We start from the raw sequence: 142,799 nt of genomic DNA on the forward strand, positions 1-142,799 counted from the left end.
TACAGTTAGAAAAGATCTTTAAGATCATCAAGTGCAAAGAACTCCAATTGTCTGTGAGTTTACAGTTTCCCCTGGTACAGCCTCTGGGTGCTGTTTTCCTTTCATTAATTGGGTCTCCACCTTACATCTCCCCAGTACCAAGCAAGAATTGCATATAGATCATCATGTTTTTGTTATAAGGGTGGGAACAGTAGACCCAAAGGATCAGCATTAAGACCTGTGGCACTTTTTCCTGAATTACCTCTCAGTCTTGTCCCACAAGTCTTGTCTAGCATGTTTATAATCTGGATACTACTTCTGAAAAGAAACAAACAAAACAAAGCCACCAAAAATATAATCAGTCCCCCCCTACATCAGCTACATGATGGCACCACAAACAAACCAGCAAATACCAAACTTGTACTAAATAAAGGTAAACCAAGCAGCTGAGGTAAGTTCCCACAATTAGAATCATAGAATCAGTAAGGTTGGAAAAGACCTCAAGATCATCAAGTCCAACCTGTTACCCAACACCTCCTGACAACTAAACCATGGCACCAAGAGCCACATCCAATCCTTTTGTTAACACCTCCAGGGATGGTGACTCCACCTCCTCCCTGGGCAGCACATTCCAATGGCTAACAACACTCAGTGACGAACTTTCTCCTCAATTTGAGCCTAAACTTCCCCTGGTGCAGCTTGAGACTGTGTCCTCTTGTTCTGGTGCTGGTTGCCTGGGAGAAGAGATCAATCCCCTCCTGGCTACAACCACCCTTCAGGTAGTTGTAGAGAGCAATAAGGTCTCCCCTGAGCCTCCTCTTTGCCTTTCTAAGAACCCCCAGCTCCCTTAGCCTCTCCTCACAGGGCTGTGCTCAAGGCCTCTCCCCAGCCTTGTTGCCCTTCTCTGGACACGTTCAAGTGTCTCAATGTCCTTCATAAACTGAGGAGCCCAGAACTGGACACAGGACTCAAGGTGTGGCCTAACCAGTGCTGAGTACAGGGGCACAATGACTTCCCTGCTTTTGCTGTCCACACTCTTCCTGACGCAGGCCAGGATGCCACTGGCCTTCTTGGCCACCTGGGCACACTGCTGGCTCATGTTCAGCTGGCTGTCAACCACTGCTCCCAGGTACTATGAGCAATTGTTTCACAACACCAAAACTGGCAAGGTTAGGATCCTGTCTGCCAGCACATAGAGCAAAACCAGGAGGATGGATAGCACAGGGAAGCTTCTCAAGACAAACAGGCTCATCTGAAGTCCATTTGCTCTGTATAAAGGTCAACAAACCCTCTCCCAGCTGCAGCTCCATTTGTGGTTTATTTTCTGAAGATGAATGTTTACAAACCAGCTGAAGGCTACAGATTATCCTGCTTGCAAGTGGAAGAAAACCAAAAAACAAACAACTGCAGCATCTACCTGATGAAACTTCCAATCACAGTCTTCCTTTCTACCACTCCCAATTCCTTTCAGCCAAGTTAATAAAAGAAGATTGTTTACTTACACAGCAGGAGTACTTCCTGAGGTTCCTTTTCCTCTGTTACTTTTGCTTTTAATTCAGTTTTGTATTTTGCTGAACCTCAGCAGCAAAGCTTGGAAAAAGAGCACCTGGTTGAGCTGAACAGATTTCTCTTGACCCTGTGACATGAAAGTTAGACCTGTAACAGTCACGGATTGATAGTGTCTTTGGCTCTTGCATCTATTCTAGGAAGCCAAGCTCTTTGTGACATACAAAACCTTGCACTGGTTGCAGGATTCCTGCCAAGTGGTGCTAAACAGTTTTCTGGAGTCAGTAACCAGCTTAATGGTTCAGAACAAGGACAGTACTGCTAGTCAAATCTTAGCAACCACAACTCAGCCTCATGTTAAAAGCTAAATTGCTTCTAAGTTGGGCCTCTGAAGAACTAAACCAGCAGCTCCACTGGCATTTCCTTGCAGCTATAATTATGGCAATAGACACATTTACCTCCCAAAGCCTTCCTAAAACTAGGAAGAGGCTTATTGTAAACATTAAATGCCATACCCCACTGAATCAATTTCTTGTGCAAACCAGCAGAAAAGGATGGAATTAAAATCCTGCACTGTTAGTGGATGAAAAAGCAGTGACCACATGTGTTTTACTGCTGTTAACTTGCTAAACAACACTCTTCAGTGCCATGGAAATTCCAACACAACTATTTCACAGGCAAAGGTAGTACTTTCTTCTCAGCATCATGAAATTCCAAGGTCTGTAGATGCACACATATTGTATATTTATGTATACATAAATCTACACAAACAACTTGGCAGCTGAGTTTGAGAAACCCAACAGCAGCCACAAGCAGATTTCAACACAGCTGACCACCTGTAGCACCACAATGACAACTTCTTGGTCCAGGGCAAGCTAAATTGAGCTTTATACTGGAAGCTGCCAAGCTAATGAGAGTTTTTCCTCACTTCAGAGGTGGCAGCACAGGACTTTCAACAGAGCTGAAAATGTCACATTCAACCTCAAAATCCCCTCTTTCTCCAGGGCTGCACCCTAGAGAAGTATTGTAACATATATCTACAGAAAATGAATGCTGCTCTTTGCTCCAAAACATCCACTGGCCCTCTTTTTTCCATTTTTTTGTTGAATGCTCTGTGAATCAATAGGGATCACTTCCATAAATCCTTAGGGACCACTTTCATAGGAGCAGAGTTTAATAGCACCGGGTATTTCAAGGGCCTAGTCATAGAAATCAGCACTAACACTGCTTAGTAAGGAAGGCTAAGGCAAAGACAAAAACTACAGTACTTAAACCAACATCCCATTCACTCATTATCCCCCAAAACAATCATGAGAACTGATAAAGTGAAATAGGCCTGTGGTCCCTACTAAAAAGTCCTGTCATTTAATGCTGGTGGTGTTTAACCAGCCCGTTGCCTGCCATGGACAGTCTGATGAGAAATTCCAATCCCCAGCATGAAAGAAGAAAAAGAAGTTTTGGCTACCCTATCAAATTTTTGATTACTAAGATACACAAAGTTAGAAAACCCTGGGAAAAGCTAATGTTTAAAAAAAAAAAAACAAAAACAAACCAAAGAAACAAAAGGCCAAACAAAAAACAACCCAACCCCCAAATCTCTATCATGCAGGTGCTGGAGGTGTCCAGACTTCAGACCCCAAGCCACTAATTTTAGGTAGAACTTTCAGTCTTTCTAGGTAGAGCTTCCAAGCTCACTAAATCACAGCACAGAGCAGACACTCCTGCTACAGCAAATATTAAAAGGACTATGCCAAAGGCAATTTAAGAAAGTCTAAAACCCATTTTCAAAAGGTATTTTAATTTGTTCATTTGTACCTGCAATGACTACTGCCAAGTTTCAACATTAAAAAGTCAGCACTGTTATTTTTTTTTTTCTTCTTCTTGAAATAATCTGTGGCATGTACAACTATTACAGTGTTTTCATATTTATATGTATATATATATATTTATCTTTTTTTTTAAGACACCACTGTTCCATTCCTATTCAGCAATAGGTCAGGTTTGGCGAGTTCTGGTGAAGGAAAATAAAAACCATCATCATAAATCACAGCATGTCTTCTCCCCCTCAGAAATTGGCATCTCGAAGAGTAAACAGGAAAATTGACAAAACAGTTCTTCACATAACTCTTGTTCCAAGCAGTCTGCTCATTTCATTGTTCCCCAATGCCACAGCTGAGACACAAAAAACAAACCAAAAGAAAACCAACCCAGGTTTCAAACAAACACTTTGAGTGAGGACTTAGAAAGATGCCACAAAATTATTGTTTTTCTCTCTTTTTCTTAACAATACATTTCTGCAGAAATTATCCCTAGGTGAAGCTTGGGGTTTGTAGGGGTTTTGTTTTTTGTTGGTTTTTTTTTATACACATATACAAAATTTAGACAGCAATATACACATCATCACAGTGAAGACGCTGGCAAGTTCACCCATTGGTAGTGTAAATACAAAATGCAAAGCAGCCTTCAAAGAGAACAATGCTACACAGCAAGGCATAGCTAGCTTGTTAAATAGCAAACATCAAAAGTTCCCTGCAGGAGGGAGGCAGTGCAAGAAAAAGCAGCATGCACTTTGATACAAGGAGCAGTTTATGGCTAATGGTTGACATTAAACTGTGGTAACAGTGACTCTTGAGCGGCTGTGCATAGTTTAAACTCCTATGTCATCTGCTTGCCTTTATACCATTCCACAAACTCATCCAACAACACTGGCCCTGTAGAGAGAGCAAATAACTGCATTTTACAAAGGTGTTGCAAGAAGGGCATCGAATGATTAAGCTGAGAGAAAAAGAATTTCAGGGCACCAACATATGGCAGAGTACTTACAGGCTCCATCTTCATCATAGTTGCTGAGGTCGAGGTTAATTGTTCTGCTGAATTCAAGAACGTTACACCATTGGTCCTTGTTGATAACTTTGTATTTGGATTGCTGCTTAAGGCAAGGAACACAGGTTACCAGCTTGTCTTCCCAATTCCCTCTAAGTCAGGTTTTCTTACAGAAAACTTAAAAATAAGTCATTCATCCTCACAAGGTTTATCTGTAGGCCCTCTAAAACTAAACAGCACTGAAGAAACCACCGAGCAGTTAAGCCAGTGTTGAATAATTAACGGTTTTATTAAGACATCTTTAATGGACAAACACATGGAAATAAAAGTCTCGAAGCACATCAAAGACATTCTATACTTTGTCCTGCATTAAATAAGCCTTCACTGAATTGCTTAGGCTGGAGAGGGCCTCAGAGAGCATCTCCTCCAACCTTCCCACCATGGGCAGGGACACCTCTCAACTAGACTCAGCTGCTCAAGGCCTCATCCAGCCTGGCCTTCAACACCCCCAGGAAGGAGGCAGCCACAGCCTCCCTGGGCAACCTTAATAGTATGGGGAAAAGGAACAAGGGAAAAAATAACCAGTTACAGGCTGGATATTCGGAAGAAGTCCTTCACAAAGAGAGTGATTTGCCATTGGGATGGGCTGCCCAGGGAGGCAGTGGAGTTACCATCACTGGAGATCTTCAAGAAAAGCCTGGATAAGGCACTTAGTGCCATGGTCTAGTTGATTGGATAGGGCTGGGTGATAGGCTGGACTGGATGATTCTATGATTCCTGGTGCTGTTTTGGGGGTTTGTGTATTCTAAATTAGAACAAAAAATTCTTAGCTATTCTGTCTACCTCTGGAGCACCAGAGAAGACAGATCCAAAAGTGTAAACTTCATACCTCTAGAAACTGATGAAATACTGGAAAAAGGGACCATGTTTTTCCTAGAAGAAGGCCCAACATGCACTTGGCAGTATTGATATCTAGGCTGCGCTGATCCTTTTCCTGCAGGAAAAAAAGGTCAAAAAGGAAAAAAACATAAAATAAAGAGAATAATGTCAGGATTTTTCACTTCCCCTACTGCTTGTACTGCAGCTCACCCATACAGAAAACAGCAAATAAACAGTAGAATTACTGAACTTTAGATGCTGTCAGTCTAATGTTTTTCACAATTCCCATCAGTATCTTGAACTCCTTGGCCAGCGTCAGCTATTTCCAACCTTTGTGTTTTACATGGAGCCAAACTGGCAGAATAAATCTCCACAAAGCGAAGGAGAAAAATCACATCTTGATATGCCTCTTTCCCTCCTCTCACACTACCACTGCACATCCTATCACATTCAGCTCTGGGTTTCCCCAGTTAAAAGTAAACTTCATGACACTCTGCATGCAGAAGCCACTCCCGTATCACAAATCTCAGCTACTTAGGACACACAGTTATCAGAATTGCTACCAGCTCCACTTTCTGTCATTATTTTTCTCATGTTAACTTTTCTCTACTGCTGATTTTCTTGCTGCTTTTGGTTTGCCTGCACTGAAATCCAAGATTCAAGTTTGCCTGTGATTATTTTCATGTTAAATATTCTATCTATTCCATCATATTAAGCAAGATGGATATGCAGATCCCATGTCCAAAGGCTAACTCAAAGTTTACTGCTCCCTTGAAGCAAGAATATTTTCATGCAAAATGAGTTCCAGCACTAATTAAAATTTTGCCAATATATTTTATAGTAGAAAGATATCAGGATATTGTTTAATAAATACTGAAAGCATCATTCCAGTCTTCTGAACAAGTAGTTGTATTACCACATATCCATGTCAGTCATGCTTACCACCTGCTGAAATGCCTGACCTGCCTTTGAAACATTTATGCTCACAAAATTCATACAGCAAGAAGAAAACACAGGTTTATTTGTAAAGCCAGTGGAAGCAAGTGGCAAAGCTCCAGTACACAAGAAAACATGGGCTAAGTTACGTCCTTGAAGTCACAGAATAGCTTGAAGCAGAGAGGCAACAAAACATATCAGCACACTAAACCACTGACTATCAGGCATCTTCTTGCATACTTTTCCTTACCAGTTCTGGCATTCCCATATACTTTTTTAGAATACCAGTAACTCCATTTATTAGAAGCAATCTTGAGGCTTATCTTAAGATAAACATACTTACAAGAACAGTCTTTCAGCTACTACCCATGAAAACAAAGCCTTAATTTCCAGTGCCAGCCTCACACTGTACTTACCCGTGCAAAGTCAAATGCATATCTATAAATAAGTTTAAAATTGGTAGGCTCATTTAATAAAGATCTCAAGTAATCCAGAGAATTTCTCAGTTTTTCTGTAGTATCACATCTACAAGAAAAGCACAAAGTGAACTTTAGAATCTGCATTCTCACACAGGGATCTGATGTTTTAGAAGAGAATCTCTCACAGGCACTGCAAGCAACATGAGGACAGACTGAGGGATTTGGGCCTGTTCAGTCTGGAGAAGAGAAGGCTTTGAGGAGACCTAATTGTGGCCTTCCAGTATGTGAAGGGGGCCACAGGAAAGCTGGGGAGGGACTTTTTAGGGTGTCAGGGAGTGATAGGACTGGGGGGAATAGAGCAAAACTAGAAATGGGTAGATTCGGATTGGATGTTAGAAGTAGTTCTTCCCCATAAGGGTGGTGAGAGACTGGCACAGGTTGCCCATGGAGATGGTGGAAGCCTCATCCCTGGAGGTTTTGAAGGTCAGGCTGGATGTGGCTGTGAGCAACCTGATCTAGTGCAAAGTGTCCCAGCCCATGGCAGGGAGTTGGAACTGGATGATCCTTGAGGTCCCTTCCAACCCTAACAATTCTATGATTCTATGTTCAAAATGCATCCCTCTGCACCAAGGCACATTTAAGAGTGTCTGCATAAAATGCCTTGATTAAATCCACAGTGCAAAACGGATTTAGATGAAACAGCAAAGCCTGACACTGGTACTCAAGAGAAACATTTGTTCAGCTTTGTAGAGACCCAACAGATTAAACTAAGCTTGCCTACATGTGGCAAACCACAGCAGAGGGAAAAATACTACTATAGTTTTGGTAAAACTCTAGAACTTTCTGCACAGTTTTGGTGCTCCTGTTCTGGACTACAAGTCAGAGCACAGTCATTTCTCCTACTCTCTATGAAACACATGATTATTCAACTACACTGAATGTTATTTATACCATGAAAGTAAGCTCTCAACTGGGGAAAGCAACTCTCAAGAGCATAGGGTTTATTATTCAGCATTTTAATCTAGCAACTTATCAGTATCTAATAGACAAGTCCAAGCCAGTGACAAAGATGTCCTTGGGGACAGAGACAATGTGAATCCTCATCACACCTCTGTTTTCTTGAGACTGTAGATATTTTACCCAACTGTATTTAAACATGCAGGTTTCAAGCTTTCTCTAAGTGTCCACAAGACCATAAATAGAACTAAAAAATGTATGACACATGGTCCACAGCAGAGCTCTCTGTTTAAGGTGTTTTGAGTCAACACAAAGCATAGGGTTTTTTTACTACAAAACTGAGTTTACTAATAAAAACTTAAAGAGGTCTTTCAAAGCACTTACTGTAATGATGTCATTCCTTTCAACCATTCTTGTAATGTAAAGTAGCCCATGTTCTGTGCATCCAACTTCCATGCTAGTACAAGCATAACTACCTGTTTTAAAGAGAGAAAGAGAAAAGTGAAGACTGAAAAGAATTAATGAAGGGATCCACATGTTCTTCAATAACCACTGTTCAGCAGGCTATAAATGTCCTGCTTGTATAAATGGGATGTTTAGACCTTTGCTCCACTTTCAGAAGTTAAAAGCTCTGAAGGTGACAAACAGGGACAGAACCCAAAGAACCTAAGAGTGCAAAGAAAGAACACCCAAGCTACCAGAAGCCACCTTACTTAAAGGGAGCACTTGCAGTCATTGAGTGAGCAAACGCAGTGATGAATTGGTACAAAAGCTACACAAAAGGTTTACCTAAACAGCTACAAAATTTAAGCACCCATTTGTCAACCAGTAGCTTTGGATGTTTGTTAAACTGTTATCCAGATAAACATTAGCCTTGGGAAATCCAATTCTAAAGCTCAATGTTTCACATCTCACACACAAGACAAAGTAATGAAGAACTGGAAGTCACATGGTAAGATACTATAATCCAGACACTAGCTGGATGGTAGTGCAGCTCTGTCTAGTTTTGAGTGTGAAATCAGAATATCATACAATGGTTTGGATTGGAAGGGACCTCCAAAGCTCATCCAGTCCAAGCCCCTCTACAGTCAGCAGGGACATCCTCAACTAGATGAGACTGCCCAGAGCCCTGTGTGAAGCCTCACCTTGAATATCTCCAGGGATGGGGCCTCAGCTACGGCCCTGGGCCACCAGTCCCAGTGCTCCATGACCCGCATGGTAAAGAGCTTGTTCTTATCTACTCAAATGTCTGCATAAATCTCAGGGATTTATAATACTAATAAATCCCCAAATTAGCAAATTACATCTTGCATTTCTAGCATATCTTTCAAAACCACAATTGTCATTTTACTTAGAGGTGCTGTTTCCTGCACCATGCAAAAGATGGGACTTGCATATAGGTTTAAAGAGCAAAATATAGACACTAGGAAAAAAAAAAAAACAACTGTAAAAGGCCCAAGTTGTTTCCCCTGTTTTTTGTTTGGGTTTTTGTTTGTTTGTTGTTTTCTTAATTCCTAAGAATTCATTAATTTTGGATGGAAAAATGAAGAGATAGAAAGCTAGCTCATGTCCATCACAGTAGGTTAGGCAACTTTTTGAATGGACTCTGAACGTACATTTTCAGGTTCAACTCCAATGTCTTCACAAAATTTCTCCATGCCTTCTGGCCCTACAATGTCATCAGTGCCTGCAAACAAAATACATTTCAATTACTTCCAAATATTTAAAGTCTGACCTTCAGAGCACAAGAGAAATGCAATCACTCAGTAAAACCCTGTAAGAAAGCTCAGGGTTTTTTAGGCTTGTTTTGACATGCAGTATTTCCACACTTATTAGCAGACTTGGTTACACTTAAACCTTTGGAAACAGAGACACAACTGTAAACCTACTTTTCTTTCACTCCTGACAATATCCTTTATTCTACCTATTTACTGAGATAATCTTGGAAGAATCAGTAAGAAGAAATTTAAGAATCCACTTAAAATTAGCAGAACAGGCACATAATCCCAAGCAACCAGCACCAGAACAAGACGACACAGTCTCAGGCTGTGCTAGGGGAGGTTTAGGCTGGAGGTGAGGAGAAAGTTCTTCACAGAAAGAGAGATTTGCCATTGAAATGTGCTGCCCAGGGAGGTGGTGGAGTCACCATCACTGGAGGTGTTTAGGAAGAGACTGATGGGGTGCTCAGTGCCATGGTTTAGTTGATTAGATGGTGTTGGGTGATAGGTTACACTCAGTGATCTCAAAGGTCTCTTCCAAACTGGCTTGTTCTATTCTATTCTATTACAAATGGATGATGGCTACTGAAAATTATTTCCTTGGCTTGCATCTCTACTGCCATTACAATATCTTATCACATAACAATGTGATGCACAGCTACACAGAATACAAGACATGATCATTCCTAGAATCATAGAATCAATAAGGTTGGAAAAGTCTACAGAGATCATCAAGTCCAACCTATTACCTAACACCTCCTGACTACATCTTACCCCTTCTTTTCTCATACACTACCTTTATATAATGCTATCTACAAAAGAGGCTAAAATAAGGATCTCCTGCTCCTTACTATTCCATGGCCATGCATTATCTGAATTTTAGTAACAGCAGAGGGAAAGGAAACAGCTTAAAAGGAAAACAAAAGTTCAAAATGTAGATGCTATTAACATGCACTACTGTTAAACCCAAGATATTTGTAGCTTCTACATGACTCCATTGAAAACACTATACAGGCATTAAAAAAAATACACTGTGAAATTCTCTTTTAAGTATTTGGACTATTTTGTTAGAATTATTTTACTTGTGTTTAAAAGTCCTCATCTGGGGAAAAAAAAACCCTAAAAATTAGAAGCTGAAAGGCCAGATTCCATCCAACACAAGATCACATGTGCAAGAAAAAGAGGTTTTAATGGGAAGATCAACCTCTGTTTTATGATGAGGTGACCCTACTGTATTGAAATAACAAGGTTTAATGCTATCTTTTCTTGTCTTCTCTTTGAGGGTAGAAAACAGTCTTTAAAATGATTCATTAGAGAATGTAAAAAGACAGTAGGAAAAAAAAAACCAAACTAACAAGTGCAGCATCAACTGCCTGCATATATAAAGGAGAAGACTTCAGAAGCAAGAACACAAAAGAGATTATCTGCCAAAAAAATGCATTTTTCAGAATGTTCCTCAACACAGTAAACAGAACCATACTCTGTTTTGTCTTGGTATATGCATCCAATGCAAACAGAAAGTTTTTTGTGTACAGCCTTCCTTTAATCCCTCCTTTCCATGAATGTCTTGACAACAAAAATAATAATTTTATCATTTTTTTTTACTGCAGCAACAAAGACAAATACAGATCAAGCTGGTCAGAAAAGCAAAGAATTAAACAGGATAGATTTGGCTTGAATTTGTTTGAATCTCTTCTCACAGACTGCCACAGACAAGCTGAGATTTAATTTAGGTTATATAATTTCATTGGAAAGAAAAAAAGACACAGCAAATTAAGTCAAGTGTAAGAAGTAGGCAAAACAGAAGCAGCTGTGAGCAAGTTACCCAAGACAGTATCAGAAAACTGCTAGATAAGGTGATTTTTTTGGTGTGCCAATCACCTATTTAATTTCCTTTTGGTCTTTACAGTCCTAAGATAATTTTGACTGATACTTTGAGGCCTCCCCTTCAGAATACCATGTCTTTAAAAATGAAAATTAATATCATGGCCAACTATTAAAGGATCATCTTCAGTGACCACAGATTGTAACTAACAATCCTAGAGGTAATGCCTCCAAGCCAGTTCTCACACACCAGGGCAAGAATAAATTACAATTCAGTTTGCCTTGGGATGGCAAACTATATAAACACAAGACTAGTACAGGATGTTTGAATTTATTGACATCTTTGCTTGAAATCATAAGCAAGATTCAGCAGTAACAAAACTGATGTTACTACCTCCCCCACTCTTTTATTGCAGACATTTAGGAAGGATGTTGACTTGCTGGAGCGTGTCCAGAGAAGGGCAACAAAGTTGGTGAGGGGCTTAGAACACAGCCCTGTGAGGAGAGACTGAGGGAGCTGGGGTTGCTTAGCCTGAGGAAGAGGAGACTCAGGGGTGACCTTATTGCTCTCTACAACTACCTGAAGGGAGGTTGTAGACAGGCTGAGGTTGGTCTCTTCTCCCAGGCAACCAGCACCAGAACAAGAGGACACAGTCTCAGGCTGCACCAGGGGAGGTTTAGGCTGGAGGTTAGGAGGAAGTTTTACACAGAGAGAGTGATTGCCCATTGGAATGGGCTGCCCAAGATGGTGGTGGAGTCACCATCACTGAAGGTGTTCAGGAAGAGACTTGATAGGATGCTTGGTGCCATGGCTTAGCTGATTAGATGGTGTTGGATGATAGATTGGACATGATGATCTTGAAGGTCTCTTCCAACCTGGTTTATTCTATTGTATTTCTCCTGAGGGATCAGTCTATGCTCCTCAGCAGAGACCGTGGCAGATACCTCTCTGGCTTTAGAAGTGAAGTTAACAACATTTTGAGCAGAAGTACAAGTTTAACTATAGATTTTAATAGCACAGCTAACATGTTCAAAAATAGTTAGTTATACACCTTCTGTCTTTTTTTTTTTATAGACCACAGGCAAAGCCCCAAATCTGCCCCTTGAACTTTTCAACTTCACGCTACACAGAACATTAAGAAAAGCTTCTTTAAGACTTTCCCAAAATAAAAGCCGCTACATTCAGTCTTGGGAAAGTTCAGTTAATCCAGTTTTTAATGTGGCAATGTAGAGTCAATAGTTACTGCAAGGTATTTTGCATTTCCCCCTTACCTGCATATTCATAGAACCATTCTAAGCATCTCTTACTTGAAAAGACTTCTTCCTCTGCTTTTATTCTAGTCGAATCATATTTTCTATACATACTTGGGGGGAAAAAAAGAAGAGAGAGAAACAAGCAATTAATTAATCAGCTTTTAAAAAGCAATCTTGTAGTCAACAGCCACTGTAAGCACCAAGATTTTTCCTTTCATGAACCAGCTTACCCAACATTCTGTCCTCGTATCTGGTCACTGAGGACATTGCTTAAGAGAGTTAAGAATCCTTGAACCTAAATACTGTTTGCTCAGTCTGTCACACTTCAACTGATTCAGAAATGTTATACCTGTACATAACCTGTCCTCACAACAATTGCAGATTAATTCAAATTCAACCCCACTGCTTTGTGCAAGTTCCAGGAAGGCTTGAGTGCACCATGAGTTACTACAGCTGATGGGCTGCAGCTTGGCTATTGCTCTAAGCCTAGAGTAATTCCATGTCACAGGCAACACAGGCCCCATCTGTAGGCACACACATACTTCATGCACTTGGAATTACTAAGGAGAAGTGCACAAACTCTTTTTGCCTCCTAAAAATATCCTATAAAAGGCATAAAAGCCAAAACTGACTCAACCCACACTTATATTATTCTACAGCCAGCAAGCTGGGAATACAAAAGAACCATAGAGAGCAGTTACAGGTCCCACTGACAGCAACTCAAAGAACCTCATTCATCATGGGGAAACTAGCTGTGAAACTAGATCCATAGCAGCTCTTCCCCCTAGAGATGACTGGCAAGGTAATGCTCTCCTTCAACAAGAAGCAAAAGGAATTTTAAGTACACTTGGGAAACAACACTGAGGCACCAGTCTCCTGAATTTAGTGCCTGCAATACAAAGTGGAAGGCATAGCAAAAGCTGATGAGTTACTAACCTTGCACAGACTTTCCTGAAATAGAGACAATATCATTTGTGCCTGTGAAGAGGAAAAAGACTCAACAGTCCAAGTAGCTTCTCAGTGATGCACATGCATCCTCTGATCCATTTCCACTGCTCTGCAGTAGCTTGGCCTCATACAGGCTGTAAAGAGCCAAGTGACAAATGGCTTATACGAAAGGAGGTAACCAAGAACGGCTCCAAGTGTTCCGAGCCTGCAGCCCTTCCTCTCAGTGTCAAACCCTACTGGGGAATGACAGCAAAGTGGCTAATTGGTTCAAGAAGATTCCTAAAGCTACTTGAGGAGTTTGGAGTTGATTTTGTCACCATGTTGCCCTTCTAGAAAGGCATGTAAAAGCCATCTGTATTTATGAGCTTAGAGTACATTGATCCCAATGTCCCCCACCTAGCTCACACTGCACACAGCTCAGTCTAACAGTAAGTCAAGTAACTATTTCATGCTTCTTGTTGTAGTTCCCTTACAGCAACTAGTCATTAGGGGGAAAAAAGTAAAATTATCCAGAACAAAATGACAAACTGATAATTGTGGGGGTTTTTTCTTCCAAATGAGGGAGGCTCTTAATTTTTCTTCCCATCTTTCTTAATGCAGTGCAGAACAAGGGATGAGCTGCAGAGCTGAAGCACTACAGAACAATGCCAGCCATAGAGATCTCAGAAACACATATTCACATACCTACAGGTTGTAGGGGTGGGGAGTATTTTAATTTTCATTCTGAAAACACTTTTTTTGTTTCTATTTGAACCTGCTTTGTGTAATCTTCACTGCAGTGGCAAAGGAACAGGCTGCCCAGTAAGTAAACACTAAGCCACAAGGCAGAAGTCAGAGCTGAAACAATTTTTAATTAAGTTTTTCTCTAACAGGTCTGATAACTTAACATTCTCATACCTCTCAGTATGAGGGTGGTGCGACTCTGGAATAGGCTGCCCAGGGAGGTTGTGGCTGCCTCCTCCCTGGGGGTGTTGAAGGCCAGGTGGATGAGGCAGCTGAGTCTAGTTGAGAGGTGTCCCTGCCCATGGTGGGGAAGATGGAGGAGATAATCTCTAAGGTCCCTTCCAACCTCAACCATTCTATGATACTTCCAGAATGAACTGTGATTACTGAAGACCTATGCAGTCTTTTTGAGACCATTCTGAATTCAGAGGAATCAAAAAGAAAAAAAACAAAAACCCCAAACCACTCTTGAGACAAAGAGGGCATTCTGCCACTTTGGCAAAAAGTCTAATTATTCAGATTCCCCTTTCCTGTAGCAAACAAATGTGACAAACACCAACTGGAATACCAAAATGACTACAGCAGGAACTAGTCAACATCTTTTCTTCTACTCTATTCTATTTTACACATTCAAGAAATCTGTAAAAGCACTGCTGCGACCAAGAACATGCAAAGCTAATGTGGGTCCCAAAGACATTCCTCACAAGATTCTGTGTGATGAAGATGATAGCCAAGTGCCTCACCCCACTTGTTTACATAACTCATCAACACATTGCCTGTCAGTGTGTGAACAGTGGATGTAAGAAGCAACCCTCAAGAAACAATTTGTTGAAAGAGCTCTAAATCATTCAGGTGTTTCAGAAAAAGGATTCCTGCACCTGCAAGTGGCAGGGCTCAATATAGCAGCCTAGACTAAGATTATGATGACAGCAGTAGGTGCAAGAGGAATGGAGATTGAGAACAGAAAGGATCAGTGCTTTTTATAGTGTCACTGCACCCAAGCCTGGCAAGCTTTTGTGGGACTGGTTGGGACTGAAAGTAATTTGTTGTGCTTAAGGCTAAGGTAATTGGTCAGAAATTAATGAACTACTCTAAGTCCATGTGCCCAAAATACAGCCAAGTGATTCCAAGCAATACTCTGGCTACAAACTTCTCATTGTTCAAGAAGTTCAATATCTGACCACTGGAGTTTGATTTCTGAGAAACCAGATTTGGTACTAGATCTTTCCAAGGCATGCTGGTAAGATAAATTACTTCACAAATTCAGAAAATGAAGTCAGGAAGGATTGGGTCTTGAGCTATCCTAGTTTCTGCTACCAGTTGATTAGCCAGACACTCATTAGAGGAGATGACACTAACACATTTATGATGAAAGCAGACTGTGTGGCCAGAGGTATAAAGCCAGGCAATAAAAATGGCTGGATGAATCTCAGTGTCTTTCTCTTGGTCTAGAGGAACTGTGAACAGATCACATTCTGGAAGACAAGGATCAGTTGAAAAGGAGTATGATGGAAGCAAGCAACACCAAAGCAGACCCAGTGTTAACTGATCTCATGTGTAAATATGAAGCCTCTCAGTTTTCCCTTCTCTCCCTGCTTAGTTAAACACCAAATTAGTTACTCCCTCCAGTCTAGCCAAACCAGCCAGTTTTATTAGCAAGAGACTCCTGCTCCCTGAAGTGCTTAGTGAAGCAAGATGAGCAGAGAGATACAAGCAAGTAAGTAGACAAGTACCTGAGATTACAGCCTTGGACAACTTGGTTCCATGATCACAGCAAGCCAATCTGTGGATTTCCCTGTCCACATTGGAGGATGATGCGCCTTTCTTTGTGCCAGACACACAAATACACACTGCACAGGGTAGGGATCTGGATAAATTGGGACCACCACCACCAAACACCTGCTGAGCAAGTCTGAGTTTCAAACAGCAAATCCTCAATGGCTCACAGCTTCCTCGAGATGACCATCACCAAAAAAAACCCCAAAAAGCACAAATTCTACAGATACCTCCCATAAAGGCTCCCATAAACCTTGGTGATTCTGCTACCAGAGTTAATACCTCTGCTGGAGAATGCTGATGCTGGATGAGAATTGCCAAAGGGTGTTTTCTGCATCATCAGAGCTAGAAAGGTGCAGGCAAAACTTGTTCCCAGAGTGTCTGCTACACCTACTGGACAACAGCAAACTGAGTCTTTTGAGTTTAGAATTACCCTTCCATTTCTGAACCCTGACATGTTGCCCATCAGGAACAGCAAGGTGAGGGAGGGAAATTAAAAACATCTATAAACAAACAAACAAAAAAAAGTATAAGCAAAGAGTGTCTCTGAGACAAGACACTTTCAGGTACAATGACAAAAATATTTGCCTGAAAAATAGTGGCTCCTATTAATTTAGCTAGTTTAGTTTTTATTAGTCATTGTCAGGACAGTGACAGCAGACAACCTTTTCTTTCTCATCTCTAACAGCCATTTTGTCAACTAGAGAGAGGGGAGAATGTGGGCAGGGAAAAAGCAACAGGAGATTAACCTGCTTACACCTTAGAAAAGGATATGAACTACCTAACCACATAGAAATGAAGTAATTTTCTCAGGAGTGCCTGCATCTCAATCATGACCTGACAGCTGACTCATAATATCCATGAGGCCTTGAACAACCTGGTCTAGTGGACCCCCAGAGCAGGGGGTTGAAACTCAATCATCTCTAAGGTCCATTCCAAGCCAAACCATTCTATGAAATATCATTCTAAGCTAAGGGATTGCAATATTCCAACAGAAGAGATGGGATAATGTAGTTTGTAATTAAAAAGTGTACACAAGCTAATTAAAAAACCTGACTGTCCAAGCCTTTCATGTTTCTTTAAATACACCATCATCCACCTTCTCCAGATTATTTCCACAGATTCAGAGAATGGTTTGGGATTGGAAGGGACCTTCAAGATCATCAAGTTCCAAACCCCCTACCATGGGGAGGGACATCTGCCACTAGCCCAGGTTGCTCAAAGCCAGGCTGGATGAGGCTTTGAACACCTCCAGGAAGGGGAGCAATTGGTGAGAACGCCTGCATCCAGCTGTTATGGGGTCACTGGGTAGGTCATCCCAAGAATAAATGGTTACTACCGGTATAAAAACTAGGACACAGTAATTCTGTGCAGTCTTCAAAGTTGAGGATCTACTCCTGCTCCGAGTGTGCTTCAGCTGCACTGGAATTTGCTAAAGCTCCATCTACCACAGCAGCAACTGTGGGCTGTGTGTCCCCAGAACATTCAAACTGAGATCAGTGAAAGCATGGAGTTTAAGTCACACAGAATCAACCAGGTTGGAAGAGACCTCCGATCACCCAACCCTATCTAATCAACTAGACCATGGCACTAAGGGCCTCATTCAGATTCAAACACCTCCAGGGACATCGACCCCACCAGCTCCCTGGGCAGCCCATTCCAATGGGCAATCTCTCTTTCTGGGAAGAGCTTCATTTTAACAACATTCTCTTGATTGTGGGAACTCAGTCAAGATGGAGGTGGGGGGAGAAGCAAAAAACAAAAAAAGAAAGGAAGAAAGCAGGAAACGGTATGGTTTTCTATGGCAACCCAAGAGCTAAACTAATGAAGCTCTATAGCTTATTTCAAATGGTCAACAATTAGTGAATAAAAACAAGAAGAAATTTACCAACAGTAGCTTCATTTCTGTAGAGCCAGAGCCTATTCAAAAACTTTACCTCATTTTGATTTTCAAACTGAGTAACTAAGTATATTTTATATTGGGGGTGCTGGTGGATGAGAAGCTCAACAGGAGCCAGCAGTGAGCACTTGCAGCCCAGAGAGCCAAGCAGAGCCTGGGCTGCAGCAAGAGAAGCATAGCCAGCAGGGCAAGGGAGGTGATTCTCCCCCTCTGCTCCACTCTGGTGAGACCCCACCTGGAGCTCTGTGTCCAGTTCTGGAGCCTCTATTACAGGAAGGATCTGGAGGTCCTGGAAGGTGTCCAGAGAAGGGCCATGAGGATGATCAGAGGGCTGGAGCTGCTCTGCTATGAGGACAGATTGAGGGAGTTGGGGCTGTTCAGTCTGGAGAGGACTTCAAGGAGACCGAATTGTGGCCTTCCAGTATCTGAAGGGAGCTCCAAGAAAGCTGGGGAGGGACTTTTGAAGGGTGTCAGGAAGTGATAGGACTAGGGGATCAGAACAAAAAAAGAAATGGGTAGATTCAGCTTGGATGTTAGGAAGTTCTTCCCCATGAGGGTGGTGAGACACTGGCACAGGTTGCCCAGGGAGGTGGTAGAAGCCTCACCCCTGGAGCTTTTTGCAGCCAGGCTGGATGTGGCTGTGAGCAACCTGCTGTAGTGTGAGGTGTCCCTGCCCATAGCAGGGGGCTTGGAACAAGATGATCCTGGCAGTTCCTTCCAACCCTAACAATTCTATGATCCTATATATAACACATTTTGAAAGCTGTACACTATTGATTGAAGATGCCCCCTACGACTTCCATTAGTTCTAATGAATTACTTTCAAATTTTGGCTAAGAATTTTCATCAGTGCAGCACAATGAATCAATTTTTATAAAGCTTTATCTGTTCATTCACAATTATGAATTTAGCACTGCAGTAGAAACAAGTGAAGGGGGAAGAGGGAGATGTTTCACCATTTGCAAGGGGTGACAAACCCCATCTAAAGCAGCCCCCAAGACAAACGGTCTTCATTGGCAAGCTTTATGAATTCATTGCCTTATCTCTCCCTATTTAAAGGCTTACAATCATCTCTAAGCTTCTAATTTAGTGTTTCAAACTTCATCAGGGTTACTTAAGGAGCAGTATGCATGCAGGCTGAGAGTCACAGATCTTGCTTAAGTTTCTTCAGCACTAATAAGTTCACTGAAAAGGTGTAGAAACAGGGGAAAATATACCAGTGTGTACTTGAAAATCTCCCCTTCAAGGTGTAAGGGCTAGACATGGCTTGCAGCTGGTAACACAGGCTGTCTGTATGGGGCAGGACCAAGCCAGCTGGCACAAACAGAACCAAAGAAGTCCTCTCCACACACAAGTTTTGAAAACTTCCAAAGTTAGTACACTCCCATTTTACCTTCTCATGTTAACAACCAGTGTGTTGACTCTGTTTTCAACATGCTATAGAGTATGGAGCTCGTTACTCAAAAAGGAAAATCTGGTGTGCATTTTAATAGGCCCTTACACAGTCCACAAACACATCAAGCACAAATTAGACTCTAGATCCAATTGCTTGAAAACATAACTTTCAGGGAAGCAGACAAATACGCCTAGTTTTCATCCTTCTGAGGTCCAAGGATCCATTACTGCAAGATTTTTGCCCTCAGCATGATTCTGGAATAAGGAGCACAATTATTTTTTTTAAGGAGACTCTCAGAAAGAAGGTATCACATTATACAGCTGATTTTTCCCTCAGGCTAGAGATTGTGTAGCAGATCCACAGCACTAGATAATGACACAATGAGGACTAAATTCTTACCTAACAAGTATCTTGACACAAAACTTGGTTTACCTAAGAGCCTGAACACAGCAATGGAATAGCAAGGTACAGAGCACGTATTTTTAATTCCTGTTTGAGAATCCTCTACACTTGGAGAGCTGTAGGTACAAGCCAAGACTGTGATACTGAGAGGAAAATACAAACTAAGCCTTCACATCATTATGTTCTGGTGAGTGTGTGCTTAACTGTTTATTTCCAACACCTATTCTTTTGAGACTGGGTGAATCTTACAGTGACTCAGAAACAAATACAGAGGGTCCTGCATAAAGAGTTGTTAAACACTGGAAAAGGCTCCCCAGGAAGGTGGGTGAATGCCCATCCCTGGAGGTGTTCAAAGTACACATAGATGCAGTGCTGAGGGACATGGTTTAGTGCCAGACTTGGTAGTTAGATAATGATTGGACTCAAAGATCTAAAAGATCTCCTCCAGCTGAAACAATTCTGATTCTTTTCATTACACATCATTTGGTATAAAGATTCCCTCCCAAGGGAAAAAAAATCTATTCATAGTTCAAAGTGATGTTATGGACATCAATGAAGAGAATTCAAATTCTTACTATATAAGGGTGCAATTCTAAAGAAAGTGTTTGGAATCCTTCTTTCCCATTTTCAGCCTATGCATGAGATCAGCATTTCCAACTAAGAACTAGATTTGTTCCTACAAGTTTTCCAGTGTCATTATTTCACTAATCCTTCCAAGATGAGGCTGTATTCCTAACAGCCTGGAACTGAAGGTGAAGGCTATTACAAGCTCCCCAATATCAGATGTGCTTGAGTTTAAGAGCCTTTAGAAACCATCGTCTCTTTCAGCACAGAGCCCTACTGAAATGAACATTCTAGTAACCATATATATAAAAAATATTACCACCATAGTTGAAGAGGTGACAGGAATACACCACAATGTCAAGGCAAGTATCTCCCAAAGCTATCCATGGAAGGATTAAAACAAACAAAAAATCCTTGACTTTTTCCTTAAAAAAACCAAGGAGGAATCATCAGCATTTGGCCTCAGCTGTGCCAACACCCTTGATGATGACAGTCCTTTGACAATCTTCAGACTACTATGTTTTTGCACTGAAGGCAAGCAAGAGACTCACATTTCCTAGATCTCTTTGTGATATTCCTCTAAGTGTGCCACTGTAACTGAGAAACACACAAAACCTGCATCACTCCATAAGCATTTGAAGCTACAAATCACCTCGGTTAGGCAACAGCCTCTTCTGGAGAACACACATTGTATTTTTGCCATGAAAGCAGACATTAAAGAAGAGACACTATCTACTTCTTTTGCTTAATGCAAGGTCCACACAAGCTCATGTCCCCTGAAGGCTTGTCCTGTGTTACCAGTACACAGCTTCTACGAAGTTTACTTCTACAGCAGAAGCAATGGTAAACAAGCAGGCCTAGAAGCCCCTGATTCCATAAAGTGGTTTTATTGTATGCAGCATTCCCTGGGTACAACATAGGAGGAAATGGCTTTGCAAATAATTCGCTCTGCTACAGCACGCTGCCGTGGAGGTTCCCAATTTCAGAATGATTTCTGCTTGACAACAGTGAGATGTCTGACCTCCAAAGAACAAACATGACAAGCACCAGCTCCACCTGAAGAATAAGTATGGGGGGAGGAGGAGAGAGTTTGCTCTTTGTTCACAGAAGGCTACAGGGGTGTTTTTGCCATTTGACACTGCAGCCAAATTGGAAGAAACTTTTCCTTGACAGAAAACAGAGCTCCAAGACTGGGATCAACTTTCAGCAAATAATTTCACATTGCCCAGCGTGCTGAAATTGAAAAAAAATGAAAATAATCTTTTCTTGAAGACCAAACCCAAAAGAGGCTTACACACTGGGAAGCAGAGAAAGCCTCAAAACCTTTAGAAGAGGACAGATAAAAATCCAAACCACAACACAATCTCCTGTGGCCCATAACTGGCAGACTGGGTTTAACCTCCTGTTCCAAAAGCAGGCTGAGGTTTTTCATTTAATATAGCCTTACACAGGGATAGAATGAGGGCTAGATCCATCAGTTATAAACTGAGAGGCAGAAAGCTCTTAATTATTATTATACCTAAATTACTGAATAAGAAATCAGGCTCTCAATTTTCTGATCTGAATTACACCAATCAATCTCTCTCACAACCAATCTTACTTTCCAGGGGGTTTTACCATCAGGGTCTTGGCAAAGGGAGAGCTAAATTTCATGAAGCTCTCCACTTAAGATTCTAGAAACATTCTGTCCTTGTTTCACCTCCATACTGTGTGCAGGTCTTTGGCTAAGGTGTAAAGCCTTCTATCAACTGTTTACCTTTTGTATTTTCCTATTTCTGAACAGCAATAAATAAAGTTGAGAACACACACTGCTTTTTTGTTCTCATAAGTGTTAGGTATGCAAAGCAACAAAAGGGAGAGTTGAATCTTCCCTCTTCTGCATCAACAGATCATTTAATAAATTGCAGTGTAGCTACAGTTGTGCAACCCTATTAAACACAATGGAGCTACAGAGGCATGACCAGAGGCTTAATTTGGCTACCAGCATTTTTCTTACTCATGCCAGATAATGAAAAGGAAAAGCTCCCTGCCCCATTTGAGGCTGACAGAAGAAATATATCTTTTACATTTCTCTTCTGCTTGCAAATATATCTTCCTGAAGATACTTGGTATGGAAACATGGGTTTGAGTCACTGGTGAAACATCAGCATAAGCAGAGCTCAAATTCTACTGACTGGCACAATGGCAACCAAACTTTCTGGCTGCATGAATCACTTTCCAGCATCAGGACAGCCCTGCACCTATGGTGCAAGTGTGTACAGTCCTGTACTCCCACAGGCTCTGAATTTAGGGTACATAAATACTGAGTGTCTTGTACACAGAGGAGCATATTCAGTGGTTTCTGAGTGACTGAGGCAGACTGAACATACACACACTGAAAATCCAACACTCAGCACTAGTTTCAGTTAGGCTACACCTATTCCAAAAGTATATACTGCTGGTGCACATGGTTGCAACCCATTTGCACACCTGTTGCCCAGAGGGAAGTGGAGCAGCACCACCTTCATTATCACTTGACTGCTGGCTATCACCTTGCCGGGGCAATCTTCACCTCTCCCTTCCCTGATCAGCATCAAAGCACAATATGACAGGCAGAGACTAGCTGGACTTCATGTAAGAAGCGAGTGGGCTCCAACTACCTTCGCTTTTCCCACAGGGTGTAGATTGAGAACGCCCAATCCAGACCTTGTGCATGTATACAGGAAGACATTCTTCTACCTCTTAGAAGTTGTTTTTTGAACAAGTAAGTTTGTCTATTTTGACAGCTATGTCTATTTCAGAACAAGGAGGAGTTCCTTACAAGCCTCCTGTATGACCAGGAAAAGGTGAGCTGTAAACTCAGTCTAGATGTGCTTAACAATATCCCCCAGATTAATCACAGGCTATGGTTCCACGTTGAGAAACCAAGCAGATTCAAATACCGTTTCCATTAGTATTTAAAAACACAAATCATATCAGCTATTCAACTTTAGATATTCCAGCTCATGGTAAGATGACATACCCATCATGTCTACTTTTCTTAGCAGATAAATCATCTCCTGCTGCAGGTCTCCTCTTTTTCCTTGGAGGCATCACTTTACTAAAGCAGTCTGAGGAACTGCAAGACCGGAGACTTCCTACAGAGGGAATTAAAAACACCAGTACAAGAAATGAAACTGTTGCAGACCAGTTAAACTGTGTCCACTAATAGGCATATTACAAAGGGAAGGCAGTAAATTACTGGATTTAAAAGTTACCCCCCCAAAAAATGGTCTCCTTTAAACAGCAAAAGCCATCTCACTTTTATGTGGTGTTCTACGGTCAGCTTTCTGTTAAGGCCAAAAGTACTACACCAAAACATACAGCAGTGCTGCTTCAGTCTAACAAAGGCTGAGACTATCCTGAACAAATCCTCAAACAGGCATTGCTTTCAGTCAGTTATTCAAATCAGAACTTCTGAGAGTTATTCTTTTTTAAATACAAAAGTGACTCAAAAACTAGAGCACCTACCTCTAGAAAACAGAACCTTTCTAGTTTTAAGCCCCAAGTTTCTTGTGATACAGAGAGCAGGAAAGGTTTTGGTTGGTTGTTTTTTTTGTCTTTGGGAGAAGAGTGGGGGAGAACATTCAGCAAGCACTAGGGAAACAAAACAAGTGGCTGGCTCTGTCATACTGGATAAATCTCAAAGCATGAAGGTCCCCAAGTAGGAAATGGCCAAGACAAGACACTGATGCATACTCCTATGGTTCTGGCAGCCTTTCCCCCCACTCTTCTACCAGCTGGATACTCCTATGGCTCTGGAAATTCTTCATTGTGCCAATCCAGCTCACCAAACCTGTAGATTAATTAACCCAAGCAAAACAGAGTAACAACTTTCTACATATTAGCACAAGAAAGAGCACAGGACCAGCCCTTCTGACCACAGCAGGTCATTAAATTGCCTTTTCTGTTTCATGAGAACAGTAGGCTAACACTCCAGGCAAAATTTTGTCCTACTTTCATACATTGAAGACCACAAGGACACCTGAGAAAGATGCAAGAGCAGCCCCAAGAGCTCTCAATGCTCTAAGTGTCACACAAAGAATTGTAAAAGGAAAGGAAGAGAGAGGTGAGGTATAAAAATCCAGACACAAAGCAATGCCAAAGACACTTGCAAGAAAATGTGAAGAACTCTAGCACACCTAAGCTACTTTCCCTCAGCTTCAACAGCATCCAAGTGTAGCTATGCTTTATTACAAAATAAAGATGCCCACAAAATCTTTTTTTTAAATCACAGCACAGAAGCAAGCAATAAAACTGACTGCTTTTTGAGACCAAGGGGAGCAGACTGAAATCAGAGGCTCAACTCCCAACTACTACCTGCAATCTTTTGCTTACCTATTCTTGATACCTTTGAAAGTCTCTCTCCTGTTGTAGGAGAAACCTTACAGCCTCACAGGCTTTGCTAGTGGTGTTTTAATTCCAACATGCACTGAATCTATTTATGATAGCCACAGGCACTGGATGCTGGTGAGATGTAGGAAAAAAGAAATCACACACACAAACCCCTTGTCCTGGGTTTGGGCAGCTGATGGTTATTTGATTGGGAAAAGAAATATGCAAGGCCTCTGTGTAGAGAGAAGCACAGCAAAAGATCTAAATAAAAATAAAAAACAAAACAGCTACAGAATCACAAAAATCATTTTGACAGATCTGCAACCCCATATGAACCAGAGAGTTTAACCCAAAAATTCCTGCTCAAAGTCCTTTCCTCATTAAATGACAGGACACTTTTAGGAAGATCACCAACTTTGCTTAAAGGCTTCAACTGATAACCAGAATCTACCAAAACCCAATTTCTCCAATGACTCACATGAAAAAACTTCTACCTTCTCTTGGTATGGCTGTAGCTAGTTGTAGCTCTCAAGCTAACAGAAAAGGGAATCACAGAATGAACAAGAAAAGAGATAGCTCAGAAATCAGCAAGTGGCTGTAAAATGCACATGGACATTCCTCTCACACATACAGACACTGGGTGGACAAACACTGCACATGCTTTCAGAGAGCTAACATCCTAAAAGGTAGCAAAGACTTGGTCCAAACTTCACCGAACTGTTGCATGATCTCTAAGCTACTAAAATACAGGGCACAAGAACACTATTTCCTTTTGCTACTGGAACCAGTACACTGGATTTGAAGGGCAGTTATAATTCCTCTGTAACAAACTCAAAATTAAACCAGCAGCCTATTTCTAGTTTTTATTTCCTGCTAAAGCTAAAAAATATCAGAGTTGGGGGGTTTTGTTTAAACTCTTGCAACCTCTTATTTTACTCTATAGCTCACTAAACATCAGTATTAACTTTCCTTACACAAAGCTTTCCAATTCTAAATGCAGTTTCTAAGTTTAGCCTTTCACAACTCATTCCACTTCTGAATCTTCATTTCTGCTCATCTGCAAACAAACATGCAGTGCCCTCTGACTCCATGCAAAGTTTGACAGGAACTTTACTTACCGTGAGCAGCTTCTCTGATGTGATTATCTTCAAAGTTTCTTAGTCCTGGGTCTCAACTCAAGATTGGCAGAACCATCCTAGTTCTCACTGTTTTTTTGACACTTGAAGCTAGCATTTGCAAGATAGAGCCTCCAAATGGCTGCTGAATAGGCCACCATCAGCGAAAAGCCTGCCGAGTATAAATGTTGTTTGCCAAATGTTCTATTCAGTGCTTCCAGATTTGCAGGAGACAAAGCTACCAAAGGGGAATAGCAACTAGAGAGCTAAAGTTTACCCTAAGAAATTTAAAACAGTATGCAAGATAATCACCACGAGAGGGACACTCCTAAAATAGCAACAAAACCAGAACAGAAAGAAAAAAAACAGAGGTCAATAAGCAAGAATTCTACCAGCTGTGCCCCTACAGACACAATTTTTACAAACATGAAGTCTTCACCTTCTCTCTCAATGATGCCTGCGAATAATCCTGCTCTTCTGATGCTTAAGAGGGATGTTTCAAAGGCAAAATAATTCGAAGCCACAAATGCCGAAGCCATTGGAAAGATAGAGCTGCCCACTTAATGAGCCAGCGAGATCGCTACGAGCGCGCTTAACCATCACCAATTTTCAGATACAAGATGAGAACACTAAATCCTCATCAAAACATCAAACAGCTTCTAATTTGCTGTAAAAGGGGAAAAAAAAAATCACCTCCTCTGTCTTGAATTCCACACTACAGAACTGCTTTGGACTCGAGGGGGGTGTTCCCCCCCCTCTAAAACAAGAAGAAAAAGAGCAGAAACCAAAGTGATTTTTCTTCTACCCCTACAAGGCTGAAGAACTGGAGTCTTGTTTTCATTGAAGACATGACCTCATTCTTTTCAACAAGCCAGGTGACAACAGAAAGTGCACTTTCAAAGACATTTTAGTCTGGGTAGATAAGTAAAGACAGAATTTAATAACCAAATCATGACTTGAAGCTATTAACACATTGATAGATTTGTAGTCATGATATAATACACACACACCTCCTCTTATTTCAAACTTGAGAAGGAGAGATTTCCAAGCTCATCCATGTTAGAAGAAACTTTAACAGAATCTGAATGCCTGCTTTTCTCACCCCTACAAACATCTGTAAAGGCTGCCCAGGACATTTACAGCCTACCTTATTTTTCAGGCATATATGCACACTGAAATCTGTCATCAGGTGAGTGGAATTTTGAAACAAGCTCCAGCTTGGCTCCCAAATCACTGAAGGGATTTTCAAACTACCACCCTCTAAGCTCTTAGACATTTCAGATCATAGATATTTAAGCTCTTAGATATATAAGACTAAGCCAGACAAGGAATCTGGCTCATAGTTAGAAAAGATATGATTTGCTTAATGTAATTTACATGTCCAGTACATTTATTGTTAGGTCAGAAACAATTCCTTCAAAGTGCAATAGTGCTCATTAGAAATACTAACCTAAATTTGAAATACTCATTTTTTTAAAATACCTTTTAGAAATTTCAACCAAATTTAGATATAAGTTTGTATCAAATCATACTAAAAGCAGGGCCCACAATGTAATAATATTAAGCAGAATAGTTATGTCAGAAATCAAATACTAGTCTTTAAAGTTAAGTCTTGCTCCAGGAGATTCAGAGTGAAAAGCAAAACAAAACCAAACCCAAAACTACAAAACCTCAAAACTGAAAAAAATTATCTTGAGGTTGCTCTGGAAACACTGAAAAGACTCTTTTGCAACAGTCATTAACATGACTTTGACATGAGTTCTGGACACAGAATCCCTAATTCACTGCGTGTATGCAGTTCTAGAAATTGCATAACAAAAATAGCAACAACAGTAGGCCTTGACACTTCTCACTCTGCAGTCAGGAACACTGGTAAATAACACTTCCACAAAACCTAGGGACCTTGAAACCAATTTGCAAAGGTAAACCTTTTACATTTACACAAAGCTCTTCCAGAATTGTCAAGTCCCACAACAAATGGGCCCAGGGAACTGCACTATACAATGGCCAAAACAGCTCCTTGCATCCACGTTTGGCCTTCTATGAGGGAAGCCAAGCACACGTTCAGACTGAATTCTCCTGCAAGTTATGCAAACACTGCAGCTTCCTCTTCTTCTACAAGGAGATATAAGACAGTATAGAAGCATAAGAAATGCTAGAATGAAATCTCAAGATGAGGAGCCTGCCAGCATCCACCTCAACTTTCATTTTCCATTTCATACTTCTGCTTTGAAAGGGTTTTTTTAAATTATTGGGAGGGAAAGAAAAAAAAAAAAAAGTAAAAACCTGTAAAACAAAACCCACCAAAATAAACAATCCCAAACCATGCAAACAAACCCCAAATCAACACCACCACAAAAAAAAACCCACAAAAATCACACACTTCACTGAGATTTTGTGTCCAAAGCTTTCAAAACAGCTTAATTCAAACAGCACATTGCAGGCAATAGGGTAACCATGAGTACCAGTCTAAAGTGGTTCATCAAACTCATTAACACACTCAAGACACCTTCCAACAGACATGAGAAGAGCTCTGAGGCTAATTTCTGACACTGATCTTTATGACAGATGTGCTAGGCAAGAGACAAGACAAATTCCAAATACTTACTGTGATACTGTAAGCACACCTACTCTTACTGATTGATTAGTAACAGAAAGCCACTACCTCAATACTTCACAACAGCTTTTTGTGATCAAAAGTAGACAAAGATTATGCAATATATTTTCATACATGAAATCAGTGGATCACAAAGGAGAAAATTCCAAGTTTCCATCAGGAGATGGGAGAAGGCATCAGCTCTAGCATATGGACAACAAACCCCTCTCACTGTCTTGAACTACTGGCACTGACCTCTTTGGCAGAGGCTTTTCATTTACATGCTCAGCTAATTGCAAGTATCCAACAGCTAGCCACACTGAAGAAAAATATTTGATAGAAGCCCTCTGTGGCTAGAGTAAGATGAAACGAAGTCACCTGTCACAGTATGGAGGAAGGTACATAAGCCCTCAGCAAGCTCTGAAACAATGCAGCCCTGCGCATCTCTTCTCATTGCTCTATGCTAAGAGTGCTAGATTTTCATGTCCCAGAAGTGTCCAGGAGGAGCTGACAGCTCTCCCCACTTTCCCAAGAGCTCAAGGTAACATCAGCAAACACAGCCAGCACCTCAGGATAGAGAAAAACTTTGAGACAGATGGTAGGACAGATATGGTCAGTTTTAAAGAAGAATTGTGCTGAGTGATCAGGGCCTGAAGTCAGTTATTTTCCTTCCTCCTTGTGTATCATGCCTGAAACACAGAAAGGAAGGAAGAGAAACAAATCAAAGATGCCAGCTGGTAAGTAACAAGCATGAAAGGAGGTAACAAAAGCTGAAAGATACCAAGTCACAAAGCACAAATGCTGATCGACCAAGAATGGCAGCAAGCTAGTACCAGGCAGCCGAGAGGAAGGCCTCTAAAAACGACATTTTAGTGAACAGAAAACAAATTTGGTCTAAGAAACAGCCCTCAGACACTGACCAAAAATCTGCATGAGACACAGAACAATCTGCATCAAAAACTCCCTAAGACAGAAAAGCTGGGGTGTTTGGAGCACAGCATTTAAACTCGGTCACAGGCATCACAATATCCACAAATGGTCTCTTGCTTCTGCTCTGCTCTCACCAATGCTCTTTCAAGAGTCAAAACACTGCAAGAATGTGGATATTCTGCTAGTCTAACAGGTTGAGTCCAAGGAGTGAGGCAATTTTTTCATGAAGTCTTCTAAAGTACTTACACTAAGAAGCAGTAAAATGACAGATACTGCTGAAACCTGTGCAAGTCCTTCTTAACTGGGGAAACTGAAAGCAAAAACTTATTTTGAAGAAAGCTTTGGGGGCAAAGAGAAGAATTGTTCTCTAAAACTCCTCTAGGCTTCTGAAATATGATTTTTGATGATGTTAGAGAGACTTTCCTGATGAAGTTTGTTTCAATCTACTTCTACCACATCCTTATTAAATACCTGTCTGGTGATCGTCTTGACCAACGTCCTCTGTCAGATTCTGCAAGAGAGTAGGAAGGATACAGTTAAACAAGACAGCAACCTTCAGCATTCACTAAACATTTAACATTAATTGCTTCAGGAGCATCTAGCCAAGACTGCAGAGCCTCTGTGCTTTCAGTTCCTATTTATCTAGAATGCTACCCTTGCAAATTTAGCTTAGAAGTTCAAGGACAATCTTTAAATTCAACTGGAAAGATGTTTTTGATAGCTCTGGTTTTTAAAAGTCTTGTTTCAAGAGCTAAAGTAACTACCCATTGGATGGGAGAACCTCCACTGTTGCCCTGAACAATTCTATTGACAAATGTAGCATTAGAAAAACTGAATTTGCTATCTGCTGCAGAAAGGGCTTTGCTTAAGGATAAACACGCAGATGTGTTCTAAAGAAAACTGATACAAAGCCAGCTGAAATCTTGGAAATTAGTTACCCCTTTTGTAGTCAGTGCCTTCTCCACTGCACTTGCAGTGCATACACAGAAGCCATACTGGCATTTCCAGCTATGGCTGCACTACAGCAAATCTAAATGCACAGCAAATACGCAAGGACAGTCTTCACTCTTTGCATGGTTGTAAGATGGCTTGCTCATTCGAGAGCTGTAAGGAACTGGATAACAATTATGATTACCACTATTTGATCTAACTAGGAAAGCTGCTTCTGTGGAGACACCATCTAAATCCAATGCTGCAGTGCACAGTGCTCAAACTCCACTGACTCCTTAAGTATAAACTTTCAGCTTTTACTAATACTGCTTATCACTTAAGGGACTCAAACCCGGCAGCCTCTCATATGAAAAAAAGGAAGCCGTGGTCTTTGGGTTGCCCAGGGAGGTGGTGGAGTCACCATTCCTGAAAGTGTTTAAGACACTGGATGGGGTACTTAGTGCTATGGTTTAGTTGATTAGATAGTGTTGGGTGATAGGTTGGACTCTAGTAATCTCAAAGGTCCTTTGCAACCTGGTTAATTCTATTCTATCCCTTGAAAGTGTAATCACTTAATGGTTTCAATTACAACATTCAACTGAAAGCCCAAGCTACTCTGCTGAGAGAAAATGGCAAGTCATTACCAGCCTATTGAGGGTGTGGTAAATCTTGTGAATATTTGCCAGCGTTGATAGGTGAGAATTCAGTTGAAAATCTAGAGGGGGAAAAAAAAAAAAAGAAGAAGAGAAAGTTTTATATTTTCTGGCTTCCAGCTGCAGCAAGAGATGTTGTGGTTGTGTTTTTAAAAAGCAATCCCACAGCTGTAAGGCAAAAGCCAGAATCTCTGTTTCTCAGCATCAACATTTGCAATATTGAGTGACATGTGCAGAAGATATCCTACATCATGCATGCTTCTCAAGGCATGGATGACCCTCAGCAAAACAGAATGACCACTACATGCAAAATTGTATTTAAAACAAACAAACAAAATTACCTGTTTTTCCCTTTAGCATGGAAATTATGCTTCCCGGGTTACCCAGTCCTTTTGTCTGATCTAATCCAAAACTTAAGCACCATGGAACACCCTAAAATCATTACTAAAAATACTAGGTTTTTTGGAGAATTTTATTAGCACACATGTCCTTGTCTTTAGGCCAATCTCCTTGCAAGATTAAGTGACTGCTCTATACAAATCTCATGCTCCAGCTGTATAAAGGTAATGATACGAGGAGAGGCTGAGGGAGCTGGGATTGTTTAGCCTGGAGAAGAGGAGGCTCAGGGGAGACCTCATTGCTGTCTACAACTACCTGAAGGGTGGTTGTAGCCAGGAGGGAGTTGGTCTCATCTCCCAGGCAACCAGCACCAGAACAAGAGGACACAGTCTCAAGCTGCACCAGGGGAAGTTTAGGTTCAAGGCGAGGAGAAAGTTCTTCACTGAGTCATTCGTCATTGGAATGTGCTGCCCAGGGAGGTGGTGGAGTCACCATCCCCGGAGGTGTTCAAGAGGGGATTGGATGTGGCACTTGGTGCCATGGTCTAGTCATGAGGTTTGTGGTGACAGGTTGGACTTGATGATCTTTGAGGTCTCTTCCAACCTTGGTGATACTGTGAACCAAAGCTCACAATACAGCAGCTAAGACCAGAGCAAATAAAACCAAGAATAAAATATCCTGACACTTCATGAAACAAGACATAGCATAGATGTTAACTTTGCTGCCTTGCTCCACAAATAAAACACTTGAGCTTGCTTCAGTTGCAAAAAAAAAAAATTTAAAAAGTTACAAACTGATTTATTTTTCCCTATTCTTTTAAATTCCCTATTTTTGCTAGAAATACATCAAGGACAAAACTGGAAAATAAGTAACTTACAGAACAAGATCAACTGAGATCCATCCAGAGAGCATGCAAACCAACAAGAATCTCAGAAGCTGGCAAAGGCCAGCTGACAGGGGTCAAAATAAGCCAACTCCTGTGCAGCACTTCCATTGCACTGAAGCAGCTTATCCCACCAGAACCCCCGTGCAAAGGCACTCTGGTTGACCAAAGACAGGTGCTGTATGACAGGCAAAGTATTTCCAGCTAAATTCTTGCCTATGTGAAAAGCTGTTATGTGCCTAGTGTCACCTAGTTAACACATTAAAGCATTTCTACTATGAGACATTTAATTTGGCTCTGCCTAGTAGCTGATGCAAGGCACAAGGTCAAAAACATCATTCCCACGTTTCCAATCCTAGCACTTCAAATGAGTGTTTTCAACAGACACTTAAGATGAGCCAGAATCCAAGGACAAAGAGAAGTCATCATTAAATATCAGATCCTCAAGTCAGTGAACCACACTGCTTTGAAGGTAAGAAGTGGATCTGAAGCAATCGCCTGCTGTAAGCATACTTGCTGCACATACTGCTATGGAATTCTCTTGTCATGGTGAATAATAAACTCAGAAGATACCTTTAGGAAACATACATTTCATTAATTATGTTAGCCAGAGAGTATAATTGCACCAATTGCTACCCATCTTTTAATGGGCCGTCCCAAATCCACCACCACAGGAATTTCTCTAACCCTAAAGTGCTGAAGGTGAAGCGTCCAATGTGAGATACACTTATCTCTATAAGCCAAAGACAGCTCTCAGATCTTCTTACCAAGACCTTGAACAAGGTGCTACATTTTTTCCTGCAGTAAGTGCTCAATAAAGTTCCATTTTTACTAGTCAATACTAAGCAAAACCATTCTGCAATCAAAAAAAACCAAACCCAAATCAACCCCAAGTTTCTTAGCCAACCTTCAATGTGACATAAAGGAATTGAAGAAAAAAAAGTGGGGGGGGGGAGGGGGGAGAAGGAACATAAAAGCCGTTCTGAGGAAGGGCCAGATTAAAGCTAAGTTTTAGAATAGAATAGACCAGACCAGGTCGGAAGAGACCTTCAAGATCATCGCATCCAACCTATCAACCAATCCAACACCACCCAAACAACTAACCCATGGCACCAAGCACCCCATCAAGTCTCCTCCTGAACACCTCCAATGATGGTGACTCCACCACCTCCCCGGGCAGCCCATTCCAATGGGCAATTACTCTCTCTGTATAGAACTTCTAACATCCAGCCTAACCCCTCCCCTGGCACAGCCTGAGTCTGTGTCCTCTTGTTCTGGTGCTGGCTGCCTGGGAGAAGAGACCAACATCCGCCTCTCTACAACCTCCCTTCAGGTAGTTGTAGAAAGCAATAAGGTCACCCCTGAGTCTCCTCTTCTCCAGGCTAAGCAACCCCAGCTCCCTCAGCCTCTCCTCATAGGGCTGTGTTCCAAACCCCTCACCAACTTTGTTGCCCTTTTCTGGACACCTTCCAGCAAGTCAACCTCCTTCCTAAACTGAGAGGCCCAGAACTGGACACAGGACTACAGATGTGGCCTAACCAGCGCAGTGTACAAGGGGAGAATGACCTCCCTGCTCCTGCTGGCCACATTAACTGCCAGACCACAGTAAGCTTTCTGGAGTATTAATTTTTAAATTTCTCCCTTATCACTCAGCCTAAAATCTACAAAGGACAGGAGTCTTTAGAGAAGCTACTTATACCTGGAGGTAACAAGCTGAGACCACTGGGCAGGTAATAGAATCATAGAATTGTTAGGGTTGGAAGGGACCTCAATGATCAGCCAGTTCCAACCCCCCTGCCATGGGCAGGGACACCTCACACTACAGCAGGTTGCTCACAGCCACATCCAGCCTGGCCTTCAAAACCTCCAGGGATGAGGCTGCCACCACCTTCCTGGGCAACCTGCACCAGTGTGTCACCACCCTCATGGGGAAGAACTTCTTCCTAATATCCAACCTGAATCTACCCATGTCTTTTGTTTGTTTTTTTCCATTCCCCCCAGTCCTATCACTCCCTAACACCCTCAAAAGTCCCTCCCCAGCTTTCTTGTAGCCCCCTTAAGACACTGGAAGGCCACAATTAGTTCTCCTCCAGATATTTTATTCTTTTTATTCTAAGCTAATATTAAACAATAATTTCAGATAATACTCTTAAAAGCATCAGGAAAAAAATCAATTAGGATTATATATATATTAGGTATCATCTTTGAAATAAAATATTCCTAGGCACTTCAAAACACCCAATTCATACCAGTATGTTTCACATATCCACTGGAAATAGCCTCATCATTTTAAGTTGCCAAGTCAAAAATAAGTTACATAATTATGATGGACTCAAGAGAGGTTACACAAATAGGATTTATACAACAAGTGTCACACCTTAGCTCCACACTAACTGGTTTATCCTTAGGAATACAGAGGACCAGAGCCCAAAGCTTTCTCTCCTCTATAGGGAAAGCTCACAAAGTAAGGATATTACCCAAAACCAAACCAGGTTTCTTTTACAGTAGCTGTTAAAATAAAAAAAGGAAATGCTAGCAGCAGCAAATGAACTAAGGAAGTTACACTCATAGCTAAGGCTACCTTCTGAACTGGTCAGTGTTTGTCATACCTATATTGCAAGAAAGATAGACTAAATATCCAATGCCATTCAAATGGCATATGTGGGGGGGGAAGCGGTTTTGAAGAAAAAGAATAGTTAAAAAAATAAACAAACTCCTGTGCTTAAATAACCATCTTGAAAAAATAGCTAAGGGGCAGTAGCATAGTCAGTATAACAAGCAAATGATTTAACAGCTGCCTGCAATGATATCCTGCAGGAACACCTTAGGTTCTCTTCCCTCCACCTCCCAAATTCCCACAATAAGGCAGCCTCCGAACTGTGCCTGCCTGACCTTGGTCAGCCTGTTACCCCAGGAATCTTACCCACAAAAAACTATCAACAAACAAACCCTGCCAGCTCAGTGGTCTGAAGCAGCTCACCAAGGAGCTCACCAGATAAGCAGATTTAAATCCAGAAGCAGGAAAGGTCCTCCCAAGTGGGAGCAACACCATGGGCTTGTGGCGGCAGCAGCAGTGTTCTCCCAAGCCCCACCATGAGAGATACATCACATGAAGGGGACACACACCATGGCTGAACATAATCATAGAACTGTTAGGGCTGGAAGGGACCTCAAGGATCATCCAGGTCCAACCCCCCTGCCATGGGCAGAGACCCCTCACACTAGATCAGGTTGCTCAGAGCCACAATAATAATAATGAAGAAATCCATTGTGTGTGAAGCTATTTTTCACTGAATACAAGCCTCAAAATACATTAACTGGTCTGAAAACATTTTGGTTTGTCTTTCCTGCAGAAAAAAATATTATAATGAAGTGCCACACAGTTTATAGATCTGGGATCAGAAGGAAATCTGCTTGCTTTGTGGATGCAGCTGGAATGCTTGCCAAGCCTTTAAGAGGGGGATGTGTCAAAGAGGAACGTGTATTTTGTTGATTATTTTCCATGCAGACATTAGTTTATCTTTTAGCAACGACTGAAGCAATGGAAATTCCAAATGGGATTAAATACTCTGCAATAATTCAGAAAGTAATGGGTAGAGAAAAATATATCTGAGTAAAACAATTGCAAATCCAGACAGGAAAGAAATGCCAGAGCCAACCTAGTAACCATGGAATTCACATCTTGTCTGCAGTTTATCATTGAAGTCTGGGTTAGTGAATTAGGATCATATGCAATTTAACAAACAAAAAGCTGTTTTTAAACTGTGTGTAAGTATTAAATATTAAAGTTTACACTACGGACCTGACAGTTACAGAGGGGTAAAAGAGACAGCAGCTAGGTGCGCTTGCTTCCATAACAAACTAGACAAAAACATTCTACACCATCATGAAATACAGTGAACAAAACCCTCAATATATCTTAAATATAAATATAGATCTATACACACACAGGTGAATTGACCTTAAATACTCAACTTTCTTATCTAAAATGAAAAAACTCCAAAGGTCAAGCCCAATTTTTTGCTGCAGGGAATGATGTGCTGCCAAACTATTCACACAAAACCACAAATATCTAAAAAAAAGGGTTAAAAGAAAAAAGGTGTTTCTGCCTATGTGCTTACTCATAGAGTCACATAACCTGCCTGAAAAAAACACTTAGATCCTGCTGTCAAAATTATCACTTGAAATCTTGGATGAAAAGACAGATACATGGATCACTACAATTACTACAAAATTGGTAAAACAGCAGCCCCGGGGCTGAAGCCCAAGCAGCCCCGGGGCTGAAGCCCAAGCAGCCCCGGGGCTGAAGCCCAAGCAGCCCCGGGGCTGAAGCCCAAGCAGCCCCGGGGCTGAAGCCCAAGCAGCCCCGGGGCTGAAGCCCAAGCAGCCCCGGGGCTGAAGCCCAAGCAGCCCCGGGGCTGAAGCCCAAGCAGCCCCGGGGCTGAAGCCCAAGCAGCCCCGGGGCTGAAGCCCAAGCAGCCCCGGGGCTGAAGCCCAAGCAGCCCCGGGGCTGAAGCCCAAGCAGCCCCTGACTCCAAGCTTCCCTTAAAAGCTTCCACATTGTTTTACTGAGTGAATAATCTATACAAAAATCACACAGTAAGCCTAAATGTATTTATCCTACACACACAAGTCATATAAGCTCTGCATTAAAAATTAAGTATGGAATTAGTCGCAGTAATATTACTTTCTTACACTTAGGATATATTTGACTCAGTAGAAATATTGTGAGGAATTTTCTGTAATGTTCTGTGAGAAAAAAAAAAAAGGGAAAATAAATACACAGCAGGCAGATTCAGGCCTGAAAAATTAAAAATGGAATGTTTATGCTTTTATTTAACTAGTCTCAAATAATGCTACTGGAGAAATTGGAATAGTACTGGAAATAAAAGTCAAAGCGCTGTCAGCTTATAAAAAAAAACAAACCCAAACCAAATTTAATCTTCTGTGAACTACACCTTTTCATGCTCTGCTGTCTCCTTCCAGAATTACCCTAACAGCAAGACAATTTATACTGATGAATCAACTTAAAAGTTCAAACCTTTGGTGAAAGCCTTCAATACTCACTGTCAGAACATCTACATTCATGACTAAATGCAGAAAACAAAATCAAACCTTGGCTCAGGTTTAATTTCATTTATACAGAAGCACCATAACACACCTCAAAACTGAGATTCCCAAACTGCAGTAGAGAGCAGCTAGGAGCTGACTCGGCATTCTTGTGAAAGACAGGATTAAGAATTCATTTCCAGTGTGTCTGTAGCTGAATCTGCACAGGCAGTGACACCTTTTAGCAGGGGCAGCTTGCAGGACAGACCTCCTTCTTGGTTCATGAGCCAAGAGGAAGCATGCAGGAAAGGGAAGACAGAGAAGAACAGGCTCAAAAAGATGTGTCCTCCCTGAATTTGGTGGGCTTGAGCATAAGGCATTATTCAGAAAGCAAGCAAAACACAACTGAATTCCAGCCTGGACAGAAAAGGACACAGTTGACTGGAAAGAGTGGTGGTATGCCCCATCCTAGCATGAGAAGCAACCAGACATAGCCATTAGGTCCTGCAGCACCAGGTAGCTTTGTCCCACATGCGTGCATAGAGCTGCCCCAAGCTCAGATCCACTGCTGACAGCAGTGGTAGCCAAGCCTACAGCTGCAAATTGGTGTACATTTTCTAAATAGAAAAGCCCAAGAGTTCTGAAGCAGAACAGTGATTTAAGCTACTAAACATCACCAAAAAAACCCCAACTACAAAAGGTGGCTGAGATGACAACATACCAAAAACCACTTCTTGTTGCAAGGCAAACAGGCCCACTCAACTCTTACCAGTTGGTACAATCCCATGTAATCAGCCTCTCACTTTATCTACAGTAAAGTATTTTAAAATGACTAAATGCTACACAGAGAGGGAAAAGCATTCATCTTTCTTTCCCTCCCACCCCCCAGGAACAAATCCCTTATTCTACCTGGGCATTTAAAAAGCACTCTGCTCCCAAGGCTTGTTTACAAAACCAGCTACTGAGGGCTAAAGTTCACAGAGAATTTTAGAGCAATTTGAGTAGTGCAAGAGTTGTGTAACTGTTGTTTTAGTCTGAATGCATTTCCATTTACCTTAAATTGACTGAACACCTAAGAGCTATGCTACAGTAGTAACATACACGATGAAAAGAAAAGAACACCCAGCATGCTGGCTAATAGGGGGTTTAGGGTTTGTTTTGTTTGGGGGGAGTAGAGTGAAGAGGGGTGGTTTTGGTTGGGTATTTTCGTTTGTTTGAGGTTTGGGGTTCTTTTGCTTACTACAGACAAGACCTCACACTAAGTTTATTTCTGGTGCAAAATACATGATTTTGTCGCTCCAAATACAACCTGTGTACCTACTGAATTTATTTGATAAGCATTCCTAATGGAGATTCTTGCCAGAATACACAACTGGAGTGACCAGGCACAGCTGGAAAAGAATGAGTAGAAGCAGTGGATAATTAGAGCCAATTTAAATCTATTTCTAAAGCACATATTACCAAATCAAACAACATTGCAGTGATTCCATCTTCCTTGGACTGTGAACAGACATTCTTTCAGTCTGCAATTCAAGAACATAGGAAACTGAACGACAAAGTATTCAATACAGAACCTATCTTACACCCATTTGATGCAAAAATTTCAGCCAGTCTAACTCTACCAGCAAATTAAGCATCAGTGAGGTAGTTCTGTGTCATCATCTGCTATGGCCTAAGAGACGTTTGCCAGCACTACTCAACTTCATGCCAGAGCAGGTGTCATCTGTCATCCTACAAAGGGCACAAAGCTAATAAAAACTTTGTATCTGGTGCTCTAGCTAGATCAGCAGAAATGCAACCCTGTCGAGTACACTGAGTATCCAGCACCATGCAGGTCCAGCACGGATCTACAGGCTAGGAACAGCTATACTGCCCCAGCCTCTCGGTCCTTCCTCTCTGCCCAAAGTTACAGACCCCCCAGCTCTGCCAGCAGCACAGGTCATGGGCACACTCCCTAACACACTTTGGGAGGGGGAAACAAACAAAAAATCAAACCAACCAAATGAAAAAAAAAAATCAACCCTGTCAGTTTAGACAGTAAATGGCAAGAGCTAACCCAGACGTGTATGACTGAGTGGATTAAAGAGTGCTCCTACCAACCATTTCACTCGCCAATAGAGCAAGGGAAGCAGTAATCCACAGCTAATGGGCTGTAATGAGCAGCGGCACTAAAGGCAGTCCCACAGTCTGTGCAGTCGCCACATCTGCATCAAGTGCTACAGAGACCTCGTGTCACACCAGCTGGTTACCTAAAGCCTTGTAGATCTACCAACAATATACACACAGATGTGTGTAGACACAACTAGCAGATATATAAGCCACTGAACAAAACAGTAGTTGCTTCTATCTCTTTACAACCCAAAAGACTTAAAATTTTTAAATGAAAGCAACTTAATTGGACAGTACAAGGAAAATGCTTGGCACACTTCAACGGGGGGCTCTGCTTGAAGCCCTTGTTAGCAGCCTGACTTATGTAGAAGAAGGAACCAGGCCATTAAACACTTCAATATTTAAATTGGATGAGACGTGCACATTTTCATGGGATGTACTGTACTTCCTACTGCAATGCTTTTTGGCAAGCACAGGACAAAAATTAGGCAAGTTTTCCTCTTCTGCTTGAGGAACACAAACAAAGCAAGGGAACAATGTTTTGAAATAGCCCAAAGTCTTTGTTTTCAATATCTCTAAAGTAAGTAGGGGGGGTGGGGGGGAATGTAAAGAAAATACAAGATTAACGATTCACTTAAAGTTAGCACAAAATAAACTTTGCAGACAACAAAAAAATGAAAGTGCTGATATTGCACAAATCGAATCTCATCCTGATACAAAACAATGAAGGGAAGCAGTGAGAGGAAGACTCTTTACCTGCCTAACTCAACTTACTGTGTGGCCTTCCACAGAGAAGATATTTCCAATTACAGTTATTTGAGTTGCAAGAAACTTTTAAGCAAACATCTGTAATGGAAAAAAGGAAAGTCAATGTTCCTCTTAGAATGTGAAAGGTGCCTAGTCTCAGAAAGTAAAGCAGACTGAGCAACAACTATTAATGCAGCTTGTATTGCAAGAACAGATGTGACTAAGAAGGATCAAAAAGGCAGCTCAAAAGAAATGTTCAGTCACAAAACAATCGTAAGGCAACTTCTCAATGGTGTCCAGAGGTCTTTTCCAATCCCTTTCATTCTTTGATTCTCTATGTGTACAGATATGCTATGAACACTTCTGCTTTCAAGCATTTAAATCAATGAGGGGGGGATAGAAAAGAAAAAAAACCCACACAACTACTGTGAAGCTACAGTTAATGAGGTTAGTTAATTTAGGAAAACATTCCTGTTTGAAACACACATTCAAGGCCATGAACTGCCAAAAAAAAGAAGTACTGAGGTGGAAGATTCAATCATTCCAAGGGATATTTTTAAAGAGAAGCCAGTAACAGCTGAAGGCTGGGAACAGTGCTCTTCCTGTCTTCTGCAGAGAAATTAAAAATAAAACAATGAAAACAACCCCCAAAGCAGAGCACAGGCTCGAATTCCTCCCTACAGGAGGGAGCACTGCAATGTTTGCACCTGTAGCTTCTGTGTGTAGGATGAAGACCTGCATCTTCTTTAGGACAGGGCACACAACAAAGGCACTGAACAGAGAACATTTTCCAGAATAATTATCCTTCTATTTCCAACACCAGGCAGTGATTTTTCTTTAATGACAAACCTTAGCCACCAACATATGATGATCCCTGAATATAAAGGTTAAATAAACCAGAACCACTACAGAAATTATACCATCTTATGAGTTAGAGCCTTGAACAGGTTGCCCCTGTCCAATATCTCTCATTTGGAGACACACAGAGGATTCGAGAAAAACAAGGCCTTACGCAGCATTTCTTTCCATAATTGCTTTCAGGACGATGTCCAAAACTCAAGACCATCGTTCATTAACGTATGATCAAAGCTTCAGTTTTCATTATCTTCCCCACGAGCAAGTCCTGCAGTAATAAAGTGTCTCAGAGCTGCAACTCCTTGCAGAGTGAGAACACGTTACTGGGAGATTCCACGGGAACTGTGGAAACACCGTTCTGCTGAGACAGCTTGGTGCCCAGGATGCCTGCCTCCTCTTCCCACCGGACTGGGATGGAGCCTGTTCCTGAACCCCACAGTTACCACAGAGCCACACAGGCGTGTAACCCCACCCACGCCAGGTAACCTCTCTAAAGCATACGGTCCCGCCTGCTCTGAAAGCGGAGCCAGAAACTATACGGCAGAGACAAAGCCATCCCTGCGCAACCCCGAAACAGGCGGCGTGATCACCTCTTCTCCCTGCCCCGAGGCCAAATGGCCCTGCCCCAGGCCGCGTCCTAGCCCTACGAGAGGAGCAGAGCGCAGCGACTCCCGGCCCTCCCGGTGGCTCGATGCCGGCCGCAGGGTACCGGGCTGCAACTCGCACCTCAGCGCGGGGGCGGGCAACGTGCCGCGGAGCCTGCCGGGAGTTGTAGTCCTCCGCCCTCCTACCGAGAGCCCTATCGCGCCGGGCAGCCGCAGCGAAGACTCCACCTCCCACAATGCGCCGCGAACCCCATTCCCCTTCATAGCCCATTTCTCCAGCACCGGCCCGGTGGAATCCGCTAAATTACTGCCCTCCCCCGCTTGTCCCCACACAGACCCACCGCTCCCACATAGCGAGGCCGCCGGGCAGCTCGACAGTCCGCGCCTGCCCTCTTCTTGGCAGCCCCGGCTCTCCGCGCAGCCAACCACGAGGGCCGGCCGCGGCCTCACCCGCTCGCTAGCCGGGTCGGGGAAACTGCGTCACACCTTCCGAGCGCCCCCAGCCCCCTCCAGTACTGCTCCCCTCATCCGCCCCCGCCCGAGCCGCCCGCGCTCAACTGCGGCCCCTCCCGCCCCCACGAAGGAGCCCGCCAAAGGCCCCCGGGGCCCCTATCCGCAGATACACACACCGCCTCCCTGACCGCCGGTTCCGCACCCGCAGGCCTGATGCCCTCCCCAGTCACCGGGAGCCCCGGCGACACGTTCGGCCAAGACTCATCGGTGAGGGAACAGGAGAAATCGCCTCCGCCCGGGCGGCAGCGCCCGCCAGCGGAAAGACCAGGCTGGTGGTGCCGGCGGTGGGTGGGCGGGAGCGCGCAGCCCGGCCCGGCCCCGCCGCTACTCACTGACAGCGGCGGCATCCGAGTGCATTTTCGTGCAGCGCACACACTGCCCTGCCCGGCCCGGCTCCCTCTACCCCTCTCCCAATCACAGAGCCCAAGCATAGGGATCTCCCGCCCCGCCCACCGGCGGCACCTATTGGCTCGGCATGTCCTGAGAGGCCGCACGTTCTGCTCTTCTACTGCATGAGGCTGCTGCCATTCTCCCTCTGCCTGCCCCGCACAGCCTTCCCTGCCTGCTCCTGACCTCCTATTGGGCTGGAAGCTGAGCCGGCCCCGCTCCCCCTCACTGTGACTGGGCTGTGACGGTGCCAATTGTTCCCGACGCTGAAAGCGCGTGCAAAGAACACCACTTTGTGTCAGCCGTAGCTCCGATTGGCTACGGAGGCCAGAGGCCGCGCCTACGCCCTGCTACGATTGGGTAAGCAGGGCAGAGGGCGGAGCAGCCTCGGCCCCGCCCCGGCCCCGCCCCGCCGGGAGCAGGCGTCGGACTGAGCTGGAGTGCGGTGCTGCTGCTGCCCCGGGGCGAGAGGTGGCCGCCGCCCTGGTTCCCCGCCTCTCCCTCCCGTAACCTGCTTTCCGTTACACGGTAAAGACACCGGTAGTAGTGTGCTCTCCGTATCCCATTCCCGAGCGCCTGCGGGGATGTTAGGCAGCTTCCGGCCGCAGCGCCTCAAGGCCGCCTCCGTGGTCCCCCACCATCGGGGGGGCCAAGGCCAATGCCAAGGCCCTGTATGCTGAAAGGCTTGCAAACCTTGTACCTGCCCTACTCAGATGTATGTTACTGCCTGCCCCGGGGCAGGTGGAGCAGCTTGCTGATGTTTGGGAAGGAAAACATCCTCCTTTCCCTGTGAACCTGACTTGAGTGCAGCCAAATCACCAACTAGCTTACAGATGTGTGTTTTTTTGTCACCCTCCTCCTAGGGAGAAAATGGCAGCCTGTTACCACTAGCTCAACACACTGAGGTGTCAGGTCAACGTTAAAGCAGCAGCAGTAGGGTAGTATAGCGACGTGGGGGCCAACAGCTGCTCCTTGAAGGTAGATGAGACAGCTCACTTGCCCTACTTACTGATTCTGCTCCTAGAAATGTGGCACATAGACCCACCCTCCTTTCCTTCTCTCGTACAGAGGCAAAGAGCTCCCCGCTCCTGAGCTGGAGTAGGCTTTGCAGGTTTTTGCTGCTTAGCATGTGAGCTCTTCATCTTGTGTCCTTTCAGGCAGAACAGCCTTCCCTTGCCCAACTCAGGGCTGGAACACAGATAAGAAGGGACTGCTACAGCACTGCTTGTGCTCAGTGGAGGATTAGTGAAACAGAAATTACTCTTAAAAAACCTTCCTCTAAGAGGTTAAGATAAAGAGAAGTCAAGGACTCAGAACTGAGTAAGTGCTGGATTTAAGTTAATTGTCCCTTTGGAACAATGCATTAGCATATGGTCCTGAATTAACTGATCACACATCTGGGCTGGGGCTTTTTATGACCTTTCCCTTATTCAGTGAACCAGTGAGAATGTGCAAGTGCAGATGATTTATTTTAAAGAGCAAAAGCTTGTATTTTTAACTGCCTGCTTTGCAGAGAAGACGAGAGAGTCCATAAGAAAATGAATTCTCCCTTAAAAAGTCATGTACCACAAACCATGTCAGAGCAATAAAACACCCCTTTAATTGAAATTTGCACTTAGTAACTCCTTGAAATTATTTCTGAAGAACTTTCTCTGTCTCTGATATTTTCCTGCTTGCACCATCCTTTCTTTACCTTAGCAACTGTGTATTTTACTCTACTACCTTAAAAAAAACCCAACAAAAACTAATTATTATATGGAGTAAAGCAGTACAGGCCAGCCTTCACTCCTTGGGTAGCTCTCCAGTCCCACATGCCAGACATTCACATCTGTGCATGTCATCCCAAGCTCTCATACTCAAAAGGGGCACCACTGAGTTGCAATTCATCTGATATATTCTAATTCATCAGACAAGGAGAAGGCTGAGGTACTCAGTACATTTTTTGCCTCAGTCTTCACTGGCAGTCTTGCTCCATCCCCTTCCTGAATCAATGGACCAGCAGGGTAAAGTACCTCCTACCATAAGGAGGCACTCATGAGGTTCAATAAGGCGAAGTGTAAGGTCCTGCACCTACGATGGGGCAACACTCCGTATCAGTACCGCTTGGGGGATGATGAAATTGAGAGCAGACCTGCAGAAAAGAACTTCAGGGTGCTGGTGGATGAGAAGCTGGACAGGATACAGCAATGAGCACCTGCAGTCCAGAAGGCCAAAGGCATCCTGGACTGCATCAAAAGAAGCATGGCCAGGAGATGGAGAGAAATGATTCAGCCCCTCTGGTGAGACCTGCCTGAAGTACTGTGTTCAGCTCTGGGGCCCCCAACACAATAGAGACATGGACCTGCTGGAGTGAGTCCAGAGGAGGCCACCAAGATGATCAGAGAGCTGAAGCACCTCTCCTAGGGGGACAGGCAGAAAGAATTGGAGCTGTTCAGCCTGGAGAAGAGAAGGCTCCGGAGAGACCTTATAGCTACATTTCAGTATCGGAAGGGAAGCTACAGGAAGGCTGTTCAGAAGGGCTTGTAGTGATAGGACAAGGGTCAATGGTTTGAAACTGGAGCAAGGTAGAGCTAGGTTGGACATGAGGAGGAAGTTCTGCACAGTAAGATCAAATACTGTAACAGGCTGCCCAGTTGATGCCCTGTCCCTGGAGACATTCAAGATCAGATTTGATGTGGTCCTGAGCAGTCTGATCTAGTCAGAGGTGTCCCTGCTGACTGCAAGAGAGGTTGGACAAGATGTCCTTTCCAACCCAATGCAATCTGTGAATTCTGGAGTGAGAGGAACAGTTCCTTTAGCTGAGCATGTTTCTTTGTTCACATTGGCCCTGAGAAGCACGTAGACCACAAGCTCAGAAGAACAAGGTACTCGGAAATCTTCTATGCTTTATTTAGCTGTAAGCTGATACAGAGCTGAAGAAAGCACAGGAAAATCCTGCCTGATTGTGTCTGACGTCAGAAGGGTTTGTACTTTTCCCCCCTCATTTATGTTAGTCTAAAATGAAAGCTACCTCTTGGCTGTACAAACTTCTCCTTAGGCTACAGCTTCCATAACTCCTGCTGTCCATAAGGCACACAATGGTCTAGCTTTGACAAACAGAAGTTCAAAGTATTCTGATGAGCTGAATGCACAAGTATAATCCCTGACCCATAGAAACCAAATCTGCACAGAAATCCATAGGGAAACACAAAAGAGACTTTGTTTCCTGCTTCTGCCTGCTCAAGGAGGGAATGTCTGCCTCAGCCAGAAAAGGCCTGCCCCATGAGAACAAGGCCAATTCCAACATGCACCTCTGTTCCAACCTCAGGAAGGTTTTCTTACCACTAGTTGTAAAGGACTACGCAAGTCTCCAGGCTGGCAGATGTTGTGAAATCACACCTATATTTTCTTTCTGAGGCCTGAGTTAACAAACCATTGCAATACTTCATTGTACATAGAGCAGATGAATCAGATCATGGCTGATCAAGCATTGTCTCAAGGATAGAAACTCTTTAAACAGTTTCAGCATTAGCCTCTTAATCCCATCCCTCCCTGAATCCTTTCTTTTGTGGCAGTGCAAGCATTTGGACAGTTAGCAAAGTAGATCAAAGAGCAAGACTGCCCCAAACACCCCCAAAAAGCAAAAAAAGCCCAAAATGAGCAAACAAAAAAGCAGCCCAAAACTCAACACTTCTTTTGCCTCTGTTCACTTATTTGTTTGTTTTCCCAAATGAATATCCTGATATGTTTACTACACATATATGCAAATGCTCTCATTAACACCAAAGGTAGATGCTGAAAACCACTGGCTAACACAAGAAAGAGGAGCCATTGACTTAGTTTTATCTTCTTCAGTATCAGAAACATTAAAAACATTATTTGAGAGACAGAATCCTCTCTTTTTCTAAAGGGTATCACCCTCCAAATTGCCAGAGCCACTGCATCTCTCATCACAGAATGGTCTGGATTGGAAGGGACCTCCAAAAGTCATCCAGTCCAATCCCCTCTGCAGTCAGCAGGGACATCCTCAACTAGATCAGGTTGCCCAGAGCCCTGTCGAGCCTCACCTTGAATATCTTCAGGACTGGGGCCCCAACCACCTCCCTGAGCAACCTGTTCCAGTGTTCCACTACCCTCATGGTGCAGAACTTGCTCCTAACATCCAACCTAAATCTGCTCTGCTCTAGTTTGACACCATTGCCCCTTGTCCTATCACTGCAGGCCTTTGTAAATAGTCTCTCTCCATCCTTCTTGCAGCCCCCCTCAGGTACTACCAGGCTACTATTAGGTCTCCCTGGAACCTTCCTTTCCCCAGGCTGAACAACCCCAGCTTCCTCAGCCTGTCCACATAGCAGAGGTGCTCCAACTGCTGATCTTGCTTTGCTTAGAAACAAGCTTGAAAGTTAATTTTGGGCACCAAAGTCACAAGCCATTATGTGTTTTACAAGTCATAGGGGAAAGAAAATTGTCTTAAAAATAAAAACATTATCAAAGCAGAATTTGCCAAACCTTTATAAAGCAGATAAAACAGCAACAAAGCACAGCACAGGGCATTGTAAGAAAAGAAACAAATTGCCTACCAGAAGCCCAGCAATCACAGTTCTGAATCATTTGTAGATATGAAAAAGGAACTGATACCCAAGTCAATACAAACAGCTTTATGTAAGCTTTCTGGGAAAGATTTTTTCACCCTCAGAGTTACAATGAAACACCTCAACTGTGAGCAGCTATTCTTGCTTGGAATCAGCAGAACGGTCCTGATCAGGGATAAAAAGAGGACCTCAGGTGGCAGGAAGAAGCAGCTGCAGACTCTATCACTCCTTTCAAACCACTCCTCCTCCTCCAGTTCGGCTCCTTTGAACTGCCCTGTCCCACGGATTCATGCTACGTTCCTTGCTGAAATAAAAAGGTTTGTTGCATTACACTTGCCCCACAGATGACTTTGACCCCAAGGGTCCTTTTGTAACACCTTACAAACAAATGTGATTTTACATACATGTGAAATAAAAATATGTCTGAGAGCTGTTGGTAGCTCACATTTAAATGCTTACATTGGATTAGGTTTTTTTTCAGCTTCACTTTGAAATTTAGGGGGGGGAAAGGCTTAATTCCTAATGAGGAATCTCTGAGCAGCCAAGCTTAAGAGAGCAGTTCAGCATTTGTGCCTGCACTCTGGAGGTGCATCAAAATAATCAGCACCTTTGCCTGGGACCATGACAGTCCCTCACTGTCAGTAGAAAACCCTGAGCATTTTCAGTGTTCTGTTTCATTGAGACACGTGGGAGCTGGTCCCCTGCACACTTAAGCTGCCCCCAACTTGTTTCAATACCATCAGTTCCAGTTCAAAGCCAAAGGCTGTGCCCAGCTTTTGTTTCATAAGCTTGTGGCTCTTGGAAAGTGGGAAATGAGAATTTCAGGTCCTTCTTAGCCTAAGAGTTTGAACTGCAGCTCCCAGGTTTCAGAGTGGCAACATCAGAGCCCCTGTCCTGAAGCCAAGCTTACAATACCCATAGAAATCCCCACGTCAAGGCCCCAGAGCAGGAACATATGTAAAAGGAGACTTCAGTCTCCACCCTGCTGAAGAATCCAGTACAATTACTGCCAGAAGCTGCTCTCTTACATGTTACTGAATCTTTCTTTCTTACTCTGAGATACACATTGGGAGGCTCCTGATGCACTGCCCTCTCCTCCTGTATATTCCTAGAAACTTTAACTGACCTGCACAGAGTGTCAGAGAGGATGAAGCTAGGAAGACATATTATTTATAACTAAAATACATACAATCTAGTCTTTTTACTGCTAGAAACAGTTCAAACCCTTAGAAAATAATGTCTGGTGGATACATTTTATCTCTCTGAATGCACGAAGATATCCACAGAGTTTTTCTTTCATAACCTGCTGTGTTATGGAAGCTGAGATGAAGAAAGTACAATTAGAAAACAGCAAGGTTAGTCACACACCCCTGCAGCAGGACCTGTTCTAGCACATTTCTTTTGTAGTTTAAAACACAGTGATTGCAGCTGAGAGATGTACTGTATAGTTTTCTACAGCAGCCACAGAGAGGGAATTAGATCAGAGCGGGGACTGAAGGACAAAAAGTGGAGACAATCTGTGACAGAAGGAGAGGACACAGTCTCAAGCTGCACCAGGGAAGGGTTAGGCTGGATGTTAGGAAGAAGTTCTTCCCAGGAAGAGAGATTGGCCATTGGAATGTGCTGCCCAGGGAGGTGTTTAGGAAGAGACTGGATTGAGGCACTTGGTGCCATGGTTTAGTTGATTAGATGGTGCTGGGTGATAGGTTGGACTTTGTGATGTCAAAGTCTTCCAACCTGGTTAATTCTGTATTCTGTATTCAGTTTTAACTCCCCAGTTCTCACCACAGTAAGAGCAGCAGTATCCACATTTCATGGTCAAAGCTTTTCTTAGTGCAAATGTTAACAAATACTTGCAACTCACAGAATCAATGGAATCACAGAATCAATTGAGTTGGAAGAGACCTCCAGGATCATCAAGTCCAACCAATCACCCAACCCTATCTAATCAACCAGTCCATGGCACCAAGTGCCTCATCCAGTTTCCTCTTAAACACCTCCAGTGATGGATGGTGACTCCACCACCTCCCTGGGCAGCACATTCCAATGGCCAATCTCTCTTTCTGGGAAGAATTTCTTCCTAACATCCAGCCTGAACCTCCCCTGGCACAGCTTGAGACTGTGTCCTCTTGTTCTGGTGCTGCTTGCCTGGGAGAAGAGACCTGTCTACAATCTCCCTCCAGATAGTTGTAGAGAACAATAAGGTCTCCCCTGAGCCTCCTCTTCTCCAGGCTAAACATAGCTTTCTGATAGTAGGTATTATGAGGTACAGACCCACCAACATGAAGCCACCTGGGCTACTCAGAAGAGGAGACTATCCAACTTCTGGATTTTGTCAGCATCTCTGTGAACCTGGGTTGAGCATTTCCAAATCCTGTTAAAATCCATCCAAGTATACTTTAAAGATTACAGACACAATATATGGCCTGATCTGTTATAAAAGTCATGTTTTAGTGTCCAACCTCTTGAAAAGTACCCTGATTCCAGTTCTTAATTGTTAAAGAAATAAGTTTTCAAAGCCTTTTATGTTTCTGAGTATCATTTCCTGCATCTCACATGAATAAACTGCTCCCATGACAAAGTATTTGCTGAAGCAGCCTGTGAAGAATGCAAAGCGATGTGGCAAGATAATGTTATATTTTGTACAGGCTATGAAAAGGCAAACCTGTGGCTGGATGTGTCAGAGCTAGCCTGAGGGCAACGCAGCAAAGAAGTCAGGATACCCAGAGCTGTTGTGCAATGCTGGTGCTAGTGCCAGCTGCTGTTGCAGGCTGGGAGATGGTAGAGACAGAGGCCACTGGTGTCTGCAGAAGAAAACTGCTGAAGGTGTAAGAAAGTCACCCCTATCATTCTGAAAGCTAATTTAGTCTGCCCTGCTGGACAGTCACACAGATAACAAGAGGATTTCAAATCCTATCTAAAGGATATTTAAACTGGAATGTTTAATTAGACTTCCTTGGGCTTGTAAAGCCAATCTCTAAGTGAGGGGTGAATTAGTTCAGCAATGGCTGATTAACTGTAACTAATAAAGTTAGGCTTTCTAACACCATCCAGTATGAAATTGTGGTGGTTACGTATTCCTGAAGTACCTTTCAGGTATCCTCTGTTCACGAAGATCAGCGCAGTGTTTCACTCTCAGAAACACAGTCCTAAAAGAAAGGGAGCAAAATGATGTGCGGCCAGGGAGGTGGTAGAAGCTTCATCCCTGGAGGTTTTTAAGGCCAGGCTGGCTGTGACTGTGAGCAACCTGCTCTAGTGTGAGGTGTCCCTGCCCATGGCAGGGGGGTTGGAACTAGATGATCCTTCAGGTCCCTTCCAACCCTAACAATTCTCTGATTCTATGATAAAGGCACACCCTGTATTTGCTTACACAGAGAAACAACAAAACTGAATAGGCTCAAGCTGGTCTCAAAAGCACATGGTGGAGAATTAGAGGAAGAAAAACCCCACCCTCTTTCCTGTAGTGTGTCCTATTCCTTTCAGTGATGCTGTGGTACTGGAAAGCCACACAGTGCTAAATACTACCTACAAATGTCGTTTCCAAGCTGAGAGGGTCAAACCATCTAGCGTGTTTCTCACAAGCATGAAACTTCCTTAGGACAGCACTGAAGATGTCCTCATTGTTTAAGGGAAGCTCTGCACATACATTGAAGGATCAGGAGTTAAAGGCATTGCCCAAGAGACCCTGAGAAAAACACAGCATTGCATTACGTGTGTGTTACACAGCAGGCAAGTCACTGCCCAGGTGAAAAAGAAAAATAGCCCCACTTCTGTTTAGTCCTACTAAAGTGCAGTGCTAGCAAAGGAAAGATGCAGGTTTGGTTGGGTTGGGTTTATTACAGCTCATTTAAAAGAAAAATTACAATCAACTTTTCTCCCTTCTCAGAAACTTTGTTGTGTTGACCTCAACATGAGAAAAAGCTTTTTTTCTGTGAGGGTGACAGAGCAGTAGAACAGGCTGCCCAGAGAGGGTGTGGAGTCTCCTTCCCTGGAGACTTTCAAAACCCACCTGGATGTGCTCCTGTGTGACCTGCCCTGGCTGATCCTGCTCTGGCAGTGGATGGTCTCTGGAGGTCCCTTCCAACCCCTGACATTCTGTGATTGTTTTTAATTCTTCTGCAGTCTGTTTCACAGAAGTATCTCAGAACAATGACTATTCAGAAGTACCTTCCCTTTGTAAACGTATTTGCAGTGTCTGTAAAAGTCTCTGCCTTTCCTCCAATATTGTGAACATCAATAATCTGCCAATTGTTCTAACAAAACCCATTGAAGAATAAAATATGGAATGTAAATCTTCCAGAAGACAAACACATAGTCACTCCACATCTCCCAGTTAAAAACCACACCACTCCCATTCCTATTTTGAAAAACCCAAGGCATAGCTTTTTTACTGCAATAGCAGCAGGACTACAAAGTGCAGCATTTATCAGTAGATTCCCTACACTACCACATTATTTGGCTTTGCTTCAGCCATCAAAAACATGTGGAAGTCATCTGAAATCCTTGCTTGTGATTGCTCCAGTGATCTCCCGGGAGAGGGAAGGGGTCAAAGGAAAAGGTGGATAGATGCATTCAACTCTGAAACAGCACAGTACAAACACCTTGCAAAAAGCTAGAGTTGTTGCCAAAGTGAGTCTCCCATCCTGCTTTGCTGTGTACAGAGCTGGTATCTGGCCCAGGCAGACACCAAAATGCAGGTGTCTGCTCTCTCTCCCAGTGAGGGCAACTCATTAAAGAAAAGAGTCACCAGCTATTGACAGTGTTACACAGCATGGGACTTGCTCATCCTCCAACAATGCCACTTTTTTGGCTGCCAGTTCAGTTTCAAGCAACAAACCTTTCCTGTTGGTCCCCACAACATGGAGTTTTCTCATTCTAATCTCCCTGCTTAAAATATTTAGGAGTGCTCATATGGAAGTGATGAATATGCTCATAATTATGGCCATCTTTGTAAGATCCAAACCTAAAGAGGAAAAAAAAGAACATTCAACAAAACAAATCCATTACAAGATGCTTTAACCCAAGCAATTAAATCATACACTGAGTACAGCATAATTAACACTTCTGAATGTTTGAGAGAGTTTCCTTCAGGAACAGGCCACAACCCTACTCAGAGATAAATCATGATCTGTGTATGCTAACTAGAGGTCTTGGAGTATAATGGAGACATTTAATTACACTGACTGGATTAATGCCACAGGCACTCTATAAATGGAATTCCAGCTGATCAAGGGGAGCTGTGCATTTATCTTCTTAAATCCTGTGCTCCAAGTTTTTTCTACTGACTTCAGTGGAGATACAATTTACCCCTCCAGAGCATCCCTAACCCTATTGTTAATATGGCACATCTTCCATTTGAAAACTATGGTGAAAATGGTGATTATTTGTGTTTTTTCATGCCATATCATAGTATCACAGTATCAGTCAGGGTTGGAAGGGACGTCAAGGATCATCTAGTTCCAAGCCCCCTGCCATGGGCAGGGACACCCCACACTAGATCAGGCTGGCCAGAGCCTCATCCAGCCTGGCCTTAAACACCTCCAGGGACGGGGCCCCAACCACATTCCAGGGCTTCACCTCTCTCTTGGTGAAGAACTTCCTCCTCACCTCCAGCCTGAATCTCCCCACCTCCAGCTTCATTCCATTCCCCCTAGTCCTATCACTACCTGAGATCCTGACAAGTCCCTCCCCAGCCTTTTTGTAGGCCCCCTTCAGATACTGGAAGGCCACAATTAGGTCACCTCAGAGCCTTCTCTTCTTCAGACTGAACAGCCCCAACTCCTTCAGTCTGTCCTCATAGGAGAGGTGCTCCAGCCCTCTGATCATCCTCGTGGCCCTTCTCTGGACACCTTCCAGCACCTCCAGATCCCTCTTGTAATAGGGGCTCCAGAACTGGAGGCAGTACTCCAGGTGGGGTCTCACCAGAGCTGAGTAGAGGAGGAGAATCCCCTCCCTTGCCCTGCTGGCCACACTTCTCTTGCTGCAGCCCAGGATCTGATTGGCTTTCCAGGCTGCAAGTGCACACTGAGAGCTCCCGTTGAGCTTCTCTTCCACCAGCACCCCCAAGTTTCAACCTGAATGTTGTGACTGCTGACCATTATGGTAGAGAGATTTGCAAAAGTTAAATGTAGCATTTATTCAAAATGTCAGTGCTAAAACACATTTCAGAGCAGTGCCATTGTCTTAAGAACAAAACAAAACAAACTACTGCAGTTAATTGGAAAAAAGGGGAACTTATTCCTAAAGGTTATAAATTTTCTGCTTACAGGCAGATATAAATTAGGACAAAAAAAAATATTCTGTGCTGAAATCAGCTGAGAAAAATGTGAACATGAATGCTAACTGCAGGCAAGTTTCATCAGGTGGAAAAGACTGGGCAAACTCCTGCTTAGACAGGAAGCCAGTGACTGAGTGGTAAATAACAAGTGAGTAAAATCAACTCTTAGGTGTATATAAGAAATAATATCATAGAATCCTGTAATAGCTCAGGTTAGAAGGAACCTCAAAGATCATCTACTCCAACCTCCCTGCCATGGGCAGGGACACCTCTCACCTAGACTCAGCTGCTCAAGGCTTCATCCAACCTGGCCTTTGACACCCACAGGGAGGAAGCAGCCACAACCCACCTGGAGAGCCTATTCCAGTCTCACCACCCTTGTACTGAAGAACCTCTTCCTAAGAACCAGTCTAACCCTGCTCTCCCTCAGCTCAAACCATTCCTCCTTGTCCTATTGTTTGGCAGTTAGAAGGACACAGGAAAACTCCCTCTCCAGCTTTTCTGTGGGATCCATTCAGGTGTTGGAAGGCAGCTTAAATGTCACCCCAGAGTCTTCTCTTCTCCAGGCTGAACAACCTCAGCTCCCTCAGCCTATCTTTATAGCAGAAGTGTTCCAGCCCTTGGATTATCACCTTGGATTACTCCAACAGCTCTGTGTCCTTCTCCGTGTTAGAAGTAGTAAACACAGCACTGCTGGAAATCATCTCTCTGTGGCAATATCTATCTCAAATTTCATAACTCTTCCACTGCTATTCAGTGTAGAATAAATACCTTTCCTTACACTCCTCTTCCTTATGCAATGCCAGTGGAAAAATGAAAGAGAAATAAAAATTTACTACAACCCAGGCCTTTTTAATTCCTGACATACATAACATACTGCCTCAGACATTCTATTTTCTTTTTGCTCCAGTTCTACTGTTTGGTTTTAAAAGCCGATGCAAATAATACTTGTCATTGCCATTTGTGACAGAGTATAGTAAGACCCTAATTTTAGTGCTGAGAAACATGGGAGATCGAGATCTCAGCCTGTAAAATGAGTCACCACACCACTTGGCTAATAGCCCTATTGAACCATAGAATCATAGAATTGTTAGGGTTGGAAGGGACTTCAAGGATCAGCCAGTTCCAACTCCCCTGCCATGGGCAGGGACACCTCACACTACAGCAGGTTGCTCACAGCCACATCCAGCCTGGCCTTCAAAACCTCCAGGGATGAGGCTTCCATCACCACTTCCCTGGGCAACCTGTGCCAGTCTCTCACCACCCTCATGGGGAAGAACTTCTTCCTAACATCCAATCTGAATCTACCCATTTCTAGTTTTTTTCCCCATTCCCTCTGGTCCTATCATCACCTGACGATCTCAGAAATGGATCACCTGGGCCAAAGAAGTGCTGCCTTCAATTCCTGCTACAACACAGCAGGCTGGTTTTGCCAAAGGCATCTGCCAAGTCAGTAGGAAAAAAAGTGAATCACAAGTCAGGATTTCTTGCCCCATCATCTTCTCAGTTTGGCACTAAAAAGTCTCCCCCCACTTTGCAAACAATTCTTTGTCCTAGACTCTTGTGCAAGAGGTCACATCCATCATCCCCTTAATTTCTTTGGAGGCACACTGACCTGGGATTGAAATGGATGTCCTCAGGAACTTGGCTGGGATCAGTGACAATTCTGTCATTATCAACATAACTATCCAAGTGATCTGGGATCCTAAATTTGGCCATCTGTACTTCTGAATCACTTAAACCAGCATGAGATATACGGGCATAACCCAACCTGTCAGATACAAGAAGAGTGAGTTAGAAGAAATAACTCCAAGCAATTTCACCACATCCTAAATTGGTGGCTTTTTGCCACTCAAAAGTTACTATCTAACATCTCAACAAAACTTTTCAGCTTCTGTGAATCTCACCTTCCAAAACCTGGAAGTGCTCCATAAACATGAGCATCATAACACCATGTCACAAGGAGAAAAATAGAGAAAGGAGAAGTGTTTGACAACAAAAATAAGTTCTAGATATAGAAACTGATTCTTAAAGTGACAGTTTTAGACTATGCACACTGATATAAGATCACCAACCCTATTCACTGGAAAGGTTCTGAAATTCAAGAGAGGAACTCAATGAGTAATGAGAGTCATTAGGTTGCAAATTAGGGTTGGTTGTTTGGGGGTTTTTATTTTAATTGCATTTGTATTTACTCAATACTGTTACTTATGACAGCTTTCTAGTTTACTGGCTTCACTCCTGTGAGCACTGCAGAACTTGCACAGTTGATTCAAAATAAGCTGAATTCCATTCTGGTACAGACATCACCCAGAGAGTTATTTGCAAGCAATGTGATATTAAAAGATAGGAAGTGCACAGAACTCAGCAAAGTCCTTCAGTATAGTTTTACACAGTTGCAGTTTCCACTAAATCCAGCCAAAAGTTTGGCTGGAGCAGATAAATGTTTTGCTTCAACAAACCAAACAATCACAGTTCAAAATTTGTGTCTTCTGGGTCACATCCAAATTAGGGCTTAGCCTTCACATTTTAAGATAAAGCTGCAAAACCAGAGCTTTGGAAAAACAGTTTCATCTTACCCCTGCAGATTAGATCTCACAGAATGCCCTAGGTTGGAAGGGACCTTAGAGATCATCTATTCCAACCTTCCCACCATGGGCAGGGACACCTCTCAACTAGACTCAGCTGCTCAAGGCCTCATCCAACCTGGCCTTCAACACCTCCAAGTAGGGAGGCAGCCACAACCTCTCTGAGCAGCCTATTCCAGAGTCTCACCACCCTCCTACTGAAGAACTTCTTCCTAAGATCCAATCTAAACCTACTCTCCCTCAGCTTCAAACCATTCCCCCTTGTTCCATTGCTAGACACCCTGATGAAAAGTTCCTCTGTAGCCCTCCTGCAGTATCTCTTCAGGTATTGGGAGGCAGCTCTAAGGTATCACAGTATCACCAAGGTTGGAAGAGACCTCAAGGATCATCGAGTCCAACCTGTCACCACAGACCCCATGACTAAACCATGGCACCAAGTCCCATGTCCAATCTCCTCTTGAACACCTCCAGGGACAGTGACTCCACCACCTCCCTGGGCAGCACATTCCAATGACGAACGACTCTCTCAGTGAAGAACTTTCTCCTTACCTCGAGCCTAAACTTCCCCTGGTGCAGCTTGAGACTGTGTCCCCTTGTTCTGGTGCTGGTTGCTAGAGAGAAGAGACCAACCCCTTCCTGGCTACAGCCACCTTTCAGGTAGTTGTAGAGAGCAATGAGGTCACCCCTGAGCCTCCTCTTCTCCAGGCTAAACAATCCCAGCTTCCTCAGCCTCTCCTCATAGGGCTTGTGCTCAAGGCCTCTCCCCAGCCTTGTTGCCCTTCTCTGGACATGTTCAAGTGTCTCGATGTTCTTCTTAAACTGAGGAGCCCAGAACTGGACACAGGACTCAAGGTGTGGCCTAACCAATGCAGAGTACAGGGGCACAATGACTTCCCTGTTCCTGAGTCTCCCCAGCGTCTTCTCTTCTCCAGGCTGAACAACCCCAGCTCCCTCAGCCTGCCCTCACAGCAGAGGAGTTGCGGCCCTTGGATCATCGTTGTGTCCCTCCTGTGGACTCACTCCAATAGCTCTGTGTCCTTCTTCTGCTGGGGACACCAGAACTGGACACCATATTGGAGAATATTTAGATCTGAAGGCTTCTCACAGAGAAGGATGAAAGTTGTAATCCTGTCTTTGTAAATTACACTCAGAATACACCAATTCATTCTGAGATTGGTGTTTCACATTACTTCATGATCTAACTGTCCACACATGATGGTTTAGGGCTATAAGGCTCTGCCACAATGACCTGTGAATGATGTAAAACTGCTTGTCATAAAGATACTTAAGAGCAATGAATAAATGATCCACTCCAACATACCTTATTACTCCACGATACATAATATAGCTACACCACCTGTCACGATCTGTGTTGTCAATATCCTGTAAGTGAAAGGGGGAAAAAAGCCAAACAAATAAAGACAAGCTTTCCTGATGAGTAGCCTTCAAATCAGTAACAGAAGCAAGGTGTAAACCTGCTGCAGGAAGATGTTTTGTTTAAAACATTGTAATAAGGTAGAAATTAAAAAAAACAACCCCAAACACCGTTAGATGCAGGCAAATCAGACAACTTTTTGACATCTCCTGACAGAAAACCAAACTGCAGAACTCGCTTCACAAACTAAAGAATCACAGAATTAGAGGTGGGGGGGATGTCTGGAGGTCATTCACTCCCAAACCCCGTGCTTGAAGTAACTTCAAGTGGGTTGCTCAGGGAGTTATGCAGCTCATTTTTAAATATCTCCACAGATGGAGACTTGGCAACTTCTCTAGGCCCCTGTTTGAATGCCTGACAGCCCTAACTGTGATTTCTATGCTTTTTTTCTTCTGTTCTCCAACTGACATTTCCCTTGTGGCAACTGCTGTCCATTGCCTCTTGCTCTTTTCCTTTGTAAGTCCACCTTCTCTCTAACACATCATGAAGCAGCTGAAGATTGTATTTGAAAATGTGCAGGGATTGTCTTATTTGTCTGCTTCTAAGCTACCAATCTGAAATACTAAGCTGAATGTTTCAAGTATATATTACCTCCAAAAACTAAAATAAGCAGCATTTTTACATTACCTGGACATTTCCATTTTGAATTAATTCAGTATAATCTCTGGATCCAGGAGCTGAAGTGATGTATCCTAGAAATACAACTTGTTTAGAGCTAGTCTTCAGCAGGTTTGAAACAGCTATAGCCTGGAGTTTTCTGTCCAAGTCCTCTCTGAAAGAAATGGAAAAAGACTTTCACATATATACATTTGAGCTCAGAATCTTTATGCTGTAACATAATAAATCACAAATAAACCCAACACCTTTTTCATAGAGTATGAAAGCTTGCAGAAAGCTCATCAATCCAAAATGAGCACTATGATAAAAGCCACATGGTCATGGTAGATGTAATCAGAGTTCTGTTTCTAACCATTATAGGAAGAAATTTTTGCTATTCCTGTTCTGTTTTTAACACTGACCTCATCACTAGGAAATGTAAATGTAAGTGCTTTGGTTATCCGAGGCTTTGTCTCTGCCTGCACTTGAGATTTAATTGTCCTAGCACAGTGTGGTGAGTAACAAAGAGCTCAGAGGCTAACAAAGATTTTATGATGGATAGATCATGGTAGGTACAGTCTTGATAATTTATGAAGTACAGCCTAAGAGCTGTATCAAAACTACTTAAGATTTGGCAGCTGTTCTCTACACCTTTAACAAGATTTACCCAACAGTTCCAACATGACTAAAAGTGGAGCTTGGTGAAGTACTGCATTGGATCCCATTCCCTGTCTTTGGATTTGTCATGGCATTATAAAGGCAATTCTTTTTCTATGATTCTTCACCTTAGTAACTTTAAACAGTTGTGTGAATCACATTCTCTTCTACATTTTGGTAGACTGGGCTAAATGAGGGGAGACCTCATTGCGGTCTACAACCACCTGAAGGGAGGTTGTAGCCAGGTGGGGGTCAGTCTGTTCTCCCAGGCAACCAGCAACAGAACAAGAAGACACAGTCTCAAGTTGTGCCAGGGGAGGTGCAGGCTGGATATTAGGAAGAAGTTCTTCACAGAGAGAGTGATTTGCCACTGGAATGTGCTACCCAGGGAGGTAGTGGAGTCGCCGTCCTTGGAGATCTTCAGGAAAAGCCTGGATGAGGCACTCAATGCCATGGTCTTGTTGATTGCATAGGGCTTGGTGATAGATTGGATGATCTTGGAGGTCTCTTCCAACCTGGTTGATTCTATGATTCTAAATACCATTGAGCCAGGATAGGGTGATTTTGGAATCTAATTCCAAAAGAAGACAAGAACTGAAATGTTGCTGTGGTTGCCAAATAGCAGCACTTCTGACTGAAGCAAATGCATGATGGAGAAAGAGCACACAGACAGTAAACAAAACCCCACAATCATTTAAGTAGAAGCCTGACGAAGGTATATATGAAGCTGCTGCTCAGGTAGCTGCTCTCTCCAGAATTACACCTCCCCAAAAGAAAGGGTTTTAAATGACAGCACACAGAGCTGTTGGAGTGAGTCCAGAGGAGGCCACAAAGATGATCCAAGGGCTGCAGCACCTCTGCCATGAGTATAGGCTGAGGGAGCTGGGGGTGTTCACCCTGGAGAAGAGAAGACTCTGGGGGGACATTAGAGCTGCCTCCCAATACCTGAAGAGATCCTACAGGAAGGCTGCAGAGGGAGTTTTCATCAGGGTATCTAGAGAGAGGACAAGAGGAAATGGTTTGAAGCCAAGGGAGAGTAGGTTTAGACAATCTTAGGAAGAAGTTCTTTAGTAGGAGGGTGGTGAGACTCTGGAGTAGGCTGCCCAGGGAGGTTGTGGCTGCCTACTTCCTGGGGGTGTTCAAGGCCACAATGAGATGAGGCCTTGAGCAGCCAAGTCCAGTTCAGAGGTGTCCCTTCCCATGGCAGGGAGGTTGGAGCAGATGATCTCTGAGGTTCCTTCCTGCCTAAGCCATTCTATGATTGTTATATTTCCACATTTTAAAAGCAGTCTATTAAAAAATCCCCAGTTATCCAGTATTCTGCAGTTTAAGTCATCCTAAGCAGCAGATGAAAAAAAAGGTGAAACCCCAGCAGCTGTGTGTGCCATTTAATTACACATTCATTCACCTCAAACACAACTTAATTCACACTCGTTTCCCATGTGTCTCCCCATAAATTTCCCTTCATTTTTCTCTCTGTGATGGGAGGGGGGGATACAGTGCTGTTTTCTTCTCCTTTGACAAACAGTTTCTCAGAGGGCATGTTAAATCATCTGTGTGAGGCACAGAATGACATTCCTTTCTAGAATTCAAATTGGGAGTGGTTTCTGATAACTATACATGTTGATTGAGAAAGGAAACCTATAATCAAGTTACATGCTTGAAGCACAGCTTGTACACAGGGGAGGGAAATGGAGAAGCTCAGTAGGGGATAATGACAATTCCTACTACTCTCTGAGTAACTTCTTTGTGTATTATATTCTGCACCCAAGACATAAATTTGCCTCTCCATGAATAATAACAAATGTTTTAAAAGTCTAAAAACATAGTAATGGTGCAGCAGAGAGGAAATGCAGCTACAAGAAGCATCAGCAAAAGATTCCTTATTCATATTCATTACATGTAAGTAATCAAGACATCATTTTAAAGAAGTGAAACATACAGCTTAATCTAGATTGAGACTGGATGTAGGAACAAGTTCTTTACCACAGGGTGGTGGAACACTGGAACAGGCTGCCCAGGGAGGTAGTTGACGTAGGTCAGGCTCAACAAGGCTTTGAGCAACCTGATCAAGTTGCAGATGTCCCTGCTTACTGCAGAGGGGGTTGGACTGGATGACTTTTGGAGGTCCCTTCCAACCCAGACCATTCTATGATCTTTTCCATCACATACTTGAGTTATTGGTACAATTCTTTCTTTCAGAATCCAGAGATCAGATTACATATTTCTAGTTTGATGTAGTCAGAAGGACATTGAATGGGTATCTTTGTTGCTGATTCCACACTGTCCTTTCTTGGAGGTTTCAGAATTGGGTTTTGGTTTGGTTTTTTATTTTAATAAACATCAGCTGTCCACTCATGCTCTCTATCTGTAACTGTAACTATCTGCTCCCATCTATTCCACATGCAGAAAGTCAGAAGGATGCTGCTCTGCACTGGGATGTATCTTCAGCCTTACTACTTGTGGTTTTGCAGAACTGTACTTTTAGGTATCTAGCAACTCAGACATTAGGCTCAGCTGAGTTCTGTGTAACAGCTTCCTTTTAAAAAAATACTTCAAGATTTTAAAGCAGTAGCTACATCCTAGCAGTTACTCCACAATCCAGATTTTAAGGGACACAAAAGAAACCCCTGAAGGTCATGAATTACAGTGATGCGGCACAACTTTGTGTGGCATATGTAACAACAAGTGAAGTACATACTCTTCATTTCCAAAGTGGGCAACAACAAAATCAACCAGTTTCCCTGTGAAGTTGACAGTCATGGAGATGGCAGGAGCAATCTCTCCCTCTGGAGATGGAAGAAGATGATGTGTAGATTTTACAATTGGGTACCTTGACAGCGCCATAATCCTACATGGGAAGAGGGAAACAGTCACATTCTGTAGCTCACAAGCATCTCAAGTGTGAACTAAGAAAATAAATGCAAGCAGAAGACTAACAGTCACTGAAGTCAAGCCAGATACAACTCTCTGCAAGCAGCTTGTAAGCAAGGTAGGAGTTGGTCTCTTCTCTCTAGGAACAACCACAGAATCACAGAATTGTCAGGGTTGGAAGGGACCTCAAAGATCACCCAGTTCCAAGTGGGCAGGGACACCTCACACTAAATCAGGTTTCCCAGAGCCACATCCAGCCAAGTGATAGGACAAGAGGAAATGACCTCAAGTTGCACCAGGGGAGGTTTAGATTTGACAGTAGAAGAAATTTCTCAACTCGAAGGATTCTCAAAGACTGGAATAGACTCCCCAGGGAAGTGGCTGAATCCTCATCCCTGGAGGTGTTTAAAATGCAGAGATGTGGTGCTGAGGGATGTGGTTTAGCACCAGACTTGGCAGACAGATGACAGACTCAATGATCTTAAAGACCTTTTCCAACCAAAAGGACTCTGTGATTCTGTCAGATCCAAACCTAAACCATCTCTATCAGATTTTTATGAATTTAGAAAGTTTTCCTCTAAAATATTACTCAAGTACATGTCTAATAAGGTATTATCAAATGCACTAAGAAACAGCATTCCAGATATATGAATTCTTACACTGAGCCTTTCAGAATCTGCATCCTCAGACAAACCAGAATTCTATACTACCAATAATTAAGAAGCATTCCGTTATAAGTAGAAGCAGCTAGGAATACATCTTCAAAATGGGAGATTTCAGCTTCTGCTTGGAATCAACCTTAAAATCATCTTTCATCAGGTTTTTAAAAGTATTTCATGAAGCAAGTTTCAGAGAATGACTTTTCTGCCCCATTCTGCATCACTTAAAGGCTCCGGGAGATGAAATTTACAAAATTCCCCTCACATGTAGCAGAAGAATTCAGTAACCATTGCAACATCACCAGGAAGTTTCCCCTGCCACAGAGATCTGCATATTCCCTTGGGAAAAAAAGAGCCATATCATGAGTCACTACTTCCAGAGGGCAAAGATAATCAAAGATATGCAGCTGGGAGTTGATCAAGCGTCAAACTAAAAGCAGACACACACAAAAAAATCCAGTCAAGGAGACAGGCTCCTTTCTATGCTCATTTACCACTACATCCAGCCCAAACTGGATTTAATCAATTCTACATTTCTAACATGCAGTGACATTATCCAACTGCTATCACAGAGAAGGGCAACAAGGCTGGGGAGGGGTCTGGAGCACAGCCCTGTGAGGAGAGGCTGAGGGAACTGGGGTTGCTTAGCCTGGAGAAGGGGAGGCTCAGGGGAGACCTTCTTGCTCTCTGCAACTCCCTCAAGGGAGGTTGTAGCCAGGTGGGGGTTGGTCTCTTCTCCCAGGCAAGCAGCACCAGAACAAGAGGACACAGTCTCAAGCTGCGCCAGGGGAGGTTTAGGCTGCATGTTAGGAAGAAATTCTTCATAGTAAGAGAGACTGGCCATTGGAATGTGCTGCCCAGGGAGGTGGTGGAGTCACCATCACTGGAGGGGTTTAAGAAGAGCCTGGATGAGGCACTTGGTTCCATGGTTTAGCTGATCAGATGGTGTTGGGTGATAGGTTGGACTTGGTGATCTTGAAGGTCCTTTCCAACCTCATTAATTCTGTGATTCTGTGGTTTTTAAGTTTGAAATCTAGACTATTCATAGCTCTAAACAAAACAATGAGAAAAGAGAATCAGATTGATTATTTAGAATACCAAACTTCCAAACATCAAGGGGCAGGATGCCATCAGGGCATCACAAAAGCCAAAGCATCTTAGAGGGTCAGGCACCAAAACCTGATCCCTTTTAACAAGGAGAAAACTTCATCTGCCTTGCAGTGTAATGCTGAGGAATCAAAGTGTGTTCTTAGAGAGAAGCCTCAACAAGTGATCAGCATGACTTTTATTCCAGTTATTCTTGCTCTAGTGGACTTAAGTCTTTGGTACTGTATCGACATTTATTTCCTGTCACTGTGCATGGAGAGATGACTCACCCCCAAGTGTGATCTCTTGTGCTTGGACCAAAATCCGTGTAAAATCCTAATCTTTCTCCTAGCCACATTGTTGGATCGTTGTTCCCAATGAATGGTTTAGAGGCATCACTCTCTATAATAGTGATAAAATCTGCACCTGAAATAGGGAAGAAGAAAAAAAAAAAGAGTTTTTCCAAATTTATAACTGTGACCTATGGTGTTAATGTAAGAATGGACTCAGTTTCCCAGCAGGTGTTCTTGCTTCTGTCTCTTCAAGTGAACACTCTCAAATATAAAGGAAGTGGGAAAAAAAAACCAACCCCCTTACCTGTCTGGTTAAGCAAATTAGCTGATCCTTCCAGACTACACCATCCTTCATTGTCATATGCAAATCTAAAAGGCCAGATCATAGCAGAGAAGTCTCTTTTTGGAACCTCAAAAATACAAATAAATAAAGAGGGAGAGGGAGAGAGGGAGGGAGGGAGAGAGGGAGGGAGGGAGAGAGGGAGGGAGGAAGGGAGGGAGAGAGGGAGGGAGAGAGGGAGGGGGAGACATAAATAGATACCTAAATAAGTAGTCAAGGATAATCAAATAGGTGGTGTCATAAAAGACACAAGTGATGTTTTAATTAATATGTTTTCCTTAACAGCTGTAAGGATTACAAAATATTTTAGTAGGTTTTTTCCTCAGAAATGCCTAACTACAGAGGAAAAGTCAGAGTTAAAATGAATTTGTAGGACTAACACTAAATAAAAGAACATAGAAGAATATTTTTCATATTACTACATGGAACTATCCACTTTTTTTCCAACTTTGTAAGGTACTACAAAGCTGGATGAGTTCTAAAAAGCAAGCCAGGTATATATGTCTATGTGCATGTACACACACTTTCTGCTCAGCTCTGATCACCTTTTATGCCTCTTTTCCTGTGTTTCTCATCAGTGGTTTATCTCACAGAAATATTACATGTCAACAGCAAGATTCAAAGGACTATTTCAGAACTGCTACCAAAATGAAATACATAAAAAGTCTAATTTATAATTACAAACAATCGCATCAGAAAATCGATTTGCTATTAGGAATCAATTACCTCATAGAATGGAAACATCATTTTATATCAGTAATCCATTAAATCATAGAATGGAAACAGTAATTTACATCTGATTGAAACAACTCTTAATTGTGAATTTAAATTGCTAAACAGGCAAGCAATGCAGGCAGACAATCTGTAAGGAAGCCAAATGCTAAACTTTGTGAGCATGAAGCATCTTCACTGTTACTGTCACTGTCATTGCAGTATCTATATTTTTTGCCAGAGAGAAAACTCCAAGTTTCTGAATTTCATCCATAAGTAATATAATCTAAGTCAGACAGCTTTTCCAAGAGGTTCACTTCAGAGTTATGCATATAGAGAAGCACAGAATTCCTTCAGCTGGAAGGCAGCTCTGATACAAGGGCAGGCTGCTAACAGCACTGTTCAGTCAACTTTTGAATACAACTCAAGTAAACACATTTATAAAAGTCCAACCTATCACCCAGCACCATCTAATCGACTAAACCATGGCACCAAGTGCCTCGTCCAGGCTCTTCCTAAACACCTCCAGTGATGGTGACTCCACCACCTCCCTGGGCAGCACATTCCAATGGCCAATCTCTCTTGCTGGGAAGAATTTCTTCCTAACATCCAGCTTAAACCTCCCCTGGCACAGCTTGAGACTGTGTCCTCTTGTTCTGGTGCCTGGGAGAAGAGAGCAACCTCCACCTGGCTACAACTTCCTTTCAGGCAGTTGTAGACAGCAAGAAGGTCTCCCCTGAGCCTCCTCTTCGCCTTTCTAAGAACCCCCAGCTCCCTTAGCCTCTCCTCACAGGGCTGTGCTCCAGACCCCTCCCCAGCTTTGTTGCCCTTCTCTGGACACCTTCCAGCATCTCAACATCTTTCCTAAACTGAGGGGCCCAGAACTGCACACAGGACTCAAGGTGTGCCCTAACCAGTGCTGAGCACAGGGCAGAATGACCTCCCTGCTCCTGATGGCCACACTGTTCCTGATCCAGGCTAGGATGCCATTGGCCTTCTTGGCCCCTGCAATAGTTTTGATGAATACTTCATTACTGGTCCAAAGGCTTCTTCAGCACCAGCCAGCACAATGAAGACATCCCTTGTGCATTTAGCTGTGTATATGCAAGCTATGATTTCCAAAACCACACTACTCACCCCTTGGCCCAACTTCTTCTGATAAGTTTTATAACGTAGACCCAGTCCCAGCAAACCAACACCAACAAACAGCCACAATACTTGAAAGAGAAAAACACAGAAAAGTTGCTTTTAAAGCAAGAGGAAAGAATGTTGTTGTTATTCATAGAATGGTTACAGTCAGAAGGGACCTTAGAGATCATCTACTGCAACCTCTCAACTCAAATAGAACCATACATAGAATAAACCAGGTTGGAAGAGACCTTCAAGATCACTGCGTCCAACCCATCAACCAATCAAACACCACCCAAACAACTAACCCACGGCACCAAGCACCCCATCAAGTCTCCTCCTGAAAACCTCCAGTGATGGCGACTCCACCACCTCCCCAGGCAGCCCATTCCAATGTGCAATCACTCTTTCTGTATAGAACTTTTTCCTAACATCTAGCCTGAACCTCCCCTGGTGCAGCCTGAGACTGTGTCCTCTTGTTCTGGTACTGGCTGCCTGGGAGAAGAGACCAACATCCGTCTCTCTACAACCTCCCTTCAGGTAGTTGTAGAGAGTAATAAGGTCACCCCTGAGTCTCCTCTTCTCCAGGCTAAGCAACCCCAGCTCCCTCAGCCTCTCCTCGTAGGGCTTGTGTTCCAAACCCCTCACCAACTTTGTTGCTCTTCTCTGGACTCGTTCCAGCAAGTCAACATCCTTCCTAAACTGAGGGGCCCAGAACTGGACACAGTACTCGAGGCTGCTCAAGGCCTCATCCAACCTGGCCTTGAACTCCCCTAGGGAAGTGGCAGCCACAACCTCCCTGGGTCTCACAACCCTCCTACTGAAGAACTTCTTCCTAAGATCCAGTCTAAACCTCAGCTTCAAACCACTCCCCCTTGTGTCTCCAGACACCCTGATGAAAAGTCCCTCTGCAGCCTTCCTGTAGGATCCCTTCAGGTACTGGAAGGCAGCTCTAAGGTCCCCCCCGAGTCTTCTCTTCTCTAGGCTGAACAGCTCCAGATCTCTGTCTCTCTTTCACTAATTCCAGTTTACTCTTTCACAAAATCTTTAAACAATATTTTTTTAAAATGCAAGTTGTCTTGAATAATTCTGGGTACAATGTTAATCCTCTTTATCATGGATGATGTCAGGAGAAAGTAGATGCTGTTTGCATTGGCAAAGGTCAAGCAATTTCGTACTCTGAAAGACGCAAAGGTGCTTAAGGGGGAAGTTGAGAAACACTGCAAGTCTGGGCAGGATGAGGAAGTATGAGAGCTACTGTTGCAATGTCACAAAATCAGCTTTGAGGAGGATGGCATTTTGAACTATTTACTCACTTTTGTGGAATGTTTTTTGAGTGGCAATATTCAAAGCACTTGCATTGATGCTTGCCTTGTGTCTACCACACAAACTCTCTGGGGTCACATTCTTCTGCCCCCTGACTACCTTCATAAAGATTTCAGAAACAGCTCTGAAAAGCAGTCAGGCAATATTGTTTTCACTTTCCAAATGAGGTACATAGATCATCGGTGATTTGATCCAAAGACACAGAGGAGAACAAGCTGAACCTTCAGCATCCTGATCTCTGCAAGGTCAGCAAGGTGCCCTAACACCCAGCAATTTTTTCTTTACCAAACCTGAAAATATTGACAGACTTCTTCCTTAGCAAAGATAACAACAACAAGAGATCTGAAGCTCAGATGATTGCACAGAAATACTTGAAAACAGCACTTGGATAGATTCCAGAAGTTTAAAAGCCAAAAAGCAGTAAAATCTCAAACATTTTAGTCTCTTTTCAAAGCCTAAGGAAAAATGAAGACCTCATACACATCTGGGAGGCTGGGATCGCTAGGCATAGTTCAAAGGCAGGAGATGACAAATACTGGCTAAAGACAGGCTGGGTATGGACAGGCAGCAAGGTGTCAGGATTGTGCCAGCCACAACAGGCTTTGCAGGACTGCCTCAGCACGCAGGAGAGGTGTCACATTACACAGCAGCTCCTGGGCCAGCCACCTCCCATCCCATTGCCAGCCAGCTCATGAGGCTAAAGGATGTCACACGGAACTGCTTCAAAATCAACATACTGAATGGGCTACGAAATCATTCCCGTATTTGGTATACCCATGGAAGAAATCCCAAGATATAGAAAGACCTGCTCCTCAACCACCAAAAAGAAATCACAAATGATGTCAAATCCATTTTCATATTTTCTTTTTTCCTCAGGTCCTATTTTCTGGTCTCCATTTACTACACTCCATGAGGAATAGCTTCTCTCTCAACCGTGACCACAGTGAATCAGCTCTTCCAGCAGTGTATGTCATCATTAATACTAGAACTAGGGCTTTAGCACCAAAAAAGCATCACTAAAACACCTGAAGCACTCCCCTGCATTACTTTTTCCTTAGACAGTATTCCTAGAGTCATGGAAGACAGCAGCAAGGAAAATTACATATACTTACATAGTTTAATGTAGGTTTTAGTCTTTTTGAATAGTGGCTTTTGGTTGCTCTTTACATCAAAGACAGAGCTAAGGTCTTGCTTGGGTCCTTTTAGAAAGTCTATCCCAATACACAACATTATAAACCCTGTAAAAATATAAGTGATTAGGGTGTTTGTCATAGAGCTTTAACATATTAAACACTGCTTACAAATGCACCACTTCTGAACTCCCAGCTGGTGTGTTACGTTCAACCTTATGGCTGCAACAACAAAAACATTTCAAAGCAACAACACAGATAAATGCCATTCCCTGTGTTGCCTGTGTTACTACATGAGACTTCCTGATAGAGAAGATCCTGCTCATCATTGTCACAAATGCCTGTAGCACTTCAGAAGTGTTTAATTTACACGCCTGTACTTGTTGACATAAGCACTGCTTCCAACAAAATGAGCCAGTGACATTAAACAGGCCATTAAAGATAAATATCTCCCAAAAAAGACATCAAAATAGGAGTACTGCAATAAGAACTCAAAGCTGAAAGATTAGCTGAACACCTGTTACACACAAAAAGAATGAAGTTCAACATTATGTTGTTTGGTGGTTGTTTTTCTTTTCCCAAAGTAGGTGCCACTAAGATGTAATTCACCTGAAAGAGCTTTATTAAACCTGCTTTGTGCTGTTAACTGAAGAGCAGGCCTAACATTAAAGTATTCAGCCAAAGACCCTTCACGTTATGAACTCTACTCCAGACTACAGAAAGCTCCAAAATACAGCCCAACTTTGGGTCTTTGAGGCTAAGCGCAGTGTGGGCTTCTGCCACTAATGCAACTGATCCAGCAGACGGTGTCCCTGCCCATGGCAGGGGGATTGGAACTAGATGATCCTTGGCGTCCCTTCCAACCCTGACAATTCTGTGAACTTAGAGCTATTCTCACTCTTGCCTTGCAGTCCAGCAGCCTAAGGATCATGGTGCTACCAGATAACTTTGTGGTCCTCAGCATCAGCCTGCACTGGGTGCTAGCTGAGCAATCATCAAACCCTCATGTAGCATATACATAGAATACATAGAATAAACCAGGTTGGAAGAGACCTTCAAGATCATCGCGTCCAACCCATCAACCAATCCAACACCACCCAAACAACTAACACACGGCACCAAGCACCCCACTATGGAAAAGTAGAGAGATCTTAACTCTGGCGGTATTTACTGAGCCCCACCACTGCACATTTTATCAGGTTTCTTCTGTTCATGAAATAGTTGTTTGAAACCATATTTTTTTCCCTTGCCTCCATTCATGTACCAAGTAGGAGAACAGCATTAAAAATGCTTTAACCCTTTGATCTGGGACAAAGCAGCAGATCTTTCAGCAGACTTCTCCACCTTTGTGTATCCTAACACTAACTGCCACAGAAGCTCAAGCACACTCTCAAGCAAAGATTGATTTGCAGTCCAGTTTCAGCATATTACAACAAAAAGGCTAACAAATGGCAGATAAATTTGCTGAAATGTTTCTAGGTCCCCATGAAAAGCTACAGCTCAACGTTTATTGGCATTAACCTGGACAAGAGAATTGAATTACACCTACAGAACTTGAAAGTAACAGCTTGATGGAAAAATACTTTTGAGATTGTAAATGCCTGTTATCTTCTGCTCTATCACCAAGCTACAAGTTTCACATTTTTATCTAGGAGCTACAAAAGCAATTATTCAACAGTTTGTTCTAAAAACAGCATAAGCAGAGTGCAGCAGGTAAGGAAGCCATTTGAATATGAGAGCATTTCGTATTGTGCTCCAGAGCCAACAGAAGCAGTTGGACATTTTAAAACCAGACAATTAAACACAGCTACAAATGCTTTTTGAAAGCTGATAAGTGACTTTAGGGCACTAATTGCTGCAATTCACTGTGGTGGTTCCTTTTCCATAGGTAGTTCAGACTAATAGTGTAAGTTCTTTTCCCATCCTTTATGAACTAAAGGATTTAATCAACTGCAAAGAACATGTGGGAGTATAACAAAATAGTTAAAAGCTCTGCTGGAGCAGGTATATGTCCTTAATATTTTTGTGGTATAGTTAATTAACTGTAGAAGTCATGTTTTAATTCAGACTCATAGCTGAAAATGGCATAACAATTACTCAGTATCTTCTCATTGCCCTTACTTGCTGCATTAGTTGTAGTGTATGGAAGTCTGCAAAGAAAGAAGCTGAGTGTAGTGCAATGAACGAAGGGGCACACACAAATCCTTTCCCAAAGGCAGACAGATTGAAAGCCATTAAAGCTGATGGAAAACCAGGGATCTGTCCCCTCAGCATTATGTTACATCACAGTAAAGCAGCACGGAAATTGTGAATATAATGATCTTACTTTCATTGTCACTTTTCCTGGTGCAGTTCCCTACCCAAACTGGAGCAAGAGAAAGGCAGGATATTGGACAGGAGGAGAAAGCAAGAAATAGCACTTGCACCTGAAAGAAACCAGAAGAGAACAAGCAGTTTGCCAGAAAGACAAGTTGTAAGGGTAGAAGTGCAATAACAAATACACAATCTCATGGTATGAGTTGCAAATCCTTGATAAGCAATGAGATGGCACTAAAAGACACAGGGACTGGGTTCTCAACTGGAATATAAACTCATGTAGTGCATCAGCTGAGACATTTTGCCATTAGGGGCCTCTCTGGGTGATCTACCCAGTGATCATGCCCAGTGAATTAATCACAAGTGTGTATTTCAAAGGAAATGACCCAGAAGGATGTTACAGAACAGCTTTTCCACTGTCAAAGCATTACCCAAGAAAGCATTTGACACTCCTCTACCACATGCTTTCTTCAGGTATCTTCAAAAATTAAATTAACTGAGGCACCTGTTCCTACTGACTCCCCAGAGTGCTTTCAGAACAAATACATGTAATGGAACTCTCCTCACAACATGAACTGAAACCCTGCCTGTGATTGCTGTCATACATGACATACATAAGGAGAGTCAGAAACTGGAATGACAGGAAGTGCTTGCGAAGACATTTACAAACTCTGAAACCATTGGAGTAAGATGTCAAGCACAGCATTCATTAGTCCTTTTCAAATATATGACAATGTGTATCACATTTTAAAATGTGCCACACACTGAGCCCCAAATGGTTTGGTTCATCAAGTGATCATTTTTGCTACAACATTTGTATTTGCTCACCTCAGGTCTTCCACATTGGCAAATACCTGACAATTTCTGTTCTTCATCTCCTGTCTGTATGTTTCTGCCACTGATATTCCTCCAGACACACTGATGTGTCCATAAAGCATAAAGTAGACCCACATGGAAATGAAGCTCAGGTCTTGAATGCAGACTAGCTAGATGAGCAGGATGCTTAACTTTGCTCCCCAGTGCAGGGCTAAATAATGCTCTGAATTATGTTACAGTCCCAGTAACAGAGCCTTCATAAACCCCTGACTTTCCAGAGAAACTACATTGTCACCTGGGGTACAATGCTGCTACCTTAGGTAGCTAGCACACAAGTGCCTTCACACCCCGGATTGTAACCATATTTTTAGGGTGACTGATAAACAGATCTCTTCCTCAATTGTATACTATCAGACTTTGTTTCATTTTGTCATTTGTCCTTCAGTGAATTTTGTTTTCATTCCACTTTTTAAACTATTTCTAACCATGATGAAACAAGTAAGGTTCTGGGGTATTTTTCTTGCCTGTCTCACTAATTTTCTCATAGAACATCATGTATAGTAAATCAAACAGCAGCTGAGCATTTGGAAAGACTATTTATACCTTAGATGCATTTCAAACATCTACTTGAGGCTAAGGCAAGCATATTTGTATTTAAGTCACAGTCATAAATGTACCTAAAAGGAGATGGGAACTCTCTCTAGCATAGATTCCTCCTGGTACAAATTTATAAGCCGTACACCACACACAGAAGAACAATTCAAGAACATAGGCAAGCATGGCTGTGCTCATGGCTTTCCCAGGATGCTGACAGCTAACAAAGTGTCCAGCCAGCTGAGGCCACACACACATAGTAAAGACAGCAAGGACATGGCCTGCGACAGCAGCGCTCCAGGTGCGTAAATAAAGGAGACCAGCTGAAGATGCTAAACCTGTGAAGGGATAGAAAAGAACAGAGTGAGTCACAGTCAGGTGCATTATCCGCCATCTTCTTTGTCACAGTCTGCCTGGGGGGGGGAGGTGGGGAATAAAAGAGGGTCTGGGAAGTATAACTGCTTTGCAGCCGTGGAACTGTGTCACTAGAAGGACTGCAATTCCTCTTCCGTTTCCCAGCACCACATTACTTTATCACAGGTAAGAAAATGTTCTCTAACTCTCACACCATGCATAGAAACAGTTGTGGTATTTTACTTTTATTCATCAAGGTTCTGAGCATTTTAGAATCCAGTGCTTGAAGCAGCTAAAGAACTATTCTGTACTTGTTTTAAAACAGCAACCTGTCTACATCAAAAATTGAATGCTCATACCCACATTACAATCTGCCCATGAATTCCTTAAAACTAACCAAAGGTACCAAAAGGTAAATTATCCAGGCAACTGACAGTTTGAGTGTTGCCAACTCATAGAATCATAGAATTGTCCAGGTCTGGACATCCAAAGGTCATCTAGTCCAACCTCCCCGCAGTCAGCAGGGACATGCCCCACTAGATCAGGTTGCCCAAGGCCTCATCGAGCCTCACCTTGAATATCTCCAGGGATGGGGTCTCAAACACCTCCCTGAGCAACCTGTTCCAGTGTTCCACCACCCTGATAGTGAAGAACTTCTTCCTGATAGCTAATCTTAATCTGCCCTTCTCTAGTTTGAAGCCATTGCCCCTTGTCCTGTCATCACAGGCCCTTGCAAACAGTCTCCTGTGCCTTTGTCATGACTTCTCTGATATTTGGTTATTTTGGTTCCTTACTAGGAGGAAGTCAGTTTGCATTAAAGTTCTTGTATTCAAAGTTGTGGAAAATAACTTGAAAATGTTGGCTCTTAAGGGGCAGATTTATGAGGGTTTTTAAACAGCATTTCTATCACTAAATGTCACTCAGATGGGCCTACAAATTAAACCAAGCTGCATGCATCCATCCATGCTGAGGAGGTATGGAACACACCTCCTGAACACCCTTCCACTGCTCAAGAGCAGAATTTCCATCTAGTCTTAATTGTGCCATGCTCCACAGCATACTTATACTGTCCTCCTGAAAATGGATGTCCAGATCCAGCACTTGAGTCCCTCTTCCCACCACCTAAGACCTGCTGTATGTTGACTGATTCACAAATACACTGCTCCAGCAGAACCACTTTGATGTCCAAACTATTTTACTGCCTGAAGATCTCAGCAACTAAGGAGACAGGAGCCAAGCTTCCCTCCAGCTGAACTGCTCATTAAATTACAAGTGATTGTGCCTCCTGGGAAACAGAGAGGCCTGTGTCATCTCTACCTCATAACCCTAGAGGTACCCTTACACAATGAAGATGGTGAAAGTTGAAATGCTACACATGGGAACAGAGCCTCTACAGGGGTTTCTGAAGAGAACACTGCTCTGAGGTGGCCTGGAGATGTGGCCTGTAACCTTCAGTCAGCTGATCAGATGTGTATAGTACAGTCAGTGACAGATTAAAAGACACTTTGATTAGCAATTGCCTTTTCTGATAAGTGGTGTAGGGTCAGAGGGCCTGAGTAAAGAAGAAACAAAAATTCCGCTCAGGATTTACACTTACCTATAAGAAACCAGGCAACGCTAGTGACAGAAGACCAACTCCAAAATGAAAGCATCAGTCCATGAGCCAGGCCTAAAAGAACTGTACCTCTAAAATAACAGAAAGGAAAATGAAACCACCCATTAATATAATTTTATAAACACAGTGTTGAAAAAGAAACTTCTAGCCATACAGACAAGGATGCTTGGTAATACTCTGTAATCCTTTTACTTCAAGCAGAGCTCAATTTAAGCACAAAATATCTTCATGTCATGTCTTGCCCTATTTTCTCTCCTTTGCTGGATGTAAAAAACATCCAGGTGAAAATAATGGCATTTTGTCATCATGTATAAGCAAGCTGTGGTCAGCAGCAGAAGCACAACACTGCAAAAGGCAAAAAGAACTCAGGGAAAATGGAGAGAGGAATCTAACCCAAACAGAAGTATTTTCTTCATGTCAGATGGGGGAACCTACAGCATCTGACATTGCTATCAGTCTTGGGCATCTCTTGTGTATAATAATTGCAAATTACTACCTACCTCACCTGGAACTACATGTAGTTGACTCAGAGTGACTAATCCAGTCTCTTTCTGGATTTTGGAACCCAGGTGAGCAACGCAGAGCATTAAGACTAAATTCTTACTAACCCAAACTTCCACAGAAGTATACCTTTCACTATGGCACACAGTTTACTTTTTTTTTCATCTGCACACAAAGTGCAACAGTTTCTAACATCTCCTCTCTGAAGTCAACTGCTAGATTTGTTTACTGCATATTATAGATCCACTTCATTCAGAAGTCCTTCAGCCTCAGTGCTAATTTAATTTTCTTTTTCCACTGTGGCAAATTCAGGTTTTTACTGCAGAAATAAAAATCATTCTGCATTAGAAAAAAAAAGAAGATTGCTGTAGATACAAGGTTCAAAGCAAGAATGAATGTGATATCAAGAATGAATCCACAACTCCCCTGTGTGAACCCACTCTATTCTGTGGAAGTTCTTACACAACCATCTGATCGAGTTTTAATTTGCCATCCACTACAGTATTAGGTTTTGATTACATTTTTGCTACTACTGCACCACCACCAACTACCACCAACCCAAAAACTTACCCATATGGATTAGGATCTGGACCTGTGTGTGGATGTCCACTTACTGCCCATCTAGAAATTAATGAGACCTCTCCAAATATCCACAGGGTGAGGAACATGAGGCTGCCAAAAGCAATCCCTGATAAAAGCCAATGTGGGTGGGAAACAGTCACTCTAACTGCATTACCAGGTTTGTTTGCTTCTTGTTTCCTCTTGTCTCCATCTAGAATAAGAATAGAAATATAACTGAACAAACTGTCAAATCCTATTACAAAGGGTTACTGAGAAAAAAACAAATAGCCAAGATCACAAAATCACCAGCATAAATTACTGGCTCAGGCACAAAATGTAACTTATTTGATCATTTGTGGAAATTGATAAGACAGGAAAAAAAAAATCTCTCATCACATTCCTGGCTCTGTCAGGAAATGGCAACCTGCCCATAGCATTGTTCTTCACACTACTGGAATTTAAATAATTACATTGGCTTTGAAAATCATCAGAAAAGTTACCAGAATTTGTTCAGAGGATTCTGTTCTCTGAAACTCTAAACTCTGATAACAACAAAACCTGACACTTCCAAAGCAGCCAGAAATAAACTCCCCTCCTTCTATTCTCCTCTTTCCATGCACTTTGGATCCCCTCTCATCTAAGGAGAAAGCAGCTCCTTTAACTGCACAGACACATTGCTTTGTCACCTAGGAAGAGGACAGATTCTTCTCCTATCCTCCTGCAGTAGATTCCCTTTCTGCATTATATTAATTTATGCATGCATGCACTGCAAGTCTACAAACAATACACATTATGTAAATTTATACCCACTTACCCATAGATAAGGTCTCATCTTTCAATTAATTCACTGAGGTCATACTGAGAAGGAACTTCTGAGGATTTAACATGAGCTGCCTTAAGTAACCAACCCAACCCTGTTGTCTTACTTGGCAGTAACAACTTCACAGTTTTTAAGTGTGCTTAGCCTATGCCAGCCCCCACTGCTGTGTTCTCTGCCTAGACACTCCAAGAACTCAGGCAAATTTTGACCAGAACAACTTGTCCACTCTTCCTTTCCGTTTATTTTGTCACATCAGCTGATCCCCAGCTTTGTCCTGTCTCCCCTTCTCTGCCAAAGAATATGCACTGGTAAAGAAACTCAAAGAGCAGACTGAGTTGAGAAAACAACAGAAATGCCACAGATGTTTCATGTTGGAATGAGGATAATCCATTCTGGTTATATTGGTTTGGGTTATGCCTTTGTTTGCATTACTGTCACATTATTGATATTGCAATTAGTTGGCAGTTCCAACACCAACTTCTACAGCTTGTATGAATTGTTATATTGATGCTGCCACGTTATGGGTGGAAGGGAATACCCCCTGGTTTCTGAAGTCTGTAATGCTCATGCATCAGCTCTAAAACCAGACTGTACTGGGGAAAAAACCCCAAAGAACCAAAACCCAGTGTCACACAGAGAGGTGTTTCCACAACTGCCTTCTGTGCTGTAAAATGCTTACCTGAGTAAATTCTCTCCACTGCTGCTATAAACCCAACTGTCAGTATGGCAGCATTGGCAGCTTGTGAGCTCCAGACTGGGTTTAGTGATGTGTACCAGATGCGAAGGACAAGGAGCATTATCTTGCCCAGCATGAAGCCCCATACCCTGATGAACCTGGAAGAATTGGGTTTTGAAATAGTGATGCTTTTGAGGAACAATTCACAGGGGGGAAAAATAGATATAATCAGTTACAATTCCATCAGGAAAAAGAAAATACCTTTGTAAACTGTTTCCTGACCACCAGGTTACTGTTTGAACCAGCAATGAGGAGGAAACCCCTGCAGCCAAGATGAACAGTCTAACAGCAGCATTTGGTGCCTGGTATGATGCTAAGCTTCCTACAAACAAACACACACAGAGAGAGGTTGCTTTAATGGGCAAGAGAAATCAGGTAACAAGGATTTCCTGTGCATGAGTTCAGTCTTGCCTGCAATTTGGCTGGCTACATTATTCATCGGAAAACATGTGACAGTGCACATTTGTAACCAGAGTAAAGAAATGTGTGTATGGATAGAAACTGGGTATAGATAGAAATTTGGCATAGATACAAACTGGGTATAGATACAAACTGGGTGTAGATGACATTACAGCAGTTAGCATTTTCAGAAAACAAACCAAAAAAAGTATAAAGTGATCACCCAGGACTGCAGTGATTGCCTTAAGTACTAATGATCATTGATTCCATAAATAGGATATAGTATGGATAAAACTCTGAATATACAAATGATAATAAACAGTGCACTTGCATAACTCAAAAGCCATAAAATCATGCATGGTGACTGCTCCTTTCTAAAAAAAGATATGGCTTTTGTCATCATGCACCTGATTTGGCTTTTAAGCTATGTAAGTGCACTATGGCTAAAGCCACATCCCTTTTAGAAAGGATCAGTCACCACACCGTGCACAAGAATCAGCAGGCAATTGTCTCAGCGGGTGTGAACAAGGCTTTCTCTGGCTCAGTACCTGGTCTTGGAGTTGCTATTGACAGCCTGTCACACTCTCAGTCACCAAAATGAACTGTGCACAAGCATCTCTGCCATTTCCCAGGGCACAGTGACATTGCCTTCATCAATAGTTTCAAGCTCTCCTAGCAGGTTTCCAATTCAGGTGGCTGTGGGGTCACACAGATTTTTGCAGCTTCAATCACTGCAGCAAATTCTGGCACAGGACCAGCGGCAAACAGCAGCAGAAGCAACATCGTTTTGCTACCAGCCATTTGCTAAGTGAGCATGAGTCAGACTTGAGAAGATGTTAAGCAAGGAAGGCTTGAAATGGAGCTACTGATTGTGGCAATGCATGCTAGGAATCCTCCAGCTATTTCCTCATTCTGCTCAAGAGTAAAAGATGCAAAGCTCAGAGCAAAGATGGTAAAATGACATCAAAGCGTGGTGAAAATGAACTTGTGCAGACTTCAGCAGAGGGTGCGTGTAAAATGCACACAGATTTGTCTTTCTAAACTGTGCTGAAATCTGTGACTCTGAAATCTCTTCAAATCTTTCGTCACTTGTGCTAGCCAGATTAAAGCCAGCGTGGGTTTGCCAGCTTACAGCAGACACACCTTTTGCTGCTGAACAAGTACACCCCAAGTGTAAATAGATCTATCCAAACACACAGATTTACTCTGTGTTGTCTGAAGACATGTATGCAAATAAACACTACAATGGGGGGAGTTTGTTCTTGGGTGGTGTTATGTGGTTGGTCTTTTTCAGACAGAACACAAAATCAAGCTGGACACCTGCAAACCCTCTCTCCATTGCAGAGAGTCCAACAGAGAGCTACGAGGATGATGAAGGGACTTCAGCATCTCCCCTGTGAAGAGAGACTAGAGCCCTGGGGTTGTTTAGTCTGGAGAAAAGATGGCTGAGAGGGGATCTGATCAAGGTCTATAAATATCTGAGGGGTGGGTGTCAAGATGCAGATGCCAGGCTCCTTTTGGTGGTGCCCAGTAATAGGACAAGGAACAATGGGTATAAGCTAGAACAGAGGAAGGTTCCACCTCAACACGAGGAGACACTTCTTTACTGTGAGGGTGCTGGAGCACTGGAGCAGGCTGCCCAGAGAGGTTGTGGAGTCTCCTCCTCTGGAGACATTCAAAACCTGCTTGGATGTGTTCCTGTGTGGCCTGCCCTAGATGACCCTGCTTTGGCAGGAGGAGGTTGGACTGGATGACCTCTAGAGGTCCCTTCCAACCCCTAACACAATTCTATAAAACCCACTGGCCCTGATGGGATGGACTCACAAGAGCTGAGGGAGGTGGCTGATGCTATTGCTATGCCACTCTCCATCATTTTTAAAGGTCCTGGAGAATAGGAGAGGCACCCAAGGACTGGAAGAAAGCCATTGTCACCCCAGTCTTCAAAATGGGCAAGAAGGAGGACCCAGGAAATTACAGGCCTGTTAGACTCACATCCATCTCTGGAAAAGAGATGGAACAGCTCACTCTGGAGGTCATCTCTAAGTATATGGATGAAAAGAAGACTGTCTGGAGTGGTCAGAATAGATTCACATGGAGGAAACCATGCTTGACCAATTTGATAGCCTTCTGTGATGGTGTGACTGGATGGGTAAATAAAAAAAAAGGGTTCTTAGAAGAAAAAACAGCCTTGGAAACTAAGCCTACCCAAAAGAACATTTCACTCACAGCAGATCACTTTCATAACAGCCCCAAGCTGTTCTGTGACATCTTGTCCCTACCCATTGTCACAGACACAGAGCTGCTACACGAAAAACACCTGCTCAGTGCAACACTGAAAACATTTTTCCTATTGGGCATGACTTGCACTCATTTAAAAGCTTCTAGAAATAGAAGTGAAATGAGATTGGTCCTTCATTATGCAGGAACAGTCTAAAACCCAAAAATTAAATGAGATTTGTCTTTAATTATGCAGTACTGGTCAAAAAACCCACCCCAACACAATGGATGCAGTATCCCAAAGCTTGAGATAAAAAGCATGAGCTTGGGAGAGCAAGAACAACTTCTTCCTGTCTCTTTTCAGAATGATCTTAACTGAGAGGCAATTTGGAATGCTTATTTTTATGCCTTGATACCAACATGGAATCTAACTCACTGCAATACATACTTACCAACCATAGCCAGTCTCAGAAGAGCCAGGATGTACTTATTGTTAGCCAACCTCCAAAAAGGGCCAATTATCAGCAATACTGGAGAAAAGAAGGCAACAGCAAAAACTTCCAGACCTGTGAGTGCCAGAGTCTGAAGGGGGAAGTAATAAATCATCGGTGGCAATGCATGGTAAAGAGACCATGAAATGTAGCCTAAAAGAAACCAAAACACAAACACAATCCCCATCAAATATTTTCAGCAGCATTGTTTCCTGGAGATTACTTACAAATACACCATTTTTTACTTCCAAATGTAGAACATCCAAAGTATCTGAAAGTAGTTCAAATAACAACAGCCACTTTCCATGAAGCAACATTTGCTATTTCAAATCGAATAAGCACATTTTCCTGAGAGGAAAGCAACTCTTTCCCCCTCAGACTCAAAGCTCCTGCTTTGATCTCCAATGACAAGTGCTCAGCCGAGGAAAGGGCTGGTGTCCAGAGGTAACAATGCTGGCTAAGTCACTAGCCCACTGAGTCACAGGGCTCCTCAAAGACTGACCAGTGGTGAAATAAATTATTGTAGAATCAAAGAATGGACCCAAGTCGGAAAGGACCCCACAAAGGTCATCCAGTCCAATCCCCCTACCCGCCCTGCAGTCAGTAGGGACATCCTCAACTAGATCAGGTCACCCAGGGCCTCGCTGAGCCTCACCTTGAATATCTCCAGAGAAGGAGCCTCAACCACCACCCTGGGCAACCTGTTCCAGTGTTCCACCACCCTCAGGAAGAACTTCTTCCTGATACCCAATCTAAATCTGCCCTTCTCTAGTTTGAAGCCGTTGCCCTTGTCCTGTCACCACAGGCCTTTGAAAACAGTCTCTCTCCATCCTTCCTGTAGCCCCCTTCAGATACTGGCAGGCTGCTATTAGGTCTCCCCGGAGCCTTCTCTTCTCCAGGCTGAACACCCCCAGCTCCCTCAGCCTGTCCTCATAGCAGAGGTGCTCCAAACCCCCGGTAATTTTCGTGGCCTGCCTCTGGACCCTCTCCATCAGGTCCACGTCCTTCCTGTATTGAGGACTCCAGACCTGTACACAGTACTCCAGTAGTACATCGCTGTGCCCTCTCCTCTGAAAACACTTTGTCTGGACACACCAGCACTGCCCTGCTGCTGCCCACGCGTTGCACCGGAGCTGCCCCAGCGCCGGGGCCGGCAGTGCCGGTGGTACAGCGGCCCGGTGCCCACCCTGCCCCGGGGCCGGCAGTGCCGGTGGTACAGCGGCCCGGTGCCCACCCTGCCCCGGGGCCGGCAGTGCCGGTGGTACAGCGGCCCGGTGCCCACCCTGCGCCGGGGCCGGCAGTGCCGGTGGTACAGCGGCCCGGTGCCCACCCTGCGCCGGGGCCGGCAGTGCCGGTGGTACAGCGGCCCGGTGCCCACCCTGCCCCGGGGCCGGCAGTGCCGGTGGTACAGCGGCCCGGTGCCCACTCCGTGCCCGTGCCTTGCTCCAGGGGCAGCACAGCACGGCTCTACAAACACCTGCACAAAGCCTCCTCTGAGACCACGCAAGAGGTCCTGGACTGATCCGAGAGCCAAAAGGCATCCCGGTGCTGGAAGGGAGAAGAGAACCCCCAGACGAACACTCGGTAGCGACCGTTCTTCACGCGCTGACAGCGGAGGAGCTTTCAGCGGCAACAGCTCCCCACGGACGGTGAGCCCCGAGACACCCTGCTAGGGCTGCCCCGCTACGGCCGCCCGCCGTTCCCCGGTAGAGTCCCTAGCGCTGCCGTGCCGCAGGACCCCCCAGCAGGGCTGAAGGACCACCGGCACCGTTAACCGCCTCCCAGCGCGGCCCCCGCGGCCCCTCACAGCCCGCCAAAGCCCCGTCGGGCGGCACCGCCGCCACCTACCCAGGAAGCTCTCAGAGAGAACGGCCTTCCAGAGGGGGAACATCGTGCCGTGACGCTGCCCGGCTCGGCGCGGCGGGGCCTTCGCCCCTCTCTCCCGCAGCCGAGCGCCGGTGACGGACGCGGCGCCGCCGCCCGTCCCGCCTGACGGAGCCCGCCCGGCACGCGGCCGGCGGCGAGCGGCTGCCACAGCGCCGCCTGGCGGAGTCGGCTGCATCGGCCCTGCACCGGGGGCGGGAGTGCTGCGGACCGGGGTCCTGCGGCTGCAGGCAGAGGCAGCGAGGAAACCTGCCGGATCGGGGCGACGGCGCGGTGCTGGCCCGCGGCCTTGAGGCCAGGGCTGGGTGTGAGGGACGTCTCCACACCTCCACCTTTCAACACAGCAGCCTTGGACCATTCGACATTGCTGACAGAAGTGGTGGCCCGAGTGGTGGCCCCCTCGGGCCTCTGGCTCCGGAGGGGCGAGTTTCCTTTCGTTCCTGTGCTTTGGCTGGAGAGGGAGAGGAGTGAGGAGGGCCTGCCCGAGTCTGCAGGGTGGCAGCGGAGCAGCCAAGGGCTCGGTGGCCGTGAGGCCTCGCAGCGGCAGAGCCCACACTAAGCTGGCACTGTGGCTGGAGAGGATGGCGAGGTGCGAGGTGACTCTGAAGAGCTGTTCAGTTAAACCAGGGATTTCTTCATGGAGGTCAGACAGAGTTTATTCTTCACAGCCCTGTGACAAGGAGCGGTGAGTAGATCCCTCGCAGCTGTGGCACCGGAGGAGTGCTTGTCTGCTACACAAACCAGGAAGAAACAAAAGAGGACTAAAGGATTATCGCTTCACAGGCTGATGGGGAAAAGAGGAGCTGGCAGACTCGATAGCTGCATAAATATGTGGTTAGTTAACTGTTACTACCAGGTACTCAGGAGTGCTGTGCTTATCCTAACGAAATGCCCTTTGCTTAATAGCAGACTGAGGACTTCTGATAAGCAATGCTGTTTGCAAAAGCAGCAGAAAAGCATTTAGGTTGCTGAGGATTCAGGGCAGAGGCTTAAGCCACTCTATTAATTTTAGATGAAGCCCTGAGCTACAAGAACCCAGCCATGGTCACAGCTGCCAAGCTTTGGCAAAAAGGATTAAAAGAGCAAAAATCTGAATTTTAGAATTTAATTCTAAATGTGCAGCCATCAACTGAAAAAAAAAAGCGGGGGGGGGGGGAAGCATTTTTGGTGCTGGAGTGTGTTGTCTTCTTAAGTTTTATTAATCATCATACAGTACCTTATGAAACTGACAGTTGTGTTTTCTCACTTGTGTTAAAACTGCTCTCCCCTTCTAAACAACCTTGTGACTTACATTTTCCTTCCCTTGCATCTGTGAAACTCCAGATCCATAGGAGTAAACTACTAACCCCTGACACCTGTTAAAGATGATCTATTATTAGAAATAAATTCCTGTCAAAACATTTGAGGGGCAGAGTACTAAGGAAAAGCTTGTCCCATTAGTCTTACAATCAAGTAATTAATTTACCTAGGTTTAATTTAACAGGGTTTGGCTAGCTTCAGAAACTGTTGAATTTTGGTTGGTATTTAAAAACATAAATGTGTTTCAAGTGGCCACCAAAGAAATGAAGTGTTTTGATGAAAAAGTCAACCTCTCTAGAGGAAGAAGAATGAAATTCATAGGTATAATGGGAAGGGAAGGGAAGGGAAGGGAAGGGAATAGAATTATCCAGGTTGGAAAAGACCTTTGAGATCATCAAGTCCAACCTTTCACCCAACACTACCTAAAGTTCTTCCTCTTTTCTCCAAGTCCCATTTAACTGAAGGCATCTTCATGTAAGAAAAGCCATCCCAGAACAGTCACCAACTTCTCCTCTCACTGCAAGTGATGAGACCATTTCATCTAGCTGTGACATGGCACAAATGGAACTTAAAAGATGAGATCCTTGGCCAGGATAAGCCCAGAACAGGGCTGCTTTTGTAGCTGCCTGAGAGCGTGAGGCTGGCAGGATGTGTTCGGCTGATTGAAACAATTTTGCAATGCTTTTTGTAATTACAGTATCTTGCTTCAGGGTTCAGAGGTGGAGCTCCAGGAAAGCTAGACTTAACTGCAATCATGAACCTGATGTGCTTGTCTGGCTTCCATTAAACTCGTAGTGCAGTGAAAATGATGCAATTCCTGACGGATTTGGCCATTGTATTCTATGTACTCTCTCTGAGAATCTTGGTAACTACTAAGTTTGGCTTCAAGTGCAACCAACTTACATTCCAGTTCACTTCACAGAGAAGCATCAGAGCACAAGGAGGAAGTTTACAGGTGTAGTGTATTTTGAAGTGAAAACAGACATGTCTTAAATACAAAAGTCAGTGCTTACAAGATACATCATTAGACATATGTGAAGGCCTTTTGCTGTATTTCTTTATTCTTGGAGTACCACGAGTGTAGCTGATAAAAAATTAATCACTAACATTTGATCTATACAGGAATGCAATGATGACAAACCATCAAAACCAAGATACCATACTACTAAAGGTGTTCCCACTCACAGAAGGAAAAATAAAAGAATGTCTTAATTTTAGAGTAGTATTTAATCACAGAGTTGTCAGGGCTGGAAGGGACCTCAGGGATCATCCAGTTCCAACCCCCCTGCCATGGGCAAGGACACCTCCACACTGCAGCAGGTTGCTCACAGCCACATGCAGCCTGGCCTTCAAAACCTCCAGGGATGAGGCTTCCACCACCTCCCTGGGCAACCTGTGCCAGTCTCTCACCACCCTCCTGGGGAAGAACTTCTTCCTAACATCCAATCTGAGTCTACCCACTTCTAGTTTTGCTCCATCCCCCCCAGTCCTATCACTCCCTGACACCCTAAAAAGTCTCTCCCTATCTTTCTTGTAGCCCCCTTCGGATACTGGAAGGCCACAATAAGGTCTCCTTGGAGCCTTCTCTTCTCCAGACTGAATATATTCTTAACCTAAGGCAGACATTAGATAGAGAGAGAGAGAGAGAGATAGAGATGAGTTTAACACAAAATAAATTACAGCCCCACGATTCTGTTAGTATTGACAGGGATAAACCTCTCTAAAGCTAGTGACTGTAAAAAGAAATGGGTTTTTTTGTTGTTCAAACCATGAAATAAACACATGGAATTTAAAAGAACTGTCAGAAAACTGAGAGAAGTTGTCCTTACACACTGCCCAGTAAAGATGTGCCTCAATGGGCACAATTAAGCAGCAGAAGAATCTGCCAGAGAAGGAGAGAGGAAAAGCATTGAAGTCTGAACACAAATTGGGATTAAGAAAGTAACTGGAAAAAGACTGGGGTAGTGGAGTTTGTAGTTAGGCACTGGTCACAGTCCCAATGGAAAAATGAAGACTTGAGGGTCATTAGGTGCCTGTCCTGTTTGCACAACAGTGCAAAGCTTTATCATCCCCTTTACACCTGTTATGCAAAACTCTCTTTGCATATTCGTACTCCACATTAATTTATTTCTCCTTTTCTCAAGGTCACAGTATGTTGGCTATAAATACTGTTCATTTGTTAAACCTGGGCTGAAGTGTAACCTCCTCTCTTGTAAATTAGCCCTATATCACAGGACTAATTAACATTGTGGTTTGCTAAAGACCTTTTCCAGTAAAATGTTCCGTGAGACGTGAGACAAGAATATTGCCCCAGCAACGTACTTCTTATAATAGGCTTTGATTAATTTCAGTGTGTGTTAGAACTGACAGGTACAATCAAGTCTGGTTCCTGGATCTAAGCACCTACCACAAAAATGATCAGAGAGTTGGAGCACCTCTGCTATGAGGACAGGCTGAGGGAGCTGGGAGTGTTCAATCTGGAGAAGAGAAGGCTCCAGGGAGACCTAATAGTGACCTTCAAGTGCCTGAAATGGGCTACAAGAAGGATTGAGAGAGACTACTTACAAAAGCCTGCAGTGACAGGACGAGGGGCAATGGCTTCAAACTAGACAAGAGCAGCTCTAGATTGGATCTTAGGAACAAGTTCTGCACCATGAGGGTAGTGGAACACTGGAACAAGTTGCCCAGGGAGCTGTTTGGGGACCCATCCCTACAGATACTCAAAGTGAGGCTTGACAGGGCTCTGGGCATCCTGATCTAACAGACCATGTCCCTGCTGACTGCAGAGGGGGTTGGACTGGATGATCTTTGGAGGACCCTTCCAACCCAAACCATTCTATGATTCCACAGTCACCCTGTTGAAAACAGCTAGTGTTTTCAGGTCTTTACAGGAGGAAAGAATTTACACATAGAGCTGTGCAGCCCATGAGAAGAGAAAACTCTGTGATCATTTTAAAGCCTTCTTCACACTGAGAAGTGTAAATCTTAAAGTTCAAACATCTGATAATTGTCAGTCCTTAATTTCTACTTAAAGATAGGCCAGACCAAGTGTAAAAGAGAAATAAGTATATCCAAAATTCACCCAGGACATAGACAACTGTCACAGAATTTCTTGTTGGTGGAGAGGACAGTTTAATGTTTTACTCAGAAGTATGTTGACTGTTTCCTGCTGTGACTCTTGATGTCTTTTCATTCACCCTTAACTCCTACTGCCATTAGCACAAGAACAGCTGCAGTGTAATTCTTATGCAGCTTTCCAAGCTCTAAATGTTGTTGTTTTTTTAAATCATTATCATTGATACATTTTTGTAACCACATTGTGCTGCTGTTACTTCAGGTCTGTGTTTATCAGGGGATTTTTAAGCAATGAACAGTCTTGGTGATTTTTTAATGAAGAAAGAAACCATGTTTATCAAAACTGGGCTTAGTGTCCCCTCCTGCCACATGGCTGTAAGCATACCTGGAATGTTTCTTATGCACACTGGGAAGGCTTTGCCTTTGGTAAATGTGGGGAAACTCAGGATCTTGGCAACCCTGCAGAGCTTTCCTAAATGTTCTTCAGACAAGAGCCTGTAAACCTTCCCTGAGTTTGTGAAATCTCAGCTCCTTGACCTCTTTCTACTCAAACAGTAGAAAATTCCTCAGTAGAGGACTCAACTCTATTTTATTTTTGGTATCTTTGTTTGTTGTTTTTTTCTTTGATGTGTGAGGTTGGCTTTGTTCTGGGAGCCTCTCTTTTGGTTTGTGGTCATTATTCTGAAGCAGTAACATTTATTGGTTTTGTCGATCAACTTCTCTTGTTTTTTATCGTCCTGAAGGTAAATCTTAAAATCAAAGAGTGTTTGAGAACACACTCAACTGTGATAACCAGCTTTACCTTTCAAGTTGAAAAGAAGTCTAACCTGATTTTTAATAGGCACTTTTGCACAGGAAGGTGCAAGAGTACAAGCAGCCCTGGGCACGCATATGCCCTATGAGGAAATGGTCGTTCCAGCGCTCTTTCATTTTATGGCAGCTTAAGCAGAACTAGCTAGAAAAATATTGATTATTAGGGGGCATTTTCATAGAAACACAGAATGGTCTGGGATGGAAGGGACCTCTGAAGGTCATCCAGTCCAAGCCCCGCTGCAGTCAGCAGGGGCATCCTCAACTAGATCAGGTTGCCCAGAGCCCTGTTGAGCTTCACCTTGAATATCTGTAGGGAAGGGGCCCCAACCACCTCCCTGGGTAACCTGTTCCAGTGTTCCACTACCCTTGTAGTAAAGAACCTGTTCCTAACATACAATCTAAATCTGCTCTTCTCCAGTTTGAAGCCATTTCCCCTTGTCCTATCACTGCAGGCTTTTGTAAACAGTCTCTTTCCATTCTTCTTGTAGCCCTCTTCAGGCACTGGAAGGCTGCTATAAGGTCCCCCCAGAGTCTTCTCCAGGCTGAACACCCCCAGCTCCCTCAGCCTGTCCTCGTAGCCGAGGTGCTCCAACCCCTTGATCATTTTCGTGGCCCTCCTCTGGACCTGCTCCATCTCATGTATTGTGTTTTCCAAAGCAGCACATAGCCAGTATCTATGAAAGAGTTTTTACATATGATTTCAGAGACACCTCTTAGATCACAGGTGATACAAGAGCTGTTTTAGGACATCACTCTTGCCAAACCTCTGTGTGAAAAGTAAGTTTTGTAGCAGCAAAGCCAAATAGTCTGGTTTAGCTGGCAAGAATGAGAGAATACTCTGGGGAAAGGGGCTTCAGGCAGCCAAGGCTTCTGGAAGCTGAAAGCCTTTTTGGACTCGAGAAAATCAGCAATGACATGTCAAGTTCAATATGAAATAGAGATATGAAGGTCATATGATAAGAGGAAGTGTAACACTGATCTCACAAACTATACATTTCATTATAAGCACTGAAGTGCCCTACTGCCACTTAGGATGCTCTACTAAAAACTATTACGTCTCACTGTAAAGAAAACATAAACCCAACCAGCTTTTATTAAAGGTAAAATACAAAATAAAACTCAGCTTTGCAAGCTTAGTTTCAGAATGATTATTGTTAATGAAGGACATTGTATTTCTCCTTCCAAAGAAAGTAGAATAATTATTTTTTTCCCAGTATTCTTAGAGGAAAGACCCTTCCCCCAGCTGAGATGCCAGGATAATATTTCCTTGCAGGATTGTTTTTTAAGTTCTTTAGGGAAATAGGAATACTCAGAAGGAATCTTAGCAGTGTGTCCACTGCTCTTCTCTGGAAGCAGCTCATGAGGAAGCTTGAACTGCTAATTCGGTCACAGATACCAGGGGATGAGGAGACCTGGACGAGACCGTTAATCTCGGGGTCCCTCAGCAACCTGCCCTGGAGCTCCCGGCCTCAGGCGGGACGGGCGAGATGCGCGGGGCTCCGCTGGGCCCCGCTGGGCCGCGGGCTGGCCGCTCCTCGTCTGTTCTTGCTGCCAACGGCCAGGAGATGGCGGTAGAGCTCGGCGGCCGCAGGCAGAGCCGGGCGTGCAGCAGAGCCGATGCCCGCCTGACCGTAGCAGCTGTGCAGCCGGGTCCCGCTCCTCACGGCCTTCCGGGGCTGGGCGGTGCGGGCGCGCCGCGGATAGGCAGGCCCGGGCGGTGCCGTCCCGGGCCGTCCTCTTCCCCTTCCTCCACTGGTCCGGTGCGAGGTGAGCGCTGCCCAGGGAGTCGGTCCGTCGCCAGCTATCTTCAGTGCCGCAGCCCCAGTGAGCGCGGGTCCGTTCCTTTCCGTCCCCGAGGGGCCGAGCTCCGTGGGGCCGGATTTCCCCGGCGTCACGGCGGGAGGAAGGCTGGGGCTGGGGTGGCTTTCGGCGGCCGGTCCCGGCCAACGGGCAGGTGGCGGTTCATAAGGGCAATCTCCACCAGCGCTCGACACCTCGCCCTCTGCCCCGCAGGCCTTCGCCGCAGGCCTTCGCCCCGGGCGCTGGCCCGGGGGCGGCCGGGACTGCGCTGCGCTGGGCTGGGTGCGACAGGCCCTGCCGCCGGGGCAGAGGGAGGCTGCCGTCGGCTGGAGCGGACGTCTGCCCAGGGCCTGATTGCAGCCACTCTTCCCTTCTACGAAAGCCGACAAGAATAAGAACATTTTGTGCCTTCGATTGGCGTAAACCTCTTTCAAGTTTTATGCGTTCTTCTTAACTTCTATGTCCTTTTGGAGCTCCTCTCCGATGAGGACAGGCTGAGACAGTTGGGATGTTCAGTTTGGAGAGAAGGCTCCAAGGACGCCTTACTGTGGCCTTCCAGTATCTGAAGGGGGCTACAGGAAGGCTGGGGAGGGAGTTTTTAGGGTGTCAGGTAGTGAACTAAAGGGAATGGATCCAAACTAGAGGAGGGGAGATTTAGATTCAGATGTTAAGAAGAAGTTCCTCCCCATGAGGGTGGCGAGACACTGGTACAGGTTGCCCAGGGAGGTGGTGGAAGCCTTATCCCTGGAGGTTTTTGCAGCCAGGCTGGATGTGGCTGTGAGCAACCTGCTGTAGTGTGAGGTGTCCCTGCCCATGGCAGGGGGATTGGAACTGGATGATCCTTGAGGTCCCTTCCAACCCTGACAATTCTGTGATCCTGTGAGTTTGATGAAAAATTAAATCGCTGTTTGCCAGGGTGAGGCAGACAAGTGAGGACCAGTTGGCACTCCAAATATCCTGTGGACTTCCAAACTTAATTTTTACCAGAGACTCAGTAATCACTGTCATTTTTGAGAGCAGCTGAGAATAAAGTGGAGATTGGTGTGAATGCAATGTTTAATTGTGTCTTCTTACAATGGGGAGAGGAGGTTGCATTGCTTCTGTTTGGTTACATAAAAAAGCATTGCTGTTTGAATATCCAGTCTGTGTGAAGGATATGTTGCTTGAACCCTGTAGCTGGGGAGCTGACCGCAAAGTAAGTGCAGGATGTGGTTTGTGCAGTAATAGTATGAAGGCCAAAACCTGTTCAGGTTATTAAATTGTCACACATTTCCTGTGTAGCTCAGTCCTTCACAGTCTTTCAGTGCCACCATTCTCAGAAGGTGTCCTATGTATTGATATATAAAGTACCAGACCATGCAGCAGCAAAAAAAATGCATTTTAGATTAGAATTAGTCTCTATATAAATAAGATTCCTACTTGCTTCTCCCTACTAGTACAGTTCTCAGGCATGGAAGACAGTGATTGTAAAGCTCTTCAGAACCTATTTGTTCTTAATAGGTTTTGACTTGGGGGTGGGGGGGTGGGCTGTTATTGTAGGGTTTGTGTTTTGTCTTGTTTTTAAGTATGTAACTGGATTGTGTTTGTTGGAAACAGATGTGGTTTGTGATAGGCTTGTGTCGTGTGTCCTGTGGAATCAAAACTTCAGCTCGTGGCAGTGAGGATAGAAGTAGTGCAGTGATTCTGGAGAACTCTCAAATAAATCCTTGACATGCAATGCCATAAAAATTAGAGAGGTTTGGGATTATTTGTTCATACCTGTTCTCATTTCTTTGTGATTGAGAGTGCCGTGCTAGGTCATGATCCGACATGTAACTGCACTCACCACCCTTCCTGTTTGAATTGGGCTTCACACAGCTCTGTATTGCTAAGCAGTGATACATTGTGCTGGAACTGTACATAATCAGCTGACTGCTGTAAAAAATGCACTCCTTTCAACACGGTGATTACTGTTTCTAGGTAAACATTGCATATACAGTATCATTTTGATACTTTGGCTTTTTACCTTTGTACCTAGCAGAAAGACACAGCCTAGCATAAACCATACACGTTTCTGGTGTCCAAGATCAGAGGCAGAATACAAGAAAAGAGACAATGGCTTCTGAAACCATCCCACAGGAACCTCAGACATCTCCACCAAAGCAAGCTAGATGGCCTGGATGGGTAAGTTGGCTTGTTTTGTTGGTTTGTTTGGGGGGGCGGGGGGGATGTTGGTGTTTTGAGGTTGGTTGGTTCGTTTTAATTTTGATGCTGTTGCCAGTGAGTAACTGGGGTTTTGCATTGGTCACTCTTACTGAAGAGAAAAACAGAAGTCTGATAGCTTAAGCTTATAAATGAAGAAAGGATGTTGTGGTATTCACTACACTCAGAGGTCTAGGAGCTTTTAAGATAGTGGGCTCTGATTTATGCTATGCTAGTTAAACTAGTTACAAATGGGCAGAGCCCTAGTGTCTTGAGTACTAGTCTAGTATAACCTGACCCCATCAAGCTGTGTACCTGCTTCCCTTCAGAAGAGAAGGGAAGAGTACTGCACAAGAAGCTGTCTTCCAGCTGTATGGCAGCTCAGCATTCTTCTGTGCTGGAGAAATCACCAGCCCACAGGGGTTCATATTTTACCATATGCTAGAGGCATGTAATTAACCAGATGGAATTTATGTGTGGCAGGACTTTGTTGCTAGCCAGTCTCTGCCAGAAAGCAGCAAAAGGTGGTTGATCTGCAAGAAAAGGTGACTTGGGAGGTGTGAGTGACAGCTAGGCAGTTCTTCAGGGAGTAGGAGCATCTCCAGTGACATTAAGCAGGGTGAGCCAGCAGTCAGCTCAGTGACTGCTAGGCAAGTCCATTGGAATAAGGCAAATCTGATGGTAAGGTAGGAGGTCAAGTTAGCAAGCAAAGGAGGGAATCTCATGGTAAAAGGCCAGGTACAGGCATCCTACTATGCAGTTAAGGCAAGGGCCTGAGCTTAAAAACAGCTCCTGAGCTGAGAGGCAGAGGCCTTGGGCAAAGCTTCTTTGTCTTTGTCTCAGATGGGCTTTTGTGGCAATTTACTTCCATGTTACACAACTGTACCATGTTAGAGCTGACTTTGAGCCCAAGCAGCTAAACCTCTATCAGGGTGTGTATGGAAGCAGGAAAGTTGCAAAGCATGTTGGTGCACTTAGGGCTCTGACACTCATTTCCTTATCTTTCACTCTGCCTGTTTGAATTTTATCCTGTTTGTGGTGACCTTGCTGTGAAACCCGTTTGGAGCGGTTCTCTGAAGTCAATTCTCTACAGTTCACCCTAGCAGCACCACCATTTATTGTGGTGGAGCAGTGCTTGAAGGAGGACTGAGATGTTAATTGGCTAAAATGTGAAATGTGTGGCTGTGGCCGGTAGATGCACTTGGTTACAAAACCATGGCTCAATCTGGCATAAAATGAGGTAGAATTCTGTAATAGGCTAATGTGCTCTTTTTCCCAAGGCACTGCTTCTTCCATGAAGCCTGCTTTTGCTTTTAAGAATAAGTAGGTTGGTAGATGTTGTGTTTTTTACAGAAAAAATGTTTAACATTTCCATTAAATTAATGATGCCTCCTGCTTTCTGCCAGCATAATGCCATATGGTATGGAGCAGCCAGTTGGGGTCAGCTGTCCTGTCTCCGTACTCTGCCACAGTCTTGTGTTTTGCTTATTTATTTTTTTAAAATAACTCCATCTTCTCAACTGATTTATTCTTTTCTTCCTGTGAGATTAAATTCAAGAAGCTAACCCTGGTGTATCCTTTCCAGCCAATGTTCTATTGTCCCAAATCCCAAATCCAAAACAGTGGAGAAATTGCAAGGATCCGTGAAGAATGCAGAAGTGAAAGTTTCTGGTACAGAGGTGAGTGATGCAAACTTGTTCTTGCCACGCTGAACGTGACTTCTGGATGCACTCAAGCAGAAATGGCTGCAAAATGCCATCATCTTTGTTGTAATACATTATGGTTCATTGGAATGTTACTGTGGGCTAACTCTGTCACCTTATTTTAAGCTGAGCACTGTGTTGTTATAGTTAATGGGACTATTTGCATCATCATTGTAGGCAAAGGTGATGGAGTTCACAGGCTCACAGGATGTTAGGGGTTGGAAGGGAACTTGGAAGATCATTGAGTCCAACCCCCCTGCCAGAGCAGGACTATAGAATCCAGCACAGGTCACACAGGAACACATCCAAATGGGTCTTGAAAGTCTCCACAGAAGGAGATTCCACAACCTCTCTGGTCAGCCTGTTCCAGTGCTCTGTGACCCTCACAGGGAAGAAGTTCCTCCTCATGTTGAGGTGGATCCTCCTGTGTTTATATCCATTACCCCTTGTCCTATCACAGGGTGCAACTGAGCAGAGCCTGTCCCCTCCCTCTTGACCCCCAGCCTTCAGATATTTATAAGCATTTATTTAATCCCCTCTTAGTCTTCTCTTCTCCAGACTCAACAGCCCCAGGTCTCTCAGCCTCTCCTCCTAGGGAGTTGTTGTTTAATATGAGCTATAACAATCACAGAGTTGATTCTGTTCTTGAAGTCCATTATTAAAACAACCTTGGGAATGTTTTACTTCATTCCATATTTTTGCCTTTGAAAAAAGGCAGGCATTGTGTCCTGGGTTTGTGAAATTCTTTAGGTGTTAGGATGTCCAAAAGATTAGTTACTCACTGTCTCTTACATGCACCATGTCAGTTTGTTTCTAAATGACACACTTCCTAGAAAGAGAAGGTTGAAAAACATTTAAGCAGAGCTGCTGGCATTCCCAGTGTTGCAGCACTGAGGGGAGATAGTCAGGTCGTATAAGCTCTTGTTTAGTAAATATCTATAGCATAGCATGCATTAGCTGCACCATGCTGTGTAAACACATCCTTGCTTTGAAGAGTTAGGGTTAAATCTGCCTGACTGAGCAGATGTCATAGGTGATAAAAACTCTACACAGAGTTAGTGTTTGGAAGATGAGTAATGTGTTTAACATTAGAAACACAGAAAACATTTCATGTATTAAAGAATAATGTATTTGAATAATAGATAAAAAAATTTTGGCAGATACCAGATGCTCTCCTCCTTTTTATTTTTACAGCTCTTCCTTTGTCTCTTGGGAGCATGCTTGTCACCCAGGGGCTGGTCTCAAAAGGTAAATATAAACCAGTCACAGAATGTTAGGGGCTGGAAGCGACCTCAAAAGATCATCAAGTCCAACCCTTCTGCCAGGGCAGGATTACCTGGAGTAGGTCACACAGGAACTCATCCAGATGCATTTTGAATGTCTCCAGAGAAGGAGACTCCACAACCTCTCTGGGCAGCCTGTTCCAAGGGTCTGTCACCCTCAGAGTGAAGAAGTTTTTACCTATGTTTGCATGGAACCTTCTATGCTTCAGCTTGCACCTACTGCCCCTCAAAATACATGATGGTCCTAAATTTATGAAGTTGAGATCTGGAATTACTACTGAAATGCAAGTTTCCCTTAAGTCTGCTGGTTTTCAACATCAACATTCCTCTCACTCAACACCATTGTTGTTACAATGATCATTGTGTCCATTGCCACAGTCACTCTCCTGAAAGAACTCGAACTGAGAAAGAGAATTCCCAAATAAGAAGACTGGTGCCTGGGTTCTGTCACCACGGTCACATGTATTTGAGTAGAGTCTTCACTGGGGCTGCTTGTAGGGCAGAGCATGGTACAATCTGAAGAGGGCCATCAGAATTGGGGACATCTGAAAAATGCTGGCAGTGTTTATACAGTGACCACACAGCAATATGAATGCAGCTTTGGTGCAGAGGGACAAGGAATTCTGCCAAAGTGAGGAGGCAGAGAGCTGTTTTGTAGAGATGGCTTGCAATCTGCAGGCTAACACAAAAGAGATTTGTGTTCTGTTTCTGTGGTGGATGAATCTCTTTCTATGCCTTGCACCTTGAGGTTCTCCTCTGGGTAAGGATGAAGTTAGCATTTTGGGTAAAGAGCAAAGAGCATCTTCTCTGAGGACTGCTAAGATGGGTGCATCCCACAGGAGCAAATAAGACAGCTCTTCAGCCTGCATCTGCAGCTGGCTACAGCAAGGGCAGGTAGAAGAAGAAAACAATCCCAGGGGCTGAAGCAGAAAAGAATCCAGAGACTGTAAGAGATGGGTGGTGGGAGAGAGCCAATGGAGGAGATGGAAATGACTCAGCATTTTCTCAGTGTGTGCTTGCAAGCCCCTTGTTTTGTTCCATCTGCTCTTGCCCTGTTTCCTTCTTAGCACTATATTTTTATTAATTTTATTGTGGTTTTTGCTAAGATTACCAGGAAGATTAGAGTGGAAGCCCTAAAAGCTGATGGAGGTTCCCTGGTACATCCTTGACCTATGAGTTTGTAGGCAGACAGGGAGGGAAGGCAAAGGATTACACACTTGGAGAGGGTAAGCAGTGACAGGAGAGGCAGTGGAGTGCCTCAGCAGCAAACATGCCAGCCTCTGGCACCGGCTACTCCTCTCAGTTTCTCTCCATTGTGCTCAGATATTTCTGATCAGCTGTGAAATAACAAATGCCCAATTAAATAATCATTACTGTGTGTCAACAACTGTGGGGGAGGCTGTTTAGCAACAAACAACTATTTTGTTCTTTCCTCCCCTGGGAGACTCCATTTGAAATTGCATAGATGCCAGTGGGCAGAGGCCCTTGCACAGCGTGGACTGAATGCTCCTCTGTCTGAACACCCCACTGATGGCTGCAAACAGTACACTGGCTCTAGAAGAAGCTGGAGCTACTGAGCCTCTGCTGAATGCATGTAGCAGTGCAACCAATGTTCACTTCTTTTCTCTGTGCCATGGTAATCTTGCTGTGTGCAGCCCTCCATGGCATGGCTCTTCTACTGGGCACATGCCTCTCAGAGGCATACTGGTTTCATCTATTGGTGTTAACTGGGGGAAGGTGGATTTTGGTGGGGAAACTAAAGACAGTATTTTGGGTTTTGTGTTCAGCACTCTGCATTCTCCTCTTAAAGCCCAAAATGTGTGATCTCTCCTCTCCTGGATACTAGTGGTACAGTTGAACACTCATTTAATCAATAGTCACAGTATCACGGTACATTAGTGGTTGGAAGGGACCTCAAGAGATCAAGTCCAACCTCTTATCCAAAACAGAGAACTACTGAAGAACAGTTTAGGCCTGCTTCTCACAGCACAAAGAGCATGAGTAAGAGATTTCAGGTGACTGTTACATTTGCAGAGCTGGTTTCTACTGAAACATGAGCCACCATCTGCTGCAGGTGTCACCAGTGGCAGCCATGCTGCTTTCATCTTGAACTGAACCTTGCAAAGTCCAGATTTCTTCCTCTGACTCTAGGAGTGCCCCAGAACAGATGCACTAAGAACTAGTGGAATGGAAAGTGCCCTCATGGTCCTAAATCTGAGTGGACTTTCAAGGTTTTTGCACAGTCTTTGTCTCCAGAAATGCAAAAGCTTGAAGGAAAATACTGTCTTAGGTTTGAGTGCTGGTGAGTTCCTCAAGAGAATAAACTTTCTGTTTTATTTTGTTGTAGGCATTTTCTCAGCAAACCCAAGATTTGGTGCATTTCCAAAGATGGCAAGTAAGTTCTACCCAATTCTGAGAGGAAAAAATGTTTACAGGCAGTGCACAGACTTCAGATGCACCTCTCTGAATTTCATTTCAAATTCATCCTTTTTTTTTTTTGAATTTATGAGATGTTACCACAGCACTTTAGGAAATCACATTTCTGCTGTGTTTTTAAAAAAATAAGGTTCTTTTGATGTAAACATTTTCAGAAGCAGCTTATACTCACTTAATCTAGCCTCTCAAATCCAGTATCAGCTTTGCTTTCTAAATACAGTCAACCTTATTGATCAGCCATGCTTAACAGATCACAGAGCTCATGGGATCAAGGGCTCATCATGGTATAATATATAGAACAGTATGTTCCTTTTCATACAGTCATTTGATTAGCTTAACCTTCTAATTCCTGACCATGAATTGATAAAGGAAACAAACCAACCCACAGAAACTATACAGCACAGTGAGTGGGCTCTTAAATGGCAAGCAATTAAGTTGGTTTGCAGTATCACAGTATCGCTAAGGTTGGAAGAGACCTCAAAGATCATCGAGTCCAACCTGTCGCCACAGACCTCATGACTAGACCATGGCACCAAGTGCCACATCCAATCCCCTCTTGAACACCTCCAGGGACGGTGACTCCACCACCTCCCTGGGCAGCACATTCCAATGACGAACTACTTGCTCGGTAAAGAACTTTCTCCTCACCTCAAGCCTAAACTTCCCCTGGTGCAGCTTGAGACTGTGTCCCCCTGTTCTGGTGCTGGTTGCCTGGGAGAAGAGACCAACCTCTTCCTGGCTACAACCACCTTTCAGGTAGTTGTAGAGAGCAATGAGGTCACCCCTGAGCCTCCTCTTTTCCAGGATAAACAATCCCAGCTCCCTCAGCCTCTCCTCATAGGGCTTATGCTCAAGGCCCCTCCTCAGCAGAAGTTTAAAAGAAAATGGAGGGTGTTGAAGTAGAATTTTTATTCTGCCCCAGTGGGATAGCATGGCAGGATGATGTTCCAGCTTCCTAGCAGCCCAGTGAAGAGAGTGTTGAAATTCTGATCATTAGAAATAGGCCATGGTGTGCATACAAGGCCAAGAGACATTAGTGCTGACATTGAATTAGTTTCATTGTGGGCTCTCTCTGTAATCTGTTCATCAAAATCTGAAATCTTATCATTCCAGCTGAATATGAATAGCCTCTTCCTGTAGGCATTGCTTTGGACCACTGGCTGTGTCTCCTGATAGGTAGCTGGCTATCAGCAGTTAGAGAGCACCTCCCTGTAATCCCTGTGTGTGACTTCACGTGTTTGTAGCACAATAGAATAGAATAGAATAAACCAGGTTGGAAGAGACCTTTGAGATCATCGTGTCCAGCCCATCATCCAACACCACCCGGCCAACTAAACCATGGCACCAAGCACCCTATCAAGTCTCCTCCTAAACACCTCCAATGATGGTGACTCCACCACCTCCCTGGGCAGCATATTCAATGGGCAATCACTTTCTCTGTGTAGAACTTCTTCCTAACCTCCAGCCTACATTTTGACAAGACACAGCAATTTGGTCGTGTGATTAAAATGAAGCCAGTTGGCAGAGCCTTGATTTAAGGTCTTGTCTTAACAGTGTTCTGTTATCTGCCTTTATAGTTGCTGGTGTCTTAGGCTATGCCATTGGGAAGATGTCATACTTTGGAGAATGCCAAAAGAAGTTTGAGAAAATTGGTATTGTACCATGGGGTCCACCAAAAAAAAGGTTTGTGCTTATTTAAACTATTAATCCTGGAAATTACATGCTGCAAAACTGGGAATGTCAATGCTGTTATCACGAAGTACTACTTACATTCTTTGGTTATAGATGAGGGCATTATAAACTGCTAAATGTCCTTCAGAAAAAGCAAATTAAACTCAGTGTATTTGTTGTTAGGAAATCCATGCTTTAAATAAAATGGTTCTGTGATGGGACAGCAGTTACCAGATCTCTTTTCATCCACTATAGTGCCTTTAAGTGTCTCACCATCATCAACAGAGCTGTTGGAGTGAGTCCAGAGGCCACAAAGATGATCCAAGGGCTGCAACACCTCTGCTGTGAGGACAGCCTGAGGGAGCTGGGGGTGTTCAGCCTAGAGAAGAGAAGACTCCACAGGGACCTCAGAGCTGTCTCCCAATACCTAAAGGGATCCTACAGGAGGGCTGCAGAGGGACTTTTCATCAGGGTGTCTAGAGACAGGAGATGGGGGGAATGGTTTGAAGCTGAGGTGGAGCAGGGCTAGACTGGATCTGAGGAAGCATTAGAAATGGAATGTTTTGCTTTCGATATTGCAGGCATTGCAATCATACTTGCAAAGAGTGTGAAGCAAAAGTGGGATCAGCTGCAAAAGAAGGTTCAATTCCTTCAGCATCTTAGACACAGGTAGGCAACCTTGAACTTGAAAAACCAATTCTCATGCTGTTCTCTGTGTTGTGTGGTATTCTTATTTGAAACCTGTGAACTTTGTGGATTTTAGTAATGGGTTACAATCCAAGCATTATTCAAGGAAATAGTCTTCATCTGTGGTTTCTAGTTATTTTTTTCCTTCATTTTTACCTTGCTTATCTTTTGTGCTAATTTCAAATCCTCCATTGCTGCTCTAGCGGGAGCAGAGTGTTGCTTATTCACCTAATTGCAATTAATTTGGATTGAAACTTGTGAAAGCAAATATAACTCCTTTCCATCTCTTTTAGCTAAGAATAAAATAATTATAGATAATGATATTTAAAAATATCACCAAAATATTGAGAGCCTAAAAGCAGGCACAGGGCCTCAGAGTAGTGTAAGAGTGGTGCTAGAGCAGCTCCATGGTGGGGTAGGGAAGAAGGCCTGTGTGATGTTTTCACCACAGAAAGGGGAAATTTCCCTTTGCAAAAAAGCAAAGGAGGATTGACAGTGTGGAAGTCAGGGGAGTGTTTAAAAGCACTTTCACTCTGTGTATGAAAAACAGGCCAGCAGCTGGGCTTTTTAAAAGCATTTTCACACGTTGTGGTAAGCTGGCCTACATTTCTCACAGGCAGGATAATGTGTGAAAGAGTTTGCAAATAGCTTGGCTGCCTGCAAAGGAGGAGAGCAGAGGGCCTGCTTGAAATGCTGCCCTGTGAGTTTGTTGTGGCTCTAACTGGAGCTCCAAACAGAGATCTGATGCAGAAAGTGTTGGATTGAGTCTCTTTGGCTTGTATTGTGTAATAATTTAGACAAGGGTATCGTTAATGGTCCCTTTCTTGCTCTAAGGTGCACAGCTGCAGTCTGTAAGGAGGAATATCCTAGCAGAGCTTGTTTGCTTACCAGGAGAGAGATTTTGACGGACTTTTACTATGCAACAATCTGTTGGGGCAGTAAGGGTTGTCCTGAAAGAAGCCATTAGAATAAATTCCTGGGTTTAAGCAATTTTGCCACTGCTGAAGAATTTTGCATCAGAAGCTGCAAGTGCTCAGCCACTGGCAGAAAATGCACGTGGGCTTAGGTTCATTTAATAGAGTTGCTGCCCAAAGAGGCAGTGCTTCTCTTGAATCAGCTGTAGAGGTCAAGAAGCACTGTGGCTCTCCAGATCAGCTCCCTGCTCTATCTGGGTACCAGACCAATAAGGAGAGGGGAGGGGAGAAAAAGAAATCAGACCTTCCTGAGGTGTGGATGAAGGAGGGAGCAAGCCACCTTAGATAATGGGGCAAGTATGACACCCTAAATCTGTTACCAGTTGTGAGCTTAATGAAGCTTGATGTGCTGAGAAGTGCTTTTGAAGGTTTTCTCTTAAATAAATGTTTGCTTATGTAGGGCAGTGTCCTCACCTATTTCAAATAAAGACCCCAAAGCCTATTGAGGATGATCACTTACTAGCAATTGCCTGTGCAAGTGCAATCAAAGGTTGGTGGTGGGATTTGCCTCCACTGTTTGTCAGAGCTGGAGCTTGCTGAACCTCAAATCCAAACATGTGGGTTTTTTCAGCCTTCCTTTATGAGCTCACAATATTTCTTTTTTCTGGGGTTTAAGTACCAATTGGCTCTTAAATAAATTCCAAGTTGTCTCAAAAGGGAAGAGTCTTGTAGCTGTATGAAGGGAAGAATGCAGGATGCCACAGGCCCCTCTGTTTTCCTCCTGGAATTTCTGCTGTGAAGCCTGTTCCCTGTTGCAATCACCGAGAGTCTGTACATTTCACATGGCAAACAGGGTGCCTCTCAGCCCAAGTAACAAGTCCTTTCTTTCTATTTACAGATATGCAGAAGATGATAATAATCTTATGGGCCAGCTTCTTCCTTCAGAATGTTTCTGGATCAGCTTCTTGCAAGGCTTGATTCTGCTGGGAAGAAATAACAACTTCAGTTTGGTGTAAATCAGCTTCTTTGAAGTAGTTGCATAATGGTTCATAGTTCTGCTCACAGTAAATACCAATTCCTTGTAATGCACTTTTTGGGTTATTTCCTGCCCTTCACTGCAATTTAGCTCTTAGTGCAAAAGAATGGGATTTGTCTGTTGTAATTAAATGCTGGCAATACCTCATGGAGCAAGAAAAATGTCTTATTCTGGAATGTTCATAAAATCAGAATGCCAGGTTGGCAGGGACCCCAAGGATCATCTGATCCAACCTTTCTAGGTGATGGTGTAGATTGTGGGAGATGACTCAGCACCTGAGTTTTAAAACTAACCATTGTAGGGGAATCCACTGCTCCTCTTCAGATTGTTTGGGAGAATGTTTGCCTTCTGTGTCAGAAGAGTGCAAGAATCTTTAAATGGTCTTGCACAGCTAAGCAGCTACTCAGTCTCTGAGCTGATTCCTTGGTTTTGGAGTGGTTTAAGGGTACAAATCTGGAAGTTCATCAGTGTGGCAGCACCCTACAGTTGCTGTGCTGAACCAACTCTTAAGTTTCTACACAGAAGTCCACTTTGCAGGGATATCAAAAGCAGATGCCACATTCAGAATGAACAGGAAGTTTGCAAGAGTTTCTGGTCTAGGCTAGCAGGGGCTGGGAAAAAGCTGAATGGCACCTGCTCACTGCAAAACAGCAGCATCACGTGCAGACTTCCACGAAATATCTCAGGAAATCAAAAGCAGACACTCCCTGAAACACAGTGATGCTGGAAATCACAGCTACAGCTACAGCTGATGAAGCCTCTCTTTTGTGGGTTTGGTTTTGTGTTTGCTTTTATACTGTGCCTGTGGTTGGTACACCTTTTTTTCAACCAGCTTTGGGCATCTTCAGCTGGACACGAAGAGGTTCTGCAAGCAGGAGTGCAAAAGTGTGAAGTAACTATTGCACAAAAGACATTCTGAATTTAACAACTTACTAGACTGAATACTTAGCACCCTGAAAAGGCACTTGGAAACTCACAGTATCACAGTATAACTGAGGTTGGAAGAGACCCCAAGGATCATGGAGTCCAACCTGTCTCCACAGACCTCACAACTAGACCATGGCACCAAGTGCCACATCCAGTCTCCTGAACACCTCCAGGGACGGTGACTCCACCACCTCCCTGGGCAGCACATTCCAATGACAAACGACTCGCTCAGTGAAGAACTTTCCTCACTTCGAGTCCAAACCTCCCCTGGCACAGCTTGAGACTGTGTCCTCTTGTTCTGGTGCTGGTTGCCTGGAAGAGACCAACCCCTTCCTGGCTACAACCACCTTTCAGGTAGTTGTAGAGGGCAATGAGGTCACCCCTGAGCCTCTTCTCCAGGCTAAACAATCCCAGCTCCCTCAGCCTCTCCTCACAGGGCTGTGCTCAAGGCCTCTCCCCAGCCTTGTTGCCCTTCTCTGGACACGTTCAAGCATCTCGATGTCCTTCCTAGCCGTGCAGCCACCACACAGGAGGGGGGTTGGACTCACTGGCCTTCCTCTGTTTTTTTCCTGTTAAGATTTTCCAAATTGGTGTTTTAATTCTTGAGTTACTAGGAACCCCTATCCCAAGAGGGCCTTCAAATTTACACTTTTTACTTTTCTGCAGGCTTTTTCTATAGCTCTTTCTCAGCAAGCTGAGTCAAGGCTGCAGAACTGTGCTGTATCAGAGTTGCTGCTTGGTGTACAGGCAGGTAAGCTTTGGAGAGCCTTCAGCCAGGGCTATAGGGAGAGAGGGTTACACAACCACAGAGAAGTCAGCCTGCCTCTGTGAAAATAACGTCATTGTCACAGGTGTGCTGTGATAGCCAGCAAAACTTGTATGGTGACATGGCTTAGCTGCTTCTCCCTCATCTGACATCTGCAGCCAAGATAACAGCAGCAGGCTGCACCAAGGGGAGTCCTGGCTGGGTTGTCTGAGGAGAGCCATTTTATCCATGTGATGCATGTGACAGGGGACCTTTGGTGTCAGACTCTCAGAGGTCATTCTTGGGGCCAGTGTTACCTCCTGGGGTCACAGCTTAGCTACTTTAAATGTAGTTTTGTTCACACTTCCTATTACTTTGCTGTCATAAATGCACTGCTATATAGATACTTATTTTTTTTTGGTAAATGTATTTCTGTGCAGAGACACACCCTGATTAGCTGATTTTGTGGATCTAAGTTCATGAATTGCTGTGATACTGTTAGGAGCATAGAATTGTCAGGGTTGGAAGGGACCTCAAGGATCATCCAGTTCCAACCCCCCTGCCATGGGCAAGGACACCTCCACACTACAGCAGGTTGCTCACAGCCACATCCAGCCTGGCCTTCAAAACCTCCAGGGATGAGGCTTCCACCACCTCCCTGGGCAACCTGTGCCAGTCTCTCACCACCCTCATAGTGAAGAATTTCTTCCTAACATGCAGTCTGAATCTACCCATTTCTAGTTTTGCTCCATTCCCCCCAGTCCTATCAGTGCCTGACACCCTAGAAAGTCCCTAAAAAGGAGGAAGAGGCTGTGACTCTAAGCTGTATTAGCACTACATTTGTGTATATCAAAGGAAAAATGAGCATGGCTGAAGAGCAAACTGCTTAGAAGGTCTTTAAAAGCATTTTCCTGTACTTCAGAAGATTAATGGCCAACTAATTTTCTAGCCCTGTCAGGTGTCAGGCTCCATGTAATACTTTTTGATTTAAGGAATGACAAGTGGCAGCTTTTGGCAAGGTTGTTATGCTACCATACTAACTTAGGAGCATTTAGGGATGTGTCATCTTCAGAGAATGTCCAAGGGAGGTGGTTGAGGCCTCATCCCTGGAGATACTCAAGGTGAGGCTGCAGAGGGCTCTGGGCAGCCTGATCTAGTTGGGGATGTCCCTGCTGACTGCAGAGGAGGTTGGACTGGATGAGCTTTGGAGGTCCCTTCCAGCCCAACCATTCTGTGATTCTAAACCAAGAATCATTAACTGTGTAAACAATAAGAAATTGGAGCTGTGTGCTTAAGGTGTGTTGGAGTTTTCCTGGTGGCTGGATGTGTGTTCTAGGGGTGGGATCAGAGATGATGGATATTCTTGTTTTTTAGTGTTGGACAGTTGACAGGACCTAATTAAACTTTGAAGCTTCTTCAGATTTCATAAAGAAATATGAAAATGTGTCTCATAGTTCACAGGAGAAGTTCTCTAAGAAAGCAGGGCTTGGAGTGTCAGTAGCTGTCCTGCAGGATGCAGAAGGGAACATTGAAATGCATGCTGACTGTTTTGCATGTTACTTTATGCAAAAGGGAGACAGGAAGAGCTGGGCAGAACCTCAAGTGCTCTCATGGCCAGACCCTCAGCATTTCTCTACTTGGAAAGTTAAGCTCCTGATGAGTAATAGCAGCTTGCCAGTACCTGAAGGGGGCCTACAAGAAGGCTGCAGAGGGACTGTTTATAAAGGCCTGCAGTGATAGGACAAGGGGCAATGGTTTGAAATGAGAGTAGCTTCAGATGGGATGTTGGGAACAAGCTGTGCACCATGAGGGTGGTGGAACACTGGAGCAGGTTGCCAGGGAGGTGGTTGTGGCCCCATCCCCGGAGATATTCAAAGTGAGGCCTGATGAGGCAACCTGATCTAGGATGTCCTAGGATGTTCCTGTTGACTGCAGGGGGATTAGACTGGATGACCTTTGGAGGTCCCTTCCAATCCAAACTATTCTATGGTTAACAAAGAGTTCTGTGGGTGCTGTAGGTTAGTCCAGCTGCTTTGTAGTAATTATTTACCACTTAATGAGCTAAGCTACACTGACCTTTACTGTCCACACAGTTAATTGAAGCAGAAGTTCAAGACAATGAATTTAGGGATGACCTGGTAAAAGAAATAGGGAAAGACTTGAGGTAATGAGTTGCTTCCATAATCTTCATTTCATCCTGGAATAAGAGGGGAAGAGGTCTCCAGAAGGAAAAAAGGACCAAGCATTGTTTATGTAGTGCTAAAATTGTTTGTTTGCTTTGTTTTAGTACTTTCTTGTAGTAAGAAGATCCCTTGGGGCAGGAAGATGTTGCAAAAAGGCCTCCCAAAAAATCCACTGAACATACATACATAGCTTCCTAGTAATCATTTGCATCTGGAAAACAGAGCTTGCTTTCATCCCTCAGGGGTGTGGGAGTTCAGCTATGGATTGAATACAGTATTTGTAGAGTTACTTCAAATGGTTCATACAAAAGTTCTGAGAGAAAGCAATCTCTTACAGTTGAGGGGAATCAGAGAATGTTAGGGGTTGGAAGGGACCTCTGGAGATCACCGAGTCCAACCCCTCTGCTAAAGCAGGATCACCTAGGGCAGGCCATATGAGAACACATCCAGGTGGGATTTTGATACCTCCAGAGGAGACTCCACATCCTCTCTGGGCTGCCTGCTCCAGTTCTCTGTCACTCTCACCATACAGAAGTGTCTCCTCATGTTGAGGTGGAACCTCCTGTGTTCCAGCTCGTACCTGTTGTTCCTTGTCCTATCACTGGGCACCACCAGAAAGAGCCTGGCACCTTCATCTTGACACCCACCCCTTAGATATTGGTAAATATTGATCAGATTCCCCCTTAGCTTTCTCTTCTCCAGACTGAACAGCTCCAGGGCTCTCAGCCTGTCTTCATAGCCCTGCTGGCCACACTTTTCTTAGTGCATCCCAGGTTACCATTGGCTCTCTTGGCCACAAGGGCACATTGCTGTCCCATGCAGAACTCACTTCACCAGAACTCCAAGGTCTTTCTGCATGGAGCTGCTTTCCAGCAGGACAATCCCTAGTCTGTCCTGATGCCTGGTGTTGCTCCTCCTCAGATGCAGGACCCTGCACTTGTCCTTATTGAACTTAATGAGGTTTGCCTGCACCCAGCTCTCAGGCTGCCCAGATGTTGTTGTGTGGCAGCACAGCCTGAGAGGTGTCAGTCACCTCCCCCAGTTTGGTATTCACCAGGAACTTGCCGAGGGTACACTCAATGCCCTCATCCAGACCACTGATGAAGATACTGGACAGAACTAGTACTGATGTCTGGGGAACACCACTGGCCACAGGCTTCTGACTGGACTCTGCTGCTGATCACAGCTCTCTTGGTGAAATCAGATATTTGAAGCAAACACAAAAGAAGCACTTCCTGATCCAGCACTATTCCAGCTTGCATATTTCTGCCACAAGATATGGTGGAAACAAGCAAAACAACTCCAAAAGGCACCATCCACACAGACTGGGTGGCTGTGAAATATCTGGATTTGCATTGTGCCAGGAACCTTCTCACCTCTGACAGGAGGGCATACTGGTGAAGGGTCTCCTCCTAGAAGCATCACTAGCAGCGTGGGAGACAGGGACCATTATGGTGATTCCTATATTCTTAGAGCTGTTGAAAATCCAAGCTAAGAGCCTTGCCAAATGAACTAAACCCCAGGTAACTCATCCCTGGAAGTGGAGCCTGAAAGATCTTTCATGTGCCCAGAACACAAAATTGACACCTTTAAATCCTTGTCATTACAATGCAGGATCTTTCTCTGCATACTGAGGTGGGGGTGCAGGTTCTTCCTGTTGTCTTTGACAGGTTGTTGAGAGCAATGGCACTTCCCAAGCAGGGATCTTGCATAACCCTGCTTTGAAGTGTTACTTCTCACACAAGCAGGCTTTGAGCACTTAGCAGCAGTGTTGTGTGGGTCAGGCACACCGTGGAGCTCATCAGGGCAAGGAACAGCTTTATAAGCTCACAGGATGTTAGGGGTTGGAAGGCACCTCAGGAGATCAAGTCCAACCCCCTGCCAGAGCAGGACCATAGAATCCAGCAGAGCTCACACAGCAACACATCCAGAGGGGGCTGGAAAGGCTCCAGAGAAGGAGATTCCACACCCTCTCTGGGGAACCTGTTCCAGTGCTCTGGGACCCTCCCAATGAAGAAGTTCCTCCCCATGTTGAGGTGGAATCTGCTGTGCTGGAGTTTCTATCCATTGCTCTTTGTCCTATCCCAAGGTACAACTGAGCAGAGCCTGTCCCCCCGCCTCTTCACACTCAGCCCTCAGGTATTTATAAACATACATTAAATCTTCTGTCAGTCTTCTCATCTTCAGACTGCACAGCCCCAGGGCTCTCAGCCTCTCCTCACAGGGCAGTGCTCCAGTCCCTCAGTCATCCTGGTAGTTCTCTGTTGGACTCTCTCCAGCAGATCCCTGTCCCTCCTGACCTGAGGAGCCCAGAACTGGATGCAGTATTCCAGGTGTGGCCTCACCAGGGCAGAGTAGAGGGGGAGGAGAACTTCCCTGGATCTGCTGGCCACACTTTTCTTGCTGCACCCCAGGATCCCATTGGCCTTCTTGGCCACCAGGGCACATTGCTGTCCCATGCAGGACTTGTTATCCAGCAGCACTCCCAGGTCTTTCTTGGCAGGGCTGCTCTCCAGCAGATCCCCTCCTAACCTCTACTGCTGCAGTATATTCTTCCTTCCCAGGTGCAGGACTCTGCATTTAACCTTGTTGAACCTCATTAGGTTCCTCTCTGCTCAGCTCTTAGTCTGTCCTGGTCTCACTTTAAACCCTTCCTCCTCCAGGCGTGTTTTAAACCTGCCTTCCACTGGCAGCAGCTGTCGGCTGAAGGGGCTGTGCCCAGGCTCACTTCCTGCTGTGCTGGCACATGTGCAGTGCTTTAAAATGCAGCCCTGAAACCTTACCCAGCAGCAAATGCTTGGCATTTAATCACTCCTGTTCTCCTGATGAGCTCCACAGAGCCAGGAGATCCTAACAGTCTCAGGAGCTGCCTCTGGCCGTTGCCAGACACAGAGCCTGCCCTTGTCTAGGTCAGGCTTTCACAGCACACTGCTAAGCAGGTGGCAGCTCTGGCAGCCCCACAGGTCAGACAGCTGCTCTCTGCTGGCCCTGCCTGCTCCTCTTGGGCGTTCTCTGCTTCTCCCTGCACAGCCAGAACTTGCAGGGCTGAAGGAACTCCTCCTTGTTCACTTACTGCTCCCTCAACACGGTGCATGACCTGTGTCTACAATGCAGCCTTCAAAGTCAGTTGACAGCTGCACATTGTCCAGTGTGTAGAGGAAAAATGAATGCAGGCCTTCATAAAACCTTAAGGGCATCCTAAACCACACTTGGATCTTCAGTGCAGACACATAGCCATAGCCACTGGCTGCGTGGCACTGTGCCAGGAGAAATGCTTTCCACTTAGCACAGCTTAATTAGAAGGTGATTTAAACATTGTTAATGATCCATCCTTGGAGTTTAGGCATCAGCTACTGCACAAAAATTCAGTAGCAGCTACATTGTTCAGTTGTCTTAAGACAGTTAAGATTAGCAATTATAATTAAACTGGAATTGAGGCAAAGGAACTTTGTTGTTGTTGTTGTTATTAGGTTTATAAAGAATCTAATTTTAGCTTAATTTAAAAAATACTAAACCTGAATGCACAAAAATGTATTTCCCCCATGGAGCAGAGATTGCAGGGAAGATTGTGTAGCACTCCATGAAAGGAAGCAATTAAAAGTGTGGGGGTTTAGAAGCCATTCATGTCAAGAATGAAAACAGAGTCCTACATCATCCCTGAGCAACTGGGAAAACACTGCCACAAACATTACACACTATGGAGTTTTAATCCTGCATCCCTGGCAGTCCACGCAAAGAAAATCCATCACACTCTCCCTTTCTCTTTCATCTTCAGGTGTTTTCTCTTTTCAAGCATTAGACAAAGTTGTATCTGATTGAATATCCCTTGTGTCAGATGAGTGTGCAATGTTTTTGTCACACATTGACATCCTTTTTTGTTTACTGCAGTATCATGGAATGGTTTAGGTTGGAAAGGACCTCAGAGATCACCTCCTCCAACCTCCCCACCATGGGCAGGGACACCTCTCAACTAGACTCAGATGCTCGAGCTGCACCATCCAACCTGGCCTTGAACACCCCCAGAGAGAAGGCAGCTACAGCCTCCCTGGGCAGCCTATTCCAGAGTCTCGCTACCCTCATACTGAAGAACTTCTCCCTCAGATCTAGCCTAACCCTGCTCTCCCTCAGCTTCAAACCATTCCCCCTTGTCCTGTCTCTAGACACCCTGATGAAAAGTCCCTCTGCAGCCTTCCTGTAGGATCCCTTCAGGTATTGGAAGGCAGCTCTAAGGTCCCCCTGGAATCTACTTTTCTCTAGGCTGAACACCCCCAGCTCCCTCAGCCTGTTCTCATGGCAGAGGTTCTCCAGCCCTTGGATGATCTTTGTGGCCTTCCTCTGGACTCACTCCAACACTGGGGACACCAGAACTGGAGGCAGTATTGGAGGTGAAGTCTCAGCAGAGCAGAGTAAAGGGGCAGAATCCCCTCTCTTGCCCTGCTGCCCACACTCTTTAAGGATGTGATGGAAAGCTAAAGACTTAGTTTGGTGGCAAGGCCAACTTGCTGCCAAGTACAAAAAACCAACCCAACCCATGTTGTCTGGGAGACACTGAATAGAATTGAATCTTATTCTATACACTGAACAGATGCAGCAGAATGAAAACATCATTTTCAGTTAGAAATCTTATGTGTACACAATGCCACCACAAGCAGAGACATGAAAGCTTTCAAACATAAATTATAGGAGGCAAAACAAGTACAGCAGGACATACAACATACAGCAAAGGAGGCTGCAGGGAGGTGGGGGTTGGTCTCTTTACTGTCAGGTGATAGGATGAGAGGAAATGGCCTCCAGTTGCACCAGGAGAGATTTAGGTTGGATATTAGGAAACCTTTCTCCTGAAAGGGTGGTCAGCTGGTGGAACAGACTGCCCAGGGAGCTAGTGGAGTCAACATCCCTGGAAGTGTTCAAAATCCATGTGGGCATGACACCTGGGGACATGGTTTAGAGGCCATGGTGGTGTTGGGTTGATGGTTGGACTTGATCTTAGAGAGCTTTTACAACTGATTCTATGATTCTATAATGGTGGGACTCAAAGATCTTAAGAGTTCTTTTCCAACCAAAACAATTCTATGCTTCTATGATGGTTGGACTCATCTTAAAAGTTCTTTTCCAAGCAAAGCAATTCTCTCTTTCTACAAACATCAGCACTGGCACTGCTGATCCACATGTGCAGTGCAGCAGATGCCCTGAGAACCAGGTCAGAAAGAGGAGTGTGAGGCTTCCAGCCTGGCCTGGGGCTCCAGTGTGCAATACTGGAGTGCAGAAGGCAAAGTTTACTGGCACAAGAGCCACGCTGAGAAATGGAAGCAGCCTTACTTTTCAGTGGAGTGTCCATACTGCAGAGGTACTGAATCACAGGAAAACATTCAGGTTGGAAAAGCCCCTCAGGATCACCAAGTCCAACCATTAACCCTGCTCCACAAGGTTCACCCCTAAACCATAGCCCCAAGCACTACATCCAAACCATCTTCAAACACATCCAGGGTTCCTCTGTCCAGATGACTTCTCACCAGCACCTCAGGCTGTGGCAGGACCCCAGAGAGAGCACACAGAAGTAGCTGAGATAGAGACCTGCCACTAACTCCTCTACTCCTCAGATGATGGAATGAAGCTGGAGGTGGGGAGATTCAGGCTGGATGTGAGGAGGAAGTTCTTCACCATGAGAGTGGTGAAGCCCTGGAATGGGTTGTCCAGGGAGGTGGTTGAGGCCCTGTCCCGGGAGGTGTTTAAGACCAGGCTGGATGAGGCTCTGGCCAGCCTGATCTAGTGTGGGGTGTCCCTGCCCATGGCAGGGGAGTTGGAACTAGATGATCCTTGTGGTCCCTTCCAACCCTGACTGATACCATGATACTATCATTCCTCTAATACAACTTGCAGTGCAAGCATGCATTAGGATTCCTGAGAAAAGCACAAGTTGCTATACCCCTATATTGTTTTACTTGGGAAAATCTAGTATCATCCCCCCCAAAAAAAAACTAAAAATGAAGGAATCAGTGATTTCTTGGCAAGCTTTTTGTTCAACAGTTTGTGTCTTCTAGGTGTTGGTCTTTCCTCAGCGCCATAAAGCTGCTCCTGTGTTCTCTCTTGAGGATTGTGTTCTCTCACTTGAAGGTTTTTCATCCAAAATCTTTTAATTCTCAAGGGGACAAAAAAAAGTTCTTTTTATAGATGGAAAACCACCAGAGCAACCTGCTCCAGTTATCTCATCTGAATGTTCTGCCTCCTGTCGTTTGCGTAACTCACAGCTAAGAAACTTTGCGAGCACTTTGGTGACAAATCTAATCAGCTTTGTTCCGGTGCGCTGAAACCCACCGCCGTGGAATCCTGGCAGGCTTTGTGTGTTTTCAGAGCTCTCAGGGCCAAGAGAAGCATTCTCCAAGTTCTCTTTTTTTTTTTGATACAGCTTCAAGATGGTCTGATGAGCACATTGCTGTTTTTAGAAGATCAGCTTTTGTAAAAGCAGTCTTCCTGTTTTGGTTATTATAAGCGTAGAGTATTTGGCTCTTTAAGCATCCTCATCTCCCCTGTTTTCTTCATTTCAGCTGATTGCTCTGTACACCCCTAAAAATAATCTTCTCCTTCTTGCTGCTCTGCTGCCAATCCCCTCAATCACTGCAGTCATGGTGGTGGGTAAGTTGTTTTTCATCTCCAACAAGGATGACAGGAATGCTTTTAAGCTATCAACTTCGTGATGGGTTTTGCTCCCTTATAGCCAACCCCCGCCCCGCCCCAATAAGCACAGTGCTGTGAGCTGAAAGAGCAGAGGTGAGGATATGGGCATCCTTGATGGGAAACAGCATTTTGATTGAGACAGAGCAGGTGATGCAAGCATTAGGAAATTCTCTTTAACTTGTTCTGCCAGCGCAGCTCTCTTCTCCCATGTGATAATACTCCACTGATCAGGATCTTGTCTCCATAAACATGGTAGGGGTTTGTCTTGACATGCACAAACTGAAACATAAGGCTAAGTACTTCAAACCTGACACTGACAGTCACAAACCATTCAAACTTTTACCCAAGTCCATCAGGTTTATCCTTCTGCAGTTCAATGGAGCTGTCTTAAATACCTGCAGTTTCATGCAGCCCTCTCTTCCACATGCCTGGTTGGAGACCCCCAGTGTGGACAAGCCAGAGGGACTCTTCCTAAGGTTCAACAACAGGATAAGAGTGAATGGTTTGAAGCTGAGGGAGAGCAGAGTTAGGCTGGATCTTCAGTATGAGGGTGGTGAGACTCTGGAACAGGCTGCCCAGGGAGGTTGTGGCTGCCTCCTCCCTGGGGGTGTTGAAGGCAAGGTTGGATGAGGCCTTGAGCAGCTGAGCCTAGCTGAGAGGTGTCCCTGCCCCTGGCAGGAGGTTGGAATAGATTATCTTGGAGATCCCTTCCAACCTGAGCCATACTATGCCTCTATGAATATTGCTCTAGCAGAACAGAAACAGTTTGCTTACTTAGGTGTTGGTCTAGTTTCTCAGCCCTTTTTCCCTGTCCAGGGTTATTCCAGGTCTTACTAACCAAGCATGGCAAAAAATTGAGGTTTCCATCATGTCCCTTTCAGACAAAACTAAGTGAGAGGCGAGTTCTGCAGGTAACTTTTAATGCAAGTCTTGACAATTTGAGAAGATTCTGCTCATTTCCAATACATGTGTTTGCATTATTTACAGAGAGTTGGTACCTTTTGCTCTACATTTCTATCAGCTATTGCCAGTTACCCTTTTCATTCTTAAACAGCAGCACAAATGGTTTACAGCCATGACACCTCACAAGAGCTTCTCCTGCTGCATTTATGCAAAACTGAAAAAAAATGAAGCCTGAATGCTTTGGTTTTTATTTTATTGTTTAATCTTCTGGCAACTCAGGATTTTCTCCTCCTTGATTAATAGCTGTGCCTGGCAGAACACACCAAAGGTGCTGACACTTGTGACAAACGTAGACGAGGTTCAAGTTGGCTAACAGGAGATCATGTTCTTCAGTTCTTCATTCAGCTCTCACTCATCCCAGGTATCTCCATACTTATTTACTTTAACTGAAGGAAAGAAACAAAACCAGTCACACATGACTTAAACCTTTTACAGTGAAATTATCTTACACAGTGCCAAAAAGGATGCTGAAATGCGTTGTCATTCAGAGTGGGGACTGGGGGAGTGTCAGTCACAGCACAACAGACATCTCATTAAAGCTGCTTTTGAATGCAGGGGGAGAAAAGTTTGCTAATCATTCTCCTGTAATGAATTAAGGTTCAGCCAAGGAGCCTGCTGTGCCAATTCCTGCTCTGCAGGATTTCTAATGACTTTCAAACAAATGTAACATGTGGATGAAACAAAGACAATTGGAGGAAACAGGCCAGGCACGTTGTGATAAATAATGTGGCTACATAATCTTGTTACATGCACAATTGGATGGATTCAGGATAGTTAAAACACATTTGCAGCCAAACAAACAGAAATCACTAATCCTTAAGAGGAAACTACTCAACCATTATTATTTGGCAGCTTCCTTTAAGACAGAAGCCAGTCAGTGAGTGGAAAAAAAAACCCCAGCAGGGTACTGGTCTTACTGGATTTGTTCAGGAGTATGCCGTGTGCAGCTCACCAAGGAGCTGCCAGTGAGGCGATGCTCTCCTGAAAGTCACTGCAGAATGCTCTAGAGCTCTGTAACTATCTGCCCTTGCTGCTGCCCTTGCTGATGGATAGGACAAGCCAGCAGGAATGGTGACACAGGTCAGGCACCCCTTACCAAGCTGCTTGCAGGTTAATTACTAAGCCCATTGTTTATTAATACCCATCTGCAGCACAGCCAGTGGAAGGGGGCAGAATGGGTGGTCCTCATTCAGAGAGCACTGGGCAACCTCTTTGAAGCTAATGTTCCAGTGAGGCACAATAAGAAACTATCTCAGACTGCCATTTGATGTCCTTTTCTATGAGCCATGGCAGCTGAGCAGGCTGTGCTCACTCCCTGGGAAACGGCCCAGTCAGATCACTCTGCAGGTGCACATGTTTGTACAGCTACAATGAATGCAGAAGGCACCAGCAGATGGAACTTAGGGGCTGCTTACAACTGCTTTAAACATCATTTGTTTTCCCTGGTATCCCTGCAACAGAGGGCAGAAACCACCATCTGCCAGTCTGGTTCCTGTGACATGCAAGTAAAAGAACACTGCATTGAGTTCTGGAGTCCCCAGCGTAAGAAGGACACAGAGCTGTTGGAGTGAGTCCAGAGGAGGGCCACAAAGATGATCCAAGGGCTGGAGCACCTCTGCTAGGAGGACAGGTTGAGGGAGCTAGGGTTGTGCAGCCTGGAGAATAGAAGGCTCCACAGGGACCTTAGAGCTGCTTTCCAATAACAGAAGGGATCCTACAGGAAGGCTGCAGAGGGACTTTTCATCAGGGTGTCTGGAGACAGGACAAGGGGGAATGGTTTGAAGCTGAGGCAGAGCAGGGTTAGACTGGAGCTTAGGAAAAAGTTCTCCAGTATGAGGGTGGTGAGACTCTGGAATAGGTTGCCCAGGGAGGTTGTGGCTGCCTCCTCCCTGGGGGTGTTCAAGGCCAGGTTGGATGAGAGGTTGTCCCTGTCCATAGAGGGGAGGTTGGAGTAGATGATCTCTGAGGTCCCCTCCAGCCTAAGGCATTCTATGACTCTGGGATGAATCTGCCTTCCCAGAAGAATAAACAAAGGAGTAATGTCTCAGCACATGTAAACAGGCAAACAAGTGACATGCCCAGAGTGTCACAAGAACCTCAATCAGATCTTAGCCTGTACTACCAGTAGAACCCCTAAGCTGTAGATTTAAATGTGCTTCCACTTGTAAAACATTGCTGCAGTTTTGCATTTTCTGCTTTCACTGCTGTAAGATTTGCCATGCAATAATGCAATGTTTGCAGAATGTTGCCTAAGATTTCTGTCTGTGGTTTAGAATCACAAAATGGTCTGGGTTGGAAGGGACCTCCAAAGGTCATCCAGTCCAACCCCCTCTGCAGTCAGCAGGGACATCCTCCACTAGATCAGGCTGCCCAGAGCCCTGTCCAGCCTCACCTTGAATATCTCCAGGGATGGGACCTCAACTACCTCCCTGGGCAAACTGTTCCAGTGTTCTACCATCTCCATGGTGCAGAACTCATTCCTAAGATCCAATCTGAATCTGTCCTTCTCTAGTTTGAAACTAATGCCTCTTGTCCTACCACTGCAGGCCTTTGTAAACAGTCTCTCTGCAGCTCTCTTGTAGGCAGCCTTCAGGTACTGGAAGGGCACTGTTAGGTCTCTCTGGAGCCTTCTCTTCTCCAGGCTGAACGAGCCCAGCTTGCTCAGCCTGTCTTTGTAGGAGAGGTGTTCCAAGCCTCTGATCATGTTTGTGGCCCTCCTCTGGGAGGCCAGTGACATCCCTAGGCCTTCTGTTTGTGGACAAATATCTTGTGAAAAGAAACCTTGTGTGAATCAGTGAAGTGTCAGCTGAGAGAATTCAGAAGCAATCTGAAACTACAGCTTCAATCACTTTTCATGTCTTGTTTGGCACAGTCACATGACAAAAGAGCTTCCAGCCTCAAAGTAACACATTGAAATCACTACCCAATAATTGCTGATAATTTTAAGTTGAAGACTCTGTAGATCTGCCCAGAGGCAGATAACCTGGTGAAAGTAATTCACAAGCACAAAGCAGACTGATGCTCTTAAGCAACACTGTTCCAAAGCTTACTTACTTATTTTGGCTTTAATATACTTTTCTATACTTATTCTCACCTGTCATGCCTAGGAATAGATGTTAGCTGCTGTAAAATCCTGTTGCAACCTGATTGCCAAGACACTGTATGCCACCCAGACAACTCCAGCAGTGTGTTAAATGGTGAAACCTTCCTCTTGCTAACATCACTTTCACAGATGCTGCACTAAACTGAAGAGGTTTCAGGGCAAGCAATTGTAACTTGCTTCTCTCTCTTTTTCAAAGAGTTAAGTCCAAAAGTTGCCTGAATGGCATCTTATTCTTCAGGACACTGCACTCTTATTTTTGCTATGTTAAGTTTTGTTTTTCACTGTGAAAACAAATCTCAGCATTGCTGCCAAACACTGCTTCCTTCCTTTGAGTTCTAATGCAGAAAATCAAGCTCCACAAACAATGCCTCTATAGAAATCCACTAATTCCACATGAAACAGGTCATAAAAATAAGTAACACCCCCTCCCAATTAAAAGCATCAACCATATGCTCTATTTTGAGAGAACAATGCTAGCTAAAACATACACCCCCTGCCACAGCTAAAACTCTTCGCTATAGCTCTGAGCTCAGAGAGCTCTCTTTTGGAAGAGCTTGCTCAACATGAAGGCAAAGTGATGAGATTTGCAGTCTGGCACCAGGCAGTGTGGCTGGAGAAGAGCAATGCTCAGCTGCTGCTGGAAGACCAATGGTGTTTGAAAGAAATCAACTGAAGTATGAAACTGCAGACACATCACACAGATTTGCAGATACTTTGCAGATACTGCAAAGATAAATTGCTTAAAGGCTAGGCAGCATTAAGGTGTGAGTTTGTGACCACATTTAACACCGAGCTGGATTCACTGTGTTTCTGTACATCAGGGATTACCTTCCTTAGCTTTTTTCTCCTGTGTAAACTTGCTTGGAGCTTCTGCCTTTGGTGGCTGCATTACATCATAAGCCTCTCTGTGTTTATTCCTTAATTCCTCATACGTGACGCCTCTCTTTTTACGACCTTCTTCTGGAACTGGAGCAGGATCTGGAAACAGAATAACCATAGAAGCACTAGACTTGACATCACACAGCAAAAGTTGGCTACAACCTGTTCTAGAATGCCAGTTAATTACAGCTCAATCCCAAATGAAAAAGAGCAGGACAGCTGCAATGTACCACAGACTGTGCTTTTTAACTAACGCATTCCTCTGAGGCTTTTCACTTGGTCAAACTGCTTTGGAAGACTGGCAGTGGAGTTGTGTTCTTCAGTACCCAGTGCAAACCCTAACAACCATGTGGTAGCTGGTGGATAAAATAGTTCTGGTCACTTGATGTGAGGTTTGATGACCATAAGTTTGATACATTTATGGTTTCTGAAAAATCACAGAATCAACCAGGTTGGAAAAGACCTCAGAGATCATCAACTCCAACCGATCACCCAACCCTAACTAATCAACCAGACCATGGCACCAAGTGCCTCATCCAGACTGTTCTTAAACACCTCCAGTGATGGTGACTCCATTCCAGCACATTCCAATGGCCAGTCTCACTTTCTGTGAAGAATTTCTTCCTAACATCCAGCCTAAACCTCCCCTAGCACAGCTTGAGACTGTGTCCTCTTGTTCTGGTGCTGATTGCCTGCAGGAAGATACCAAAGAAAGCCAGGTGAAGCTCAGGGGTTTCCATTCAGGCTTTAAATCCCCAGCTCTGCTCCATCTCCAGACAGAGGCTCTGCCCCAGGCTGGAGGAACAAGACCTAAGGGGACCTACAGGAAGAGGAGAGTCTGTTGAGAAGGGCCCATGGTGATAGGACAAGGGGCAATAGTATGAAACTGGAGCAGGGGAGATTTAGGTTGGACATCAAGAGGAAGTTCTTCACAGTGAGAGTGGTGAAACACTGGAACAGGCTGCCCAGGGATGGTGTTAAGGCCCTATCCATGGAGACACTGAAGATCAGACCTGATGTGGCCCTGAGCAGCCTGATCTAGTTGGAGGTGTCCCTGCTGGTTGCAGGGGAGTTGGACAAGATGACCTTGGAGGATCTCTTCCAACACAACGCACTCTGTGAATGTGTAAATTGTGCTGTCAGAGAATGAGGATGAAATCCATATGCCACCTGACAAACATTTCATCCTTTTACCTGCATTTGTAATGCAGATTCTTGGTTCTATAATTTAGGCTCTAACAACTATTTCTATCTGTGATGCATGTCATTATCATGTCCTTGACACATTTACATCTGATACTTTATTATGACTTAAATCAAGCTGCAAAAGGAGGCTTTTTTCTTTGGTAAAGTAAAACTTTTTCCATTAAAGAGTTAAAAAATACAAACTATTCCAAAGTATGAAACTCTGCATTTCACAGGAGCTTTCTCCTCTGTGTACCAGAGAGACCTGAACTCAGCATGCTTTGTTTGCCCTGCTAGAACTAAAGAACAGAGCTCAGACTGGCAGGAGGGGAACAGCTGCACACAAGAGTAGTTGAAAATTGTTTTAGTTCTTCATGAGAAAATCAGCTGCTGCTGGACAGAAGACAATGTGCATGCAGTTCTCAGGAGATTTCAGTGTTTGGCACATTACAAAAAGCAGTTTAATGCCACTGAATTCCTGCTGTATACAGTCACAGCACCACTGCTGCTGAAAATGAAATCACCTCAGCAAGGCAGGGACTGTGGCTTATTGAGTGCACTGAAAGGATGCCATAATCACCTTCAGTCCAAACAAGAACAACTTCAGAGTAGGCCAAGGATTTTTCAGTTTGGCTTCGTAACAGATCATAGACTCCTAGAACAGCTCAGGTTTGTAGGGACCTCAGAGACCATCCACTCCAACCTCCCGCCATGGGCAGGGACACCTCTCTGCTGGACTCAGCTGCTCAAGGTCTCATCCAACCTGGCCTTCAACACCCCCAGGAAGGAGGCAGCCACAACTTCCCTGGGCAACCTATTCCACCAGCCTCATACTGGAGAACTTTTTCCTAAGCTCCACTCTAACCCTACTCTCCCTCCCCTTCAAACCATTCCCCCTTGTCCTGTCTCTAGACACCCTTAGGAAAAGTCCCTCTGCAGCCCTCCTGTAGGATCCCTTCAGGTAATGGAAGGCAGCTCTAAGGTCCCCCCAGAGTCTTCTCCAGGCTAAACACTCCCAGCTCCCTCAGCCTGTCCTCACAGCAGAGGTGCTCCAGCCCTTGGATCACCTTTGTGTCCCTCCTCTGGACTCACTCCAACAGCTCTGTGTCCTTCTTATGATGGGGACTCCAGAACTGGAGACAGTATTTGAGGTGAGATCTCAGCAAAGCAGAGTCAAGGGGCAGAATCTCCTCTCTTGCCCTGCTGCCCACACTCCTCTGGCTGCAGCCCAGCACAGAGCTGCCTGCTGGGCTGCATGAGGGCACTGCTGGTTCATGCTGAGCTTCTCAGCAACCAACATCCCCAAGTCACTTTTTTTCAGAGCTACTCTTAACCCACTCTGCACCCAGCTTGGATTTATGCCTGGGCTTGGCCTGACTCAGCTGCAGGACCTTGCACTCGTGACTTGCTGAACGTCATGCAGTTGTCACTGGCCCTCTTCTCAAGCCTGTCAAGATTCAATCATGTCAGTTAATTTACAACCTTTACTTGCAATTAGAGCTATAAACCATGTGAAAAAAAAACATATTTTGAGTTTAGACTTACTAAACAAAATAATACATTTAACCCTGGATGTGTTTCAAGGTGGTTTGGATGTGGTGCTTGGGGCTATGGTTTAGGGGTGAACCTTGTAGAGGGGCCTTTCCAACCTGAATGTTTCTGTGATTCTGTGATTTAGTTCTTTTCTGGTGTGGTAGACACAGTTCTGGGAACTTCATGCTGTTTCATTCAAAACCACTGTATGAAAACACAGAGTTTACTAAGAGGAGCACCTAAGAGAAAGTCAAACATAAATGTTGAGGCAAAACACACCTTGAGCAGTGTAATCAGTAATGCCTGTAGGTGAAGATTCATTCAGGGAAGCGCTGAACGGAACAGGTTCGTAGCTCGAGAGGCCTCTGTCTGTTGAGCTATAATCATCTGAATAGGTAGGAGAAAGGGGGAAGCCAGCTCTTGGAGAAGGAGCTTCAGGAAATGACTCAGAAGGCAGGTCTGAAAATTCAGATTTCCGACTGGAACGGCTGAAAGAAAGAACATGAGGAGGTATGAACTACAGAAATACTGCACTTCCAAAGCCAACAGGGAGAGTGCTTCAAGGAAATACTCTCTGACTTTAAATGGTTTACTTTCCAACAGGAACTACCATCTTTGAAAAAGGTTGGGGGTGGGGGCTTTGTTGTTGTTCTGATTATTTTTTTTGGGGGGGGGGGTGGGTGGGTTGTGTGTTTGTTAGGGTTTGGGTTTTGTGTGCATTTGAGGTTGCTTTTGTGTGTGTGGTTCTGGGGTTTTGTTGGTTGGTTGGGGTTTTTCTTCTGTTGTTTGGTTGGGGGGGGGTTGTACATTGCAAAGATGTCTGGAATCCCTTCTCTGACAATCTTGCCTCCCCCCAAAAAACTTAACCTATCTCCAGAAGAGAAGACAAAAGAGCCAAGGTGTTTTGGGCTTTACAAGCTAAAAATGACAATCCCTGCCCCCAGGGAGCCTTCAGACAGAAATAACGCATCAGACACCACCAGCAGAGGGAGTGTCCATGGAACCAGAGGCAGCACCAATTAGAGTTAGTTTAAAATGCGTTCTAGGAAGAATTTGCAATTTCAACCCTTCAGCATTAGAAGCTGCTGTAACTGAGTAGTACTGAAGAGCAGCTCTCTTGGGCAAATTTAATGATGAAGGTATATTGAGTTGCTGAATTCGGCAGAAGCATTAAGGAATTTTCTCCTAAGAAAAGGCCAAATAAAGAATATTGTGGAAGCTGATGCCTGAGAGTCTAACAGCATTGCCTATCCTGTACTCAGAATGGCTTAAGTTGGAAGGGACCTTAGAGATCATCTACTCCAACATATCTCTTTATCAAGAATACCACCAGAAGTATTTACTCTGGAGTATTTACTCCTTTTTTACTTTAAAATTCTGCTCAGCTGTACTTTTAGTTTCCCAGGAAAACATCTGCAGTTGCTCTTTGTTTTCTTCTCCCAACAGAGAGAGCTAAGCTATTTTATTACCTCAATTAGCTATTTAAACTAGGGGCAAACACAGCTTTAAAGAACTATCTGATCTTCTTTCACCCTGCCTATTTTTAACTGCAAATCACAATTACCAAAATACATTAATTAGTAGATGTATAATGACCATGAAAATGTAATGGTTTCTCGTGCTGGCTTTAAAGAGTAGCATGGGTAGACAATAATGGGATTTGAATGAGTTTCAATTAATGATTCAAGCAAGGGGGGGGAAAAAGGGGGGGGAGGGGGGGAGGAAGAACTTATCACTTAGGACATAAAATGTTACAGATAGGAAAGGATGGGCCATTAAAGGTCAAGGGGACTGATTGGTGCAGCAGATGATAGCATTTAAACAGGTTCTCATCTGCAGTAAACACAGTTAACGATGATGACAATTTCCTATCAGAAAGGGGAGGGGTGTGAAGGGACAAGTCCAGCTCCACTTCAGCTGAGTTGATACAGTAAATTTAGAAAGTGGTAATCCCTAAGAATATATCTGATGCCAAAAAAGAGCAAACATTTCAGAATCAAAGTAAATCTTGCAGAGAAAAACTGTCATAGATCTGAATTTATAAAGTAATTAAGAATTTAATGCAGTCCTCTACAAACATTGAGCAAATCTCAGCACACCCACAGCAGGACTGCTTGTCACTCCCCAAACACTATTCTCCCAGTTTTCAATCAAGGGGTTTAAGTGAGGTACTCCAAAAGTGGTTTGCAATTAAAACCCACTTGAGGGAGAAAACCTTCTGGAGCAAAACAGGAAACAGTTTTAAAGAACCTGATGAGTTTCTCATATGTACAGCATAATGCTGCTACAGATGTAAAGGATTTAAACAAACAGCAGTAAGCTTGACCACCATGCTTCTTCCTGCAGTGATGTTGTTTACTGAGCTCTTTCCTTTGATAAACACTGAAATCATTTCCACCCTCTTCCTACTTCAAACTGAACTATGGGAAAAGCTTCCAGAATGTCAGACTATTTTATTTCAGTTAGCTCATTTCTCAGCTCAAGAGGTAACTTCTGCTGTCACACTACTGTATGGAAACTCCATATCATCTTAATTTACAAAGAACACATTTTGCTTAGTAAAACTTGGCTTTTCCTACTCCTCAAAGTGGTCAGAGCTCAAAATGCCTCTTTTATAGCTGGCCAACTGATATATGTATGTATATAGTGCTCCCTTAGAGTGGCAGATTTGGGATCATAGAATCATAGAACATCAGAGGTTGGAAGGGACCTCCACAGATCATCCAGCCCAACCCCCCTGCTAAAGCAGGATCACCTAAGGTAGTCCGCACAGGAACACATCCAGGTGGATTTTGAAAGTTTCCAGAGGCAGAGGCTCCACAACCTCTCTGGGCAGCCTGCTCCAGGGCTCTGTCACCCTCACTGTAAAGAAGTTTCTCCTCATGTTGAGGTGAAACCTTCCACGTTCAAATCTGTATCCATTGTTCCTTGTCTTATTACTGCGCACCACCGAAAAACAGGGGAAAGAGCAGCTCTGAAGGTCTCTGAAAGCTGCAAATGTAGCCTTGATCTGTTAGTGTTTAAGTATCCTAGTCAAGAGTAAGTTTTACATTTAAAAGAGAATGAAATTCTTACTTATGTGAGCTATGTCTCTGAGCTTGTCGTAGAACATCTCCTATGGGGGAATCCTTCAGTTTCTTAAATTTCTCGCTACAGATTGGCAAGTAGGATATCTTTCCAGCCAGGTATCCACACATTCCAGCAACTTTGTTAAAAGAAAAAAAAGATGGGTTCATACACTGTATCACAATACTCAGATCCAAAATAAGGATTTCAAGTCAATTATACAGTATCTGGAACAAAAGGAAACCAAACAGTTCAGAGCTTAACCAAACCACGCAGTCATCCTCTCTCTCTCTGCTTCTCCTGCACACAAAGGGCACCAAAAGCAAATGCAGCAGCTGAATTGGGACATAGAGCAATGATTTAGACATGGTGTGAGCAGCAAATAATGTCAGCTACTATTTGATTAGTGAAAAGTGGCCAAAGGGGAAAAAAAAAGGAAAATAACTGCAATTAGGTTTTTTTCCTCCTCCCAAGATCCAGAAATAACAAATACCAAAGATGATAAACCAGTCAGGGATAAAACAAAGTCATAAATTCTGCTAATTGAGTCCATCAGAACAGCCAGCTCTTGACAGGGCTTTCACTAGTGTGAAGTCTGAATAAACTCAGCATTAGGCTCAGTATATTCTGATGAGGACTCTGCTCTGGGTGCTGGAGGGCGAAGAAGTGAATCAGATGAACGCTCGCAATCACTAGGCAAATACTTTCCATTTACTGCACGAGCTGTTTTCATCAGCATGCTAGACAGGTCATAAGAATAAACAGTCAGGATAGTTCTTCCTGGACTTAAAACTTCATGATTTCCATCAAATGGCTCCTTCAAGTTGTATGAGTGGGTCAAACTTGAGTGTGAAGGGGCATGAAGGATTCCATGGCAATGAATAGAACTTCTCTTGTTGATTTGGGGGGAGAAAAGGCTTAGGTCTTTCTTTCACACACAGTGAGGATTTTCTAAACACAAAGACTAAAGACTCCAGATCATCTTTTAAGTCAGGAAAGAGTTAATTGCCAGTAACATTAATCCTCTGAGGTCCTCACACTGAAGATTAAATTGCCTGAGAAGCAATACAAAGGGAGATTTTACCCGACCCTGCCGTACTGGTACTGAAATTGTTATTCCCGTTCTGATGTCTGCGTTTCCAGAATGAGGTTAAAAATCCTTTTCCAAGGGAAAAGAGAGGAGCAGTCACAATTACAAGTGCAGGAATAGGGAATTTCTCATTTGATGAGAAATGTAAGGGTTTAGCTGTTCAGCAGATCGAAAATAGGTTTGAAGACACCTCAAATGCTACAGATATGCACCAAACAAAGTATTACAAGGCCCTGAACAGGAAAATGGCCCAAGAACAATTTACACTGACTAGTTAGCAAAACAAAGCTAAGCAGCAAAGCTGATTCATCTCTGCCATAAATTACAAAGAGAAAGGCTCCTTTTCCAGGAAAACAAAAAAAAATGGAAGCAGCTCTCTGGAAGATGTTTCACCTGAAGTTAATTATTGGCTAAAATATGTTTGTTTTTTCTCTTACTGCAGAAGTAGCAGCCAGATGATTCACATTTACGGAGTTACCACAGTAGGTTAGATACTGTTGCTCTCTGTTGCTTCTGTATTCATTGGGACAAGACCTTGGAGGAGCTTATTAGAGACTGATAAAAGAGGCCAGGTCTCGCTGCAGGCCACCCTGAAGTAGGACATAGGGACCTTGTCCTTTGCCAAAGAAGGACAAAGGACCTATAGCTCTGTGGCATGCTGAATCAGTCACAACTAACTGGAAGGTCCATTATGTTGTCAGACTGCCTTTAAGACTACTGAGGAAAGTTATGACAGGGAAGCATACAGAATATCCTGCAATCTGACAATCTGTAAAGGAAACCTCTCTCAGCTTCCAGATACAACCATGCACTGTCTTCCCCAACACAAGAGGGACACAGACATGCTGGAGTGGGTCCAGAGGAAGGTCACAAAGATGATCAAAGGGCTGAAGCACCTCTCCTATGAAGACAGGCTGTAAGAATTGGAGCTGGAGCCTGGAGAAGAGAAGGCTCCACAGAAACCATAGAGCTACGTTTCAGTGTCTGAAGAAGCCCTACAGGAAGGCTTGGGAGGGACTGTTTAATGGGCTTGTGGCAATAGGATGAGGGGCAATGGTTTGAAACTGGAGATTCAGGTTGGACATCAGGAGGAAGTTCTTCACAATGAGTGAATACTTGAACAGGCTGCCCAGGAATGTGGTTGATGCCCTGTCCCTGGAGACATTCAAGATCAGACTTGATGTGGCCTTGGGCAGCCTGATCTAGTTGGAGGTGTCTCTTGTCCCTGATGACTGCAGGGGAGTTGGCCAAGATGACCTTTGAGGGTCCCTTCCGACCCAATGCAATCTGTGAATCACTGAAAGTTTGGGCTGGAAGGGACCTTCAAAGGGCATCTAGTGCAATACCCCTGCAATAAGCAGGGCTATTTGTACCCAGATCAGGCTGCTCAGAGCCCTGTCTAATCTTACCTTGAATATTTCCAGGGATGAGGCATCTGCCACCTCTCTGGGCAACCTGTGCCAGTGATTCACCACCCTCATTGGAAAATATTTCTTCCTTCCATCTAGTCTAAATGTCCCCTTTTAGTCTAAAACCATCACTCCTTGTACTGCTGTAACAGGCCCTGCTAAAACATTTCTCTCTATCCTTCTTGTAGGCCCCCTTTAAGCACTGAAAGGCTGCAATGAGGTCTCCTTGGAGCCTTCTCTGCTTCAGAACAAAAAGAAGCCAAAAGTAATTTGGCTCATAGCCTTAACATCAAGAATAACTGATCCAGACCAGAAGCTCCTTATTTTTCCCCTTGATTTCAAAGTGCAGTTCTGTTCAATAGGAGGAACATGGCCCTTAGCTAGGAATGTGTAGGAGCAGTCAGGGGAACAGTAATGATATTAATTATTAGAAAAGCTTGTGTTCTACCATTGTTTGGTGTTCAAAGAAAGCAAGGAGTATTTGGAATAAACAAATGGCAGCCTCAGCCTCTCACATACATTTATCTGCTTAAACAACACTTCCTTCACCACAAATCATGGGCTTTACCTTCTTCCCACTGAAGTAAACTGTAAGGGTAACTGGATGTATCTGGGCAGATTGGCAAGATGGCAACTTCCTGTTTTACTGTCAAGGATTGCATTGAAAAGGTTATTAAATTCTTTTTGATTATACTTAATCCAAAAATCATTCACGTGGAACTGCTGTTTTCCTACCATTGTATGTACAGAATGTCCAGCAGAAAAATAAGAGAGGCACTAAAATAGCCTGAATGAGACAAGTAAGATACATGAGTAAGGACCTTCAAATTAGGAAGGGAGGGGTGGGTGTGCTCTAGCAATTAATTCCAAGCAAGCTCATACAGCACCTAGTAACAAGGGTTTTATCTTCAATTACCACATTACGCTTGTGAGGCAGTTTGAAGGCAAGGCCATAAACAAAACCTCTCCAAAGTGTGCTGCACAAATTCAAAGACTGTGAATAAATGAAGTGCTCTGCCTCCTGATGTTGAAGAGTCCCTGCACTAGGAGATGCTGCACAGATGTTCCTGTCCGACAGAATTAACTGCAGGAAGGTTAGATCAGATGAATGGATGGATCAGGTCAGTTCTTCAGGCACAGAGTGGGGTACCAGTGAATCAGTCAGCTGGTCTCATGGGAATGACACCTGCCTAAGAGACTCCAGAAGCTAAGGCATGAAAGCAGGCTGGACTTACACACAGCTTTTACTTACATGCAACTTTTGTGAAAGAGCCAAACCTTGAGCTGTCTCTTAGAACACCTGAAAAGGAGAATCAAAGTGATTAGTAATAAATTGCTAGTAAGTGGGCTGAAAAAGATCAACTCTAGTTATGTTTGTAGGTAGCAGGTTACCCTTTTACACCTAACAGTGAAGAACATTCAAAAAGAAAAAAGGCTGACATTTGAATTTTGCAGTGTAATTACATTCCTAAAACTCTCTACTTAGATACTCTGTGTATTTCATTTATAAAATGTGATTTTAATGACTGCTTCAATCATACCACACAGAGCATCACTACAAATGAGAGTGTTTCATAACCACAGAGATACTGCATTTGCCAAACAACACAAAATGAACATAAATTTGGTTTTCAAGCTTTGTTCCTTCAGTTTTAGGAAGCCATCACGTAGCTGAAGAGCCTCAACTCTTTCAGTTACAAGTAGATTAGAGATTGTATTGTTAGAGTAACTTCATTAACAGTAGAAAGAGATTTCATCTGAGCAAATCCAAATGAACCCAAAGGATGTTTAGACTTTACCTTTCTTAATTAAGAAGCTAGTACCAAGCATGCTCACTGCAGCCAAAGGAAAAGCTGTGAAGAAAAAGAAGAAAAGTTGCTTAGGAAATGATTTTCAGAGTTTTCAACCGCCTTTAACACAACATGCACTGAGAATTGCTAGGCCTTATGTAGCTCATTTCTGTAAGAACAGAAACTTCAACCCAGAAAGCATGCACAGTTCTCTTCTGCAGTGACAAGAGGAGGGGAAGTGGCTTCAAATTAGAAAAGAGCAGATTTAGATTGGATGCTAGTTCTGCACCATGAGGGTGGTGGAACACTGGAACAGGTTGCCCAGGGAGGTGGTTTGGACCCCTTCCCTGGAGATATTCAAGGTGAGGCTGGACAGGGCTCTGGGCAACCCGATCTAGTGGAGGATGTCCCTGCTGACTACAGAGGGGGTTGGACTGGATGACCTTCAGAGGTCCCTTCCAACCCAGACCATTCTATGATTCCAGGATGGAAGGCAGTGCTGTAGAGGCCAGTGCCTCCTAAAATTCTTAATAACCAGAAGTCTTGATTTTGTTTTATCATAAGAACTTGGAAAAATTCTGACACTTACAGAGATATAAACCAAATTGACTAAAACTGGGTAACAGGTTTTAATCAAAGAACAGAGCAGCTTTTTCCGTAGCATGCGGATCAAACTGTACAGCTCAGGGGTGGGGTAAGGAATGCTGAGAAGATATCAAACATGGAAGAGAACTTCTGCTTGCTGCAATCTGTCAATTTACTGTCTGTCAATACTGAATGACTTCATGTAGCAAGAAGCACCTGAAGATGGCAAAATCCTAGAGGGAATGCTTATTTGGTATTGATATTGGGAAGGTTAACTTTGAAACTTCATAGAAGTCCCCACCTAGACAAGACAGTGACACTGAAACAAGGAACATGACAGAAGACTAAAGTTATTGACAAGTTAGGAGGATGGAACCAGGCTCTGCTCAGTGATGTCCAAGGATAGGACAAGGGGCAATGGGTGCAAGCTGGAGTAGAGGGGGCTCCATGTGAGCATAAGGAAAAACTTTTGCACTGTGAGGGTGACAGAGCCCTGGAGCAGGTGGCCCAGAGACTGTGGAGCCTCCTTCACTGGAAACATTGAAAACTTGCCTGGATGCATTCCTGCTCTGGCAGGGGAGTTAGACTGGATGATCTCCTGAGGTCCCTTCCAACCTCTAACATTCTGAATGAAACATCAGAATGTTACATTTTATGCAAGTCCGAAAATGCAGATGTTACAAACAGGCTCAATGATTTGAACCTTACCTAGTGCAACGGCACTGAATGTTTCATGATGTTTGATGCACACAATCTGCTAATTAAGATCACATTTGAAGATAAATGGTGTATTTGAGAATGTGGACAGCACAATACTGAAGTGTACTTTGCAAACTAACAGTTTATTTCTTCTCAGATCTAAATTAGGTCAGGAGTTCCACCAGCATTTTAGAGTAGATATGACTGGATGTTATGAAAATAGAATCACAGAATTGTCAGGGTTGGAAGGGACCTCAAGGATCATCCAGTTCCAACCCCCCTGCCATGGGGGGTTGGAACTGGATGGAACTGGAACTACAGCAGGTTGCTCACAGCCACATCCAGCCTGGACTTCAAAACCTCTAGGCATGAGGCTTCCACCACCTCCCTGGGCAACCTGTGCCAGTCTCTCACCACCCTCCTGGGGAAGAACTTCTTCCTACCATCCAATCTGAATCTACCCATTTCTAGTTTTGCTCCATTCCCCCCAGTCCTATCACTCCCTGACACCCTCAAAAAGTCCCTCCCCAGCTTTCTTGGAGCCCCCTTCAGATACTGGAAGGCCACAATAAGGTCCCCTTGGAGCCTTCTCTTCTCCAGACTGAATAGCCCCAACTGTGTCTTCACAGGAGAGGTGCTCCAGCCCTCTGATCAAATGTGCTGGCTTCTTGGTTCAAAGCAAGATTACAGTAATGCTTCACAATAAAGTCTTCCAATCTATCCATGATGCTTTTAGAGATTCTAGACCTGCATTTTCCAGAATTATTGTGAGATACAGAATAGCAGTACAGATGAAAGCTAAATTGTAAGAGAAAAAAGAAAATCAAATCAAGGTGTGTGTGTTTAACCCAACTCAGTTTATCAGAGAAGACTTCTGCCTTCCCCTTAGAGGTCTGAAATGATTTATAGACCCAACACAAATACTGTGGATGTCAAAGACAAGTGGAAACAGCTGCTAGTATGCAAGCATATAGATGACCTGAAATGGCAAGTAAAAATCAGAATAGGTAGCTGAAAATTGGCTTCACACATAAAATGAGTAATTATTCAAGGGAAGAAAAAACAAAAGCAGCTTAATAAATCAGGAAATACAAATTCCCTCCACTGCTATGGGCAAAAAAGCACTACTTCTGCTTCAGGAATAAACTAAATCCTAGGAAAAATAATGGCAGGCTGATGTCTCAATGGCACATAATGAAGGATGCACATAATGTGCCTGAGTCAAAATAGTTGTATAGGGAAAAAGTCTTATCAGTCTCATTTGTTAGTGAGACTGAAGGTGTGAAGGAGAAAATTGTAGATTGTAGTGTGGGTTTTAAACACTATGAGGATTTATATTGTATAATAATGTGATTAAAAATTAGTACTGTCAGTAAAATGTGTTAAACTGAGTTATGAAATCACAGGATCACAGGATGTTAGGGGTTGGAAGGGACCTCTGGAGATCTTTTAGTCCAACCCCTCTGCCAGAGCAGGACCATAGAATCCAGCACAGGTCACACAGGAACACATCCAGACAGGGCTGGAAAGTCTCCAGAGGAGACTCCACAACCTCCCTGGGGAGCCTGCTTCAGTGCTCTGTGACCCTCACAGTGAAGAAGTTCCTCCTCATGCAAGCATTTCTGACATAGAAGCTGTCAACAGGAACTATGGCAAAAGAGAAAGGATTTGCAAGAAAGGTAAAAGCTGGTGACAGATTGAAATTTGAATAAACCAACTGAAAATACACAGACTTACAGCAACATAAATGAATAACAAGAACTGATACAGTAAGGAGTGGGGATGTCAGGGCAGTCACACAGGCAGCCCATCCCTCTTGCAAAGGGGCATTCAAATAAGATGTGAGACACTGGCACAGGTTGCCCAGGGAGGTGGTTGAAGGCCAGGATGGATGTGGCTGTGAGCAACCTGCTGTAGTGTGAGGTGTCCCTGCAACAACTCGGACTCCTCTTGTCTTCCAGGAGAGAGATTTCTCAATAACTCATAACCAACTGTCATCTTACTGCTGGCATTTTCCCCAAGGAAAATGGCTAGATTTTGGCAAATAAGCTGTAGGTTTCCAGCTCTTTGAATAAAAGTGGAAGAGGAATGTAGCAAAGCAATGGAGAAAGAGAAAGCAGAACTTTGAATTGGTAAAGCAAAATCACAATGTGTAGAAGTTGCCCCTGAAAGCAGTGGCTTCTGGGAGAAATCAGAGGCCCTGTGTACTAAGTTTAGCAAATCAGCTGCTGAATTCTTCATCTGTCCTGGTTTCTGCTAAGTCACCTATCAGCACCAGGAGTAATCTACTACTGGGTGATAAAACAGTGGCTAACAACCACACCAGAAGTCTTGCTCAATCAAACCTCTTGACCAGGTGCACAAAACCCAGGTATGCCTTGAACCTTTGGATTACACAAGGTTAAGAAGTAATGCAATCAATTCTCAATGCTTTGTGGGAAAAAAAAGCCCTCGACATAATAATGGAATTCCAAGTAAATAGAGACAAAGTGTTCAGTTAAAACAATGCAAAATCTGGTGGAGCAGGTCCAGAGGAGGGCCATGAGAACAATCGGGCATGGAGCACCTCTGCTGTGAGGACAGGCTGAGAGAGCTGGGCTTGTTCAGCCTGGAGAAGGGAAGGCTCCGGGGAGACCTCATAGTGACCGTCCAGTATCTGAAGAAGGCTACAAGGTTGCAGAGGGACTGTTTACAAAAGCCTGCAGTGATAGGAGGAGGGGCAATGGCTTCAAACTGGAGAAGAGCAGGTTTAGATTGGATGCTAGGAACAAGTTTTGCATTGGAACAGGTTGCCCAGGGAGGTGGTTGAGGCTCCATCCCTGGAGATATTCAAGGTGAGGCTGGCAGGGCTCTGGGCAACCTGATCTAGTGGAGGATGTCCCTCCTGACCACAGAGGGGATTGGACTGGATGACCTTCGGAGGTCTCTTCCAACCCAGACCATTCCATGATTCGTAAGCCTCCATGAAGATGAAAAGCAATAGTTCTAAATTAAACCATTTAATAATTGATTATTTTCAAGATAAAAACAAAATAAAATTGCAGAAATAATTTTTTAAAAAGCAATATTCAGAAACACAAATCAGAAACTCCATTAATTAAATCTACTATCTGAATTTTAATGATAATAATAATTTGTGAGGGAATTGTGTTAGGCAGCATAAACCTTACAAATGATGTTGCACCTTTTACAGAATTCCAGCCCTGTAGGCTCTTAATAATATGTAAATCCTATGTAGATCAGCAATTACTGGGATGCAGTTTCAGCCCACGTGAAGGTTGCTAATGAACTGTTGTGATGTCTCAGATAATAACAAAAACCAAGAGGAGGGGAAAATAAAAAATCAAACTGCATGTACCTCTGTATCGGGCACTCTCCTCAGCACATTCCTTGAGGAGTCTTCTTTCCTCTTCTGTTGGTACATAAGGCTTGGGTACTTCTCTCTTTCATAAAGGAAATAAATTAGAGTAAGAATGAGCAAAACAAAGGGTTTGGAGGTATTTAATGAAAAACTTTGTCTAGCTTTCACACCTGTGCTTTGACTCTGCCATACTTAAGGAACTGGTTACTTTTACCCTTTTATCCTTTCATGTCCTTTTATGGGACATGAAATGTTATCAGTAGAGAAAATCCACTGCTTCTACACATCACTGGAGAGCGGAAAATATTTTCTGTGCAGTCTAATCCCACCTTAGCCCATCCGTTTTCCGTCCGAAAACGGTCCCCGTAACCAGCCTTCCAAGTGTATGCAACGCCAGCTCATTACACCCCTTTCAAAACCACTTCTCAGGGTTTGATTCTTCAGTGGCGTGCTCGTATTCAGTAACAGCTGGCAGCTGCTCTGCCGTCGTACAAGACATTTCTGCCGTCGGTGGGCGAGGCTCCCCCGCCGGGAGAGGCGAGCGCCGCCGCACCCTGACAGATCAGCGGCCGGGAGCAGGGCCGAAGCGAGAAAGCCGCCGGTACCGGGGAGAACACCTCCTACCGGGAACAACCCCCCTAGGAAAGGCCGCCAGAGAGGCCTCAAGGGCACCGTCCCCGCGCCTCCGCAGGCCGCCGGAGAGCTAGGGGCAGGGCAAAAGGCGGAGGGGAATGGCCCTCCCCGGCGCGCAGCGGTGTGCGCCGGCCCCGAGCCTGCCGCCTCTCCCTCAGCACCAACCCCGGCCCCACCGCGCTCCCGCGGGCGGCGCCGCCGAAGCCAACGACAGTACCTCGGCCGAGTCGCCGAGCTCCCCGCCGCCGGGACCCTGCCCGGCCTCCATGGCGGGGCGGGGAGGACGCTGCGCCGACCCGGAAGGCGCCGTGACGCCGTCCGGTGCGGGCTGCCGGCGCATGCGTGGCGGCGGGTGCGGGTGGGGTACCCCGCTGTGCGGGGCTAGGCCCCGGCCGGCGTGCTTGGGGGTTGAGGGGGTGGCGGCGACCCCTCAGGCTCCCAGCCTGCGCTCCGCGGCCTTGCCCCGTGCGGTGCCCGGTGGAGAGGCTCTGCGGGCGGGCCTGGGAGCAGCCCGTGAGGCCGTGGTGCTGATGGATTCGGGGCGGTGGGGAACGGCCTTGTGTTTATTTGCGTTCATCAGCGGCGTTTCCTCGCCGGGAAAGGCGAGTTAAGGGCGGGCGAAGGACCTAGAGGCAGCAGCTGAGGCTGAGAGCATTCATTGCAGTCGACAACGTTTCCTTCCTGTGCTTTATCTTGTTTCCTGCTTGCTTAGAGAATGCCACGCTCTAGGACGTTGGAGGGCAGGCACTGCTTCAGAAGTGCTGAATGCCTTTAAGGGTAATCCTTACGTGGTTTTTACTTTGCTAATTCTTGGCTTCATAACTGACTAATTTCTGACTTGTTTCTGATAAGTGGTAGCAAAAAGCTTTCATCCTTCTATGCCTCTAACCTGAACAATAGGTGTGTTACCAGGAAAGAATGAAGATGATCAGAGGGCTGGAGCACCTCCTTTATGGGGCCAGGCTGTGAGAGTTGGAGCTGTTCAGCCTGGAGAAGGTTCCGGGGAGCAGCCCTTCCGTACTTGAAAGGGGCCCACAAGAAAGCTGGGAAAGGGATTTTATACGAGGGTTTGCAGCCATAGGATGAGAGGGAATGGATTGAAGCTTAAGGAGGGCAGATTTAGTCTGGATAGTAGAAAGGGATTCTTTACAGTGAGGGTGAGACACTGGAACAGTATGCTCAGGGAAGTTGTAGATTTCCTGGAGGTGTTCAAGGCCAGGTTGAATGAGGCATTGAGCAACTTGGTCTAATGGAAAGCATCCCTGCCCATGGCAGTGGGGTTAGAACTAGATGGTCTTTGAGGTCCCTTCCAAGCCAAACCATTCTGTGAAACATGCATGGGCAGAACTGACTAAAGGCAAAGGATGCCTCTTACCTAAAAGAGAGTTTGAATCATGACCAAACAAGAACTTGGTGGGCAACTGAACTTGGCATCTGAACTTGAAAGGGGCTGAGGTGTGGTGGTTAGGATTGTACTGAAGTGAGCAATTAGGAGTTTGTGTGCTTGCATCTAACTAATACTGTTGAAATTGCAGCATTGGAGGAAGGCTGCAGTTTATCGGAAATGGGAAAATGTTTCTGATAGTGCAGTGTATGCTGCAGCATTTGCTTGTAAACGTTGAGCTTGAATTTGCCATATCCTGAGCTGCCTCTACTTGCCTGGAATGCACCACTCCCTTTAAGCCTTTCCTGGAGCAAGCCATTGTCTCTTTACCCTGGAATTCCAGAGTAAGAGGCTTAAACTGCTACTGTTTGATGGCTGTACTAAAAAGCCCATGCCTGAAGATAGGAAAGGGAAGGTTTTGGAGATTGAAGTTGTCTGAAATTAGTAGGGAATATGGATGTGGAGTGTCTGAAATTAGAGAATGCAACTATAAAGTGAATGCTAGGCATGTGAGTGACCTAGAACAGATGGGCTAAGGAGTGTGTGTGGAGCTGTCTTAATGATGTTCACAGTGACAGTTTGATGTTTCAGCAGCAGTTTCCTTATTGCTGTTTTGTGTGTTAGATCTACAAAACTGCTGGGTTATTTGTAAAGAGGAGTAGCATCAAGTTACATGCTTTTTGAACGGCTTCAGGAGTCAGAAAAGTCTTTTTGTCTGTGACTCTAAACTTTTAATGACTTAGTATTATCCAGGAGTGATGAATATATTGGAGACTGAAAATAGTGTAATACTGTAACTCAATAGTTATGTGAAATTTCTTTTGTGGGAGATGCCTCAGAGCAGGAGAAAAGCAAAACTTTAAAACCATAAGGCTCTTTTAAAAGGAACTGGTTATTTTATGTAACAAGAAGTTAAGAGGTGTGAAAGATGGGTTTCTAATTGCAATACTTCCAAAACAAAGTCACTGGTGAATATTCAAAATTCTTGGAGCTCAAGAATTAACAGGGTGAGTTATATGTAGACTGTCAAGTGGTTTAAATGCTGATGATCAAGTTGTTTCAATGCTGATCTTTCTGAGAAATTCCCTTCCATCTTGTCAGCAGTTACTGACAGGCTTTATACAGATCCAGTGCAGAACAAAGAGGTGGCTTAACAGAAGACTTCAGTTTTACCACACTGCATAAAACCTAAATGAAGCCAGTAGGGGAGTTGGAGTGTATGCTGGTGAGGAAAGCTGCCAAAACAAGTGCTGCAAGTACATGTGCTCAAGTACATAGCTGGAATGGTGATTTTTTTGGGGTTATTTTTGTTTGCCTTTTTGTTTGGACAGTAGAGTGAAACACAACAGCTGAGAGCTTCTGATTCTTTAGTGGCTGCCAAGAGTTAACAGGACATTATGTGGAAAAATCACTCTCTCCCTAACTAAGAAATAACAGCTTCATACCAAAAAAAAAAGGAGCATTGTTGTAACTACTACAAGTGGTGGCAAACAAAGGATCAGTTACTTGCCTAAAGCATTGTGGCACATCAGCAAGAACCAAGAGTGGGTGTCTTTGTGGAGCTGATACTCAAAGCCTCAATTAGTAAGGACTTTACCTACACTGATAATAATTAGTACTAATAATAACTGGTGCTGTAATGTACTTTGAAAAGTGCTTTACATGTTACCTAATCCTTAGGGCTATTTTGTGAAGCAAGGAGGTAACAGGAGAACCCGGGTTCTGAAAGTGATTTGATTGTGCATCCTGTGAAGTTCAGATGCTCAGGGTTAAACAAACAGCAGCAGTCTGAAGTTGAGGTGCTCAGGGTTAAACAGCAGTAGTCTGATTTCATTAGTGGGGGAGTTCAGATGCTCTAGTTTTGGGTACATGGATGGACATGCAGTTACTGGGGAGATCAGGCGAGCTCCTAATTCAGTCTCAAGCTGTGCCAGGGGAGGTTTAGACTCGAGGTGAGGAGAAAGTTCTTCACCGAGAGAGTCGTTTGTCATTGGAATGTGCTGCCCAGGGAGGTGGTGGAGTCACCGTCCCTGGAGGTGTTCAAGAGGAGATTGGATGTGGCATTTAGTGCCGTGGTCTAGTCATGAGGTCTGTGGTGACAGGTTGGACTATTATCCCCGAGGTCTCTTCCAACCTTAGTTATACTGTGATACTGTAACTTTAAAATGGGAAGCCACTGGTGAGATAGCAATTCTCTGAAGTTATGCACAACAGTAGCACCAATGAATCCTGGTTTTAGGTGTGTTATTACCCCACGTTTTGGTGGTGGTACAGTTATCAAACTAGACTAAAAATACTCCATTCCCAAAATTCTTACATCTACAGGAAAGAGTTAACTTGAACTATGCTTCTCAGCTACCAGGATACCTTTTTCCCCCCTTTCCCTATGCTGCTCTTGTTCCTACTGGTTTCTGCAAGTTGGTGTATGTTATCTGTCCTAAGGGTGTGCAGCCCATGGACACACATAGTTGAGCATGCAGGGATCTTTTAAATCAGCATAATACAAAGCATGCAATAGAACTTGCAGCTTCTTTTAGCAGAGACTGGCAGCTGTTGTGCAGGCACATTTGTTCCTGAAAAGCATACTTTTTACTCAGTCTGGTTTTGTTGGACAGGATTATATCTGACAGTGTGAAAATTGAGATTTCAGGACTCTTTATACTATTGTTTTGCAATCTGGTATTATTTTGTCATGCTTGACATGTGTTTCTTCCTCTCCCTCCACTCCTCTTTTATTTTTCTTTTCAAGCCTCTAAGTTCTGAAGCAGTTCAACAGAAAATAAAGATATCTAACCCCTTTAAATGTGACTGTTGGTATTTTTTTCATTACAACCGGCTCGGAGACATTTGCATTGTTTAGAAATGCACGATTACCTCCAGCCACCAGACCTGTCCTTTTAGTGAAGTCCTGACCAGTGCCAGCATCAGACAGACTTTCTGAGGATGCACCTTGTCACTCGATTTGTGTCACTTGCGCGACGATACACCTTGCAGACTGGTGCCCGTGAGAAGTACGTGCAATCAAAGCCAAGTTCCGATGGCGAAAGCAGCCCGAGTGCTTTACCTGCTGTGCAGGAGCGCTGGAAGCCTCCCCGCTGCGCCGGCCCTGGCCCGCAGGTATCGTCGGAAACAGGCTGTTTCTGCGGGGGAAGCTCGGCGGTTCGCGTTGGTAGAACAACACGAACAATTTCAGGCAAAAAGGCGGTATTTGTGAAGCTGGCCGAGACACAAGTATTTGCCTTTATTCCCTTGAGGGAAGGGCGTATTTTCTTCTCGTTGCCTAGGGGCGAAGAGGAGGACTGCGAGGAGCGCCCGCTCGTTACGGTCTCTAACGTGGGACGCCGGCAGGGCCTCATCCCTTCAGCAGCGAGGAAACTTCCCTGATGTGCCCCAGCCACGCCGCTGCATGCCCGGAAGGCCGCTTTATTCGCGGTTATCTTGGCGATACCGTTCTAGCCGCTAGCGATCGGTCCTGCACCAGTGGTGCGAAGGCTTCCTTGGGCCGCAGGCGGCTCTACCCGGTGTCTGAGGCCGCCCTCCCTCCAGGTGAGCGCGCCGCCGCTCTGCGTGGTTCCCTCCCGGCTCTTCCCGGCAGAGAGTTTGTCCGCGGTCCCTCAGCCGCCAGGGGAAGTTCGTGGGGGGGTTGAGGGGGGGTGGTGGAAAAGCATCTCGGTGCGCTCCCACGGACGGGCTGGCCGGGTCGCAGAACTGGCTACCGCTTGGGCCTATCAGAACCTCAGGAAACTGGCCGGCGGCGCCAATCGGAAACTCGCGGCCTTGCGATTGGTTGAGGTGTGGTGGGGGCGGGGCAGGCCGTGCGGGCTTGGCTTTCGAGAGCCAACGGGGAGGGGGCGTGGGCCCGGCCCCGCGTGAATGCTGCGTGCGTGCACCAATGAGCGTCGGTTCCTGGTGGAGGGGCGCGCGCCAATGGGGCGGCGGGGAGGGCGGGAGGGACGAGCCTGACCGTCGAGTTACCGAAGGGGAGAGGCGGCGTCGGGATAAAGCCGGCGGGGGATGCTGGCGGCGCGACTCGCTCACCGGCTCCCACCAGAGTCGCTCTGAAGGCCTGAACTGTAGCCGCGCTGAGGGAGCGGCGTCTGGGCTGCGGCGAGAGACAGCGCTTCCACCGGCGCGATAGGTGAGGCGGTGGCGGAGCTGGGACCTGGTCGTGGCGGAGTGAGAAGAGGGGGCCGTCTGTTCTGAGGGAAACGGAGTGTGCAGGCTGGGAGGAGGAGATGGCCCGTGCGGCCTCCGCCGGTGGCCCGGCCCCCGGCCCGTTCCGCTTTGTTTACGGAGGGGAGGGCAGCGTGCGCCGGGCGGCCCTGCCCGCCGCCGCGGGGGTGGGCGGACACAGGGACGGGGAGTGGTAGGCGGGGAAGGGGTCCGTAGTGCTCGTGTGCGCTTGGTGCCTTCTGGACGCCTCCCCATGGGGCCGGGGTTCCTGTTCTCCTGTTCCAGGGAGATGGAGCTTTCCCCTGTCCCCTCCGCGGCCCGCACCCAGTCTCCTCTTGCCCTCCCTCTTCCGCCCCCTTTTCTCCGATTCCGGCCTCGTTCGCCCATCGCGGCCGGCGGAGGGGTGCATGCCCTGTCTTTTCCTCCCGGCGCGGTCGGCGGTGCCCCGAAACCCCCAGGGGTGGGCGCGGCGCTCGCACACCCCGCCGCGGGCCGAGCGGAAAGCAAGCAGCCGCTGGGCTCCTCCCGTCCCACGCCCGCACCCGTCCGACTGGCTCCGGTCGTTCCCCGCGGCAGCGGGGCCGGATGAGCCGCCGGCATACGGCCGAGGCAGCCACGGCCGCGGGGGATGGCCGAGTCGGGCGTGCGCCAGTTCGCCCGGGAATGGCGGGACGGAGCGGGGAGGGTGGCACGGAGCCGGGCTTTGTTCCCGGCCCCGCCCCGCCGCCGCCGGGGGGTGCCCGGGGGCTGCGCGGGCGCGCTGGACCTCCGGCGGGGAAACGCGCGTCCCGGCTGCGGGTGGAAAGGGCGCTGCGAGCGGGCAGCTCCCTGCTGCCGCTCCCGCCCTCCCCGCTCCTGGGCAGGCTGGCTCGGCTTTGGATGAAACTTGGTCTACAGTCATGAGCGTCGGAGGACACGTGTGTGAGCGCTTCGCTGAAGTATTAACTTCAAGGTGCTACTGGGGACCAAGTTTGCGCTTAGCTGAACCTTAGGATTCGTTTTTACACACTCGCATTGGTTGTTGCCAGTGCGGCTAAGAAGTATTACAGGGGCTTAGTTACTTTTCCCTCTGTGCTTTCTTTTGTATATATATATATATGTTTATATATGCATATGTTTATATGTTCTTATATATGCACATTATTTGGCTGCTCAGTGAACAGTTTCTTAACCAGAAATCACTGGGTGGGTGTAAAACTCCAGGTAAAATATCCCATGGAATCAGAGGGAAAACATAAAACCCAGACAACAAAGCAAAATCTCAGCCAAAATGTTTTGGTGGTCACTCATACTGAAGGAGTTGCAAAAGCAGTTTGCTTATACAGTTGTAAGGATTAGTAAGATGGTCTGGAGGACAGGTAGCAAGAGTGTGACCTGGGACTTACTTCAGAGTTAGACATCTGAAATGTGCCTCAGGAAAGAGATTTACTGAAGCAGAAAGCGAGCTCTTTACTTGTACCTGCGCTGCTCATCTCCCATGTAGTGAGAAAGGTGTAGGTAGTAAGCCACCTTCATGTAAATGCAGGACAGAAAGGGCAAGGTCTTTGTAAGCTGAAGTAGTAGGTGAGGAGCTGCTCACGTAGGCAGGAACAAGCAGTATGGAGCATAGAAAGCACTGTGCTAAAGAAGGTCACTTGCTGATTGTGAGCTGAGCAAAGAGTGGAATTAACCGCAGCTATCTCAGGTGTATTTCCTTAAGTGTCCTTTCCTCAGTAGGCTGTTTCAGTGTTGCTTTGCTTTTGTGTTGTTGCTGTGGTGCTGAGGATGTGCTTCAGAATTTCTGTGGCAGGTTGTTGAACAAGCACTGGGAAACCACACAGCGATTCTTATCTTGTGACACTGTCACAGGAAGGAAACGGACCTCTCGGGAAAAATTGTGCTGCATGCTTAGTTAGTCTTAGTACTTGAAGATGAGGGTGATGTTCTCTCTCAAAAGCTTCCTGTATCTGTGGTTTGTTGAGGCCCTTAGTGGTACTTGGTGGTGGTTGTTGACAGTAGGTGAGTGACTTCCCTGGGCAAATTGCTGCTGTGAATGGCTCATTTATATTCCAAAATGGATTTGGTTAAAGCCTGTGTTGACTTCTCTACAAGTGGTTTCCTTGCAGTAAAGCAGTGGTACGTTGCTTTGGGATGTTGCAGAAAACGATTGCTGAGCTTCGTTTCAAAAGAGAAGTTGCTTTAATCCTTCTGTAGGGTTAGTTGAGGTAACATTGGACTACTGTCTGTGCTTGGCCTAGGCAAACCAGAGCATGGTGGTAGCTGGGTCTGATGTAATAGCGTAGTGCCTTAGAGGAGGGAAGTTGCAGGGCTGCAAGGCAAAAAGTAGAGCTGTTCTGTTTTTTGTTTTTAACTGTCTTTATGCTTCACAGGGTCACCCTGCTAGGCTTCAACAGCTCAAGAGTGGTCCTTATGTGGGTGGGTGGGTTGGTTGGTTTTTCCACTGTTCATCTCTCTGATTTTTGGGGGGTAATGTTAATTGGCATGCTGAAAGTTTTTGCTAATACAATTGAGAACATGCTGTCTGTATTTACTTTTTCTAAGAACTTAAGAAGATTATAATTACCACCCCTACCCCCCAGAGTGGCTATGCATCAAGGGGAAAAACCAACTTGGGACATGATGTGTGCTTATTTTATGTCTAGTTTTGTATTTCAGGGGTTTTTATCTTGATCATCTTGTCTACCACACAAGCCTTTATTGCACAGAGGTTTAAATGACTCCTTTTTGTTCTGAGTTCCTTAAGAGGCATGTAGGCAAACTCTGCTCCTTAGTGGACTCTCATAATACAGAACATGGGTATCAAATGTGTTCCTCCAGGGCTAGAGTGCCATGATTTTTTAGCAATTCTTGTCTGTATTTAAGCTTTAGCTTAGTGGAAATCAGAGGTGTGGTGTGAAATGATAACATGAGAGGAAGGTGCTATATGCACACATGAGTTACTGTGAGAAAAATGATGATGATGTTCAGTCTTTGTGACCCCATAACTGTAGTTTTGACCTACATTGCCTTGCCAGTAGGAAATGCAGTGTTGCTGATCCATCAGTGGGAGGGTAGCTGGCTGAGCACACAACCTAGCTGGGGTGTGCTGCTCTGTACCACTGCAGCCACTTGCACCCAAACAGCTTTGAACTTACAGGATTTTTGTATCTGTAATAATCCTCCCAGGAATCTCTACAGGCTGGGGAAGTGTTAGAAGGTTTTAGGATTGAACATTATTCTTGTCAGGTCTTGCTCCAAATCCCAGTGAATCTCCAATAGTAGATGATAGCCAGCCTGAGTTAGCTGGGGTTGTTTCTGCCTTATTTTGTTGATGCAAATAGCAGTTCTTCTTTCTAGTGTTCAGCTCCTCTTCAGTGCTTGACAGTCAATTCTCTTAAGTATCTGTGTACTGCTGTAGAGCTCTGCCTCTTCCTAGCCTTGTGTTGTTCTTCTTCCCTCCCCCAGATCTACCATAATCCCTAATTCCTTCTGACATAAACACCTCCCAGGAAGAATGACAGAATACAGTCTCAGATAGCATGTGTCCAGTGCTGTCGCTGAAAGATATTGGAAAGGAATTAATCCCCTCGAGATAGCTGAAACAAGAGTGGCTGCTCCTGATGTGACTTCAGTTTTGAGGCATTTTTGTGTTTAGCGTTATTTTTTTCCTAGTGGTTTGTGTGTGAAAATGGAAGAGGAACAAATATTTAAAAAGGAAAAAAAAAAGATCATCTGAAGTTGAGTTTGAGGTTCTCTGAAATCTCTAAATATTTGGTCTGATACAATGGCCTAGTGCCCAGAAGCTGTTACTGGAAGCTTTGGAGTTCTTTGTGTGGGTATTCTGGCTCCCCAGTTCAAGAGGGTCGGGGATCTACTTGAGAGTCCCAACTGAGGGCTACAAGGATGCTGAAGCGACTGGAGCATTGCATTATGAGGAGAGGCTGAGACACCTCGGGCTGTTTAGAGAGAAGACTGAGGGGATCTAGTCAATGTCTGTAAGTGTCTGAGGGTTGGGTGTCAGGAAGGCAGGGACAGCCTCTGCTCAGTTGTGCCCTGTGATAGGACAAGGGGTAACAGATGTTAACTACAGCACAGGAAGTTCCACCTCAACATGAGGGAAAACTTCTTTACTGTGAGGGTCACAGAGCACTGGAACAGGCTCCCCAGAGAGGTGGTGGAGTCTCCTTCTCTGGATGTGTTCCTCTGTGACCTGTGCTGGATTTTATGGTCCTGCTCTGGTAGGGGGTTTGGACTCGAAGATCTCCACAGGTCTCTTCCAACCCCTAACATCCTGTGAGCCTTTGTCAATATGAGCAATGTGAATTGTTCTTTACAGTTAATGATGATAGACAAACCTAATCTGTGTGGAGTCTGCACAGGTCCCTGCCCTGGAGTACCTTTCTTGTGCTATCCCAGCCTCTTCTCTGGCAGGTAGGCTGTACAAGTGTAAGTGAACTGTACTGTTTCAGAGCTGGGGCTGGATTAACCTAAAATAGCTGCCTTTTCAGCAGTCTCTGCAGCAGGAGACTTGGGACTATTGACATGCACACTTCAGTGGTCACTCTGGAGTGAGAGTGGTGACCTATTTTCTTCTTTCTTCATGTTTTCCAGAAAATGGGAGAAGACTCCCAGCTTGGACCTTTTTCTAGCCTTTTTTCTTGTAGTTTGTTTTTTAATTGACATTACAGAAGAGGATGGTAATGGTAACACAAGCTCTGTGTGTTTTGTCATCTGAATTAGAAGACTACTTCAGAACTAAATAGCTGGTGCTTAAGAGTATTTGTAATTTTCAGGTTTCCTTTATCAGTAGCAGTTGCCAACATTCTTTCTCAGTTTAAATAGCAACTCTTTGTAATGTTTATTTCACTTCAGTATACTTTCAGGGCACTGGAACAGGCTTCCTCTCTGGAGTCATTCAAAACCTGCCTGGATGCCAGCCTGCTTTAGGAGACCCTGCTCTGGCAGGCTGGTGGGACTAGATGATCTCCAGAGGTCCCTGCTAACCCCAATCATTCTGTGATTCTGTAGTTTCGCTGAACCAAACCCTCTTGTTTAAGTGAGATGTTTCCTATTCTCCTGATCATCCTAAAATCCCACTGTTGCCTTCTTTCACATATCAATTAGTCTCTTTGGTGTGCATTGCCCAGGCATGTAAGAGGTATGCCAGAGAAGGTTCCAGTGGGACTTGAAGATCTCCTTTAGTGTTCTGGTGGAAATATTTTGCCAATAAATCTTGGGATCCTGTTTTCTTTCTTCACTCCTCTTGAGGTTTCTCTGTTTTGTCTTCATAAGCTGCAGTGAATAATAACAAATAAAACTACTCAAGCATGCTGGGTTAAATGGGAAGAGAAACCTGCAGGTGGAATACAGCATTGATCAGTGCTACTGTTGCCAGCAGTCCTTGGGCCTACCCTAGTTCAGGTCATGGTGGGAGTGATGTTGGTCCTACTCTTGCAGAAAAGTATTCAAGGAGGTCAGTCTGCGAATAAGTAAGGAGAAGAGGGGAGAAGAAAACTGGGTACCACTTCTAGAGGCAAGAATGTGCTGAGAAGAGCCTTGTGAGACTATCCACGTAAGACCTGCTCTGCAGTATTGAACCCTGTTTGTTCAGCCTTTCACAGAAGCCTTACTGCTGTTGATCTTGCACTCTTTTTTTTTTTTTTTTTTTGAAGTCGTCTCAAAGACAAGAGTTGTGTGGGTTTTGCCAGCCCTGTGCAGTTGAGTGAGTTTGTTTGGAGTGAATATAATGTTGGATGTGTTTGTAAAATAAGAGCTGGAGAGAGTGGTGGAAACTACAGGTATAGATTGTTGTACTTGGTCCAAAAGACAAGGTTCTAGTAATTCAACACATTAAAAGAGGAACACAAGAAGTGCAACTCTTTTAAAAAGTGAAATGGTTTCTGTGCTATAAAGAATGCTATGCTAAAGCCAGACCTCGGGAGTTCGCCCTTGAAGTTGGTATTGCAAAGATTGACTTTATTTCTGCTGTGACGTTGCCTGGTTTTGTGAAATGAGGAAGCGTCTTTTGTAGATGCTGTGTCCTAAAGGAGAGTTGGAGTTAAGAGTAGGCTTGATCAGACAGATTGTCTGTAAAGAAACTGGCATCAAAGATAGGTTGAAGTGTTCCTAGGCATTTTTGTCTGTCTTCCATGTGCCCTATCAACACCACTTCTGTTCTGGTGCTAAAACAGAAAGAACTGTTAAGGTTGCATCTGTGGCAGCTAAACAGTTTGACACTGACAGAATTTCCATGAACTACTCTGCCAGTGATGGTGATCAAGTTAGAAAAAGATTGCTGTAAGCCAAGGTGGTGAGATTTCTGCCTTTTTAGACATCACCCCCAAAAAAGAGACCATCTGAAAAGCTGCAGAATTATTGTGTGCACTGTGCCTGCTGACTGGCCTCTATTCCCTGGGGTAGAGTAATGAGTCCCATGATGGCTGCTGCTTTTGCACTGACTGTGGGAGTTTCTGGATACCCTACCTCAGCTCATGA

At 44.5% G+C, this 142,799-nt stretch overlaps 4 protein-coding genes across 15 annotated transcripts; 1 reads left to right on the forward strand and 3 right to left on the reverse strand.

Moving 5' to 3' along the window:
• Positions 1 to 3,354: 3,354 nt before the first annotated feature.
• Positions 3,355 to 42,109, reverse strand: DCUN1D4 (defective in cullin neddylation 1 domain containing 4). Of its 9 annotated transcripts, none has more exons than XM_054163481.1 (11): positions 42,014 to 42,109; positions 30,573 to 30,643; positions 29,470 to 29,509; positions 23,006 to 23,120; positions 12,314 to 12,405; positions 9,116 to 9,186; positions 7,884 to 7,975; positions 6,540 to 6,648; positions 5,198 to 5,302; positions 4,309 to 4,411; positions 3,355 to 4,196 (listed from the first exon to the last, which is right to left on the reverse strand). In XM_054163481.1, the coding sequence occupies exons 1-11, from the start codon at positions 42,036 to 42,038 to the stop codon at positions 4,141 to 4,143; spliced, it is 879 nt and encodes a 292-aa protein (XP_054019456.1). In that variant the 5' UTR covers positions 42,039 to 42,109; the 3' UTR covers positions 3,355 to 4,140. The 9 variants fall into 9 exon arrangements, with proteins under 9 accessions (XP_054019456.1, XP_054019498.1, XP_054019503.1 ...); XM_054163523.1 differs by lacking the exon at positions 42,014 to 42,109 and adding an exon at positions 41,824 to 41,959; XM_054163528.1 differs by lacking the exon at positions 42,014 to 42,109 and adding an exon at positions 41,796 to 41,814.
• Positions 42,110 to 51,422: 9,313 nt separating this feature from the next.
• On the reverse strand, positions 51,423 to 81,112 carry CWH43 (cell wall biogenesis 43 C-terminal homolog). Its single transcript, XM_054164304.1, has 16 exons — positions 81,009 to 81,112; positions 79,122 to 79,313; positions 76,255 to 76,375; positions 75,997 to 76,151; positions 74,507 to 74,708; positions 73,418 to 73,506; positions 71,550 to 71,804; positions 67,723 to 67,848; positions 65,294 to 65,373; positions 63,410 to 63,515; positions 63,103 to 63,238; positions 60,895 to 61,044; positions 57,567 to 57,711; positions 56,826 to 56,887; positions 54,532 to 54,687; positions 51,423 to 51,602 (listed from the first exon to the last, which is right to left on the reverse strand). Exons 1-16 carry the CDS (start codon positions 81,049 to 81,051, stop codon positions 51,515 to 51,517), a joined length of 2,106 nt encoding a protein of 701 aa, XP_054020279.1. The 5' UTR covers positions 81,052 to 81,112; the 3' UTR covers positions 51,423 to 51,514.
• A 6,836-nt stretch (positions 81,113 to 87,948) lies between these two features.
• Positions 87,949 to 100,103, forward strand: OCIAD2 (OCIA domain containing 2). Of its 3 annotated transcripts, none has more exons than XM_054164450.1 (8): positions 87,949 to 88,065; positions 90,049 to 90,194; positions 91,798 to 91,891; positions 93,110 to 93,163; positions 95,546 to 95,593; positions 97,212 to 97,317; positions 97,887 to 97,974; positions 99,805 to 100,103. In XM_054164450.1, exons 2-7 carry the CDS (start codon positions 90,126 to 90,128, stop codon positions 97,966 to 97,968), a joined length of 453 nt encoding a protein of 150 aa, XP_054020425.1. In that variant the 5' UTR covers positions 87,949 to 88,065; positions 90,049 to 90,125; the 3' UTR covers positions 97,969 to 97,974; positions 99,805 to 100,103. The 3 variants fall into 3 exon arrangements, with proteins under 3 accessions (XP_054020425.1, XP_054020350.1, XP_054020487.1); XM_054164375.1 differs by having other exon boundaries at positions 90,052 to 90,194; XM_054164512.1 differs by having other exon boundaries at positions 87,955 to 87,998; positions 90,052 to 90,194.
• An 11,279-nt stretch (positions 100,104 to 111,382) lies between these two features.
• OCIAD1 (OCIA domain containing 1) lies at positions 111,383 to 131,071 on the reverse strand. 2 transcript variants are annotated; one of them, XM_054163537.1, is made up of 8 exons: positions 130,986 to 131,071; positions 130,133 to 130,217; positions 125,500 to 125,553; positions 124,953 to 125,000; positions 121,211 to 121,340; positions 118,415 to 118,623; positions 115,367 to 115,516; positions 111,383 to 111,821 (listed from the first exon to the last, which is right to left on the reverse strand). In XM_054163537.1, the coding sequence occupies exons 1-8, from the start codon at positions 131,034 to 131,036 to the stop codon at positions 111,784 to 111,786; spliced, it is 765 nt and encodes a 254-aa protein (XP_054019512.1). In that variant the 5' UTR covers positions 131,037 to 131,071; the 3' UTR covers positions 111,383 to 111,783. The 2 variants fall into 2 exon arrangements, with proteins under 2 accessions (XP_054019512.1, XP_054019520.1); XM_054163545.1 differs by lacking the exon at positions 130,133 to 130,217 and having other exon boundaries at positions 130,986 to 131,058.
• Between the last annotated feature and the right edge of the window lie 11,728 nt (positions 131,072 to 142,799).

This window comes from Dryobates pubescens, chromosome 1, assembly GCF_014839835.1.
Source record: "Dryobates pubescens isolate bDryPub1 chromosome 1, bDryPub1.pri, whole genome shotgun sequence".
Taxonomy (NCBI): Eukaryota; Metazoa; Chordata; class Aves; order Piciformes; family Picidae; genus Dryobates; species Dryobates pubescens.

Coding starts and splice junctions, on each gene's coding strand:
- OCIAD1 (XM_054163537.1), bottom strand. CDS start 131,036: ATGGAGGCCGGGCAGGGTCCCGGCGGCGGGGAGCTCGGCGACTCGGCC. Junction 125,001..125,499: donor TAGCTTCTTAATTAAGAAAG/GTAAAGTCTAAA, acceptor TCTCCTTTTCAG/GTGTTCTAAGAGACAGCTCA. Junction 115,517..118,414: donor TACTGATTACACTGCTCAAG/GTGTGTTTTGCC, acceptor TTCTGTTTCCAG/ATCCTGCTCCAGTTCCAGAA.
- DCUN1D4 (XM_054163481.1), bottom strand. CDS start 42,038: ATGCACTCGGATGCCGCCGCTGTCA. Junction 29,510..30,572: donor ACCACACCCTCAATAGGCTG/GTAATGACTTGC, acceptor ACTCTCTTGCAG/AATCTGACAGAGGACGTTGG. Junction 9,187..12,313: donor ATGGTTCTATGAATATGCAG/GTAAGGGGGAAA, acceptor TTTTGTTTGCAG/GCACTGATGACATTGTAGGG.
- OCIAD2 (XM_054164450.1), top strand. CDS start 90,126: ATGGCTTCTGAAACCATCCCACAGGAACCTCAGACATCTCCACCAAAG. Junction 91,892..93,109: donor TGAAAGTTTCTGGTACAGAG/GTGAGTGATGCA, acceptor TTATTTTTACAG/CTCTTCCTTTGTCTCTTGGG. Junction 93,164..95,545: donor CCAGGGGCTGGTCTCAAAAG/GTAAATATAAAC, acceptor ATTTTGTTGTAG/GCATTTTCTCAGCAAACCCA.
- CWH43 (XM_054164304.1), bottom strand. CDS start 81,051: ATGTTCCCCCTCTGGAAGGCCGTTCTCTCTGAGAGCTTCCTGG. Junction 73,507..74,506: donor CCAGATCCTAATCCATATGG/GTAAGTTTTTGG, acceptor CTGTTATTTTAG/AGGTACAGTTCTTTTAGGCC. Junction 65,374..67,722: donor TAAAACCTACATTAAACTAT/GTAAGTATATGT, acceptor TTCTCTTTCAAG/TATTGTGGCTGTTTGTTGGT.